This window comes from Quercus lobata, chromosome 1, assembly GCF_001633185.2.
Source record: "Quercus lobata isolate SW786 chromosome 1, ValleyOak3.0 Primary Assembly, whole genome shotgun sequence".
Taxonomy (NCBI): domain Eukaryota; kingdom Viridiplantae; phylum Streptophyta; class Magnoliopsida; order Fagales; family Fagaceae; genus Quercus; species Quercus lobata.
Window position 1 is genome coordinate 2,208,021 of NC_044904.1, and position 132,209 is coordinate 2,340,229.

The 132,209-nt window shown below is 34.7% G+C and overlaps 11 protein-coding genes and 1 long non-coding RNA gene across 20 annotated transcripts; 7 read left to right on the forward strand and 5 right to left on the reverse strand.

Annotated features, from left to right (window-relative positions):
* Positions 1-4,604: 4,604 nt before the first annotated feature.
* On the forward strand, positions 4,605-5,087 carry LOC115993382. The gene is made up of 2 exons (XM_031117461.1): positions 4,605-4,710; positions 4,795-5,087. Exons 1-2 carry the CDS (start codon positions 4,605-4,607, stop codon positions 5,085-5,087), a joined length of 399 nt encoding a protein of 132 aa, XP_030973321.1.
* A 1,873-nt stretch (positions 5,088-6,960) lies between these two features.
* On the forward strand, positions 6,961-11,926 carry LOC115993398 (putative nuclease HARBI1). Its single transcript, XM_031117462.1, has 4 exons — positions 6,961-7,189; positions 8,963-9,042; positions 11,158-11,383; positions 11,472-11,926. Exons 1-4 carry the CDS (start codon positions 6,961-6,963, stop codon positions 11,924-11,926), a joined length of 990 nt encoding a protein of 329 aa, XP_030973322.1.
* Positions 11,927-12,134: 208 nt separating this feature from the next.
* Positions 12,135-13,148, forward strand: LOC115988733. The gene is made up of 2 exons (XM_031112669.1): positions 12,135-12,447; positions 12,530-13,148. Exons 1-2 carry the CDS (start codon positions 12,166-12,168, stop codon positions 13,103-13,105), a joined length of 858 nt encoding a protein of 285 aa, XP_030968529.1. The 5' UTR covers positions 12,135-12,165; the 3' UTR covers positions 13,106-13,148.
* Positions 13,149-20,776: 7,628 nt separating this feature from the next.
* On the forward strand, positions 20,777-23,865 carry LOC115974082 (protein PIN-LIKES 2). The gene is made up of 2 exons (XM_031094303.1): positions 20,777-21,114; positions 21,981-23,865. The coding sequence occupies exon 2, from the start codon at positions 22,017-22,019 to the stop codon at positions 23,376-23,378; it is 1,362 nt and encodes a 453-aa protein (XP_030950163.1). The 5' UTR covers positions 20,777-21,114; positions 21,981-22,016; the 3' UTR covers positions 23,379-23,865.
* Positions 23,866-39,149: 15,284 nt separating this feature from the next.
* LOC115974092 (probable ribose-5-phosphate isomerase 2) lies at positions 39,150-40,755 on the forward strand. Its single transcript, XM_031094310.1, has one exon. It carries the CDS (start codon positions 39,566-39,568, stop codon positions 40,418-40,420), a length of 855 nt encoding a protein of 284 aa, XP_030950170.1. The 5' UTR covers positions 39,150-39,565; the 3' UTR covers positions 40,421-40,755.
* Positions 40,756-47,527: 6,772 nt separating this feature from the next.
* Positions 47,528-53,774, reverse strand: LOC115989553 (LEAF RUST 10 DISEASE-RESISTANCE LOCUS RECEPTOR-LIKE PROTEIN KINASE-like 2.3). The gene is made up of 3 exons (XM_031113650.1): positions 52,917-53,774; positions 49,399-49,437; positions 47,528-48,763 (listed from the first exon to the last, which is right to left on the reverse strand). The coding sequence occupies exons 1-3, from the start codon at positions 53,614-53,616 to the stop codon at positions 47,598-47,600; spliced, it is 1,905 nt and encodes a 634-aa protein (XP_030969510.1). The 5' UTR covers positions 53,617-53,774; the 3' UTR covers positions 47,528-47,597.
* Positions 53,775-54,763: 989 nt separating this feature from the next.
* Positions 54,764-58,347, reverse strand: LOC115990292. Its single transcript, XR_004092152.1, has 2 exons — positions 58,057-58,347; positions 54,764-54,959 (listed from the first exon to the last, which is right to left on the reverse strand). It is a non-coding gene; the product is annotated as an uncharacterized LOC115990292 (long non-coding RNA).
* Positions 58,348-70,782: 12,435 nt separating this feature from the next.
* On the forward strand, positions 70,783-76,526 carry LOC115974096. The gene is made up of 9 exons (XM_031094315.1): positions 70,783-71,189; positions 71,814-72,001; positions 72,940-73,118; positions 73,719-74,003; positions 74,099-74,157; positions 74,260-74,296; positions 74,409-74,480; positions 74,776-75,097; positions 75,975-76,526. The coding sequence occupies exons 1-9, from the start codon at positions 71,063-71,065 to the stop codon at positions 76,338-76,340; spliced, it is 1,635 nt and encodes a 544-aa protein (XP_030950175.1). The 5' UTR covers positions 70,783-71,062; the 3' UTR covers positions 76,341-76,526.
* Positions 76,527-79,093: 2,567 nt separating this feature from the next.
* On the reverse strand, positions 79,094-80,589 carry LOC115990797 (putative fasciclin-like arabinogalactan protein 20). Its single transcript, XM_031114813.1, has one exon. The coding sequence runs from the start codon at positions 80,381-80,383 to the stop codon at positions 79,388-79,390; it is 996 nt and encodes a 331-aa protein (XP_030970673.1). The 5' UTR covers positions 80,384-80,589; the 3' UTR covers positions 79,094-79,387.
* A 15,099-nt stretch (positions 80,590-95,688) lies between these two features.
* LOC115974104 lies at positions 95,689-100,031 on the forward strand. 5 transcript variants are annotated; one of them, XM_031094327.1, is made up of 8 exons: positions 95,689-95,887; positions 96,473-96,842; positions 98,329-98,400; positions 98,566-98,633; positions 98,755-98,905; positions 99,085-99,165; positions 99,255-99,344; positions 99,478-100,031. In XM_031094327.1, the coding sequence occupies exons 2-8, from the start codon at positions 96,591-96,593 to the stop codon at positions 99,568-99,570; spliced, it is 807 nt and encodes a 268-aa protein (XP_030950187.1). In that variant the 5' UTR covers positions 95,689-95,887; positions 96,473-96,590; the 3' UTR covers positions 99,571-100,031. The 5 variants fall into 5 exon arrangements, with proteins under 5 accessions (XP_030950187.1, XP_030950192.1, XP_030950194.1 ...); XM_031094332.1 differs by having other exon boundaries at positions 96,525-96,842; XM_031094334.1 differs by lacking the exon at positions 95,689-95,887 and adding an exon at positions 95,927-95,994.
* An 808-nt stretch (positions 100,032-100,839) lies between these two features.
* Positions 100,840-111,170, reverse strand: LOC115974131 (sulfhydryl oxidase 2). 2 transcript variants are annotated; one of them, XM_031094356.1, is made up of 12 exons: positions 110,588-111,170; positions 110,051-110,075; positions 109,867-109,959; positions 106,708-106,889; positions 105,754-105,823; positions 105,579-105,647; positions 105,420-105,493; positions 105,187-105,337; positions 103,424-103,464; positions 102,226-102,372; positions 101,507-101,935; positions 100,840-101,297 (listed from the first exon to the last, which is right to left on the reverse strand). In XM_031094356.1, exons 1-12 carry the CDS (start codon positions 110,830-110,832, stop codon positions 101,276-101,278), a joined length of 1,548 nt encoding a protein of 515 aa, XP_030950216.1. In that variant the 5' UTR covers positions 110,833-111,170; the 3' UTR covers positions 100,840-101,275. The 2 variants fall into 2 exon arrangements, with proteins under 2 accessions (XP_030950216.1, XP_030950210.1); XM_031094350.1 differs by having other exon boundaries at positions 101,459-101,935.
* A 7,098-nt stretch (positions 111,171-118,268) lies between these two features.
* On the reverse strand, positions 118,269-128,043 carry LOC115974147. 4 transcript variants are annotated; one of them, XM_031094374.1, is made up of 6 exons: positions 127,969-128,043; positions 127,691-127,761; positions 122,121-122,191; positions 121,324-121,400; positions 119,493-121,204; positions 118,269-118,718 (listed from the first exon to the last, which is right to left on the reverse strand). In XM_031094374.1, exons 5-6 carry the CDS (start codon positions 121,185-121,187, stop codon positions 118,674-118,676), a joined length of 1,740 nt encoding a protein of 579 aa, XP_030950234.1. In that variant the 5' UTR covers positions 121,188-121,204; positions 121,324-121,400; positions 122,121-122,191; positions 127,691-127,761; positions 127,969-128,043; the 3' UTR covers positions 118,269-118,673. The 4 variants fall into 4 exon arrangements, with proteins under 4 accessions (XP_030950234.1, XP_030950243.1, XP_030950229.1 ...); XM_031094383.1 differs by having other exon boundaries at positions 121,324-121,418; XM_031094369.1 differs by having other exon boundaries at positions 121,324-121,453.
* Between the last annotated feature and the right edge of the window lie 4,166 nt (positions 128,044-132,209).

Here is a 132,209-nt window from a genome sequence, read left to right on the forward strand (position 1 = left end):
AATAACCCCTCAAATAATTTAATTAATTTATCTTTTTATAATGTATTGGTTAATTTAATTATATAACTTTAATTATTGTTGTTTAGCATAACAATAAACTATATTGCTTTAATTTATTTATCATTAATTATAATGCTTTAATCCTAGTTAGTAATTACGCAATATAGTTTTAATTTATTTGTCATTAATTTTAGCATAACATATTCTTTGTTACAATTCCTAAAATATAGCAATAAATAATTAAACAATTCTTAAAAAATTGCAATAAATAATAGCTAATAATTTAATGATTAGCTTTTGAATAAATATTAATTATTATTTAATAATGTTAGTTTACACTAAAAACCAACACATTGACTATTGACCAACAATGAGGGATAACCGCATAAAATAAGACAAACAGGGAAAAAAAAAAAAAAAAAAAAAATCAACCAATGAATGATTGAAATGTATTCAGCCAAAAAAATAAAATGAATGAGTGAGAATGTGAGATGATGTTAAAGTTAAAAGAATAAAAGGGCTCAGGCAGAACACTACAGGATTCATAAAGCCTAAACCATTCGGTGTGAGAGAGAGAGAGAGAGAGAGTCAGAGAGAAAAACCAGTTGAGGGAGGGCCGGACTGCCAGAGCCGGAGCCGGAGCGGAGGAAGCACCTAGTCAACGGCAGATCTCCGACGGCGATGAGTGCTGACCGATCTACCGACTGGCGTCGACGATCTACGAAGATTTCGTTCCATTTTTCATTTTAGTGACAGTGAGATAAAGAGAGAGAAAAAGAGAGAAAAAGAGAGAAATACCTTGAGGGAGGGCCGGAGGGAGCACCGGAGCAGAGGCCGATCTCCGATCTGCGATGAGGGGCGAGCGACGACGGCGACGACGAGCGAGCTGCGGCGTCGCTGCGACGTGATCGTGGGTCTGCTGCGGTTTGATTTTTGTTTGTGTATTTGGGAATTTTTTTTTTTTTTAGATAAAAACCTCTGTCTCTCTGTGTTTGTTGTGTTTCTCTCTGTGTTTGGTTTGCTGTTGAGTGTTGAGTTTGGTTTGCTGTTGAGCTTGATTTGCTCTGTATAGACAGTATCGGGCATTGTGGTATCTGCCACCGATTTGATCTCTCTGCCAGCGACGTGATGGGTGGATTTTCTGGTTCTCTGTAATATTTTTTTTTTTTTTTTTTTTTTTTTTTTTTTTTTTTTTTTTTTTTTTTTTTTTTTTTTTTTTTTTTTCGGTTGAGAATGCGTGGGCTTGCCGTGAGCGAGCTACTGGGCTCACCGTGGGCTTAGCTTGCTGGGCTTCTCTGTAAATTTTTTTTTTTTTCAGATTTTAGTTCAATATTTTTTTGGGCTTTTTTTTTTTTTTTTTTTTGGCTTGAAAGTAGAACAGATAAATTTTTTTTTTTTTTTTAATCTGAGTATGTTACTAATTTTTGATTGAGGCCTGGGAGAATGGGTGAGAAATTGGGAGGGGGGGCCGGCTGCCTAAGGTTGGGGGGGCCTAACTATTTTTTCTTCATAGTCTAATGGGAAAAATTTTTTTTTTGCAGGGGCCTCGGCCCCCCCAAGCCACTATGTGGCTCCGCCCCTGTCTACACACTAGGCTAAAACAATAGATGTGGCAGCATGCTTAGGCTAACAAACAATAAATGTGGCACCACATTTATACAATGGATATTTCATATTTCTAAGCTTAATTCTAAGCTAGGATTGATCCATTTTGCCTAAAAATTTCTATACCGAGCTAGTTGGCTACTAGTGAACAATATTTTCTTTCTCAGTTAAAGAGTTTCTCCTCATTTTCAAAGCAACTAATGTACAAACTACCAACTTTAAAACCACTGTTTTCATTTTCTAGGCTTGCAATTACTATTTTCAAACTTTCCAAAACGTCATCAGTACCATCTCTAAAATGGTCAAAAACTAAATAAAGACATCTATAACTTTATCCATTTCTTTCCAGAAATAGTAATCAATAGGTTCTCAACTAGGAAAGAATAAAAATCTCTCCCTCGTAGGAGTCTCTCCCTCTCTTCTCTAGTAAGAGCCCTTTCCTCCTCTCCTTTCTGGAAGAGATTTTACTCCCCCTAGTGGGCCGCCTCATCCCCCCAAATACACACTCTCCTTCACAATGGAACAAGAAGTAGTAAATGGTCTTCAAAACCTCTGCCTCACCAAAGAGGAAGAAATGGAAATACCAATCACAGCACATAGTAGAGCAGATCTCCTAGAGGAATGCTCATTAAGCCTGTTTGGAAGGCTCCTCTCAGACAGACAACAAAACCAAAGAGCTCTGAAAAACACACTAAGGGTAGCATGGAAGATGGGATCAGAGCTAAGAATAATTGAAATAGGAAACAACACTTTTCAATTCAAGTTTGGCTCTCGCTATCAGATGGAATGGGTGGAAAATAGTGGCCATGGAACTTTGAAAACAATTTGCTACTCCTCTATAGATGGAAGAAGGGTCTCACAATTGAAAACATAGTCTTCACCCACTCCCCTTTTTGGTGCAACTATGGGGCTTGCCATTTGAGCTTATGTCCAATGTGGTAGGTCGGGACATAGGAAATAGCATGGGGTGCTTTATTGAGGTCGACAAGCGAGCTAACCAGTCTGACCAAGCGAAATTTATGTGCATAAGAGTAGACCGTCCAGTTGACAAGCCACTTCGCAAGGGAGGAAATGTTGTGGGCATGGAAGGTGACAAATACTGGGTTCACTTCAAATATGAGAGGCTCCCGACGTTTTGCTTCCTTTGTGGAAAGATGGGTCATGACGGTAAGCACTGTCAAGCTTTCCTAGATAGACAGAATGCCAACCCCAATATGGAGAATGGTTAAAAGCGTACGACACTCCTAAAGGTGGGAACAGCAAACTAAGAAACTTCTCCAATAGCAACCATAATGCCGGTAGTGATAATCAAGGTGGTGAAAAAGGCCAAACTATTGAGAATATGCTTCAATCCACTTTGGCATCTCATGGTGGGGAAAGCATTAGCAATGGTAGCATACAAAATTCAAAAGTTTCAAGCCAGTCAGATTAGATGTGGGAATGTGACATGTTAGGCACCCCAGCGTGTTAGGCAGCAAAAAGTAGGATTAGATTGGACAGATTGGAGGCAGGTAAGCAAGCCTTGGGGCAGAAAGAGGGCCCATGTGATGGGGGGTCTGCACCATATCCTATGAAAGTATCTGAGCCTGGTACGCGGGAAATTGTTAGTGACGTGTTATCCAAAATGGGCTAAAATACAAAGGAGACTGAAGATTCCCTCGAGGTTACAAGCCCACACAAGCCTATGAAATTGGCCCAAGCATATGAAGCTAATAGAGAACAACAGATAGATCAGGGGATTATGAAGATCGAAGTTGGAAGAGGCCGAATAAAAAAACTTGCTCGAGAGCAAGGACTAGCCCAAGGTAAGGATTCTGAAGCCCAAAGTTCAATTATAGGATTAAAACGCCATGGTTCTCAAATCTTCTTAGAGAGGGAAGAGAAAGTAGCTAGAAAAAAGAAATGTGATGGTTTTGTTGGAAACTCCATTGATGAAGATATATCGGCGACAACTGCTACACAGCGCTGTCGAGAGCCATGAATTCGTTAGGATGGAATTGTCAGTGGTTTGGGAACCCCTGGTCAGTTTAAGCGTTGCACGATCTTGTGCGACAATGGGCTCCCAAAATAGTTTTCCTATTGTAAACTAAGGTAAAAACAAAGCGTATGGAAAGAATTAGAGATTGAATCAGGTTTGCAAATGGGCTTTTCATTCCGAGTTGTGGTCATAGTGGAGGTCTAGCACTCCTTTGGACAAGGGAGATTGACCTAGAGATCAAAAGCTTCGGCAATCATCACATCGATGCAATAGTCATAGAGACAAGCTTAAGTTTTAAATGGAGGATTACAGGCTTTTATGGCCACCCCCAAACTCATATGAGGCAGTTTTTATGGAATTTGCTTGCTTTCCTGAAAGACTAGTATCAACTTCCATGGATTTGTTTCGGCGACTTCAATGAGATTTTATCCAAGGAGGAAAAATCAGGTGGGTTGTTGCGTTCCCAAGGCTAGATGGATAAATTTAGAAACATGGTTAACTATTGTGGCGTTAAGGACTTGGGCTATGTTGGGTCAGACTTTACCTGATGTAACATGCAAGAAGGAGTTGGAAGGATGTATCTACAGCTTGATAGAGTGCTTGCTACAAATGACTGGGTTGACAAATTTGGTGAGGTCAGAGTCCACCACCTAGTTGATTCTACCTCAGACCATTACGCTTTATTTATATCCGACCCCAAAGCTCCCAAGCAGCCTCGTGCTCGACAATTCCACTTTGAGTCTATGTGGACAAAGAGAGAGGAATGAAAGGAAATTATTGAAGCAACATGGTGTTTTGGAAATGACTTGAGAACGCCAAAAGGGGTTGCTTATGCTCTTAATGCTTGTGTAGCTGATCTTAAAGATAGAAGCAAAATACAATCTTGGGAATCTAGGATAAAGATGGAATCTGGTGTGGGGATCAAGACAATATTGCCAAGGCTGCCATTTCCTATTTTGAGGAAATATACTCCACCTCCCACCTAAGTTAGTCAGAGAATGTAATTGCTCCTATCCTAACCATGGTGACTATTGAAATGAATGCAGAGCTTTCCAGAGCCTTCACTGGAGAAGAAGTGGTTTCTTCCCTCAAGCAACTACACCCCACGAAATCATCTGGTCCTGATGGTATGTTAGCACTTTTTTTTCAAAAATATTGGAGTATTGTAGGTACTAACCATCTCAAAGCTATCCTTCCATATATTATTTCAGAAAATCAAAGTGCATTCATGGCTGATAGGCTTATCATTGATAATGTCTTGGTGGTGTATGAGATTATGCATTTCTTGAAGCAAAAGAAAGGGGGGAGTGATAGCTTCATGGCTGCAAAGCTAGACATGAGTAAAGCTTTTGATAGAGTCGAATGGATTTTTGTTGAAAAAGTCATGAGGAAGATGGGCTTTAATGAGGATTGGATCAATCTAGTGATGAATTGCATTTCCTCGGTGTCATACTCAGTCATTATCAACGGCACGACGTATGGAAACATTGTACCTACTAGGTGACTCAGACAAGGCGATCCACTATCTTCGTATTTATTCCTTTTATGTGTAGAACATTTCTTAGCCCTCATTCATGATGCGGCAAGGAACAAACAGCTAAATGGGATATCCATTTGTAGGGGTGCCCCAAAAATCACTCACCTCTTCTTCGCAGACAACAACCTCCTTTTCTGTAGGACCAATGGTAATGAGTGTAACAAGCTGAAGGAAATTCTTAGTATGTATGAGTCTGCTTTGGGGCAGAAAATTAACACCGACAAATCCTCTATCTTTTTCAGCCCAAATACCTCCTAAGAGCTCAAAAATGAGATCCTAAACATTCTTGGGCCAATGCAAGACTCAAGTCATACAAAGTACCTTGGCCTCCCTTCTATCATTGGTAGATCAAAGAAGCTTGTCATTGCGGAGATTAAGGAAAAGATATGCAAGAAGCTGGTTGGTTGGAAGGGTAAATTGCTCTCAATGGGGGGAAAGGAAATTCTTATCAAAGTAGTGGCCCAAGCCATTCCCACATACACAATGAGCTACTTCCAACTTCCAAAGAGTCTCTGTGAAGACCTTGAAAAAATGATGAGAAGCTTTTGGTGGGGGCAGAAACATCAGGAGTCCAAAATGGCTTAGGTTGGTTGGAAAACAATGTGCAAGCCAAAGTCACAAGGTGGCATGGGTTTTAGAAACTTGTAGGCCTTTAATCTTGCCTTGCTCGCAAAACAAGCCTGGAGCCTCACAAATCCGAGCTCCCTAGCAACTCGTATCATCAAGGCAAAATATTTCCCTTTAGTGATATTCTCCATGCAAATTTAGGTTGCAGCCCCTCCTACACTTGGCAGAGTATTTTCAATAGCTTGGAAGTTTTACGAAGTGGAACAAGATGAAGAGTGGGAAATGGGTGTCTAATCCACATTTAGGACGACAAATGGCTCCCAAATCCCTCAACATACAAGGTCATCTCCCCTCCCCGCCCCCTTGTGAACTTCCCAATGGTCTCCTCTCTCATTGATTCGGTATTTAGATGGTAGAAAACTGAGGCTGTCCGAGCTCTCTTCTTACCCTTTAAGGTTGACCTGATTTTAAAAATTCCCCTAAGCCACAATTTGCCTGAGGACAAACTCGTTTGGATAGGGAATAAGAGGGGTGAATTCACAGTTAAAAGTGCCTATTTTGTCGCAACCAAACTCCTTAACACAAGGGATGAGGGGAATGCTCTTCTGGAGATCCAAATGCTCGGATTTGGAGAAAAATCTGGTTACTAAAGCTCCCAGCAAAAATTAAGATTTTCTCTTGGCATGCTTGTGTGAATGGCCTTCTTGTGCAACCAAATATGGTTGCGAAAGGTATACAAACCTCCTGCGTTTGCCCAATCTGTGATGAGGAGCTTGAAAGCCTAATTCATGCCTTAATCTCTTTTGACTTTGCACTCTCGGTGTGGTCCCTTTGGCAAGACTGCCCCATTGAAGCATTGCTGAATGTGAAAGACTTCTCTGATTTAGTATACCAAATCAGCTCTTCCCTTGATGCCAAGCACCTTGAATTTTTCTTTGCCATCTCCTGGGCGGTTTGGTATAACAAAAACAAGCTTATCCATGATGGGAGTGGTCTGCCACCCTTGCAAATCTGGGAAATGGTTAAGAACATTGTTGAGGATTTCCAGGAAGCCACCACGGTGGACTTTCCCCCTATGCAGTCTCCTCAAAGTGGCTGGGCTGCACCCCCGCTGAGCTATTTCAAAGTAAATGTGGATGGTGCTTCATCCATAGATGGCAGCGGAATCTCTAGTGTTGGGGTGATCGTTCGTGATGAGATGGGAAGGGTGGTCGCTGCTTTATGTAAAGCTCTGCCCTTGCATTACCCCGTTGATTGGACGTAGCTTTTTGCTATGGAGCAAGGTGTACTCTTAGCACAAGAGATGAATCTTTCCAATGTTATATTTGAATCCGATGCTACCTCGGTCATCCTTGCAGTTTCCCAAGCTCTCAATGGTGGTATAATGGGACATCTGATCCAAGGCATTCAGCTTGCAAGGTCTTCTTTCTCCTACTGCTCTTTCCAACACATGAAAAGGGACTACAATAGGGCTACCCATGAGCTAGCCCAATTTGCCAAATGTAATCATGTTTCCAATCTCTGGAAGGGTGTTATCCCACCTTTCTTAGTTCACTTGATTCAATCAGGCCTAGGATGATTCAGTTAGCTTTTGGCCTCTGATGTTCTCCTTTTCTTATGTTATTGAAATATAAGTTTCTTCTCAAAAAAAAAAAAAAAAGGGTTCTCAAATAGGAACTAGTACTAATCTGATGCTATTGAAAATTAGAACTGACTACTGACCGCCTCCCTCTCTCCTCCTTATCCGTCTCTCTCTCTCACCAAACTTTAAGCAAAGTAGTGTACATCATTTTTCCTTTCTAAACAAGAAGCTATAGCCTTATAAATGAAAACCAAACAAAAACAAAGTCAAAAGCCGTAATATCAAAAAAGTCATAACTTGATTTCAAAATCACTTTGTCTCTGTAGTGATTTGAGATCCTCCTGGAAAGAATTTTTTTTCTTCTCAAAGGATAGAAAAAGTAAATATCAGACATCTCAAAACAGCAAATTGTTGAATGTGATGCAAGACAGCCTAGAACAGCTCCATCTAAGGGTTGTTTGGGATCACCACCAAACAAAAATGAAATTTGAAACGAATTTATGAATATCTTCTAGAGCTTCCGGGAAAGAAATAGATAAAGATAACAAGTAATCCTAGCTGAACTCAAATACAAATCCAAACTAATCCAAATCCAAAACTAACTTCTAAATCTTCAGACAGCACACATAACATATGTCTCTGCTTCCTCAAGAATAAAAAGGTGAAATTGCCTTCTACTTTGCAAGAAAGTTTTAATGTTTTGCTTCCATCTTACTTTGAGTGACAACATCAGAATGAACAGCATGAGTGATTGCATTGCTTGTTCCATCCTGAACATTTTGTGTCTGGTTTATCTATATATATATATATATTTTTCAGAATAAATTCATTGATAAAAAAGGGCGAGGCTCAAAGTACACATGAAGGTAAATGGATATAAGCATGAAAAGAGAATGGCGTAGGTGAGATAAAAATGGCAGTGCCACGTTTTGGTTTCTAGGTTAGCCACGGCCCACCATAGGTACATTTTTTTTTTATGAAGCTAGTGCCACGTTAATTTGAATAAAAATTAACCACATCATGTTTTTTTTTATAATAAGGGGTAGGCTGGGACTGGAAATTGAAAGCAGTATTATTTGTGGAAAAGTCTAAATTGTGCACGATTGAAATGAAATATTAAAATTATTTCACTATTCAGTTTATTTTTACTACTATTTATGAGCCTTACTACACTTTTTAGCACTATTTATGGGCCTCACCGTACTATTTCAACTAATTTTTACCTTTATTTTAGTATTTTTAGTAATAATTTTTTAATTTCAGCAAAATAAACGGTATCTAAACATATCTTAAATACAATGAATTTGGATGCCAAGGTACAATAGGATGGTCCTTAGGGTCCGTTTGGAAGGAGGGAATGGAATGGAATGGAAAAAAAAGAATATTTTTAGAATATTCTTCCCTCCTCTTGTTTGGGAGTTTTAACGGAGGGAATGGAAAGTCCATTCCCTTGTTTGGGAGTTTAAGTGGGAGGGAATGGAATGGTTAGGAGGGAATGCTCATTCCTCCCTTTTCCCTCCAAACCTCAAATTTTTGTTCCCCTCAAAATTGGGAGGAATGGGAGGGAATGGATTTAGGTTTAATGAAATTTTTGTTAAAACCCCTAAATACCCCTTTAATATCAACCATTCTTTTCTCAATCAGCCGTAAGAAAAAAAACATAGCTACACGTTATTGCTTATTTGCTACAAAGTGAAGCTATTGCTGTTTCGTGAGACACCATCTACTGCTGTTTATTCTTTGACTGCTGCAAGTTTTGGTTACTGCTCACAAGTAAGTCTTTCTTTTTCTTATGTTTCTACCGGTTCTGTTATGTTTGCTTCCTACTTCATGTCTTGTCATATATTTTCTATCTTTGTTATGTGTGAGGAACTATTTTTCATTAATGTCTTGGGATTGTGGATTGAGATTGATTCATTAAAAAAAAAAAATTTCAAAACCCGTAGAAACACGTTATGCCAATGTATACAACTTATTGGATAATCTTATTTTTGGTCTGACCCTTAAAATTCAATTTGCTATTGCTTTTATGTGTTCCAATGAAGCATTGATTCTTCTCCACACCCCGTTCCCCAATGAATAATTGATTCTGTGTGCATGTGTTTGGACTTGATAGAAAACAAGATAGGGTGGATGTCTTGGGATTGTGGATTGAGAATGATTCATTAAAAAAAAAAAAATCAAAACCCGTAGAAACATGTCAGTGGTGTAGGAAGATCTATTCTTTATCAAGTCTTTGGAAGATAGAAATTAGTTTAGAGCATGTGGAAACCGAAGTTGCTGGAAGGGATTTTTTTATTTTATTATGGTACTATAAATTAGCCACCGTTTATTTTGTTTTTGTCGGGGACTCTAGACGTGGCATAATCATGGAGACTCAATGGTACGTATATTGTTTTTAGAAGTTAATGTGCTGGCAAGAGTTTTGTGGGCTGGACTTCAAAGCGTAATTAAAATAATTGTTGCTGATAAAGATATAAGCATAACATGTTAGTGAGTAAGAGAGGAAAGGTTTTAGTTAGTTTACAAATTTTACACTCGTTTGGGGCTATCCAAATAGTGCTATTTGCCTTTCATGTTAGGAGATATGCTCTGTTTTTTGGTCAAGAAACAGAGTATTTTTAAGTCAGCCATATTTTCATTAGACGAGGGTGAGGATTAGAGAGAGGGTTTTTGTTAGATGATATTCCTCTCAGGTTAATGAATTTAGTTTAAGCTAATATATGTCCAACACTCATAATACCAGCAATCAAAGAGCACACAACATGTCAATTCAAAGTTAACATGCAATGGGATGAATGTTAAAATCTTCTACCAAACCAAGTTTAAAATTTTCTCACCACTTCAGCTCAAAGCAGTAGGTCTGTAGCCATTGGCCCAACGAGTCATTATACAACTTTTCAAATATGTTGTTATATTTTTTACACTTTTTCATTGAGTTAATCTCATAGTTTATTTTGAGTACATTGATTAATTTCTTGAATTGTAAATAAATACACTAATTAATGTCTTCAATTAATTTTTATTTAATATGAATTAATTATCTTTATTTTTTTATTTTTTTATTATATAGTTTTTTATTATTGATGCAAACTAATATTTTTTAGATTAATTTTGTTTTCAATCTTATCTTGTAACCTTGCCACCCCGAACTAAAATCCTTACTCATAATTAGTTAGGCTAATAACATAACTATTTTTTAGAACATGTACCCATTATTTTCTAAGTTGGACTGATAACATAACTATTTTTTTACTTAGATGGACTTGAATGATGAGGTACTTAAGACCATAATTTTTTCGAACTTTATGCGGAAACTAGCCTTGGTTCATGCTGCATGCCGTTATTTGTGTTACATTATCCATCAAAGGCAACGACTAAAAAGAAGTCGTGTTCCCCACATTCCTGCACAATCAACCATAGAAAGACAAAAAGTTCGTGATGAACTAATGTCTCGACTTAGGAATAGTGAAAAATGCTATGATGTAATACGCATGGGTCCACAAGCTTTTCAAGGTTTGTGTGACATTTTGCGGAGAGACGGTGATCTTCAAGACACACAGCGTGCTACGGTTGAAGAGCAAGTTGGCAAGTTTCTTCACATGCTAGCACATAATCAGACGACTCGTACAATGTCCTTCTTTTTTTTGTCGTTCCAGTGAGACCATTAGTCGCCATTTTCATAACGTGTTAAGATCAATAATTATGTTAGAGGATCAATTCCTTCGACAACCTGATGGAACCCAAGTGCCACTTGAAATACTACAAAGTAGTAGATTCAACCCATATTTTAAGGTAAATATATCATGCATATAATTTATATTTGATAGTATTTTAGTACAAATATATTTTAAGGTAAATGTTTTTGAGAGATAATGTTAATCTCAGGATTGTATTGGGGCACTTGATGGAACACATGTTCGTGTCAAGGTGCCTAATGAGGATGCACCAAGATATCGGGGTAGAAAGGGTTACACAACACAAAATGTGTTGGCGGCATGCTCATTTGATTTAAAATTCACATACGTATTACCAGGTTGGGAAGGAACTGCTTCAGATTCAAGAATAATAAAGAATGCTTTAACTAGAAACGATAACTTGAAAATCCCACAAGGTAAATTTAATTCAAATACGTATTAGGGTGTATTCTTTATAATTAAAAAATGTGTAGTATATAATTAATGGTTGTTATTGTTTATTAGGTAAATATTATCTTGTTGATGCGGGATATATGAATAGAAGTCGTCTGATTGCACCTTATAGGGGAGTGCGTTATCATTTAAAAGAGTACTCTGTTCGTCCTCCTGAAAATGCTAAAGAATTGTTTAATTTGCGACATGCGTCATTGCGCACTGCTATTGAAAGAGCATTTGGTGTACTTAAAAAGAGATTTCCTATCATAGCAAGTACTACAGAGCCTAATTATTGTGTTGACACTCAAAATGAAATCATTTTAGCATGTTGCATACTTCATAATTATTTAATGGGTGTCGATCCTGATGAAAGTCTTATTGCTGAAGTTGATGAAGAGGTTTTGCATTCTTATCGTGAACGTGTAGCCCCTACTCCAAGAGAAGATGATGAGGATGCTAGGCAAGGAGATATTATAAGAGATTCTATAGCATTAGCCATGTGGCAAAACTATGTCCAAATGTGATAGCTTTTGAGTTTATTGTTGTCATGTCGTTTAAGAATATGCTATGTTTCAATTACTTAGACCTAAATGTTATGCAAATTTCTCTTTTCATTTTAATATTGCTCTCTATCTTTTGATAATTAATATTAATATTTACACAATATTTTACATGTGTTTTTCGTTCTATTAATTATAGTATGGGTAAGATATCAAAAAAGAATAGTGGAGATCCAAGCAAAGAAGTACAATGGAGTAGTGTTATGGATGATGCTTTAGTGGATGCTTTTTTACATCAGGTGATCATAGGTGGTAGAGTTAATGGAACTTTTACCTCTAAGGCATATGATGACATAGTGAAAGAGTTGGTTGAAAAATTTGACATAGAAATTAACAAGGATAAGGTGAAAAATCGACAGAAGACACTGAAGAAGAATTTTCATGAATGCTATGACATATTTAAAGATGGATTGAGTGGTTTTGGATGGAATGATTCTTTAAATATGTGGACAGCTGAACCAGAAGTTTGGGAGCCACTCATAGCGGTAAATTACCATTTTTTGTGAGTTTAATTTTGTATTTCATAATTATATCTGTTGTTTAACCATTTGTCTTGGTTTGTAACAGTCTAAACCTGCAGCCAAAAAGTGGATGACAACACCTATACCCAACTACTCTAAGATGGCACAAATTTGGGCTAAAGATAGAGCAAAAGGTGATCATGCTGAAACTGCAAAGGAGAAACGTGCTAGGTATGTTGCATCGACCACTATTAATGAGATTGATAATTTGATATCTCAAAATGAAGTTTCTTTGGAGAACTTTGAAGTGGAAGATGATCAGAGGTCACCAGAAATTAATGTTGCACGTTCTCGAGTGTCATCACAAGATGCAATGTCTTCTAAAAGCAAGAAAAGACGACTGACAGAAGATGATGAACTCGGAAATGTAATTTCCCAGTCATTTGATAATGTATCAAAGGCAATTGATAGGGCGACTGAGGTTATGGCAAAGTGCTTTTCAAAGTCATATGGAGCAGAAGTTCACGCAGCTTTGGGCCTATTGGACTTAGATCCAATATCAAAGACTGAGGCCTACATATTTTTGATGGAAAATCCAATATATAAGGAGATGTTCTTTGGTTGCCCAGATCATGAGCGCAAATGTGTCTTATTGACACTAATGTCTAGGCCTAAAAATTAAAAAAGTGTGGGATTTTTTGGCCAACCTTAGTTTTGGAATGGATTATGTTTTTTTGTTTTGTTTTGGCAAGACTCATTACTGGAGTCTTTTTTTTTTTTTTTTTTTTAAGATATTTGTTTGCATTGTTAGACAATATTTATTTTGTTGAGAATAAATATGTGATGCGTGAATTGCTTTACAACATAGAAATATACATAACTTTTTTTTAACTACAATAAAATTTTCTTTTTTCTTTAAAGAAATTGGGAGATGGAGATGTATTAAATTATCAAATCTATTGTAAAGCACACTAGCCAAGAAAGATTCAATCTAAAACTAGCAGCCCCTAAAAAAAAATTTCAAATTGAAATAAAGAAATTGTGCTATTGTCAAATTTTCATGCCATTATCTTCATTTGTTAAATTATTGATTAGCGTGATTATTTCTATTCACCTTGACAAAACTATATTGTAATTCAATAATCTAACACAGACCCAATTGTGGCTAACTAGTTTCACATCATCCACTAAATACTAAACATTTCAAAACAATTATAAGTTCTCATTGATTATTTTTTATGTTCTTTAAAATGAGGGGTACAATAGTAATGTTATTATAAAATGATTCCATTCCATTCCTTCCAATGTCACTTCCAAACGGTGTTACTTACTTTCCATTCCATTCCATTCATTTCCATTCATTTATTTTATAACATCCAAACAAGATTTTTAAATTCCATTCCATTCAATTCCATTCCATTCCATTCCTTTCCCTACTAAATCCATTCCATTCCATTCTATTCCATTCCATTCTTTTAATGATCATTCCATTCCATTCCATTTCATTCCTTTATAAACTCCCAAACGGACCCTTAAAGTCCCCAAAGTCAGAGAGTGGTTAGGTTTAGAAGGACAAGACCAAAATAAAGCTATTGCAATTGAGCACATTTGAAATTCTCTTCACTTTTGTCAAAAATTATTTTTGTCAACTTATTTTACTATTCAATTTATTTTTGCTACTATTTATGGGTTCCAAACACTTTTTGATACTATTCATCGGTATCACTATACTATTTCAACTAACTTTTATGTTCATATACAGTACTTTCAGCAAAAAGTTTTCAATTTCAGCAAAACAAGTGAATCCTAAACAGACCCTAAAAGTGTCTTATTGGGAATAACTTAGTGTTAGTTTCAGACAAGCTGAAAATTTCAGCTTATTTGCAATTTCAACTTATTTTTACTACTATTCATAGATCTTACTGTATTTGTTGGTACTATTCATGGGTCCCACTAAACTATTCAGCTAACTTTTACCTTTATCTATAGTACTTTCAATAAAAAGTTTTCAATTTTAGATAAATAAGTTGTTGCCAAACGGATACTTATTTAGCTGAAACTGAAAACTTTTTACTAAAAATAAAACTAAAAAGTAGCTGAAATAGTACAATAAGACTCATGAATAGTACCAAAAAATGTAATGGGATTCATGAATAGTAGCAAAAATAAGCTAAATAGTAAAAAAAAATTGGCTTTTTAAGCCAATGCCAAACGCACAGTAAATCCTTTTTTTATTATTACTTTTGATAGTAATAAGCCCATAATTAGCCAATAGAATAAAAAGATAACGCTTCTAAAAAAAAAAAAAAAATCACCTTAAGGTTACCTGAATACATTTTAAAAAGAAAAATTTTAGGAGTACATAACAAACTACAACTCTTGTTTTAGGAGAACATAACAAACTACAACTCTTGTCGCAATTGTTCATGTGAGTGATAAAAAAAAATGATTCATGAGAAAGAAATGTTTAACTAATTACATTCTGCCACATAAGATAATTGTGGCAAAAGTTGTAATTTTTATACTAGAATTACTTAAAAAAAGAAAGAATGTATAGTCAATGAGCCATCCAAGTTAATATGAATTATATATAGTATAACACACAATTGTTTTCTTTCTTATCATAAATTAAAAAAAAAAATTAATTAATAGTTAAAGGTTGTATATATTTTAATGGTATTGGAAATTTAAAGTATGAATTATTGTTCTTTTCTCGTATGTTTTGTGGAGGGGATGAACTTGATCTTGGACCAAAACCCAAATACTAAGGAGGTCATACTCGAAGAGATGGGCTAAGCTCATTTCAATGATTAGTCACGGGAAATCTATCGAAACTATTCTCGTGGAGTTCTAAACATATCTTCCAACCTTGGAATGCTTCTCTGAGCTCACAAGCAGGGGCCGAGTGATTCCTCAGCAAACAAAATAAGTATCACGGAAGGTCAACACCACCCATTCTATTCTTGGACATGATGACGCTCTCACCCATGCTACCTCGGGAAACCCCCTAAAAGGATAATAATCACAAGAGTTGTCACATCCGCATTAATGAGAGGTTCTTTACCTAATCTTCCACATTTAACACATATAGGACAACCTGAACAATATTGACCCCCCCCACCCCCAAAAAAAAGTCATGTTTCAGGATAAGAATGGGGGAAAACCAATAAAGGAGAAGGAAATATCCCAAAAGATCTAGCTAGGGGTAGGCTAGTTGGAGGGATAGGGAAGGAAATACGCTTATAAAAGAGGAGGGCATGGCCACAAAGAGGGGGTCAAAGAAATATCAAGAGAGAAAAACTAGAGAAGAGAGAGAGAGAAAAGATACTCCATTTTCATGTAACCCAACACCATAGGAAAAAAGTTTTATTTTATTTTTTATTTCCTTTTGAAATGTATTTATTGCAATGTCAATGCAAACTTGCTTCTATAAATTAGTTGTTTGAACTTCCCATATTGGAGCTTTCACCTTATTTTTCTAATAAATAAATTGTGTTGGTAAATTACCTGAATATTAAGCTTTCTAAAGCTTTCTTTGTGTTTCTTGTTGGGTGTTTTTGACCCCATGTGTTTGGAATTTGGTATTTTCTAATTTATTTGTGTTAAGAAATATAAAATAATTTGTAGTTGTTGGGGATGTATTTTATGTCAAATTTATCATTTTTCTTTTAACAATTTTAATGATTCTTTAATATACATCACATTATTATTGACTTTTTATCTTATTAATCATTTTGCTACTTAAATATTTAGGTGTCTTTCTAGATAAATTGCATTAAAAAATAGGTATATTTGTTTCTTAAATATAAACCTAGTTATTTATGATATACAAATTATATTATATTATCTTTTCTTTTCTTTTTTGGTTAACAAGATATATTAAATAGAACTACACCAAATCCCCAGAGTTGGCATTGCTACGGCAGTTCCTTAGAGCATCCACAGCAGCTGTTGCATAAAAAATGCCATTTTGACACACCAAAAGCCTACTTTATTATTTTACCACATCATTTTACAACATCCCATTTATCAGATGTTTTATCATTCAATTCTATATATTAAAATAATATATACAACATATTAAAATAATATTTACAACTCATCAAACACAATCAACAGCCACCACACTGCTGCCAACAACCAACAGCCACCACCACACAACCACCACAACCCAAAACACAATTCAAAACAAACCCATAGCCCACCAACACCAAATCGGAAGCCCCACCACCATCATCATCTTAACCACAAACCCCGACAAACCCACCGCCTCCACACCCTCACCCATACCCACTTCCAAACCCAAAACCTTCATAATCCAAGTCAACCCAAACTCCAAACCCACCATCTTCCCCCCCACACTCTCCGCTACCTCCACGCCACTTGCTCCCCCCAATTCCTCGACCTCAAAACCACCGGCAACTCTGGCCTCCTCAAAGAGTTTGACTTTGGCTCCAACCTCATCATCGTCGTCATCGACACCGACATTACTCCCAACCACAAAAGCTTCAACTACCAAGACTTGGACCCATACCCACCCACCACCGACCCATCCATCGGAACCCATAGCCTAGCCCATCCGAACCCACCCACCTCCACCGGAACCGAACCCAGCCACCACAATCTGAACCCAAACATAACCATCTAAACCCACCCATTGCCTAACCCACCCATCAAACCACAGCAAAAAAAAAAAAAAAAAAAAAAAAAACCATTGCTAGAGAGAGATCGGCGTTGAAGTGATCGTTAGCATTGGCGTCAACGTGGAAGAGCAGTGAGGGTGAGAGAACAAAAGATGAGAAGTTGAGAGAGAGGAGAGGATTGGGGTTTGAGAAAAAAAAGAGAGGAAGAGACTAAGAAATGAGAGAGAAAGATGAATAAAAAAATAATAAACCATATGCCATTCGGTGTCCGTACCATGGCAAACTTGTAAGGGTACTGTTCAATGTTGCAAAAATTTGACACAGTTAACACATCTGATAAAGTTTCGTTTTTTGTGTTTGGTGTGCCAAATGTGCCATATTATAACATTTAGCATTTATGCAACAGCTGCTGTGGATGCTCTTAGGTACACATAATTGATAGCATCTTGGTACAAAAGCATCCCAATATTAGCACTTAGCAGGAGGGAAATTAGACACAACAAAATCATTCTCCATAGTAGCACCACTTTTAGCAAGAGAGTCAGCCACAACATTGGCTTCCTTAAAGCAGTGCTTCACCTGATGCTGAGGAATTCTCCTGATTAAAGCATCAACAAGCGGGGATAAGCATTTAGAAAAGACCAAAACTCCAGAGATCATGTTAACAATTAAGAGAGCATCCAACTCAATAATAATAGTAGGCAAATGCATGTCAATACATAGCTTTGAGACTATCCCTAAGGGCTCAAAGTTCTGCCACAACACTGGTGGTAATACCAACGGATCTGGAAAAACCTCCGATCCACTCCCCATTGTGATTCCTGATGATACCCCCACCTCCTACTAAACCTGGATTATAAAAATAGCTTCTTCTTCTTCTTTTTCTTTTTTCTTTTTTTAAAGTATTAAAAATAGTTTATACTTTCGATGAATCTTTATTACCAAAATATTAAATGGCTTATATTAATTGTTAGGATAGCTTACGCTAGTTAAAATTCCAACAATTACTTATTATCTTTCAAGAATTTTAGAATTCTACTCCAACTAAATTCTATTACAAAATTTTAAAAATTTAGTATTTTATTTTATTTATTTTGATCAAATATCACAATTTTGTGCTTTAATATAATGAAATTTACACATTGAGTCTAAAATGATGAACTATCCTCCTAAGAACACAATTAATTTGTAATATAAGGCTACTAATAACCCACAGTTGGAGATTTGAACAAGAACAATGCTTTACGTGAAATTATGCAAATGTGACGATATTATTCATAAACAGAGGAAACAATACACTCTTTTCTCAAGAACAGGCTCTAAAAAGGATTTTAAGACTGTTCTTTCTCTATAATTCTCTTTATGATTTTTTGGATTACTTTCTGTGGGTCCTCCTCTTTGCCCTTATCCTCCCTTATATTTGCCCTACTTTCTTCTCAAGGATGTGCTATCCCCGCATAGTTGAAGGGCTTCTTGTCCCATCAGGCTCTTTGCTTCCCTACTTTCACGATGAATGAAGACTTTTGGAGCTCTTTGCACTGTTTAGGCCAATCATTCATTAACAAATGTGATTGTGCCAAGTAGGTGTGCTTCATTGATGCGGAGGTGATTGTTGCTCTATCAGGAAGCTTCAATAGGCTTCCTTGGATAATTATGCATTTTCCAAAATTCCTCCTTGGTAGCTCAACAAGTACATCTTCCTTGGTGGCTCAGTAAGTGTCTCATTCTTGAATCTCCTATAGCATCCCCAATGAGAATAGAATCCAGACCTAGTCCGTGGTCCAAGGTCCAAATCTTTCAAAGAGGTCAATCCTCAGAACGGGCTTGTCATGCCCCCTTTGAGAAGTTTTCCTCATGCTTTGGACCTTTTCGGGTTTGGGGCATGACAAGGTTGGTCAGGGATTGAGCTTATTTTCATTCTAGGCCCAATGTCACTTGGGCTCAAAAACTACTTCCTTACACATAACATAACATTCTTAGGTGAAGTGACTCAATATGTATATATATTAATTCATTAAAATTTCATGTGACTTACTAACTATTAACACATTTTCTTACAAGAAATATATATATATATATATATTAATATATATAATTTTTTTTAATTAATCTATGTTTAAGTGTATTGCATGGCCATATTTAAGATTTAAGATTTAAGATTTCTTCTTTTAATTTTTTTTTTTTTTTTGGAGAAGCATAAATAATATGGTGTCGTTTTAGGGTTTGCTCGTTATAGCGTGACAATCATAGTCATAGAAACAAAATAATACATACAAGAAATACAGTAAGAAAACAGAATATAAAGAAAATTCATAAATGAAAGAGGGATTATATAAAACAGTTTATAAATGTGACATTTATGCAAGGTACTTGGAATATCAACCCAAACCAAGACCAATTCACATCAAATGTAAGACCATCCACATGCTTAGTGAGGAAGGAAAACAAAGCTTACCTGAATTTCTTGTCGGTGCTAGTTATGCCGAAGTAATAGAAGAAAAGGTGTAATTTTACTTTCATCTCTAAATAATAAACAGAGGATATATAGTAAGAGGCCCAAAATAAACCACTCCTTAGACAAAGGATATCTAGTAATAGGCTCAATTGGCTCACCAGTTTACTGCTCCAATTCAGACAGGTTAAAAATTTAATCCTATCAATTAATCTACATTAAATTGATCACCCTGCTACATTGTGAAGGAATGCAACATATATTAATTAATAATATCTCTTCAAAGACATATGGCAGGCAAGAAGAGCAAGCAGCAAGCTACTCCACTAGAGCTAAATATCATCAATTTCAGCTGGGGTTAGTTCTCTACAAAAAGCAAGTACAACAAAACTAATATGAATTAAAAACTACAAAAGAAACTTCAAAAATAAGAGAATCATAAAAGTCAAGGAATGATAAGATATTGGAGTTTAATGAGGACAGTATCAATAATAAGTAGAGAAAACATAAATGACAATTTTTTTTATGAGAATGAGGCTAATTAAAGACGATATCGAGGAAAATGGATTTTATGTTGCCATTCTAAAAATAGTAACGACAAAGTAGAAGTGTTTCATTATTATTCTAAATTAGTTTTTTTTTATTGGAAAGCCACACCATGTGAGATTTAAATCCATGACCTCTGTTCTACTCTACTATTGAGGAAGAAGAAGTGCTAATCAAGCTAGAGCCAATTGGCGAAATTAGGTGGTATGCTTACCAAAAATTAACTAATGATATAAATATTTCTAGTTATGTCCATAGATTATATATGTTTTTTTTTATGGAAAGCCAAAATTATATACCAATATGTGCATACTGTTACCAAAAATCATGAATGGTCCAGAGCTTCAGCAAAATTTGTGATGTTCTATCAGCCAACTGTCATGTATTAGCCATTACAAGTCTAATGCAAGTGAACTGTCAGACTATTTTACCATTCTTTAGGCGCCCATTGGCCAACGTTTGCCAACCATTAGTGCCGCCATTTACCACCAACTGTCACATGGTCCACCTGATTCCCGGGCAGGCCATCATTACATGCCTGTTGCCAACCATTGGCTACCAGCTCTGCCTGTTGCCATATCTGCTAAATGACAAACGGAATAATACATACGTCACTACTTATTCCGTACCAAATTATAATGTTTTGTTTTTTTAACCGTAAAAGGGAGATAAAGATCAAGTAAAAGTAAAGGATACAAAAGAGCTGGATTAGACCAGCTTTGGTGGATTGGCATTATAGTTTGCCATATCTGCTAAATGACAAACAGAGCCAAGAACGACTTTGGGAACAAAAAATAAAACTTGTAAACTAGTCCATTCTGCTGAAGGGAAAGAAGATCAGCAATCATAGTCTTCTCCTTCCATTGGTGTGCTTTCCGTGTTGCAAACTCGTTGGACTAATCTGTTGCAGTTGCCTAAAAACAAAACTCTACAAAAGTCAAAAACCAAGTTTTCTAGCTTTTATAGCTGCATCCACCAGAGCTTCCTGAGCTGCTCCATAGGCACTGCCTGCTGCACTGCTAGCAACTCCAGAAAACATAATCTCTCCCTGTAAGCTTCTAGCTTCATAGGCATAGGCATAAGCACTCCTCCTATGGTTAAATGGGTCAATTTTATTTCATTAGTCATTCACCAATACCAGCTCTTTGATTTTTCTGTTTGGATCTAAGAGAGTCCCTGTTTTCTTGAACAGGCTCTTCTTCCATGATGTATCTTTTGCTTTTAATTATTAATGAAGTTTGTGTGTTTTCTATCAAAAAATAATACTAATAATAATAAATACCAGCTCTTTGGTTAAGAATCAGTTAATCCAAGGTTGTTAAGGAATCCTCGTATGCGTTTTCTCTTCAACAGTTCAACTCAAAACCTCTGTCCCGGAATCTCTCTTCACTCTTTTTTTGTGATCTGCAAGTTTTCTTCTTTTACACTTTTTTTTTTAATTGCAAATTAGTTTTGATGTTATTGTTGAATATTTGATAAAAGCATTGTTCTGGTTGATTTTCTTGTAGAGAATGAAAAATTATAGATACCCTTTTCGTCTTTTGGTGTTTAGAAAACCCCATGCTGTGTTTTCATTAATTTTGGACGCGGTTTTTGAAAATCCCATGTTGTATTTCTTTGATTTATAGGATGTGGTTTGTGGTAATCTTGTTAAAGATGGTGTTTTTATGGATCTTTTTGCGTTTCTTGATAATCTGTCCAATTTAAATTTGAGATTTAGTTCATTAGGTTTGTGAGACTCTTGTGTTGTGATTGATTATGATAATTTTATGGATAATATGCTGAATTCATGTTGTGGCAGTGCAAATTTCTTGGTGAGGTTTTAGATATTATGTTGTTGGTGTTATAGGAACCAGAACTACTATTGAATTTGATCTGAGTTTTTGTATTTGTATTTTTTGTTTGATTCATTGCAGAGAGAATTATTGATTTTTCACTACAAAGAGGGAAAAATGTCGCGATACTTAATTGAGCTTTATCAAAACAATATGAAGACTAGTGGTGAAGATATACTAAGTGCAATAATCCCTTTGATGAAACTTCTTTCCCTTACGGTTATAGGTCTGGTTCTTGCACACCCCAAAACCAAAATAATCCCGAAAGCGACATTTAAGCTTCTCAGCAAGCTTGTTTTTGCTCTCTTCTTGCCCTGCCTAATATTTACTGAACTGGGTGAAAGCATTACAGTTGAGAACTTTGCTGATTGGTGGTTTATTCCAATTAATGTTGTAATCAGTACAGCTATTGGTTGCCTCCTTGGGTACATAGTCGTGCTTATTTGCCGCCCACCTCCACAGTTTAAAAGATTTACCATTATCATGACTGCATTTGGTAATACTGGAAATATCCCTCTTGCACTTGTCGGATCTGTCTGCCATACTAAAGATAATCCATTTGGACCCAATTGTCATTCAAGAGGGGTGGCTTATGTCTCTTTTTCTTCATGGGTTTCTGTGATTCTTGTTTATACCCTTGTGTATCACATGATGGAGCCTCCAATGGAGTACTATGAGATTGTTGAAGAAGGGACTGAGATTGAGATTGAGGAACAAGAAGCAGTCAATGATGTCAGTAGGCCTCTCCTTGTTGAAGCTGAATGGCCGGGTATGGAAGATAAAGAAACTGAGCATTCAAAGCAACCCTCTATTGCTAGAATTTTCCAAAGCATATCAAGTGTTTCTCAGTCGTCTGTTCCTGACCTTGAGGTTACAGGAGAAGGAGCTCCGAACAGTCCCAGGTCCATTAGGTGTTTGGCTGAGCCTAGAGTTGTCAGGAGGATCAGAACTGTTGCTGTACAAACTCCAATACAGCACATACTTCAACCTCCAACTATTGCTTCTCTTTTAGCTATCATCGTTGGGATGGTGCCTCAGATCAAGGCTTTTTTCTTTGGATATGACGCTCCACTATCTTTTCTCACTGACAGTTTAGAGATTTTAGCCGGTGCAATGGTGCCTTCTGTGATGCTTGTTCTTGGGGGTATGCTTGCTGAGGGGCCAATTGATTCAAAACTTGGTCTTCGAACTACAATTGGTATAAGTGTGGCAAGGCTCTTGGTGCTTCCTCTTCTTGGAATTGGTATTGTTGCTTTGTCTGATAAACTGAATTTTTTGGTCAGCGGTGATGAAATGTACAGATTTGTGCTTTTGTTGCAATACACAACACCGAGTGCCATTTTATTGGGAGCAATTGCCAGCTTGAGGGGATATGCAGTTAGCGAAGCTTCAGCACTGCTCTTCTGGCAGCATGTGTTTGCCCTGTTCTCCCTTTCCTTGTATATCGTTATCTACTTCAAAATAATCTCATATGTTTGAGGTTTGCATCATATTTTACTGTCATAAAGGCCCTCGGTCTATAGGTTAGTGTTAAAATGCCATCAGATTACTGCAGTCTCTCTGTCCATTATAGCATAATTGTTTAAGCAAGGTTTACTTGCTTAATTGCTGCTCTGTGTTCTCTAGTGGGTACTGGTGATGGAAGTGAATGATGCTTCTCCCCTGTAAATTGATGGTTCCTTTATGAAACTTGAGTCAGTTCTTGTCTGTAAAAGCTTTGTAGCACCCAATTTAGTCATCTTATTTTGATTAGAAATTGTATATAGCTCTGACATTTTTTGTTAAATTATGTCAATGCCTTGTTTTCACCTGAAAATGAAAGGCTTAGATCTGCCCTCCCCTTTTTCTTTCTCTTCATTTGATACTGCAAGTTCTAAACCATCCTTGTCATGTTTTATGTTATAAATCCAGCTTGTACTGATGGTTGTCCAATTAAATAAATGAATGAATCCAGCATTTATTGAAAGTTAACCCATTGCCCAAATTGTTTATATTAGATCATTTTTAGAATTGGACAAAACTTAGATACAGTACCTTAAGTGCAGTTCTTTAGGTACCCCTCTTAAATTTTAGGCATCTGTCCATTTTAAACATCTCTCCAAACAGTGTTAAAATCCTCTCCATTTGTTTACTTTTTTTTTTTTTTCTTCTTCCTATCTCACAAAAACTGAAAAACTCAATGACCAGATTTCTTCGGACTTCTCACACCCAATCTGAAGAAAAACTTCTTCAGCAAAATCCATAATCCATAGGTTGTTTTCAAAATTATGAAACATGTTGACTTCAATTTTCATTTAAAATAGATTTATTGGTTGGAGAGATGAACTTTGTTGTACAAAAACTTACAAGACCTTGAACACCTGATTCTCTCTTTGGACCAACAATTTCAACACTAGAAGCTCCCATTGATGCCAAAAGAGAAACTATCACAAATATTGTATTGCCACCTCTCATGGATGTCTTTCACTATATATTTGCTGATTGAGATTGCTGTAAGAATTGAAGGAATTGCCGATGAAGTCAACGAGTTGGAAGGTCTGGCAGATTTCGCTTGCAATGGACCAGATCTGAAGGATTACGAAGGGATTGTCGGCCAAATTTCTTATTCATTTTGAGATGTGGAGAGATCTAAAGCCATTGAGTTTTGAGAGAGAGCGAACTAAAGGAAGCCAGAGACGGAAAAAAAGGAGAAAAAATGTCTTTTAACGCCGTTTAGAGTGATATTTAAAATGGACAGATGACTAAAATTTAAGAAAGGTACCTAATGAACTGCATCTAAGATACTGTATCTAAGTTTTGCCTTTTAGAATTATATATATATTTTCTATATTTTCTTTATTTATATTTCTTCTGGAATAGTGTTTCATTTCATTCAGAATTTAGATAAGGAAAAATCTCCATATAACAATGCCAAATTTTCAACTAGTTGACATTGTCCAACTGAATCCTAGTGATCAGTCTGTTAAAATACTGAAAAGGGGAAGTACAGCAAAAGTTAAATGGGAAGTGGATCTAAAGCATAATTTCTTTAATATGCTTAATATATGTCTTTAGTTTTTTGGAAATTAGTTGGAAGTACCAGAATATTTATCGAGCCAAAAGCAGTAAATAGTGGCTATGGTACCGTGGACCATGATCGCTGAAACTCCAAGTTACTGGATTGTACAACCCTGTGACTGATTCCATATTCTCAGGTCACAGTTACTGAAATCAGAGATACGATCGATTTTAGTTCTTTATTTATGATTGGCTTTGGTTCTTTAAGCTGTTTTTGTGATTAAGACTTGAAAATTTAGCAGACAGGCAGAAATAAGCATTAAAAGCCATTTGAAAAATGATGTAATGGACTGCTTGTTTGAGATTGAAACATGCTAACCTACTTAGATCGCATTTTAGATCTTTTCATTTGACCTTGGAAAACATGCATATTCATCTTAACTTCAGAACTCTGGAAGTGTTTGCATTGACGATATTTGTTAGGGTGCTGGTTGAGATAGGTTCACCACCTAATTTTATTAGTTTGCATTTGTTGGAAAATAATTTTTGTTGTAGATCTGTTGTTGGTATCATGGATATATTACTACATAACTTATTAATTTGTTGTCCAAAATTCGATGAGATAATCAACAAAAATCTCATAGTAATGTGGTAAATAGATATGGAAAAAGTATCTTTTGAGACGGTTTCATAAAACCTCTCTCATGGTATATGTGGGTCTCACATGTGTAGATACTACATATTGTGAAAGGGTGGTCTCATGAGATGATCTCATAAGATACATTCTCATAGTTATGAGATTTATGTACTACCTTCCTTGTCTTAGTCAATCTCATAACATATTCTCTCCTAATCCTTTGTGCCATTTTTTTTCCTTTCTTGTACTTTTTGGAGTCATTGAGAGTTGAGACAAAGTTTGTTAGACGAATACCTCTTGTATAAAAGGAGAATAAAGAGAAGATATTCTATAAAACGGAAAATGCAGTAGTACAATGAATGCATTGAATAATTTTGCTTGTACTCTCAAATTGGGAGTAATGGAGTTATATGACTCCAAAACGCATAATTGTTCATGACATCCTGACGAGTCCCAAACACCATTGTAACACGGGTTTTAGTGGTATTCTAAAAGTTGGCACCTTCTGCCTTCATGGTAATTGTGCTTGTCTTTATCCCTCCAGCATATTGATCCAAGAAGATGACCATTTTAGCTATTATTATTCTATAAGGCATGCTTACTGATATTATTCTATGAGGTGTGCTTGCCAAGACTCCAAATAATTCTGCACTTGTGATTTTTCTAATTGTGGAAAGGTTATTTGGTGCATCTGTTGGTAGATTGTGGCTTTGACATCAAAATCAATTTACTTTTTCATGGCATTGAAAAATACATCTATGCACCTTTGTTGGTGGCCTGCTGTGATTGGCGCATAAGTGCTTGGGTAACTAAATAACTAAAAAGATTGGTATGTTCTATTTCGATTACTGCTATCTTCCTCTTTGTAACATGTAGAATGGGGATCACTTTCTCTGTGTTTTCCATTTCATGTTGGTGATGTAGGTGAAGACGTGTATTTGAGATTGATCCATCTCAATTTGTGTGTGTGTGTTTTCATTGTGCAATCAAATAGAGTGAATCTTCTTCAAGGGAAATTGATCACTTCATAGGAAATTAGTGATGATGGAGTTACCTTATATACAAGCCTAATAAGCTAGCTCTGAAGGAGAGAAGTGATAGCCTGTAAAGCATTGATCACTATCAAAAGAAGAAAAAAAAACACATAATAGGGCCTTATATAAGAAGGTCCAATTGATAATGCCAGAGATTTCATGCATTGATGATTATCAAAAAAGAAATTTCATGCATTGATGCCAAATACTCCACCATCAAACCTTTAGGTTATATTGAATGACATTGTTGTAGGCTACATGTACTAATACGACACCATTTAGGTAGATGCTTATTCTGTATTGACTTGGTAGAGTAGAGATGATATTATATCTCTGAGAAAAGCATCTATACTATTGGCTCCACTTTTGTGGTGGCTTATGTCTGAAAAATTATTTCATACTTGTGCACTACTCTTGTTTTTTCACATAAAAAGCGAGTCTTATTTACCAAATATTGTGTGTGTTATTCATGTATGAGATCCAGTAGTAAGGTCTACCTTTATGCGAAAGTTATTGGTATGTGATGGTGGACATGTGAGAGCAAAACTACATACTTTGGACTTCAAATTTCGGGACTGTAAAAATTAAATTCGGAATGGGGAATTGGTTTGGTTAATACAAGGACTATTTTAAAGAGATCTTTATATAAACTTGAGAATAAAAAAACAAGGATGTCAAAAAGATATGATGGCTAGGTCCTCACACATAATCGTTTGTATGGAATTTTAGTAATTACTATTAATATTCTTGCCTTGTTAATGATTTATGAATTTGTGAAATTTACAATAAAAGTTAATAATGTAATATCTGAATGAAGTCTTGATAGTGTTTTTTTTTTTTTTTTTTGGTAAAATTTAAATGAAGTACTTAATAGTTATGTCACAATAACAACAGATGCATCTGTTTCCATTTCAAAGGTTGAATCCAAAAAACCTGGCACAGTATTTGGCTGGAATGTGTCAATTCAAAGGGTGTTTTTTATTTTTTTTAATCCGGCCATTGTGTCAATTCAAAGGTTTGATCCATGTTTATTACATTGAAATTACTAACTTTTTTGCATGGTCAAGTAAGTTTGTCCTAGGGTGGGTAATTCTTGGCCAAACATTGTTTTACACCTTTTGTTCAAACTTCTAAGTTGCATTTTGACCTTCCACTTTTCTTATAATTGAAAGTTTTTCAAACTTTAAAGAGTAATGTTAAGGGAACAACTTTTTTCATAATTTGTTAAAGTGATAAATTATGATTAAAGTAATATTACTTTCACACATATTTATCATTGGTACAACTTCTGTTATGAATCAATTGCAATAAGTCATGATAATAGTTTAAGAATTTTAGTGACCCTTGAGCTTATTGTTGATCAAATTCAAAACTATGACTCACTTTCAAATCCGAGAATGCTCTCTCTTGTTTGAATTTTGGAGCAGCGCACATGGAAAGCATGTTAGACCATACACATTGCTTGGTCAAACTGAAGTTGGTTATTTCTTAGAGCTTGCCTTTCCACAAACTCTTATCCTGAATTTGGATTTGTATGGTCTAAATTCATTGACCATAATTATTGTAACGTATGTTGTAATGTAATTTAATTACACTATAGATGTGTTTAGATACCGCTTATTTGCTGAAAACTGAAAACTTATTACTGAAAATATTGTAACAAAATAATTTTTAAAGGTGTGAATAGTGCTGTGAGACCCAAATTTACCTAGAAATCTATGTTTTCGTCAATTTGATAGTACGTGAACAGTACCTATGGGACCCACTAAAAAAACGCTAAACACGCAGATTGGGCAAAATGCCCAATTCAAACGCACGCTAGATATCATTTAAATAATGTAATTATTAAGGAATAAGAAATTAGTGATGAACTTTGCCTAATTTAGTCTTTGTTTTATCTTTTTCTTTTTCTTTTGGCCTGCATGGTTTATTATTTTCATCTGAATGGTAAAAAGATTGGTGGGATAACTTACTTATAATGCAAATACAGTCTTATTTGTTTAGTCAAATGGTTCGGATTATAACGAATCTCCCATAAAATGATATAAACTACACTATGGCCTACAAGAGGTGGGTTTTGTTTAAACTTTCTTGATATTGACTCTTGGTTCCAACTTGAGTAATTCGTGTTATCATCCTTGCCACGCTTAATTTCTTAGAATTAACAATTTCCCTTGTCTTGAAGTACTAATCAATCACCACCACAAACTAGAACATGCTTTTGTTCAATGTAAGACATGTGGGTCACCCTCTCTTATTTGTAACTACTTCTCCTCTCAGTTTTTCCATTCTTGGAAGGAAGATGGGGCGGAGACGAATTTTGCCTGTTTAACCTAGTTCTGAATATGTGTTAAAATTATTTATGTATAAATTAATTAATTAAATTCCATTTCCGTCTCATCTTGTCATGCTTTGAAGAAATATATATAAATTTAATTTTTTTAATACATAATTATACCAAGAGAGTAGACTGAAGATAACAAATACCTACCATCAAAGCAAATTTTTGAAAAAGATTATCTACCAATCATCTTTTTTGTATCTCGCAAAAGTAAAAGTTTTATGTTCATAACTCCATTCTATTATTATAAGCTTAAAATATTTGTTTATCAATTTTTAAAAATCGTTTCATTAATATCAAAACCACCTCATTAGGAATAATAAAATAGCTCCACCAACTTGTCAATTGTCACACTTTCCATGCTGCACAAATTTTTTTCAATCCTAAAATGAGGATAGAACATCCATGATCCTTCCCATACTGCACAAATTTTTTGATCCTAAAACGAGGACAGGACATCCATGATCCGACCACGTCCACATCCAACCGGACCAGCTATCTTTCCTAATTGCAAATTATGCTTATTGCAAAAATTTCTCTTTCTCCTTGGGTTTTAAAAGTCTTCAAATTCAGATTTCCCATTTTGATTATGGACAAGATGGCCCACGGATACAACATAGGACCAAAGCTGAGGAGCCAAACAATTGACTATCCCAAGAAGATATCCATATCCTGGTAAAACTAACTCTAAAATCTTCAGAAGCTGAAGAGGACAAAAGTGATGTTGGATTATAAAAAATCCTTGAATATGGGCCTCTCAAATTGCTTGTCACTTGTCATAATCAAATCCCGGCAAGTAACAGCCCTCTATAGTGCCCCCAATAAATTTTTAAAAAAAATAAAAATACATGAAAAACGATATAAATAAGAGTAACAACTGTGAAAGCAAATAAAGTTTTAATTAATAAATTGAAAGATCAAATCAAATCTAGCATATGTAAAAAGTTCAGGGAAACGAAATCCAGAGATTGGGAATATGCGGAGAATTGTGGAAAAAGCAAGCAAGTTTCACGCCTTGTTTCCCACTACCTTCCTGAAAAGATAATAGCAATTCAATTTGATTCCATTCATATGAGGCCCTGTCCAAAAGGACAACCTAAAGTAACTCAACACCAATGATGTTTAGATGCCATAATAGTATTAGCCACCCACACCCTTTCAAAAAGTGCCTTTGACCCTTTTTGAGTTTTTAGTCAAATTTGGGGATCCCAATTGTATTTTATATTCTCATTCAAAGCCTATACACTATGCAGTATATATACACAACTCTCTACTCAGCTTATATACAAAAAAGTAATTTTTAATAACATTCCTATTATTTCAATTGCATATATTCTATAAATCATTGCTATAACAAATTTTTATTGATTTTCATTTTGGTTTATCATTGATATTACTTTTTCAATTGTCAATAACCATATTAGTAGTTTATAATTTTTTTTGTAGATCAATTTGTAACTTTAGTATTTTTCTTCTATCATACATCTCTAAATCTCTTTCCAATTATTTTGCTTTGAAGTCATCAATTGCATGGACTTCAAATATTATAAGAGAGATGATATATATTCCGAATGCACAAAATACTTTTTTCCAAAATCATCCATATTAAGCATCCATCCATAATTTTCTCCAAAAAAAAAAAAAAAAAAAAGCATCCATCCATAAAACTTAAATGTTTTAAGTTAGAGAAATTGTAACTTCTCAATAAAACTGCACCTCTATATTAATAGTGTGGGGACACGATTCGTGGCGGACCGTAACAGTGACGAGTTCGCTCGTTAAAAAGGGGCCCCAACAATATCATTTGTAGAGCGTGGGTTTGGAAGGCTAGGCCTTGATCGACAAGCGGTGGGTTTATCGTGGCGTTCGTGCGTGTTTAGATCATCTTCACCCATGGAGTCTCTCTCTCCTGGAGGTGGGTTGGGAGGCTCTGGTTTTTGGCCATTTTTCCCAGCCCCTTCTTTAGGTTACTGATTTTTCCTTTTATATTCGCCAGTGTTCACTGTCCTTTGTCCACGTATAGGGTCAACATTTCTCAGGTTGATATTTGTCCCATCAGCCTATATTCAAAGTCGTTTAGGGTGTTTATAAAAGTCAAAGAATGCGGCTCTGTCAGGTTCAGAGAACTGAATGGCAGTAAGGGCAGCTTTCCCTGGATATTTTTAGATCTTTCTTCCAAGTTTCAGCCCTATGCCGTTTTCGCCCTTCTTTCTAGTGGGACTCTGGGTCTGCTGAGGACTGAACTGCCCTCGGCGGTATCCATAGGCTACCTTGTCGAGCTTGGACTGAGGCCCTCCTCGGCTTGGGCCTTTGGATTCTCTCCGGGTAGATGGGCCTGGCTCACAAATCATTTGGGCCCCACAACAGCCCCTCAAAACCCTGCTGTCCAACCTCCTGGTTGGAAAGGGGGGTTTTGGTAACACCGAGCATCCTCCTACGGCCCAATCAATTCGGCCTATTTAATAATGTCGGCGGCTCCTGATCTGCCCAAGAAATGCACCGGTCCGCGAGACAGTCTTTTGATTTCGCGCTTGATGCGATCTTATCGTTTGGGTATCCAAACCGCGCTTTTAATGGCCGCTATTTACGAGATTACTTTAATTCGGCGGTTTGTTTTGACGGGGTGGGGAAACGGAACCGGCATGCTTGTGCTGGCAGATCCCTTTGGAGATCTGAACCTATTAAATGCCTCCCGCTCCACCCTCTGTATAAGAAGGAAGGGGGGAGGTTATTGTTTTTGCAAAGAATCCCTCTACATCCTTCTGAGATTTAAAATACTTAGCCTCCCCTAGGGTTCATTCTACCCACGGGCTTATACACTAAGTCGTGATACACATTCCATAACAAATGATGAAGAGACCACACTCCTCAAAACAACACATTCTGAAAAAACTTGAAATGGCTCGGTCAGGGCAAGGGTGGCGCAGACTTAAGATCTGTCTCGCCTTTCTTTTAGCCAAAATCCGAAGCAGGGGCTCGTCATGTCGAATTCTCGGCGTGACTGAGTCGAGAACAACCAAGACCAGCACCACTCGGCTCCTCACGAGCGTACCTAATATGGCACCAACGTGTTAGGAGTCAGGGCTGAGGCAGGGGCTAAGTGCTTTTGCTTCTCCCTCTTTTGCTCCTTGGTGCCCTCCCCCTCCCTCTTCTTATTGTCTTCCCAGCACCAGTTCCGCTCTGGTGCTGTTTCTTTTCTATCTTTTGCTCCTCTCTTTGTCTCTTCATCTCTCTCCCTCCTCTTCTCCTCCTTCTTTTACTCATGTCCTCCATTTTCTTCCTTCACCTCCTCCATCTTCTTCATTGATTTCTTCCTTACTATTTCTCTCTTCTTCATCCTCTTTCTTTTTGAAGTGAGTTCCCCTCTTAGTACGAGCAGCGATGAGGCGGAGATTGGAGAAACTTTTGAAGACGAGTTCAAGAGGCGCCTGACAGTTTACTTATCTGTACTACGGTTGTAATTGTTGCTTAGGCAGTTCACGTTTTGTATAGGCTTGTTTGAGCCCCTTTTTGTATGTTGTAATAATTTTTTATATTAATAAAAATTGTTGTTTATCTCATTTCGCATGTTATGTCTCTAAGTTTTTATAAATTTGCAAGCGCTGCTCGGCACAATAATATAGCATCTGAATCAATGACGACTAAGACTAAAATACTAGATAATAAAAAGATGTCGCCACAATTTTAATTGAAGTGCTTGGCACGATAAGGCCGACCAGTGAAAAGTAACACTTACCCCATGCTAGCCGAGGAGAAAAACGAAGGTTTGATGCCGGATGAGGAATAATCATTTGGAGATATATCACTCGCTAAATGAACAGCCCTCTTATACGACTGAATGCTGAGGCGTTCTACCGCCTTGCTTACACCTTTATTGGCCTTAGCTTCTTTAGGGTGTTTAAGCCGTGGATGAAGTAACCTGACATTTTTATCAAGTAGCCCATCTTACGAACTTCAAATCTTTTCTTATCTGAGTAGCCGGTTTCCCCATAGGCTTGAGTCCGAGGACCATGCAAGGCCTTGGTTCTATTTATCCCTTTTCCTCAGTGTCTCTCAAGCTGCCGAGCAGGAGGTTGTTCTTGGCAACGGTTACTCCCCGGCGTGGGCCATAGTCCGTGGGTCATCATGTTGAACGGGCCTGGGCCGCGAATTCACTAGGCCCATCGATTTAGAGGCATTTCCGTAGTCTTTGACCGCGTGGTACTTTCTGGCGTCCCAGTGCTCGAGGTGCGCCTTCCCCAGACTCCTTTAATCTCATGGTCGCAGATGACGCTGGAAATCGAGCCGGAGACCTTTTGTCTGTAGCGCTTCTTGGGACGCTGTATGAATTAAATGCCATGACCTCATCTTTTCGAATAAATAGGAGAGAAAGTTGCTTTACCTACGCACAAATCCTTCAGCTTCCTCCTTTAGGAAATCATGTTTGAGGCGAGGGTTAGGGAAAAAGGACTTTCTCCACCGCGGAGGCGCCGTGTCCTCCCGAGACTCGAAGGAGTGATGCACGGGCCAAGTAAGCATAAACTTAAGAGAAATTTACACTTCGACGGAGGGGGGAGGGTGTCTCCCCCTCTTTCAGTCAAAATCCGAAGCAGGTTCTGGTCATGCCAGTTTTTTGGTATGTCCGAAGAAGGAATTTCCACCATCAGCACTGTCTACCTTGTAGCCGGCAAATTCTTGTGGGGGCTTCCCAACTTCCGGCTCCCTGCGCCTTTTCTGTAGATGGTGTTAGTCTGAGGTCAGATTCTTTGGCTGCCTGAGTCATGGGCATGTAGAAGTGTCGAGGAATGGTTTCCTCAGACGACATCTTGCAACAGTAGCCAATCTCTCCTCTGAGCTATCTCCTCGGTTTTATATTCACTCTTTTGTACTTTTCTTTTGCTTACGCAGTTAACTCTAACGTAGGCTTGTTTCAGCTTTTTTAACTGTACACTGTACTGTTCTTTTGTCTTAATAAAAGATGTGTTTATTTCTTTATACATACTTTCTTCTTTTCTTTTCTTTTTTGCAACAACTACTTTGTGCATGAATATTAAATCTAAGCTCGCCCTTAATGAGGTTCCAGGCAGAAAAATGCCTTAACACAGATTCCCTCCAGTTTAAACTCACAAGTATTGTCAAGTATAACAATGGTAATTCTCAATAAATTGAACTCTTGGAACTAACCGGGATAACTGCTGAGTGCTGCGCGATGCACGCCAGACCCATGTCCAAAACTTAGCTTTCCTCATCCAGGTAGTTGGTTTCCCCTAAGGCTTGGGTCCGAGGACCATGCAATGCCTTAGTTCTGTCCAAAACCTAGTTTTCATTTCATCCAGGTAGTTGGTTTCCCCTGAGGCTTGGGTCCGAGGACCATGCAATGCCTTGGTTCTATCCAAAACCTAGTTTTCATTACATCCAGGTAGTTGGTTTCCCCTGAGGCTTGGGTCCGAGGACCATGCAACGCCTTGGTTCTGTCCAAAACCTAGTTTTCATCATCCAGGTAGTCGGTTTCTCCTGAGGCTTGGGTCCGAGGACCATGCAATGCCTTGGTTCTGTCCAAAACCTAGTTTTCCTTACATCTAGGTAGTCGGTTTCTCCTGAGGCTTGGGTCCGAGGACCATGCAATGCCTTGGTTCTGTCCAAAACCTAGTTTTCCTTACATCCAGGTAGTTGGTTTCTCCTGAGGCTTGGGTCCGAAGACCATGCAATGCCTTGGTTCTGTCCAAAACCTAGTTTTCATTACATCCAGGTAGTTGGTTTCCCCTGAGGCTTGGGTCCGAGGACCATGCAATGCCTTAGTTCTGTCCAAAACCTAGTTTTCCTTACATCCAGGTAGTTGGTTTCTCCTGAGGCTTGGGTCCGAAGACCATGCAATGCCTTGGTTCTGTCCAAAACCTAGTTTTCATTACATCCAGGTAGTTGGTTTCTCCTAAGGTTTGGGTCCGAGGACCATGCAATGCCTTGGTTCTGTCCAAAACCTAGTTTTCATTACATCCAGGTAGTTGGTTTCCCCTGAGGCTTGGGTCCGAGGACCATGCAATGCCTTGGTTCTGTCAAAAACCTAGTTTTCCTTACATCCAGGTAGTTGGTTTCTCCTGAGGCTTGGGTCCGAAGACCATGCAATGCCTTGGTTCTGTCCAAAACCTAGTTTTCATTACATCGAGGTAGTTGGTTTCTCCTAAGGCTTGGGTCCGAGGACCATGCAATGCCTTGGTTCTGTCCAAAACCTAGTTTTCATTACATCCAGGTAGTTGGTTTCCCCTGAGGCTTGGGTCCGAGGACCATGCAATGCCTTGGTTCTGTCCAAAACCTAGTTTTCCTTAGCGCTGGAACTTGGTTTTAAGGGAGCTAGCTCCTTGGCCAAGCCCCTAGAATTATTCGTGTGACTGATGCTGACAAACGTAGCCCCTAATCAAGAAGCATAACCCCTAACGGAACTTTACGCTGGAATTGGAACCTGGTTTTAAGGGAGTTAGCTCCTTAGCCAAGCCCCTTGTGTTTATCTATACGATTGACTCTACCAAGCGCCTAGTTTGCTCTTTACGGGGGACCTTGGCTTTGGGGGAGTTAGCTCCTCAGTCAAGCCCCTAGTCAAGGAACTTAGTCCCTAACAAGACTGTATACTAGAACTTCATGACCCACGGCTAGAAATAACACCGGTGTTCTCTCGACCCACCGCCTATAACAACACGCAAGCCTTTCTCACAGACGGCGCCAATTGTGGGGACACGATTCGTGGCGGACCGTAACAGTGACGGGTTCGCTCGTTAAAAAGGGGCCCCAACAATATCATTTGTAGAGCGTGGGTTTGGAAGGCTAGGCCTTGATCGACAAGCGGTGGGTTTATCGTGGCGTTCGTGCGTGTTTAGATCATCTTCACCCATGGAGTCTCTCTCTCCTGGAGGTGGGCTGGGAGGCTCTGGTTTTTGGCCATTTTTCCCAGCCCCTTCTTTAGGTTACTGATTTTTCCTTTTATATTCGCCAGTGTTCACTGTCCTTCGTCCACGTATAGGGTCAACATTTCCCAGGTTGATATTTGTCCCATCAGCCTATATTCAAAGTCGTTTAGGGTGTTTATAAAAGTCAAAGAATGCGGCTCTGTCAGGTTCAGAGAACTGAATGGCAGTAAGGGCAGCTTTCCCTGGATATTTTTAGATCTTTCTTCCAAGTTTCAGCCTTATGCCGTTTTCGCCCTTCTTTCTAGTGGGACTCTGGGTCTGCCGAGGACTGAACTGCCCTCGGCGGTATCCATAGGCTACCTTGTCGAGCTTGGACTGAGGCCCTCCTCGGCTTGGGCCTTTGGATTCTCTCCGGGTAGATGGGCCTGGCCCACAAATCATTTGGGCCCCACAAATAGTTTTTTTGAATGAAAAATTTGATGGATTATTGTTATTATTATTTCAAAATAAGGAATAGATTGTTGACCTAATCACAAGCCTCCCAAAAAGAAATACCATAAACTCCAAGATAGGAACGGACGATTTTAACTTACCAAAAAGTTAATTAATTTATTTACATATTCATTTTTAAAATACACTACACATCTCATTTCTTATTTTGTAGTATAACTCATTAAAATGATTATATTTTTATTTTCTTTCCCAAAAACATCATTTTTTTTTCCTTCCCCAAAACTTGTAGGTGGCAAACCTGGCAACCACAACCAAAAAAAACCTAAGAAACTAACACAAATCCATTGCTACCCAACACATATCACCACCCAATGCAAAAAAGCTAGTGGCAGACTAGCAGCGTGTTTGGGGCTCCATACTATAATTTTCAAATTTTAGAGAGGTCAAATTCATACTTTTATAGGCATAAACTTTATATATATATATATATATATATATATATATATATATAAAAGATTGATTTCAAGTTATAAATAATGTAATTCTAAGTAATGTTATATCACATAATAATTTGTTTTTGAATTCATATTTTGAAAATCTCACCGTTGAATTCCATGTTCTATATATTCTTAACATGTATGTCAATTTTCATACAAATCCGATGCTATTTTCCATTTGATCCCCACATACACACATATATATATATATATTGGGGTTCAACATGGCTATCACCGATTCCACCCCAAACACAAACCTATCCATCAACCCTAAAACCCATGGCCCGTTGCACTCCAATTTGCAAACTCATGCTACTGCAAAGTCGCCTCCACAATCTTGTGCAAAGTTGTCTCCACAATATCAATCAAAGATTACCCAATTGTGTCTCCACAATCTTGTTGGAAGCCCTCACCCATGCACAATGCCAAACCTCATCTCCGCCATTGCTGGCCCAACATATTTTCTATGTAGGTCTAATTGGAGAGAGAGAGAGAGAGAGAGAGAGAGAGAGAGAGAGAGTATCAAATGTGGAGGTAATTTTGCAACATTTGGTGAACACTGTTCTCTATTTTACATTTTAACAAGTTTTAAAAGACGAGCGGATGAGAAAAACAATGTGTTTAAATTGATTTATATTAAAAGGTAGATTACAATATATTTATATATCTAATTTTTAAAATCGCACATATAATAATGAGTTAGTGAAAAAAATTATAATCCAAATATTGGCTCCTGAATCTGCGGAGTCTGGTACTCCAACCAATGTCAATGAAATGTGCTTGATGTAAACTATAAACTGAGTCATCTGTGATTAATTTTCGTGTCCAAAATAATCTTTGCTTAGTGGAGAGCTCATGCAAATGAAAAGACCATCCCCATCACGAATAGGGGAAAACAAATAAAAAGACCACCCCTTGTCACAGGCTAACGGTACGATTTGTTTGTGTATATATAATGGGGTATTTCATTTTAAGATATACCTAAAAAAAAAAAGTCATTTTCAGGAAAGGTTAAGATAATCTCTCTCTCTCTCTCTTTTTGTTGACAACTCTTATCATTAGTTCCTTTCTGGATTTTATCTTTGAGCTTTTTAAGTTTAAACGAAAACAATGTACTGATCCAAAAGAGAAAGAGGATCCTTTAAGTGAAATCTAAAAATAACTCTTTTCATTTAGTTGTATCTTTTCTAATACAACGATAACTTTGATGCAATAGTGTGGACAAATATGAACGCTTTGTAAGTTTTATTTATTTTTTAAATTGTTAAAATTTCAAGTTTTGTCATTTATGTACTAAAAAATCATAACAAAATATGAGTCTATAATAAATAAAATTAAAACAACTTGTAATTCAGCAATGACATTATGAAATTATTAATTCAATATAAAAATGCCTTTTATTTTATTTTATAGAATATATAAAAGATATTCTTCTCAAAAAAGAATATATAAAAGATACTAATAAGTGGGAGTGATGTTAACGCAAAGTTATTTCAAATGTAATTTAAACTCTAAAATAGAAAATAGTGAAGAATTGTGTAAACATGTATTATTTGTAGTTTCCTTGCACGTAATGACATTTTTAGATCATAAAAAACTCATGAACAGGAGGGTGGGGGGTTGTTTTAATTAATCTTAACGAAGTTTTATTTCATAATCCAACTATTATATGTATTATTATCCCATATTAATTGGATGGCATATATCTCAACCATCATCGACAATCCCAAATTTTTATTTTTTTAATTTTTTTTTATGTCGACAATTCTACCTTCCAAGGCTTCCATTACCTTTGAAAGTAGTGCAAAGTGAAGCAAATGCCATAATTAAACATATATTATGTATTTTTTTTTAAAAAAAAATATATAGGATCTATTTAGAATCGATTTATTTAGTTAAATTTTTTTACTAAAAGTATTGTAGAGAAAAGTAAAAGTCAAATGAAATAGTATAATAGGACTTATGAATAATATAAAAAAGTGCAGTATGATCCATAAATAGTAACTAAAATAAATTGAATAATAAAATAAGTTGACAAAAACAAGTGCTGCCAAACTCACACATAATACCACTTCTTCTACGGCAGCAAAATGTAAGATTGTTAATTTTTCTATCATATAATATAGTTATAATAAAATGATTATATATTCTATGAAAAAAAAAAAAAAAAAAACAATAACACTCCTCCAAATTAGTCAAACTGCGTTACCCCCCAAAAACAAAATATAAAATAAAGAAAAAGTAAACCCTCAAAACACTATTCCATTGGAGGAATCTTATTTCACTATTTCTGTATTTCCCAAAACGCAATCCAAATTTTTTTTTCCTCACCGCGTGAAATACGCCACAAATCAATATCTTTTCTTTCTCAGATTTCCTTGTATGCGAAGGCAGAGGAGTAAAAGCATTTACTTCCTCTCCCTTCAAACACACAAAATATATGGAACTCCTTTTCCCTTACTTTTCTCACGCCAAAAATCTTTCTTTCCTCCTTATAAAAGCAAATTAACACAAACCCTTCTCTAGCGTGTGCTTGCCTTAGCGCCTCCTCTTCCTCACTACACTTAACCCTACCTCTCTTTCTCTCACCACCACACATTCCAAGATAACCCTTTTCATCCATCAATCAATCTTCCTCTTCATCTTTCTCTGTTTTTTTCCTTTTCAAAAATCTACATACAAATACCAAAACTGAAGCCTTTGTTTGGACTTGAATAGCTTCTTATCCCAACCCCAGATTTCATTTTTCTCTTCTTTCTGGGTATTCTCATAAAAGATCAAAACTTTTTTGTTTTTTCCTTTCTGGGTTTCCTTTATATTCAACCGTAAATGGCAATTTCTTATCCCCAGTTCATTGTCTCGGAGAAATCTCCCATGGAAGCCAAAATTATAGTCCCTTCTTCTTCTTCCTCTGCTTCTCAAGCTTCTCCTTCTCCTCCTCCTCCTTCTTCATCTATGTCCCCAGTGGTTCTCACCCAAGACGAGCTCAAGAAAATCGCAGCCTATAAAGCTGTGGAGTATGTTGAATCCAACATGGTTATTGGCCTTGGTACTGGCTCCACAGCCAAACACGCTGTGGATAGAATCGCTGAGCTTTTGAACCAAGGTAAGCTTCGCAACATTGTAGGCATACCCACATCGAAAAAAACTTATGACCAGGCTGTCTCTCTTGGAATCCCTCTCTCTGATCTCAATTCTCACCCAGCAGTCGATTTGTCAATCGATGGTGCTGATGAGGTTGACCCTTTTCTTAACCTTGTTAAAGGCCGAGGTGGGTCGCTTTTGAGAGAAAAAATGGTGGAGAGCTCGAGCAAGAAATTCGTTGTGATTGTTGATGAGTCAAAGATGGTTGAGCATTTGGGTGGGAGTGGTCTAGCTATGCCTGTTGAGGTTGTGCCATATGGTGATCTGGCCGTTGCTAAAAGTCTTCAGGCTTTGTTTGAGGACTCTGGTTGTGTTGCAAAGCGTAGAACTTTGGATTTGGATGGGAAGGTGCCCTTTATTACAGACAATGGGAATCACATTGTGGAATTGTTTTTCAAGAAGGATATTGGGGATTTGAATACTGCAAGCGATAAGATTTTGAGGATTCCTGGTGTTGTGGAGCATGGGATGTTTCTTGGCTTGGCAACCACTGTGATTGTAGCTGGAGAGCTTGGTGTCAGGGTGGAGAATAAGTCTTAATTCATTTTTATCACCATGATGATTTATCTAACAATAAATTCATGGCTTTTGAGGCAAAAATAGGGGGGGGAAAGGTTAAATTTTGATGATTAATGTAATAGGGAGGAAGGGTTTTTATTTTATTTTAGGATCATTGATATAGTAGAATCTGTGGGGAGGATCCCCTCAAGTTTTGTTTTCGTTCTCAGATAAATAATTAGCAAGGAAGGATTAGGAGATTTGTTATCTTTGTTGGCAGCTGAATGAGCAGCCTTTTAAATGTTGAGGCTGTAATGCCCTTTTTTGGAAATGAAAGCTTCTTCATTGTCTATTGGATGTTTCAGCTTTTATGCTTTTATGAATGCAGTTTTCAATTGATGGAATGGACTGATGCAACCTTTTAAAAATCAGAAAAAATTGTATAGTTATTATTGAATTGCATAATTCTTGCTCTTGTTTGTGACTTTGCAGGGTTACATGTAGTCTGCATGGTGTCTTCGATATGTATTTGAACTTGGTAGAGTTGGCAGCATGTTTGTGTTCGGAATAGGTGTGTGTTGTTTACTAATTGAACTTGGAATCAATGAAGACATTTCGCCTTTGAAAACTGGTTCGTGTTGATTTTATGAAGGACATGAACTATGTTACACTGATAATTCTTGTTTAATCTTTATATGCTCAAACAAAAAACAAGGAAAAGAAGAGAAGAACGTGTATATGTAATGGTTGGGTCATGGGTGTGATGGTGCTCAACTTATTTGTACATTGAATTATAGGTGTTATTTTTCTAAGAATTCTTTTAGAAAATATCTGTCCTTTTTATTATGCTTCCAACTTATGAAGAGGAAGGTAACATCTCAAGTGTTATGAAGAAACACTTGAATTGACTGCTTTTGGGCTCTCTTTTTTTCTTTTCTTTTTTCCTTTTTTTTTGGGGGGGGGGGGGGGGGGGTGCACAGAGCAGTGGCCTCTGTCACCTGAGGAAAGTGGTATTCCTTTTATCTTGCTATATCTAACACATTCTAATTAACTCTAACCTATGTTTGGATGGAGGGAGATAGGGGGAGACGAGTAGGGAAGGTAGCAGGAATGAGTCTATGGGATATGTTGGTTATACATTATTTATACTGTCACGGAGAATAATTTTTCAGTAGGATTTGTTATTTGTATTTTTCTGTTTCCTTGATGAGCATAGGTTTGCTTATAACAGTATGGAACCTTGCTCTGGGACATACTCTGTTAGTGAGATTCCTGCCATCTGATTAGCTTAGTACTGGTTATAATGTTGAGTGTCAGGCCATCAAGTATTTACTATTGTCAATTGAATACCAAGAGAATGCTCAGCAATGAAAGATTTTCACAATGACTGCTTCTCATGGGTAAGTAGCCAACAATTTCTGGTGTTCTTGAAATAGAAACTAGTTGAAATTAACCTTCTGTTTAAGTTTAATGCTTGAGGGAGTTGTAGGTCCAACCCCAAACCTTTGTGATTATGGATTTTGCATGTCTTATGAGGCTGCTTCAATATTTAACTTTGCAGTCTTGAAAAACTTTTAGGCTTCTGGTTGTTGCTTGGGAAGCAATGTGATTTAGGAACTGTAGATTATGCTGTTATTTCAACACATTTGTTGTGGTGCTCTTATTCAAGATTATTCAAGCCCTATTGAACCTCTATTGTAGTCATTCTGAGATGTCCATGGCTGTTGCAGGTAATACATGTATGGGCTGCTTAGTTACCATGAGTGTAGTTGGAACCAATATGTTGGTCCTATTAATGGAGCCGTCTTTTTCCACTCTAATACTTTTTGTGAAAGCTTACGTTTATTTTGTGTAGGTGCTGTCAAAGGAGAGAAAAATCCGTGTGGGTTTGTTTCTCTTCAGTTTGGCACACATTGAGTTGAAAAAAATCAAATTTGTACATTTTTGTATCAATTATAATAACATTTTGTTGTTGTGTGCAGTTTTAGCATCTTGTGGTCAGTGATTAATTGGTTCAATCATGTAAGTGTAATAAAACAATGTCAAAAGAGTGTAAAAAACTGTTACCTTGATTACCAAATGAGTATGTTTTATTCTTTGTCCATCTTTTAAGTTACAGATTTTATATCAAGTTATGATTTTTTTGGGATAAATAAAAAAAAATTTACAATAATCTTTGTTGTTTCATTTAAATGTAAGTTGAAGAGAAGATTTGGATTTCTTTTAGTTCAAATGATTTGAATTAAGTTTGTATGGTACAAATGTGATCTTCTGATGAAATATATGGATATATGTAAGCTATATTCATATGTTAACGTGGAATGACAAACTGTAGGATGTTTTGTCAGATTTTGACATATGTAATTTATTGAAGCAAAACATCTCTCTGTTAAATAAGTAAAACATCTGTTTTTTCTCTCATAATAAAAACCATCATGTATTTTTTGCAATGCATATGAAGCAATTTATACTTGAAATTGTTATTTAAATTCTCATACCTCTAAACACAGCTTGTCAGCTTTTGTATATCATGTCATTGCTAGATTATTATGTGTTTCAAGCTTTTGTTGAGTGCTGATTTTCACGTTGCAGTAAAGGATGAACATGGTTGAGCAGATGAAATTGGTTTGATCCTTGGAAGCAAACTCCCTATTTTCATCAGTGTAACATATATCTTGACAGTAAATATCGTTGTTGTTCTGTAATTACATTTAGAGGATGCTTCTCTTGCAGTATGCAAATGATTCTGCACACTCTGTATTGCACATATCACACCATGCCTTCTTTTTCTTTTTTAACTAAACATGCCTCTTTAGCTTTGTTTGTTATCATTTTTCTAAATCTTAACTTTCCTTTAGCCAAACCCAGAAATTTGGGACTAAGGCTTTGTTGTTGTTAACTTTCATTTTCTCCCTCCTATTTATATGGGGTAATGCAAGGCTGCAAGCCTATTTTTCCATCTCATAGTTTGAGTAGCTCACCTAAACTGTAGCATATATCTTCATTGCAAATTCAACCATGCAGTTCCTTATATTTTTCTCCTCCAATTTTCTTGTGTCTAGGAAATCGGCAATGAGACAGGTATGGTGGCTTCTCAGTTTATAACACATTTTGTTCATGTCTCCAACTCATCTCTTTATAATTTGTCTCAGAATGAGCTATAGTAGTTTGAGATGCATAAGATCCCCATGTTTGTGGAACCTGGGTTTGTTCTCAAATTAGGAATCCAGTTATCTGTGGATATACTTATTAGAAAAGGAACTACTGGTATGATTATCTGCTGGTATGATTAGCAGGATTCACTTGATGGATGAGTCTATTTTGTTATTGTGATAAAGTACAGCCATACCTTAAAAATGTGACGCTTTTAAAAATCTGAATTCTCTTTTGAGGTGAAAATAAGTTCATCCAAACGAATTATTTGGTAAATGGCTGGTGTGGGTTTCACATAGGGAGAAGATTGTTGAGGGTTTTTTTACATTAGTTTGTTGCTGCATTGTTCCGTACAGTATCATATTCTGGACTTTGAGAAATTTCTAAAGCTTTGGAAGGTCTGAGTGTTTTGCCACTCACTACTCACTTTATTCAATGATGATTTTGATATGGGGAGCCTTGGGAAGTTTAAACGATCATAGGGAGTTTATCCTCAGATAAAATTGTCAGCCTTTGGAATTTAACAGCCAAGTTGCGCAGGAATTTCAGGAATATGTATAGAGTTGAATGCTGCAACTTTTTTATGTCTCAACTCTCATGTATCTTGTTCTCTGTACCATGATTGTTTCATAAATCCATTGGTGTGATATTGAAGCCCAGAGATCAATTTTATGGGCTGCAAGCCTGCATCTATACATCATATGGATTGCCATGGGTTGTATGTTCTGAATTCTGATTTGAACTAATAACTTATTTTTCCACACTTTAATTTTATATTATATAGATGGACAAGCACACCCTAAACCTTAGTGTGTTAATGGAGGAGATGTTTCTGTGGTCTTTAATTCACTAGTAAAACTTTTCAGCCTGGACATAGCAACGATCTTTCTCAGCTTGTTGGCTTATGATCACCAATTGCTAATACTCCCTCTAAATTTATTATTGTTATTTTGGAATTGGAAGTTTCAAAACTTATAGTTAATCCCTTCAATTTATAAATTACTGTTAATTTGACCCTCCTGTCAAGTTTCAATAGTCACTTACTAAAACAAATATGAACTCGAGAGATCAAAATAACAATCTTAATTATAAATTTTAAAATTTGAGAGATCAAAACAATAGAAATTCAAAATTTTCCGTGGGATTAATTGCAAGTTGTGAAGCTTTAACCAATATTAGGACTAAATATATGTTAGACAAACAATCATTGGATTGCAAAGGAGGTTGGGCCTAAATCTAGAATGTCAACATGTGTGGTTTCTTTTGGGCTTTATAGTATTCTGAAAGATCAATAGGCTCATTTTCTAGTGATCCTCAGATCTATCTTAGGCTAGCAGTAAACCCTGCCTCATGGGCCATGGCTTGCCATTAAGTAAATCAAAATTGGAGGGCCTAATACAACAAAACAAAGGGTTGAGAAGAAGAGTAGTATTGCTTTTTATTTGTGTAGATAGATATCACAACATTTCCAGTGTGGTGTTGCTAAACTTATACTTGAACCTAAAAATGTATTATCTAATTAATATATTTCAATAAAGAAGTGAGTCTTTTACAATAAAATACTCTCACAAGAAATTTTTTTAAGTATTTCCAGAGCATGGAAAAATTATGCTCTCTCCTTTCATAAACGTGAATAATATAACTTTTCCTTGACTAAGATTTTGTTTGAAAGAGTTTGTTCTTATTGGTTTATTCAAGATAAAAAAGTAAGGCAGGAGTATATCCATAACTAAAGAAAAATGAATATTTAAAAAGTTGTTCATATGGCAAATAAACGAAATAAATTTTTTTTCTAAAAAAAAAAAGGGACAAATGGACTAATAAAATCAGCATTGATTCGTTTTCTTTTTCATGTGAGGAAAGATATAAGTTAGTGATTTCTTATTCTTCGGATTAATAACCTGTAATTGAGACGACTAGAATATTAGATAGAATTGTGTAGCCGACGAAAATTTGAAAAAGGCCACGCTTTTGCACTCTCTTTTTCCTCTTGCTTTATTCCTAGTAGGAATACATTTTGTCAACTTCGTTCTTGTAGTCAAAAAGCGTGAAAGGGAATGCTAAGTATATTACGTTTTAGTCATGTGTTGAAAACTTTAAATCCTGAATATATTGGGGCGTTCTTTGGGTTGTAAAAGTAATTAACACGTAGAACTCAGAACTCAGAAAAGTAATTAACACGTAAACGACCAAGACCCACAAATTTCAGCAAAGTTGAAACTGCTAAGAAATTTTCAGATTCCCTCTTAATAGTTCAAATTCAATTCAAATTGTGATAATACCATGAAAAATTATTAATTGTGTCAAGAAATTATTAGACAGTTAGAAATAATAAATTTTAATCATTTGATCATTATTCTAATATTGTTATTCAAAAAAAAAATGGTAAGTTTAACCTTTCTAACTGTCTTGTTCATGGTGTTGTCCTTTTCATTGCACTAAATTTGGCCCATATTGAAATATTATTAGTTTTATTTGAAGCATTAACATGCATATTGTTCGCCTTAACATTCTCTTGAGTTTAAGATATCAAAATTAGTTTTCATTTTAAATATTGTGAAAGCCACTACTTCTCATGGTCGTTAAAGTGCTTATTGGAGATATAGGGTGTAAAACAAAGAAGCAATTACATTTTACTATCTTAAACTAAATTTCATTTACACTTATCACCCTTAACTTTCAAAATGCATAATTACCGCCTAAACTATAACTTGTGTTTCACTTTGCACTTTACTGTCAATTGGACTATTAATTTAGATGGAGAAACATGTCATGTGCAACTCATCTAACCTTTGAATACATAATATTACATGAAAAGATTGAATTTCATTTATGACTGCTACTTACCTTCTTGAGGGAAGGGGTGGGCGGGGAGGGGGAGAGAGGGTAACAACATCTTTCAAAAGCATATTGTTCCTTCTTTATTTTTATCTGATTTTATTGCGAATTTCTACTATTTTTCAAAGGAAAATCAGGATTTTAATCTTATCATGGACTATTTTCTTATCGTGTTATCTCAAATTGAAATTATTCTTCGAAGTCATCAAGATTATCATCTGTTTACTAATAAATAAATAATTTTTTAAATAATTCAAGAAATTATACATGTCTCTTGGGATTTTCTTGTACTTACATGTTTACTCATATTCATGATTTGGACCAATGTAAATTGGCCTTTTATTGATGCTTTAAAGGACTAATAAAATTAATTCAAATATTCTAAGCTTGCGTATGATAAAACCATCATTTGACAGATAAACATGGACACTCAATCCCTTAGTCAAAGAAATATAATTATGTTCTCAATTCAATACTGAACTCATGATATATGTGTAGGGAATTAACCCGAAATTTCCAACCTATGAGAAACAAAAAAATAAAGAAAACACACGTCAAAGAAAAACAATTACAAGCACAAGACAATATTTACGTGGTTTGACAATTTGCCTACGTCCACGGAATTGCAAGGATTTCACTATTATCATGGAAAAATACAAAGTGTAGCAGTACAGTATTTCAGTCTCTCAAGAATGACAACAACAACAGAAAACCCTAATCACCAAAACTGCTTTTTCTACATCCTCCACATAGGATACACAATGGGCTACAAAACGGGCCAAATTTTTTTTTTCCTAGGGGTGTTGCCCTCGGACCCCCCGGAGGCTTGTCCATGAGCGCTATGAATTAGGACTGTCGGCCCAAGCCTCTACTCCATGGACTAAGCCTCAAAAAATCTCCATTTAAAAATCACGCAACATTATTCGGGTTGGGTCAGGTCGTCAACCGGATCAAACATAACTAGACTTCACAAAGCCCAACAATATGATAAGTAAAAAGAAAAGTCATGGAGCAGATACCTCCAAGATTTTTCAAATGCCAATAATATAATTTGTGTTTTCATTTGAAGTATACTCAAGTTTTAGTATGGGAAGTATATATCATGCTACATCTCTTAATTACTACTGGACTTGCAGCATTACTAATTTATAGAGAAAGCCATAAAACCTGGTTTTAGAGCATATAATAAGCAACAAAGAAAGAGTCATCATTGACAAGCTCAGAATAATTACATTTCACAAATTTCGTTACCGCCTAGACTCAAGGTTTGCCTTGGAGGAAGAGATGTATTTGAGGACTTGGAATCATATTGTAATGACGAAATCGGTGATCTTGGAGGGGAAGACAAAAAAGGATTGGGAGGGATTTGCAAAGAGTTTAGGCTCCCTTCCAACATATCCACCACTATACTCATAGGTGGCCGGTTTGTGGGGTTGGTCTGTATGCACCACAAACTTACTATTATCATCTTCATTGCACCATCTTGGTCTGCTTCATTCAGAATGCCCTTCAGTCCTAGTTCTTCTTTTAATTCAAGGCGCTTGTAAATCCAATGTGGAAAATATACTTCACTAGTACAATCACCACTGACATCAATATTCTTTACCCCAACCATTTCTAAAACCATCATTCCATAACTATAAACATCTGATTTATGAGAGACCCCTCCAAAATTTCTACAAAATACTTCTGGAGCTATATATCCTATAGTCCCTCTTGCACCCACCATTGATATGATACTTTTTTCTCTAGGGCATATTTTTGCGAGGCCAAAATCAGAAATCTTTGGATTGAAGTTTTCATCCAAAAGAATGTTGTGAGGCTTTATGTCAAAGTGCAAGATTCGTGTGTTGCAACCTTTATGCAAGTACTCTAATCCTTGACCAATGCCAATTGCAATATTGTATAATGTTTCCCATCCCAATTGAATGTCAACATTTGAGGGATTTTCTTTATATATGAACTTTTCAAGAGATCCATTTGGCACAAACTCATAAATGAGAGCTCTTTTAGATTCTTCAAAGCAAAAACCCATAAGAGTGACAATGTTAACATGGGAGGTCCTACTAATGCTTGCAACTTCGTTAAGGAATTCCTCTCCATTGCCTTTTGATTCTTTCAAAACTTTCACAGCCACAAAACAACCATCTTGTAACTTTCCTTTATATACATCACCATAGCCACCTTGGCCTAATTTATCTTTAAAGGAGTTAGTAATTTTCTTTATATCTGAATATTTGTATCTTCTAATACCAAGTGGTCCATGGCTCCCTAAAAAGGCTTTTACGTTCTGATACGTCGGATTTTCTTTATTCCAAATTTTATTAAATGAGAGCTTTCCCAAGAAGTAGCAGATTATGACCACTAGAACACCAATTCCAGATAATGAAGTGACTGTAATCAAAGAATAGAGATATTACAAAGTTATGTGGTGCATGAAATAAAGCCACTCTAATTATCAGTTAGAGAATCTCTTGAACCATTTTAAATTTGCATTCTTTTATGGTGACACCAGACTAATTAAAATGAATAAGAAAAATGTAAGTACGACCTGGCATGAACTGTAAAAGATTATCTATTTTAGGTCAACAAATACGCATAATTGAAGTTGAAAAGTAAGGACGTCTTTTTTTTTTTTTTTTTTCCTCCTGATAAGTGAAAAATGAGGACAAGTCTTAGATTTCTTATAATGAATTCTGTACATACAATACAAGCAGCATCATTTAGAATGATAAAAAAAAAGGGGGCAAATAGAGCCATGATAAAAAACTGCTAGCAGTAATTTGAAAACTGAAAAGTTATCACTGCATGAGATATAAAATTAGTGCCGTAAAGATTTGATAATTAGTTATACACATACCCAGTCAAGGCTGTCAAGGAGAAAATCGTGATAGCTTGTAACCTTAGATGTGTTGAAAAGAAAAACACGTCACATTTTAAAGAAGGAATGATTTAAATTCAGTACGCTGTCCAAGCACACAAGTGATTATAAATTGCTTCAAGAATATATGATTGAAGAGGCTTCTTACCTAATGTTATCACTATTGCCCTTTTGTTAAACCCTGTACCTATAGTAAGATTCAAACAAAAATTGTGTTAGTTAAGGTTAAACAGTGAAGATCAAAATAAAGTTAAAGCTTTGAAGTCCTAACAGCCTTACACAAGCATTATTAAAACCAGCTTCTATGTATCTTATATGGTTTTGATTGCAACGAAGTTAAATTATTTAAAACTTTTTGCTTTGATACTATGTTAAATTACTGATTGTCTCAAAAGCGTTAGTTATTAGGATATGATAAATTTAATTATTTAACCACACAATTCTAACAAGATTCTAGAGGAAAAAGAAAACAAAGAGACAGAAACAAAAGCCATCTTAGGATTCCCAATCACTAGCCGAAACTAAAATTACCTATCAAGAATCTTTTGTCCATTTGGCTGGGGAGTCAGAAAAGTGGGAGGATAGAAAATGGGGAAGAGATGGAAAAGTGGGAGAATATAAAAGATTTTAATTTCCCTCTTTTGTGTTTGGTTGGGAGTGAAAAAGTGAAGGGATAGAAAAAGTGAGTTTATACAAATTTACTCATATGCCATTGTTAAAAAATGATGCCCAATTAAAACAAAAAAAATGGCAAAAAAAAGAGAGAAAGAGACAATCACCGAATTTATTATAAAAAAAAATGCCCAAGTAAAAAAAAAACACTTCTAGATAAGCAAAAAAGAGAAAAAAAAAGAAAAAGAAAGAAAAGAAGAACCACTTGCCCACGGCTAGGAAAGCATAAAAAAAAGAAAAAGAAAAAAGGAAAGTGGCAAACAGCATGTCCATGTCGAGTAGGTTAAAAAAAAGAAAATAGTAGTTTAGAGCCTGTTTGGCCAACAAAATTTGGTCACTCAATTTTCATCACTCATCACTCAATTTTTCACATCCGTTTGCCTTCATCACTCAGTTTTCATCACTCACTATTTTTCACACTATTGAGAGGGCCCACGCCTGTCACGGTGCAGTTTTTTTTTTTTCCCACTAGCAGCTTCTTTTTTTTTTTTCCTCCTAGGTTGGCTGTTCGGTTTGGGTTTTTTTTTTTTTTTTTTTTTTTTTTTTTTTTTTCACTAAGTTTGGTGAGTCTAGGTACTAAAGAAAAAAAAAAAAAAAAACGAACAGCCAATGCCAACCCAGAAAAAAAAAAAAAAAAAAATCCAAAACTGAAGATCGAATAAGTGAAAAAAAAAAAAAAGTCAAAAGGTGGTCAAAAGTTGCGGCTGTGAGTCCCTCATGTGTGTTTATTTATGGAAATGCCATTGAGTTATAAGTGATGGAAAGAAAGTTATGGAAATAGAGTTATCGTTTGGCCAAACAACATTTTTGCTATGGGTCCCACCATTTTTGAGTTATGAGTTATGAAAACTGAGAATTGAGTTACGGAAACAGTTAAACCAAACAGACTCTTAGGGCCTGTTTGGGTAAGGAATTTTCGTCACTCAATTTCTATCACTCAATTTTCATCACTCATCACTCATCACTCATAACTCATCACTCATCACTCATCACTCAATTTTTCACATCCGTTTGCCTTCATCACTCAGTTTTCATCACTCACTATTTTTCACACTATTTGGAGGGCCCACACTTGTCACGGTACAGTGTTTTTTTTTTTTTTTCACTAGCAGCTTCTTTTTTTTTTTTTTTTTTTCCCTCCTGGGTTGGCTGTTCGGTCTGGGTTTTTTTTTTTTTTTTTTTTTTTTTTTTTTTTTTTTTCACTAAGTTTGGTGAGTCTAGGTACTTAAAAAAAAAAAAAAAAAAAGCCAACGCCAACAAAAAAAAAAAAAGCCAACGCCAACCAGAAAAAAAAAAAAAAGCCAACGCCAACCCAGAAAAGAAAAAGAAAAAGGGAAAAAAAAAAAAAAAACAGCCAACGTCAACCTAGAAAAAAAAAAAAAAAAGTCAAAAGGTGGTCAAAAGTTGCGGCTGTGGGTCCCTCATGTGTGTTTATTTACGGAAATGTCATTGAGTTATGAGTTATGGAAACTGAAAACAGCCTTTTGTTGTTTTCAGTTTCCATAACTCATAACTCAAAAATCAGAGAATTGAGTGATGGAAACAGAGTTATGGAAACAGAGTTATCGTTTGGCCAAACAACCTTTTTGTTATGGATCCCACCATTTTTGAGTTATGAGTTATGGAAACTGAGAATTGAGTTATCAAAAAACTCAATCCAAACGGCCCCTTAGTCACTCACGACAACTATTTTCCTCCTATTTTCTCTCAAAACACATAAGCCCCACCAATTTTCAACATTTTATTCTCTTCAACCAAACTCTCCTAAAATCAGTTTTTTCTCTAGTTTTCTCTCATCTATTGTTGGGGTTCATGTGAATCATGATCTGTGAATCGGGAGATACCTTCATTTTATTTCTACGGCTAGAGAATCTACTGAGGGGAGTTTCCCACTCCCTTTCTCAATTGACCAGCAGTAGAAAAACTTTGGATAATGTAAAAAAAAAAAAAAAAAAAAAAAAACTCAAAAGTGCAGTGGCATTACGCGTGTTTCTCATAATTAATCAAAAGATACTGTATGGTCCACCAACTTTAGAAAAGTCTATAGTGATCTTATGTGGGAAAAAAATTGTAGAAACCCGTTTAAATTAAAGAGGAAAGCATTTGGCCAATGCAAAAGCATTCTTGCCGAGTTTTCCACATTCAAAGGTTCCACGATGAAAGGCTGGACAATTGGGAGGTATATCCCTTCTTCTTCAGCCGAGTGAAGCACATGATCAAAACATTGAGAGTATACATAGTTGTATTTGAATAGGGTCCAATTGGTGTGGTGATTTGAAAAGAGCAGTCAAATTGTTTAAGGACTTGCATTTGTCGGAATGCAACAGATTCTGGGATTCTGTCTCCTAATTAGTATGGTATCAATCTAAGAGATGCTTTCAACCTTGTACAGTATTCGCTCCACTACAGTTGGATCTTTGGAGTTGTCCTAGTTTCTCCCACAACAATTATGCAAGATGTACAAACTGTTTTCTAGACGTGAACTACGGTAATTTTTTAAGTATTTACGGACCACCACATATCCTTGGGATGGAGTGCGGGGTAAGGGTTAAGGCTTGAGTCTTTCAGAGGGAGTTTCACACACATATATATATATATATATATATACTTAAATTAAGTTAGACTAGAATTTCTATCTTTTATTTAAAAAAAAGTATATTCTTAGAAATAAGACCTTATTTCAAATGCAAATTCTAATTAGTCTTTTATACTTTTATTTTGAGAGAAATCCTTGAATCTCAAATCAAATATTAATAATGTAAAGTAATTTATCCAAACAATGTTTTTTGAATTCCCGTCAACTTTAAAATCCTCAAATTCAAATCCAACCTAAAGTTGTCGCTCTAGAAATTAAAAGCGAATCATGCCATGAAAATAGTAGCATAACATGCATAGGAATATCCACAACCCAGATACAAAAAACTTATATGCATTATCATGTACGTAAATATGAGCGTGCATCCATATATTTTTGGGTTATTCGAATTTACGTACCTTTCTTTGCACTGGCACAATTAAATTCTTCTCCTCCAGAATTCTGACATTGACCTCCTCTGTTATAACAACTGATACAATCACGAGACACATGCACTTCGAGGTTGAAATCAGCGGTTAAGAGTGCGTACAGGTCAGCATCAGCAGGTGAAGTCCCACTTTTTGGGAGCTGAATAATTGAACATTCAGGTGGAAAACTGGGAGAAGTATGGTTTGAGTGACTATAGTAGATATTATAGTCATTGCAGCTCGTATTTTTAAAATTTCTAGGGGTAGTGAGATTGAGAGTGTGTTTGCATTTAAACAGAGTCTGATTGGGAGTGGTGACTTCAAAAGAGACAAAGGGAGAGTTGGGAAAGGTCAAAGTGGATAACAATTTGCATCTACGGAGATTCAAGTGCTCCTGAAGCACTTGGTCCTTGACACGTATGGTGGCGTAACTGGTGTTAGACTGAGAGATGTTTAGGACATTATATGATTTTCCATCTCTCCCTAGTTGGATCAATGGAGTTGTTTCATCACAATCTACTGGGAATAAACCGCAATATGAGTTTATGCTATTGGTAAATGGGAAGCCGATACTGCCGAATTTTCCACAATGAAAAAATGGACAATTTGGGTGATTCCAATTCCCTTCTTCGGCCGAGTGAACCAAAAGGTGTGAAAGAACAAAGAAAACAAACAGATAGACCAAAGCCATCCCAAAACTCTCAACTCAGCCTTTATCCGACTTCTTCCACTACGCTTATAGTTGGCTTGCAAGAGATACTCAAAAAAGTGAAAAGCTTAAGGAAACAGACAAGAAACCAAGTGGGAATACTCCTCTCTTTCACTGAATTATCCTTTAGAATTGGTCCGCAAAATATCTCATGGGTGTTTCATCCTAGCTTCCCCGTGGACAGTAGAGAATCTAAGAAAGACTTGATACTACTTTGAGTCTTCGCTCTTGGACTTTCCTAGAAGACTTTTTGTGCAAAGTTTGCAGCTTGCTTGAAACGTCAAGATAGTGGTAGAAAAAAAGAAACTCTTATCCACCAAGAAACCGAGTAGTGGAGGAGCACCATATTTTTCCATTTGGAGGACCAAGTGGATTTTTGTTTCTGCTTTATATTTCATGATTTGATATTCTGGTCTAAATGGCTAATTGTTAGGTATAAGTTTGTGAGTAAAGTCTCGAATAATAATGACTAGAATAAGTGCTTGATATAACATCACTACAACAAAATGTATTTTCAGTGACGAAAAAATTCGTCACTAAAAGTCCAGTTTTTCGTCACTAAGGACCTTTAGTGACGAAATTGGACTTTTAGTGACGAAACTCATTTCGTCACTGTAGCCCCGTCACTAAAAGTCCTGGTGACGAAAAATTTCGTCACTAAAAGTCCGATTTGATTTTTTTTTTTAAAAACTTTTAGTGACGAAAACGTTTCGTCACTAAATGTTTTCCTCACTAAAAACACCATTCAGTGACAAAAATATTTCGTCACTAAAAACACTTTAGTTTACTAAATCATATTTAGTGACGAATAATTTCGTCACTAAAACTATGTTTGGGTACATATAGTGACGAAAAAATTCGTCACTAAAACTTTTTTTAAGAAAATCTAGGCACATATAGTGACGAAAATTTTCGTCACTAAAACCATTTCTTACAAAATTTTGCTATATTTAGTGACGAAAATTTTGTCACTAAAACAATTTTTTGTTGCTATATTTGTGACGAAAAAATTCGTCACTAAAACTTATTTTCTGTTTATATTTTTTTCATGGCTTTGATATTAACCTGTAACCTGTCTTTACATTTTTAAAACCTCACATTTGAATAACACATTTATTTCAACAACACATTCATAAAAAAAGATCCATACATTCCACAAATAAAAAATAAAACAAGTATCCAATTCAAACTCCTTCCATACAATTATTGTTTGCAATACATACAATAACTCTACCTAAACCCTATTTTAGAACTAACAGAAGATGTCCTCATATGTCTTCAAGTAATACCAAAGGTAAATCCCCTAAAAGCCACCAATAAGAAATCTGTACAAATATAAAAACAATACTTCGTTAAAATCGTAAAGTAAAAACATTAACTATGTTATAAAAAACATTTCTAACAATGCTATAAGAAACATTTCTAACAATGCATTAAGAGCAACCACAGCAATAAATTAAAATCACAACTCCTAATGTATAAGTTGTAGAAAGCAAATAAAGTACTAACCAAAAAGAAAGCACTAACCTAAAGTACTAACCATAAAGTACTAACCAAAAAGCAAATAGTTTAACACTATGTAGAGAGTGTTAATTTTTTCCATAACACTGAAAACAATTAGTTACTTATATATATATATATATATATATATTTTTTTTTTTTTTGAGTGGATATTACATACTATTAATATAAGCTTTACATGTATCACTTTTAGACTTTAATTTTCAAGGAAATAAAGAAATTAAAAAAAAAAAATGCTAAAGTGAGAATAAAGAAATTACAGCAAGCAACTTTTAGATTCTTCCAATGCCGCTACACTTTACCCCAATTTAGCACTCTCCAAACGCCACCCACGCCATGCATGCACTCTTAAAGAAAGCCACATTAAAGAAATGGACAACTTAAGAAAGACCAACAATTAAACATTCATATCCTCCACTTTTTCCTTATCCAGACTAAAGTTTTCAAGTACCAATAAGAACCCCCTTTATTTTCTTATTTGACAAAACCTCTTTAAATTACACAATTAAATGAATGGGGCCCAAATCACGCCCTTGCTTAGCTGCTCTAAAAAGATTTTTATATTGAAAAAATTAGAATACATGAATAAAGGGAAAAGAACTACCATTTCTCTTTGATTTATGGATTGATATTTGCTTTTAAATAATGACACCTAATAATTAATATTTTTTTTTGTTCCTATGATCAATATGAATTTATTAGGACACCAACTCTAAAATGCAATTAACATAAACGGATACCTGAGATTGATATCAATTATCCCATGAATACAGCTTTATCAATTAAGGGCTCCACTGACCTCATGAATAGACTAAATCATACGTTCATCAAAAAAAGAAAAGAAAAAAAAAATAGACTAAATCATACAGCTAATTACAAAATTTATAGTTTTAAATTATGTACCCCAAATGGGTCAATAGAGATACATGTAATGAACTTTACATCACAGTAACACAAATGGAAAACCCAGTTGGTATTTTCCCACATCACACATCAAACAAAATGCTCTAAAACTAAAAGAAAATCTAAAAAAAAATGAATTACAGTAAAATAGAAACAAACAAAAAAGGAGTGCGCACATCTCGAGCCAGTGGTGGTTTGTCAAGCAGTACTCTTCATTTATGCAGCAGCTTTTTGTGAAATCAAATTGGAAGGATCCTAACTATTAAATAAAGACGTGGTCCAAATAATTCGTTTCTATTATAACTATTAAATTATTTTTAAAATAAAAATACTAAAAAATAAAAAAGTAAAAAAAGCAAGACAATATATTTCAACTTTTGCTTTTTAAGCATCCAGAATTTTGGGTAACAACTCAATTATGAGATGCAACTGTGTTCCTCAAGCTGTACATATTAAAATGGACCTCTGTATGAACAATGCTATAAGAAAAGCCTCTCAAGTATCTAAAAAATACTACAAAAATCTATAAGAAAAGCAAAAGCAGGACAATATATTTGAACTTACTTTGAAAGCATTCAAAATTTTGGGTAACTACTCAACCATGAGAAGCAACAGAATTCTCAAGCTGTATATATTAAAATGGCTTTCTATATATACAAGACTATACTCTCAAAGTAGCTAAAAAAAACCATTGAAAATTTAGAAGATAAACTAATTTGCAACCAAATCTTTTCCCACTTTAATAAATATAAAAACCACCATGACTATAACCAACGTGCATACCACAACTACTTCCTCTTCATATACACCATATCCCTACAACTACACCAACAACAAACACCTCTCATTTTAGACCATTTATCCATCCTTTTGCTATAATCACCAAAGCTCCGGTAATTAATCAAACACATTAGGCATACAAAACAAAGTCGCCAAGACCAGCACCAGCAATGCCCATAGACTTCAAGGATGACCTCAATTCCTTCCATAGAATTAACAACTAAAATTTGTCATAATTAATATATGATACCATAACTAAGTTGGGTAATTCTTCTGCAATCTCATCAATTTCTCTTCACTCGTTGAATGCTTCATCAATTTGAGGCTTTGATAAACACTTGATGCCACAGAAAAATGATGCCAATGGCCCAATACAAGAACAAGGAAGTAAATGGACATAGCATATTGCTACCTAAATAAATCTCCAAACAGTAGCACAGAGTGCATTGAGTTTGGCTCCCCCACCCAAAGCACTTTACATAAGTATCAGCCATGAAACACATATAAAACAAAAAAAAAAAAATACAATTCTAAAAATATGTAGCAAAGCATATCTGGCTCTAGAGAAATCCATGCCAGCTACAAAGAATAAGTGATAAAGGATACTGGGTTGCCAACCGAGAAACTTTTAAAAATAGACTAACCTATACTTTCTAAGCCTTCTACTGAGAACATAAGGAACAGAATAATAATGAAAAATAAAATGTAAATATGTAATACCCTTATATAAAAAGTAAAAAAACTTGAAAGGAACCTGGTGGGCACCACATTTGGCAACAAGGTAAATTGTCCATCACTTGGCACTCAATCTAATTGCCCAAAATCTCAATTGAAATGATCACAGTTCACACCCACATAGAAACTCTACTGCTACCCCTAACTAAAAGTTAAAAGTAAAACTTTATTTTTTACCTAAAATTTGCCCCAAACCCCAACCTCTAAAAACTTCATACAACACAACAAAAAAAAAAGTATACACACAATTTAGAAGGCATTTCAAAACCACAAGTGCCGTCACTACCACCACCACATTAGGCATACACGTTGGTATTCATTCAAAGTCAAAAAGTAACATTAAAGTTTTGGTTACTTTGACACAATGACAATCAAAACTACAAACTAAAAATAATAATAATAATAATAACAACAACAAAAACATAATTAAGAAATATAAAAAAAAAAAAAATAAAAAATAAAAAAAAAAAGGAAGAAACATACCGTCGGACTTCGTGGTGGCTGTCGATGGAAGCAAATCCTTGGAGGAGTCGAAGGTGTCGTTGGTGGCTATCGATGGAGGTGTCGCCGGTGGCTGTCGATGGAAGCAAAGACGGCGGCAGTGGTGAGGTTATCGGTGAGGTGAGGTGGAGTGCGATGGCGTGGTGAGGCTAATGACAAGTCTTAACGGCGGTGTGGCGAGGTGGAGAACGATAGCGGAGTAAGGATCGGTACCGTGGCAAGCATCGGCGACGGTGGAGTGTGACGGCGCCAAGAGAGAGCAACACGTTAAAGAGAAGCTGAAAAATGACTAAAATGAGGGTTTGGTTTCTTTTATAGTAATACTTTTAGTGACGAAATTATTTTCGTCGCTATAGACCACTTTCAGCGACCAATCAGAATTTCGTCGCTATAGAGCACTTTTAGCGACGAATTAGAGTTTCGTCACTAAAATGCCTTAAGGATAATCATACCAATTTTTCAGTGACGACTTTGTTTCGTCACTGTTGCGTTCTTTTAGCGACGACATTTGTTTCGTCGCTGATAATCTCCCAGCAAAATCTACAGCGACGAAATTATTTCGTCGCAAAAAACTTAGAGTTTTAGCGACGAAAAATTTCGTCTCTATAGACTTATTAAATTCGCGCCATACTTTTTCCTTTTGGCGCCCTTGTTTCAGATCAACAAATAGTGACGAAATTTCAATTTTGTCGCTAAAGATCATTATATTTTCATTTTTAGTGACGAAATTCAAATTTCGTCACTAAAGGTTATTATTTTCAGTGACGAAATTTGGATTTCGTCGCTAAATGTAAGTTTTTAGTGACGAAAAATTTTTCCTCACTAAAATTCGTCACTAAAAATACATTTTGTTGTAGTGCATAATTAAATCCAAATTTATAGGCATCAATGATGTCTTTATATGATATATTTAATGTTGGATCAGGTTCAGTTTGGGTTTATGATTGAATAAGTGCTTAATATAATATAGTTAAATTTAAACTCATAGGTATCAATGGTGTCTTTATATATTATATTTAGTGCTGGGTCGGGTCGAGTTGGATTTAGGGTATTAGGTCGGGTTAGGTCATTAGGTATTGATTGGGTCTCTTCTCTCTCTCTCTCTCTTAGCATATTCAGGTCTTTGTTTTCAAACTTGCCCTTTGAAATTTGTCATGCTTTTATTATTATTTTCAAAATTCCATATCTTTGAAGGATCTTCGGTTGTTATGGCAATAAATATTAATGCCTTTTTTCTTTACTAAGTTGTCTAGCCATGATTAAACTTTTTTTTGGTTGTTGCTATTTTTATTTCAAAAACTCAAAATTTTAAGGGAATATAATTTATCTTCTTGACTCCCATATAATTATAAAAAAGTATAAGTTTCCAATACTACACTTAAATAAATTTATCAAAATATTGAAATACTGAATCTTCAATTACAAATTGTAACTTATCCTCTTAATCAAATTTGAAAAACCTACTACTAACACCATGCAAAAACTATTGGCTCCAAGCATTTTGGATTACTTTCAAATTCAAATACAAATTCTAGCCTATCTTTTTAGTCAAATCTTAAAAACCCATCTCTTCTAAAATACAAACTCTATAGGCTCCAAGTTGTGATTGGAATTTTTTTTTTTTTTTTTTTTTTTTTAAGGGTAGCGGCAAAAAGGAATTAAGTGAAAATTATTGGCAATATTTTATTGCTATAAAATTCTCATATAGAAGTGGAACTTTAAGATTATTCACATTAGTCTCCTCAGATTTTTAGATAAAAAATAACCAAAAATACTCTAATTTTTATAGTTATCCATTTTTTTTATGCATACACATTAGAATCAATACTTTATTTTTTTACTTCATTTCAATGTTTATATTTTTGTCTCTACTCTCTCTTTTCTCTCCTCTCAGCATATACAGCCACCTTCGCACCGTAGCCAACCACCACTGCATGCCGCACCACCAAAAACAACAAAATCCAAGATTAAACTCAAATGAAAACAAAATGTCTGTGCGTTAAATAGGTAAAACCTCTGATTTTTCTCTCATAATTAAAACCATCATGTAGTTTTTGAAATGCATATGAAGCAATTTATACTTGAAATTGTTATTTAAATTCTCATACCTAAACACAGCTTGTCAGCTTTTGCACATCTGTCATTGCTAGATTATCATGCGTTTCAAGCTTTTGTTGAGTGCTGATTTTCATGTTGGAGTAAAGGATGAACATGGTTGAGCAGATGAAATTGGGTTGATCCTTGGAATTGATCCTTGGAAGCAAACTCCCTATGATGGAATTTACATCAGTGTAACGTATATCTCGACAGTAAATATTGTTGTTCTGTAATTACATTTAGAGGATGCCTCTCTTGCGGTATGCAAATGATTCAGCACACTTTGTATTGCACATATCATAGGCCATGCCTTCTTTTTCTTTTTTAACTAAACATGTTACATGCCTCTTTAGCTTTGTTTGTTATCATTTTTCTAAATCTTAACTTCCCTTTAGCCAACCCCAGAAATTTGGGACAAAGGCTTTGTTGTTGTTAACTTTAATTTTCTCCCTCCTATTTATATAGGGGTAGTGAAAACTGAAAACCTATTTTTCCATCTCATAGTTTGAGTAGTTCTCCTAAACTGTAGATTAACATATACCTTCATTGCAAATTCAACCATGCAATTCCTTATATTTTTCTCCTCCAATTTTCTTGTGTCTAGGAAATCAGCAATGAGACAGGTATAGTGGCTTCTCAGTTTACAGCACACTTTGTTCATGTCTCCAACTCATCTCTTTATGATTTGTCTCGGAATGAGCTATAGTAGTTTGATATGCATAAGATCCCCATGTATATGGAACCTGGGGTTGTTCTCAAATTAGGATTCAAGTTATCTGCTGATATACTTATTAAAAAAGGAACTACTGGTATGATTTGCAGGATTCACTTAATGAATGAGTTTATTTTGTTATTGTGATAAAGGACAGCCATACCTTAAAAATGTGATGCTTTAAAAAGTTTTATTCTCTTTTGAGGTGAAAATAAGCTCATCCAAACAAATTATTTGGTAAATGGCTCATGTGGGTTTCAATTAGGGAGAAGATTGTTGAGGTTTATTTATTTTTTGGTTGGTTACATACAGTAAGGAGTTTATCCTCAGAAAAAATTGTCAGTCTTTGGGATTTAACAGAAGTTGAGTAGGAATTTCAGGAATCTGTTTGGAGTTGAATGCTGCAACTTTTTGTGTCTCGAGTATCTTATTCTCTATATCATAATTGTTTCATGAATCCATTGGTGTGATATTGAAGCCCAAAGAATGGAACGCCTAATCAATTTTATATATGGTCTGCAAGCCTGCACCTATATATCATATGGATTGCCATGTGTTGTATGTTCTGAATTCTGATTTGAAGTTTGAACTAATAACTTATTTTTCCACACTTTAATTATATATTATCTAGATGGACAAGCACACTCTAAACCTTAGTGTGTCAATGGAGTAGATGTTTGTATGGTCTTTAATTCACTAGTAAAACTTTTCAGCCTGGACATAGCAACAATCTTTCTCAGCTTTTTTTGCTTATGATCACCAATTGCTAATATTCCCTCTAAATTTATTGTTGTTATTTTGGAATTGGAAGTTTCAAAACTTATAGTTAATCTCTTCAATTTTAAATTACTGTTGATTTGACCCTCCTATCAAGTTTCAATAGTCACTTTTACTAAAACAAATATGAACTTGAGGGATCAAAATAACAATCTTAATTAAAAATTTTAAAATTTGAGAGATCAAAACAATAGAAATTCAAAATTTTCCGGGGGATTAATTGCAAGTTGTGAAGCTTCACGAATATTAGGACTAAAATATTAGACAAACAATCATTCGATTGCAAAGGAAGTTGGGCCTAAATCTAGAATCTCAACATTGTGTGGTTTCTTTTGGGCTTTATCATATTCTGAAAGATCAATGGGCTCATTTTCTAGTGATCCTCAGATCTATCTTAGGCTAGCAGTAAACCCTGCCTCATGGGCCATGACTTGTAATTAAGTAAATCGAAATTGGCAGGCCTAATACAACCAAAAAGGTTGAGAGAAGAGAAGTATTGCTTTTTTATTTGTGTGGATAGATTATCACAACATTTCCTGTTGGAAAAAAAAAAATGTGGTGTTGCTAAACTTATACTTGAACCTAAAAACGTATAAGCAAATTAATATATTTCAAAATAGAAGTGAGTCTTTTACACGGAAATATTCTCACAGAGAAATTTTTTAAGTATTTCGGAGTATGGAGAAATTATGTTCCTTCCTCTCACAAACGTGAACAATATAATTTTTCCTTGACCAAGCTTTTATTTGAGAGAGTTTGTTTTTATTGGTTTATTGAAGATAAAAAAAAAAAAAGTAAGGTCAAAGTATATCCATAACTAAAAGAAAAATGAATATTTAAAAAGTTGTTCAGATGGCAAATAGAAGAAATAATTTTTTTCAATAAATTAAAAAAAAAAAACTATGGCAAATGGACCCATATAAAATCAGCATTGATTCGTTTTCTTTTTCATGTGGCGGAAAGAAAGAAGTGAGTGATTTCCTGTTCTTCGGATTAAAAACCTGTAATTGGGCCGCCTAGAATATTAAAAAGAATTGTGTAGCCGACGAAAATTTAATAAAGGCAACGCTTTTGCACCCTATTTTTCCTCTTGCTATATTCCTAGTAGGAATCCATTTTGTCAACTTCAATCTTGTAGTTAAGAGGGTGAAAGGGAATGCTAAATGTTTCAAGGCCACAGCATAAAAATATTATGTTTAATGTTTTAGTCGTGTTTGAAAACTTTCAATCTTTGAATATATTGGAGCATTCTTTGGGTTCTGACTGTAATTAACACGTAAACGACCAAAGACCCACAAATTTGAGGAAATTAAGGATTCAACCTGTCTAATAAATTATTGATTTTGAAACTGCTAAGAAATTTTCAGATTCCCTCTTAATAGTTCAAATTCAAGTTGATTTATTCTAAGTATCATGAAAAATTACTAATTGTCTCAAAAGATTATTAAAATATTAAAAATAATAAATTTAATCATTTGACCATTATTCTAATATTATCATTGAAATGCAAAGAGATAAAATGGTAAGTTAAACATTTCTAACAGTCCTGTTCATGACATTGTACTTTTCCTTGCACTAAATTTAGTCCATATTGAAATATTATTAGTTTTAGTTGAAGCATTAACATGCATATTGTTGGCATTTACATTCCCTTGAGTTTAAGATATCAAAATTAGTTTTTAGGTTAATGAACTAGTATTATTAGTTGATTTTCTTTTCAACATATATAGTAGAGGTGTCTATGGATCGGGTCGGGTTTGGGCTTAATTTGAACCCAATACAATCTCATTGGGTGGTAGAATATGGGACTTGTCGTTGATTGAAGAGATGAAATAGATCAAATTAAGTTAGTTGACCATGGTGATGGATCAATTTTGGTTGAGTTGGATAGAAATGGTGATGAATGAGATGGCAGTAGATTTAGCTGGAGATCGTGAGATCTCCACCAATCTAGGCAAAGTTTTGGGCGGAGATTGATTTTCACAGTTGGGTTAGGTTAAGCCAAATTTTGGAGGAAGAGACCCGCCCGCGTTTGGTTTTGAAGGTGAACATCTGTTGTTGACCGCTGAAATCGAATAGGTCATGGGTCAAGTCGGGTCTAGTCAGTTGGTTTGGGCAAATCGGGTTTTTTTGGGTCTTTGGACACCATTGTGTAGGGAGTCCGCCAACTGCCAAGTTCAACTATATATGTAAGGGTAGATTGTAAATGAAGAACATTTTTAGTTGTTGCAAAGTCCGATCAAGTTTGTTATAAAGAAAGTGGTTGAAAAGCCATTTTAATTAGTGGCATATATATATTGCATGAGAGTGGTTTAATAATGTCAAAAAAAGAAGCAGCATGGCACATGGTCCTAAACAGCATGGATAGAAAAAAAGAGCAACCGAATGCAACCAATTTAAGAGATGCCGACATACACAGATAGCCACAACTCATATTCTAGCTAAGGACACGTTGCTCAGCAAGCTGGTCCCATGTTTCCTCACATTTGTTCGTCTACCAAATATAAGCAACACAAGTACAGTGTGTGATCTTATCATTTTTTTTTTCAAGTAATAACTAATAATACTGAAGACCATGTGATGATGAAGAAAGTGTATTATTGATCTTTAAGCAATGGACACCTACAACAAGAAAATCAATCGAAATGATATCGGTGTTGTATCGGCCTAAATGTATTTAGTATTTATATAAGAAGACACTTTTTTTTTTTTTTGAAAATAAAATTGTTGTTTTTGATTCTTTTGTTTTTAAAATTGTTGTTTAAAAAAAAATTATGAATATCTAGTTTGTTGCATTTGTCTAGCATAAAATTCTGTTTATATTGACTTTTGTTGGCATATTACTAGGGTTTGTCACATAATTGTAGAGCTAGAGTAATAGTCTTATTTTTAGGATCTCATGAATGCATTATTGCTCTCTTTATTTATGTTGACCACAATTCAAGAGTTTTTTTGGACTACTATGTGTTATTAATTATCTAACATTTTCTGGTATTTCAAATTGAGATGTTGATGTTCGAATGATTGAATCTCTCTCACTCACGTATAAATAAATAAAAGAACCACCACATGTTTAGGTGTTCATGTATTTGGTGGATGGGATTTGTAATTTGGTATTTCCTCTGCCGGACCAATCCAAGCAGAGATCCATGGTCACAGACTCACAATCCTGAGTTTAAATCCAAACAGAGAGATCCTAAACCGTGTACAAGGCCACAAATTCTGAGTTTAATATCTAGCTTATGTTATCATATGAGCTAGATATGTGTATACACTAGTACCAAATGAAAGAGAGTCTCAATAATAAAACAAAATCCTAGTGTCTCTAGTCTAAAGTCTCTACCTGTGTGATTTAGATTTATGGTCACAATTATGAGATTAGTTCGTCATCACCTCCATACACGTTACCATATAATATAAGCTAGATACGTATACAGTAGTATCAATCAGACAGAGTCATTAATAAAACAAAATCCTAGGTGTCTCTCAGTCTCTGCCTCTCTGAATTTTATTTCACTCCTCTCTCTCTCTCTCTCTCTCTGAATTGGGTTCAAGTTACACCCGGTATAACTCTAAGTAATATTACATCACTCAATAATTTGTTATAGAATTCATATTTTTAAAATCCCCCCGTTAAATTACATGTTTTATATATTCTTAACAATCATACTAATTTTCATGTCAATTGGATGCTATTTACCATTTGATCTATAAATTCATCTTTTATGCATTAGTTTAAACTACAAAATTTGAATTTAAAAAATTGATTGATGACATAGTTATTAATTTTTGATCACCTTGAAATTTTGCACACATGGAGAATATACAAAGATAATGTAATCTAACGGTAGATTTGTTAAAATTTGTATTTAATTAAAAAATATTGAGTGATGTAATATTACTTAAAGATACACCAGGTGTAAGTTCAAACCAACCCTATATATATATATATATATATATATATATATATATTGCGGGTACCTAAGGCATGCTTGGCAACGTCCTAGGCATGCTGGCAACGTTCTAGGCATGCTGGCAACGTTCTAGGCATGCTTGCAACGTCCTTGGCCGTCCTCGACATGCTTTGCAACGTCCTAGGCATCCCACGTCGAAAAGAAATCCCCCCACTTTCTATCTTATAAGCTTTGAAGCGAAGGAGTAGTGTACCACTACTTCTTAAAGAAATAGTGGTACACTACTCCTTCGCTTTAAAGCTTATAAAGTAAAAAGTGGGGGGATTTCTCTTCAATGTGGGATGCCTAAGACGTTGCAAAGCATGCCGAGAACGGCCAAGGACGTTGCAAGCATGCCTAGGACGTTGCCAAGGATGCCTTAGGTACCCACATATATATATATATATATATATATATATATATATATATATAAACACACACACCCTTTTTTTAATGCAGCAAGAGATTGATTTTGCTGACAAGTGTTGAGATTCAGTACTTTGAGTCTTTTTATCATCATGGAATAAATAATTTAATAATTTGATCTAATTTAAAGAAATTGAATTTCTTGTATTTTGGAAAAGATGCGTAAATGTCACATTGTTCAAACTCATTGGCACATGGAACATGTAACATATAATCCTCCACTAGAACAAATTCGTTTATATATTATTGTGGCTAATAGAGGTTCTTCTTTTTTGTCATGTTTTGCTGAATAGAGAACCCATTTGAATGTCATGTGCACAAGCGTGCTGCTTAACAATATATGATAAAACTTGACTAAACAAATAAAATAAAAACTATGATAAAAAATTAGAGAAAACAAACTCTCTTAGTGCTTTATTAATACAGTTAAAAATATGAAATTGTGATTGAAACAATATTATTTTTATATATTTACTATCGATATCATTTTCATTAAACTAACACTATATATATATATATATATTTTTTTTTTTTTTATAAGAAACACTATATTATTTCAACGATGGTAAAAAAAAATTATATATGCATGCCTCTAAACTTAATGAAATAAAAATAGGTAAACAACAAAACATACATAATCCATGGAGTTGCTCCAACTCCCATGCAAAGGAAAGCATTAATGCACTTCTCTCTTTATGATCTTTTTTTTTTTTTTTTTTGGCTGAATAACTTCTCTCTTTTAGATTTGAAGATCAAAGATTAGGCTGTCACATTGGTGTTACGTACCAGTTTTGCATTCTTTTTACCTAATTTGATAATCTTAATTAACTTTGGTAATAATCTTCTTAATTAGTTTATCTTTTCAGCTGCTTTGGTCGACATTGTACCTGGAAAGGGACTAAAAACCGAGTGATAATGCTTGATACACAGCGTTTGATGTAGACAACAAACTACTCCAATTAAGGCGGGTAAGCCAAGCTATGAGTTAACCAACAGAAACAATAACGTACGCATAGATCTTTGGCCTTTCTTTTTGACTCTAACACCACCGCTTTCCTCTGTCATTAATTTATAGTATACTTGTCGTCATTTTAGATACGTGCATTTGTTTATGACAAGGACTTGTATCATATATTTTCCCAAGAAGTAATAATATTCAAAGATTTAGAAGTGAGTTATTGACTTTTTTTTGGGTTATATGAATCTATTTTTTTATTTTGTTTATTTATAATTAGATAGTTTTATGTATCCATTCATTCAGCCTTTTTACATTTCTTATCATTATATCAATTTATATACTATTTAATTACTCTAAATTGAGATATTACTTTAACCCATTTGATTTTTCATTCCTTACTCAGATGTTTAACAAATAGACAACATACCAAACGAGAAGCAAGAGAAAGTTTTTTTTTTTTTTTTTAAAGAAACAAATTAATCAATTAAGATGTATATCCAAGTTATCAATATTTGGAGGAGAGTGCTAGTGAAAATAAAAATGAGAGATCAGCCCTTGTTTACCAAAAAAAAGAAAATGAGAGATCAATAAAATGCACGTACTAGAGACTATTAATTTCTCTTGTGATATATTACTACTTCTTTCTTTAAGTATTTTCTTCAATTGGGAATTTTCTAAACATGCACATGATAAATCCAGTTAAACCAGATAACAATGTTCAAGAAACAACTAATTTCCATTTTTCTTTTCTTATATATACTTTGTCAAGTTTGTAATTCATCAGTGACACTAATAGATTATATTAATGAATAAAGGTCATGAAAAAAGTTGTGAAAAATCTTAGCTAGGGAATTCCAAAAAGAAAATCTTTGGATAGGTGCCGTGTTACATAGATCAAGTTGATATGTGATAGAAAAAGTTGCAGAAAGCACTAAAAGCAAGTAGAAAAATAATGATATTATAAATGAAAGGCCATATTAATTATTATTATTGCTTTTTCATGGCTTTATCGGTGTGTAGCTTTATATGGGCAAGAAGGCAAAAATAGTATCAATCAGCAAACGCGTAACGTATGGTGGAGATTAGGTGGTGCCGCACAAACGGTGCTCTGCTTTTCATGCATATTGCATATACACAGTGCAGATCCGTGTGTGAAGAGCGTAGTGTGTGTGTGTGTGTGTGTGTGTGTGTGTGTGTGTGTTGTATATATTGTATTTATATTTGTAGGTAATAAGTGGACCCTGCATGTCCCTTATCACGTGCCCAATCAATCACTCTCCAACATTTTCCATGCTTTCACTTCATTGATGACATGAAATGATATGCTTTCCCTCACAGCTTTTTCCTTCTTCTTTTGCAGATAAAATTATGCTCTTAACTTCTTTACTTTTCTTCCCATCTAAGGAACACGCATTTATTAAAGGCACCAAATATGTCAGAGGGTATGTTATAAATGTTTCCATAATTCCATTATGGATAATTTTTTTTTATAGGTTAAATGACGTTTTGGAAAGTACATAATTCAGATCCCCCTTACTTCTTTCTCCCAAAAAAAAAAAAAGAAAAAGATCCCCCTTACTTAAAATGTATAAAAAATAAAAGAAATTCAAATAAACAAGAATAAATTTCTTAAACTCTTTGATGCGATTTGAAGTTTAAGATGGTAACTTTAAGTGGCAATATTTCCTTGTCAATCCTTTTGCATTAAGTTAGGGATTGTAATAATATAAAAAAAAAATTGGCTTTTGGGTGCGTTTGAGAAGCAAAGACGTGCTTCTCAACGGCACCTTTATTTTAGTAGGTTCTATATACTGTTTATAGGATTCATAAACCTCTTTTTTCAGCAATATAAATATAAAAAATGAGTCTTACGATACTATTTATATATTTAAAAATTATTTTACTATCGTGTTTTTAGATTTCAATTTTTAATTTTCAACAATAAATGATATCCAAACAGACCTTAAATATTCATTTTATGAGTTCTAGTTAATTTAATAGATAAATTCTCCTATTGATAAATATAGAAAATTAGAGACGGCCATAAATTCTAATTTTATGGTATAAGAAAAAAAAACTATAGTATTTTTTCAAAGCTGAGTTTGAGATTTATACTTATTATTCACCATTTTTAATAGAAAAAATTATGTTTATTGCACACATGTATATTGATTATCATTTGAAGCTAATAACACAAGTGATTATGAGTCATGAGAAGATGGCACATGTCACTATTGCCTTTTTAATATTGGATTTGTAGTAAGTAACCCTTTAATCACACCATGATGTACATTGTACCAGAAATTGATAAGGTGATTACCTTTTTATTTATTTTTAAAAATATTTTCTACATTGCTGATAAGTGATAGGATAGCTCTTAACAGGGACAATTTCATAGTGGAGAGTGACCTCGATGCATGCACATAACAATAGATTTTATCTTTGAAAAAGACCCTACGCGGTTTAAAAAAAAGTAATTAAATAAGGAATAGTAAATAGTAGAAAAGTACATAAAGCAACTTAGCCGAATTTTCCTCGAACTCAAAAGATAGATACTTTCGGATTTCTGTTCTTATTCACTTGGGAAAATCAAACAAAGTTACAAAACCCGTTTGGCAAACTCACCAAAACTCGGACATTTGACCCACTGACCACTGCTCACTTTCCAATATCCAACATACCTTTTTTTCCCATAAAGGGCTTGAAGTTACCCCCATCAATAAGCACTTGAAAAAGTAATTTGGTCCTATTAACAATGACATTCTTGTCATTCCATGTTACTGGACTTTATCAGTCATTCTGCTAAAACCCAGGGTAGTGTGTGGACAGGTTTTTCTTTGGGTGTTTTTCCCTGTTTGGTAGTATCATTAAAAAAACAGTAATCGGTAAATTATCATTTGACTTTCTTTCTTTGGAAAAACAAATCTATAGTCATTAAAAAAATATTTTTTGACATTCCTCCTCTAAGGAACAAATCTATCTTATACTAAACTAAATAAGAAAATACTAAACTAAATAAGAAAAATTGAAAAATAATTTTTCAAGTTGTTACCAAACATAAAAAAATAAGATTTTTTTTTAGATTTTTTTTTAAAATAATTCATTTTCTAAAAATTGTTAAGTCGTAACAATTAGAGCATAATATATATTTAAAAACTCAAATTTTATCTTACTTTTATAAGAACTTTTTTTTTTTTTTTACAGTATTATTGTAACATCTTAAAATGATAACTTAGAGCTATCATTAAAGGGAGGATAAAAGATCAAAAAATTGTCAATTTTTAACACAATTTATGTACGTGTCATGTTTGTATTGTGTTCAATAGTCTAATACAACTCACACTAACCAAACCCAAAAAACTTTATTATGTATAAACACAACAAACCATACAACCAATTAATAAAAAAAAATTGTGAAAAATTTCTGAGCCTTTAACTAATTATTTTGTGCTTTTTAAGTAATTGATATACTATTATGATACTCAAAACCAAAAGTGAAGAAAAAGTAACAAAAAGACAAACAAAGAAAAAGCAGAGAAGGACAAAAGAACAAACTGGTATCAAGCAAAGCCAAAGTAAATAAGCAAAAAGAGAAAAATAAAAAAAATAAAAAATTTGTTTATGCTTTACTTAATTCAGTCACTCATCAACACTGAAAAGAAAAATAGATTATAAAAAACAAAAATAGCAAAGCAAATCAAAGAAAGTTGATTAGCTTAAGCAAAAAAAAAAAACTTTATTAAAAACAAATCACACCCGCCCTTTTCGTTTCTTCTCCTTAATCACCGTCACTGACCCACCATGTGACTCTTTCACATTCACACACTCTCTCTATCTTTATGGTTTTAGCTCCAACAAGTCTCTTTCCTATAAAATCTCTCATTTCATTTTTGCTTCCTCCATCAGAAACTATAGGAGGAGGAGAGAAAAAAATGGTGATCAGACTGTAAAAGTTTGAGTCTTTCTTTGTTTTTTTGGTCGAACCCAGATCTTGGAAATTGGGTTCGGTTTGTTTGCTATGGCTGCAGTGACTGACTGAGTGAGTGAGATATAAGAGGTTGGCAAATGAAGGCGTTTTTGGTTTCTGGGTTCTCTTCCTTCTTCTTCATTTTGGCTGCTGTCAGCTCAATTTCTGCTCAGACTGTGACTGTGAGCAATGAGCCCCACCATGTTTCTGTCAAGTTCATTCTAGGTCCGTACAATTTATATGCATGTTAATTCGTATATAGATATGTTGATTGTTCTCATTTCTTGGTTCACTGATCAGAAAAAGAGTAATGGGTTGGATAAAGTTTCATTTTTTAGTGTGTTTGTTTGGTTGCTGAGAAACCAGAGGGATATATAAATATGTTAATTGTTCTCATTTCTTGGTTCAATGATCGGAGAAGAGTAATGGGTTTGGTCTGAAAGTGTCATTTTTTGCCTCTGTTTGGTTGCTGAGAAACCTGAGGAAAGGGAAGGAAAATGAGATTGTGAATATTATGATGTAGCTTAATTTTGTTTTGAGTGTCAATAAATGGATTTCTTTAGCTGAATTAAAAGTAAAACCTTTTTGTTGTATTGGGCAGTGTACAAGTTCTGGTATTTATTTTTCTTTTACTTTGCAAAATTTTGTTGTTGCTGTTTGGTTTCACTATTTTTCCACATTTTCTCAGCAACGAAACGAGAGATGTGTTTTATCTGTTATAAGGTCTTAAAGATTACGTTTTAGTCATTAATTTCTGTCGGTGCAGCTTAAGTGCTGTGTGATTTAGTTGTGAACTTTCTTAACTTTGTGTTTGTGTTTGTGTTTGTGTTTTTGTGATTGTGGGTGCAGGAGAGGAGAATTTGGGGCCATGGAAGAATGTAATCTCGGAGGCTGCACAGGCTCCAGGGCCTGCAAGTGATGGTGCCAGTCAGAGCACGCTTGTTTTGGCGGAAAACAGGACAAATAGGCCGGACATTCTTCACGGGCTTCGGCATTACCATGGCGGTTGGGACATCACCAATCGGCATTACTGGGCCGTAAGTGCTGCTTCCCTTTTTCACATTAATGTTTTTTTAGTTTGTTAGATTGATTGGTTTGGTTAAAATGTAATTGCAAGCAAGCTGATGGTTGGTTGATTATTTATTTTTTACTGTTCTCTGTGTGTGTGAGAAATTGAGATCTAATTGATAAACTTGGAGAAAATATGTTCTTTGTGTTTTTTGATTTGTGAGAAAAAGAGAGAGCTTTTGATGAAAAATATAACCATCTTCAGAGAAATTAGTGAGGGATTAATATGTTTGCACTATGCCCAATTTTCTAGTATTATTTTTTTACATCAATCAGCTCATCCTTTGAATGAAAAGTTTCAGAATGAATCAAAGTTGTGGTTCTGTGGAAGCTTAACTCAGATTGTGGTTATAAGAAAATAGCTTGGATCAACACCCACTGGACGTGTGCGCACACGCGTAACCTACCGATCAAAATAATAATAAATAAATTATAATAAAAAAAGAAAAATGAGTATGATCTATATAATTCATCAAATACATTCTGAAGTGCTGCCATGGTGAACTGCTTAATATCAGGGTGTGCATCCTAGATACTCTAGATATCTTGTTATTTGTATGATATATATATATATATATATATATATATATAGCGAGATAAGTAGCTGTGGGCTCAGGAAATGACGATCTTTTTTGTACCATGTCAAATTCCTGTTCCTGCTTAACAGAGCTTGATGTCTTGCATGAAATGTATTTTAGCTTCTGGCGTTTGTTTTTCTATTTCAGTGCTCAACTGGTGATTGATTCATCCAGTGCATTCTATCTTTTGTTCCCTTGTACTTTCTGTTGGTATTTTCTACATGATTGCATGCTGGACTGAGATGCTAAATAATAATAATTTTTTTTTTAATTTTTGTCGATATTTTAATAACATATATTCATCAGTATTTTAACCATTATATCTGCAGTCTGTTGGATTTACAGGTGCTCCTGGTTTCATTCTAGCTGTCGTATGGTTTATCTCTTTTGGCTTGGCTCTTGCGGCTCATCATTGCTGTGGATGGAGGATAAACATAAAAGGGAAAGGATCACACCATTCACAAAGGATTTGTCTTATACTGCTTATACTCTTCACATGTGCTGCAGCGTAATATTCTGAATCTCAAAATATTTTTAATAGTTATTATCTTTGTAATTGGAGGTTTTGTTTGTTTGTTTGTTTTGTTTTGTTTGTTTTAACTCTAATACTTTAGCAGTTAGATTTCTTTCTTTACCTTATCAGTATAAATCTACATGTGCTGTCCTTTTATTCCAATCATTTGAAAACTTCTTCAACTTGATTCTATGTTTGAAGTTGAATGGAATTACATTTTTATTATGTTTATGTAGAGGTTATTAAAGTTAACAAATATTTTGTCATCTGAGAAAGGCATTTTATCGTTCTGTGTTTCACCTTGAACCATTTTATGAACTACCTCCATGTCGGATGTTGTCATTTCCAAATAAATACGTTTCTGCACCTTGTGCTAAATGCCATGCCTTTGCTATGTTATAACTAGATATTTTCATCATGCATTGAGTTAAAAAAAAAATGCTTTGTTCTTTCATTTCTCTCTTGGGCTCAATGTTTCAACCCATTTCTTGCCATGTCCCAGTTTTAACATGACAAATCATGTCTTCTGTAATCCCCAAAGTGATATTTCTTTTGCAACTCTTGCTAATGTTTCCTGACCCTTTTGTCACACAGGATTGGATGTATCCTACTCTCGGTTGGGCAGGACAAATTTCATGGTGAAGTGCTGCATACTCTGAATTATGTTGTTAACCAGTCAGATTACACCGTAGGGATCCTAAGAAATGTCACTCAATATCTCTCCCTAGCAAAAACTATTAGTGTGGCCCAGGTGTTCCTTCCTTCTGATGTCATGGATGATATTGACAAGTTGAACAAGGATCTTAATATCGCAGCAGATACGCTGACAGAGAAGACAAGCCAAAATTCAGTCAAAATAAAGAAAGTCATCAATGCTGTGTATGTGTATGCTAGCCTTTTTAGTACTATCTATATCTAGAATTCTTTTCAACACTCTTGATGTTCATTGGTTCATATTCACTTCATTGTTGCAGGCGCTCTGCTTTGATAACTGTGGCAGCAGTAATGCTTCTTCTGGCTCTGATTGGTCTTAGTACGTATTGCTGAAATGATCCTAATTGATGATATCTTTTATTATTTTTCTCATATACTAGACTTTTTCCTCTTTGTGACTTACTGATTTTTGTTATTGCAGTCCTGTCTATCCTTGGGCACAAACATGCAATCCACATGTAAGTTGTCTTTGCATTTGGTGGACATGTGCCACATCCAATATTATTTGTACTTTCAACATGCTGGATGCTTTTCATATTTGTATTTGACACCACCAACATAATGTTGCAGATTCATAATAAGTGGATGGTTGCTTGTTGCAATTACATTTGTCCTGTGTGGAGTTTTCGTAATCCTCAACAAGTAAGAAATCGGATTTTGATCAGATACATCTCTGTTAAATTTTATACATGTATTTTCTCATCTATGTGAATTGAAAACTTAATATTTTATCACCAATTTTCCTTCACATGTGATGTTCACAAAATAAGAGCCCGATTATGATATAGTATTTTTACCTTTGAAAGTTCTGCTTCATCCAGTGCTGCCTTTTGTTATAATTAGAACTAAAAGCTACCTATCAAAAAAATAATTAGAACAAAAAGCAAAACATCCTTTAAAGCCATTACTGATAGAAGTCTGTTTCTTGAAATTTCAGTACAGTTTCTGATACCTGCATGGCCATGGAGGAATGGGTAGAATATCCCCATGCAGAAACAGCTCTTAGCAACGTCCTTCCATGTGTTGACCATAGGACAACAAACCAGACACTTGTGCAGAGCAAAAAAGTTGTCACTCAAATTGTAAATGTCGTCAATGAATTTATCTATACCTATGCTGATACTTATCCCTCCAAGGAAAGTCCATACTATTATAATCAGTCGGGTCCTATGATGCCACCACTCTGTTATCCATATGACTCTCAGCTACAAGATCGCCAGTGTGAGTCTCGAGAGGTGTCTGTGGCAAATGCTTCAGAGGTATGTTTTATCAATTTTAATTATTTGGTACCTTTTTTGTTATGGAAATCTGCTTGCTTAGTTTCTGGAAACTACCAAATTATTGAATCAAAACACTAAAACTCTAACAGAATTGACTTAAGATCCTTTGATGTACCAAGTTATACAATATAGTTGAAGAAAATTGATACATTCAAGCCACAGCTGGAAACATCAGGTGGTTCATACATAATTTTGATTTGAATTTCACCTCATATAATATTTTGAAGTTTTATGTTGAGGAAAAATTTATCATAGATAATAAATCTAATATACAATCCTTAACCATCTAATAGCTGTTTTAAGGTTGTCTTAAAATCTTATCTATAAGTGCCCATTAGTGTGAGCTTAAACATTTATCAAAGATTTCATGAAAGAGAATATGGTAGTTAGTTTTAGGCAATGGAAGAGAATACGATAGTAAAGGATTTAATAAAAGTGAGTTTGACGTACCCCATACAGCTGTGGATATATGCGACGTGCTTTCTGCTTGAAATGGAGTATTCATGTCGCACATGTACCCGAAAGGTGTGATTAGTGGAAGGAAGAGATAAACACATTCAGTCCCCAGTAAAGGTGATAACTTTCATAAGCTGCTATGTTACAAAAAGACTTCATTCCTACAATTAAAAAACCTTGCCTATGTGCTATGGCTAAAGGAGCAGAAAATTAAAGCCGTCTAAATTACTTAATACTGCAGCATAATGGCTTCCCATATATAAACTCTCAATAGAGCATTAGTTTGTGCAAGGTGGAATGTTGATGAGAGAGTAAACGCTATGAAGTTTGCATCAGTACTTGATTATGTACAACTGAGATTTGATTAAGACATCTTATTCGGTTATCTAAAATTTTGCAGGTTTGGCAGAACTACACATGTAAAGTTTCAGCATCTGGCCTGTGCTCCACCGTTGGGAGGGTGACACCGGACATCTATGCACAGCTGGTGGCTGCAGTAAATGAGAGCTATGCACTTGAGCACTACACCCCGCCTTTACTTAGTCTCCAGGATTGCAATTTTGTCCGGGACACATTCAAAAATATCACCACAAGTTACTGTCCACCATTGAGCCACTATCTTGAGATAGTGAATGCAGGATTGGGAATGATTTCAGTTGGAGTCTTGCTCTGTCTTGTTCTTTGGATACTCTATGCAAACCGCCCCCAAAGGGAGGAAGTGTTTGTGAAACCATCGTTGCCAATTTCGAATTCCCCCATCAGGTGAAGTGTAGACTGTATGGTAGAAAATCAGTATAGTAGTTAGGTCTATATCTTGAGCTTTCTTATACCCCTATTAGGGGAAGAAACCAAAGTGGGGCGAAGCTCCATTTTGAGTTGAGGGCTAAAATTAGAGTGTATTCCCTTATGTTATATATATAGTTAAAGCAAATCAATTGGTTGATATTTCTGACCGTCCCGTGTAATTGTGATAGGAAGTAAGATTGATCCCATGCGTACCAAAACTTGTTACGTTACGTTTTTCTGTCGCCTCACATCCATTGGTATACATTATAGAGTATGGAACTTTTTTCTAAAATGGTGGCTATATAAAAAACTCTCCCTTTATATGCATTATAGAGTATGAAACTTTTTCAACTATGGTGGCTAATGGCTATATACTAAACCCTTGAGGCCTAGTCTATGTACAAATTTTTAAAGTCTATTTTGTTTAGGTATAATTGTACTTTTGTCCAAATAAGCTTAATCCAAACCAACACGGGCAACACATGTAATGGTTTAGAACGACAGTCATAAATCTGTTCCCGACTTTTGTGGATATTTTTTAAAAGCCTATTTTGTTTAGCCTCGCAGCATGATCCTTCAAAGTTCTATTTTCCCAGTTAACCACTGGTTGATTCTGACATATGAAATTGTTAGGAGTTTGAAATCAGTAATACCTGTCATGACCTTTGCTTTGCCACATGCGCCAACATGATCTGGGTTAAGTAGTTGTGTTCTATTAGGATCAATCAAGCTATATTTGAGTACTTTTAGGGGTGGTAAATGGTAGATGAAGATGGTGTACAACCTACTTGACCTGCTGCTGAAATGCAACAGAGAGATAAGATTTGGCCGTGGTGAAAGTTGTTGAGTTTGCTTTTAATAATCTTCACTTCCCTCTTTTATTGTATATTGGTCACCACCTCAGTCTACTCTCACGGGGATTATTAAGTCTGTTATTGACAAAATTGCCAATAAGCTTTAAAATGGTTCACTGGCATCCTCTTGAACTGACACTCCAGGGTTGGTGCTTATGATGGTAACAGTGATGTTAGAGTTGGTGGTTATGACCATCATTTTGTTTGTTTGACAGTGCAACATTTTTTCAATCGACTGACGAGATAGAATCCAGTTTAGAGCCCCCTTCTTTCGTCAATTAATCAGAGATTTATTTAATTACACTTTACAATTGCCATAAAAATGAAAATGTAAATTATGAAAGTACTAATCATGCATTAGTTTTGGCACCATGAAATCCCAGATAAGTTGTTATGCTCAGATCATGCCTTCTTTTAAATGGGGGCAATCACAGAGACAACTTTAGACTCAGAAGTGCAAAACTCAGACACAATGCTTCAGCATTTCCATTACTATGGAAGAAAGGGGAATAACCCATCTTTTAATAAGCCTTTGGCTTTACAAGTCTAACCCTAAAATGGAGTTAGCTTTTTTTCCAGTTTTAATAATCAACACATACGGCAATCTATTCAATTTTTCTAGAGTTGAAAGTATACTTAAACCAATTCTTCACAATTCCTCTTCCATGAAATCTGTAACTCCGAATTCTCATCTTCTAGCTAACAAGCACAAGGTGACTGTTTTAAGTATTTATCATCATGCAGCCTAGATAACAATAGTCAACTTTTTTATAAGATGATGAACAAAGCCACTTCAATCTCCTAATATAAACTATTATATACCTGTAATGCACCTACAACAGAGGTACATTTATGCTCTTAACCTTCCAGCACCCGTAAATGATACTATTCATATTTCTATTCCAATAGCACTAGGAACTGACTATGGTAATATATCAACAGCTTCTTATATATCATTTGGACTATAGAATTACGACTCTAATGGGGTTAGAAAGAAACATGGGAACTGATCCCTCTTCATTTTATCACCTAGCTAGCTACCTAAGCATTAGAAGAACCAATTTCTATCATATTTTAAGCATTCAAAAACTTCGGGCACCAGAAAAAAGGCAATTCCACCTGTGGAAAATGAATATTGATTAAATACAAAGTAATAGAATAGAGAGTTTGACATTTAAGTGTGAAGTAAAGTATTAATTCCATGTACACTTTTTATCAGGTCAATTTTCAGTTATACTTGAACTTACATCACGGCAGTTGGACTCCTCATACTGCTCATGAGCTCCAATGATTTGCTAGGCTGAGAATTTAAGATTTTTTTTACCACCTAGAGAAAGCTATGCACAAGCTCAAAAAAGAAAATCAGGTGTTCTTTGGTTTGCAAACTATGAAGTCATAAAAGGTTATGGCTGCTAACACATTATCAAAGATTTCCAACACTAATATACTGCTATTAATATCTTGCATGTTTGCATATCCATCCTATGATTTCTTAAATCAGTGGCCAATAAGAGTACTAGGACAAAAAAAGAAAAATGCCGTAGCCCTATGCATTGTAGATTAACCTGAAAGCTAATTCTGGTTTGAAACCTTCACTAAGATTGCCCTACTATTCAACAATTCAAGCTTGTCTTATGCTTGTGCAAGGTCTAGAGCTTGATTAGCAGCAAACATTGAAAATATTTTAGTATAGTTCCAAGCCTCTTATTCCTCCCACATTTCTAACCACTAAAACTAATGGTACCAATTCTTTACACAACAGATTCCTAACTTCCCTTCTCTATTGGATATATTTTGCCATAAAAATTGTGTCATTCAACTAAGAAATCAGGCAGTTCAGAACAAGGTCAAGAACTTGATTAGCAGAAGACTTTAAAGCCTTTTAGTATAGCTCCAAGCCTCTTATTTCTCCCACATAATAAAAGTAACCATACCAAATCTTTATAGCAAGTTCCTAACTTTCCTTCTTTATTGGCTCAATGTTATCACTTGTCATTTAACTAATAAAACGGGCAATTCAATACAATCATAGAAAGTAACATGCTAAGAGATACAGAATATCAGCAAATTCAAAGTGTTCAATTTGTTTCTTTAACCATACAGATATATTCAGGAAAGTCATGGCAACAGAGATATTCACCAGAAAGCAGAAGCTAGCAAGAACATCAGGGCCTTAGAACTCGTAATCCGGTGTATAGTCTTCAATACTGCCTCCGGATTCATCTGTAGCTCCTGCAATTCCTTCTTGTGTTCCTTCCCATGGCACCGAAAGAACCTGGCGAAGGCCATGTACAACAAGCCAGTCACTGATATACATGTTCGGATAGTAAACCGGCACGCCATTGAGCATCAATATGCCACCAGACCTCGTGATATTTATCGAAAACCCGCCCAAATGAGTCGGCAATGCAGCCCCATCGTTGAATTTCACCAAATCAGTCCACAAAAGCCGGCACGGAACCACATGCCGGAGAAAGATTGACGAGTACTCGCCGAAATTGCCGAGCCTATTCCCCAAGACTTGATCAGTAGGAGCAAACACAGTCATCATAGTACTCTTCTTGATCTCAAGCACTTGTAAATCAAGAAACCCCGCCATTAACGAATACCCACCAGACCTCAAAGCCTCGCTAGCATTGCCGAACGAATTAGTCCTCAAAAACCCACATCCAAAACTGGATTCTGGTGCTCGAACCTCGAAATCCGGATCGAAAAACTCGCGGATTCCGTATATAATCAAGAACCCATCATCGAAAATTGGCAATGGGGTAATGTCGACATTGTTCAAAGACACGCGATCGTCGGACGGAGATGACGTGACTGTGAGCGAGTGGCCCTGAAACATGGTTGGGATTTCTGTGCCGTATGGGAGAGATTTGAGGGTTTCGAGGGACACTGGGATAGGAGAGAAGTGGAATTGGAGGAGAGGGAGAGAGGGTTGGCCGGTGGCGATGAAGGCAGGGTCCGAGGGAGCGAAGATGGTGAGAGAATGAGAGTTTGGAAACAGGGTATCGGAGATGAGCTCGAGAGTTAGAGACATGGAGAGATAGCCTGTGTCTGCGAGGATCTCGGAGGCATCGAGAATTGTCTCAGAAGAGAGAGGGGAGGAGAGAGAGTACACAATGAGAGATATGAGGAGAGAGAGAGTGAGGAGGAGTGAAGAAGCCATTGATGGAGTATTTTTTTTTTGGTTACAGAGTCAGAGAAAAACAGAGTGCTCTGTTTGTGAGTGGCAGTGGCATGAGATGTAAATTTAGAGTGAAAAGAATATGTTGTTTGGCGGGAAGGAATTGACACGTGTCAGTGAGAGATAGGTTGGTGTGGGCGGGAATAGGAAGGTAGTTATTTTTGGGGTTTGTTGAGCGGTTGGTGTTAAAATGACTAATATATGTCCCCCCTAATGGGTCTTGGAGAGTGAAAAATAGAGTTTCAATTTTTTGTATAAAAGAAATATAATTTGATGCGACAAAGAATGAAAGATTTAGTTTGAGAAAAGTTAATAAATGCCCTAAAAGTATTAGTTTATAAAATGTTTTTAGAATTTTTTTATGAGAAAAGAAATATACCAATGATTTTTATGATTTTTTTTTTTTATATTTTTCGTAAAAATAATATTAAAATTTTTCTAATTAACAAATGTGTTAAGGATATTTGTTAATAGGACATTTTTTATTTTATAATAGGATATTGTTGAAATCAAAGTCCGAGATGAATTTTTAAGTTACACATTTGATTTTAAACTAGAATAATGTGGTTAATAGCAAGGGAATATGAAATAAAGTAATGTGAGTGGCAAGGGTTAATAGTACTTAATACTAAAATAAACGAGTTTTGCTCATAATCTAATACAAAATTCTTATTTAATCCTCCCTCAGTTACTATACAGGCAAAATGGAGAAGCTCAATGGGCTTTCACTTAAAAAAATTCACCTCCTTTGTCCAATGCAACATCCACAATTAATTAATTTCACACCCAATGATTAAGGTCCTTTGGGAATTTGTGCATAAATGCATGCATAAGCCATATTCTGAGTTTCCCAAAAATTTGTGAAGCTCAAAAGTCAAGCCATGCGTGCCTATATAAAGCAGCCAGAAATTACAAGCTAATATTCATCCAAGGAAATAGACATCACAAACAATTCAAGAAAAGACATCACAAGCTTTCACAATGTTCTGGTTCTTTTGCAAATGTGTCACCATTCTAGTAATGGCTGTGGGGTTTATTTTGGAAGTGGCAGCATATTGGAATGCTAATTAATAATGAAGTTGTATTATTCGAATTATGTGTTGCTTCTATGTTCTTGTTGTTTATAACGAGTAATAATGGCTTATAATGATAGCAATACTAATGAAAAAAAAGGAATAAAAGGTCTCTCATCGATGTAGTGGTTTTTACTTTTTGTTGTCATTTGTGCTACAATTGTCATATTAAGTAATGAACTATTAGTTTTGAGTGGTACTATTGTCCATTGGTATTTGTTTGGCTTTCTCCTTTTTCTTCTCTTATATAATATTGCAATTCCATACTAATGATGGCTCTCTCTTTATTATTGTTATTATTTTCCTTTGCAAGAAATGGGGGAAAGAGGTTATCAACTTTAAAATGATAACCATGTATTGTACAGCCGCCTATGTTCATGGCCTACTAGTTTGGATTTTTGCGTGAGCTAGACCATAATTTCCAAGCCTTAAGGCGACAACACGCATGACATTGCTTCCCATAGCTTAAAACTACTAGTCTTTAGATAGGGATTGAAATGAAAGTCATGAATCTACTATGATTCAATCCACCTAAGAACATTTGTGAATCTCCCATGTGGATCCAATACCTGATGGATATGTATAAACCTCTCAATTATTGAAGAGAAAAGTTAACGGATAGTGTAAAGGTATTAATTTATGAAATATTTTTAAAATCTTAAAAAAAAAAAAAAACTCGATTTTTTGACAACTTTTTATGTTTTTCAAAAAAATAATATTAAATTTTCTCTGAAATGGTCTGCACCCTCAAACAGAACTCATTATTGAATTCTTATCTAGTAAGTGCTAATTATGGTAAAGCCCAATCTATAATCATTAAGACGGGTATATCCACTATATTGGGCCATTGGCATGACTTTAGGACTCAAATTAATAGCACTATAGTAGTTTTTTTAAGGGAAAAATAGCAGTATATTAGTTGGAAAGCTAAAAGCCCTTTAACATTCAACATATCTTTTTTAACTTTTCAAGAACAAATTAAAGTAATTACAAATTTTCTAATATTACAAATAAAACTAGCAACTTCATAGTTAGAGATAGCGTAATTTAGACTTTTATATATATAGTAATTTAGCTTTTGCATGGATGAAAAACATAAGATTCACAGCTTACTGTCCAATAATATTCACGATCAGGGATGTGCATCCATCCAATTTAGGACCACAGTCTAATGCCTTATATGATATGGCACTGCTTCAAGGTTTCGGCTCTGTTTACAATTGGGCTTACTGGTCCATGTATGCTCAAAGGTCACTCGGATTATTTGCTTGTGGTTGATGTTGTATAGCATAGTTGTCAAAACGTGAATCGTATCGTGAATTGATTTTTAATTTTTCTGTATCGTGTGTTGTATCTATCGTGTATTGTAAGATACACAAACACTTAATAAAATTTATAAAAAATTATAAATATACATATATAAAGGATATATTCATTATAAATTTTGAATATATTCAACTAATTACTAATTTATTCATTACTTATGTAATAATATTTAACTAGCTAACTAAATAAATCAAACTAGCATGTGTCTATAACTTACACATTCAAATTTCCTAAATTCAAAAGTGATAATATATTACAAATGACCCAAAAATAACAATTTATTTTCATCATATTCATCATATTGCCTAATCAACCCCAGCTAAGTCAATGCTATCGTTATGTTTATAATTTTGCAAACTTATTTTTTCATTAAAATTTTCTTCATCGTCATTTGTCATTAACATTTACAATCTCTTCTTGTTCTTTTTATTTTAATAATATTTTTATAAAAAAAAATTGGCATTCTAGTTTCTTTGACTTATAATAATAATGATAAAAATAAAAAATTTATATTGTCAATTAATATTTTTATAATAGTATATAAAATAAATTTGTAAATATTAAAGTGAAGGGTAAGTATGTACTATGTAGTCTAATTATAGGAGAGAGAACAAAAAAACTTATGAATATGTTATTTTAGTAGGATAAACTAAGTAAACTAATAATTTTTTGTTAAAAATAAGTCTAACAACTTGTTAGATTCAAATAAATGTACAAATTTTAACAAAAAATCTCATTTTAAAGCATTTGTTCATGTATCGTACGATACGTAAGATTTTACGATACGATTCATACGATACGCACATTGTATCGTACGATTCATAAGCATTTATGATACGCCGATACGATACAGAATGTTTTACACACGATACGATTCGTGCGATACTGACAACTATGCTGAATAGTTAAGGTACCAAAGACAATTTGATGCCACAGGAAGCTCATGCAATATCCACATCAACATTTGTCTGACATTTTTGTTGATGGGAGATGCTGTCATCTTAATACGGTTATTCAGAATTTTATTTATTTATTTATTTTTTAATTTGGTTGGTATTGGGTTGTGAATATTGTTTCTTTCTAACGTGGAAACTATATATTTTTTTTTAATTAAAAACATACCACATCATTAAAAAAAATGCCAAGTTATTGTTTCTTTAGCCACATAAGTAACACCACTAACGGCAGTTAGTGAAATGACTAATACAACTCAGTTTAAAACTTGAGGGACCAATTATGCTCGCTTCAAACTTAAGGGATCAATTACGCATACAGAATAAACTTTAGAGTCCAATAGTGTAATTTCTCCTAATTTTTTTTTCTTTTTTTTATGGAAGTTTATATTATAGAATGATATGAACAGTGCTAATTTCGTCCGTCTTTGAGGTTAATTTTATTTGAAAGAGTTAATTTAAATACTAGAAGATGATGAATAAACTGTACACTTGACAGATCATGTCAAGTTATCAGATCAACACCCTAACTATTAAATTAAAAAAATATATATATTTGAGACTATTTTTACCAACGTGCATGTACAAACGATAATTTACACAATTTTCTCTTATTTATTTTTAAAAAATAAATCATATTTCCTCCTGTGAAATTATAGTATTAGTCAAAACTATGTATAGGTTTAGTACAAGATTGTGGCAATGGTTGAGGGCGCTATTGTTCAGTATGATTATAATGGAAGAAACTATAACTAAATCTTGTCCATTTGACAGAGAAAAAAATCCTAAGTTTTGTCCATAATTGAAGATACAGCAAAAAGGGTCAAAAGCTCAATGGGCTTTTACAGTTTTAGGCTGCGTTTGGTTCATGTAAAATATTTTTCAGAAAATATTTATTTTCCGGAAATGCTATTTTTCGGAAAGGAAAATATTTTCAAGTGTTTGGTTGTATTATGAAAATTTTTCTAGAAAATAATTTCATGTGTTTGGTAACACTCTGAAAATACTATTTTCCACCACCACCCCCACAAAACCCACCACCACACAACAGGAAAACCACCAAAACACCACCACCCACGCCACCACAACAACAACAACAAAATCAGAGATCAAAGAGAGAAAGTAAAAAATCAAAATCACAAACAAATTTTATTACAAAAATTTCAAACGAGAACGAGAACGAATCGGTGCGAGTGGGTTTGTCGGGGTTCGTCAGTGCGAGTGGGTTCGCGGTGTGAGTGGGTTCGTCAGGGTTCGTTGGTGTGAGTGGGTTCGTCGGGGTTCGTCGGTGGAGTGGGTTCGCGGTGCGACGATCTCTCTACTCTCTCTGTCTCTCTCTTCGCGCGTGGTCTGGAAATGGTGAGACGATCTCGATGATCGGTGACTGGGTTCGACGAGGGTGGGTTTGAACGATCGGAGCGATGCGATCGTCTTGCTCCGACGTCGGCGATCTTCTTGCTCTTTCTCTCTCTCTCTCTTCTATTTTCCAAGGCTGGAAATCATTTGAAGTGAAAATGAAAACGGAAATGATTTTCCTTTGTTTTGGCTCTCATTTTCGTTCAACTGGAAATGCTTTTCAGTTTGACCGAATTTGAAGTAACAACCAAACACCCAATTTTCTGGAAAATCATTTCCGAAATCAGTTTGAAGTCAATTCAAACGCAGCCTTACTTGAGATTTTTTTTTTTGAGAACAAGCCCTTTGTCCCAATGCAACATCCATTAATTAATTTAACACCCCAATGATGATGAAGGTCCACTGGGAATTTGTGCATAAGTGCATGCATAAGCCATATTAATAATTTCTGAGTTCCCCAAAAATTGTGAAACTCAAAAGTCTCAAAAGTCCAGCCATGCATGCGTGCCTATCTAATTGCCTATAAAGCAGCTAGACATATCACAAACTACTCATCAGCTGTTCACAATGTGTTCGTTTTGTTTCTTTTGCAGTATTGGAAACATTATGGCAATGGTTGCTGCGATCTTCAGTGAGGTGGCATCTATGTTTTGTCTGAGCTAATTATGGAGAAGCAACAATTTGGAAGGCTAATGAACTCGTGGTATTCAAAATAGGTGTTCCATTTCTGTTACTGTAGTTTTTGATTATGAGTAATTTGGTCTTATTATGATAGCAATCGAAGGGAAAATTGAATAAAAGTTCTCTTCTCGATGTATTTATTTTTGTGGTCATTTGTGCTGCTCTTATCATATTATATTATTATGGAATGAAAATATTTTAAATGGTATTGGCATTTGTCTTTTCCTTTTTTTGTGTATGTGTGGGTGTGCACACGTGTGAATGAATTCTTCCTTATAATCCAATTATCCAAGTAAAGCTTTATTTTTTGTGGTTTTGTTTAGATGTTATAAAAAAAAAAAAATACATTGTTAGAATTGTGGTTATTTTAAGTTTGATCTTACCTCTCATTTAAATGTTAAATTCCTAATGGTTGAGTCTCCACTTATTAAGAGGAAGTTTAGGCCCACAAGTGGTGAGGAATGTTAGATTTATGATTAAATAATTAAATTCACCATGGGCCCCCACTTATTAAGAGGAAGTTTAGACCCACAAGTTAGGGGAAATGTTAGATTTAAAGTGATTAAATTAATCATTTCCTAATATCTTAAACTGTTGTGATAATTGGTAATTTAATAAAAATCGATAGTTGGAGTGAGAGGAATTTAAACCCTGAATGCTTGAGTTTGGAACACCAAAAAGTATCAACCAGTTGAGTTACAAGAATTTAGCTTGCGTAGGCTAAAAAAAAAAAAAAAAGATTCATGTTTACTTTAATGTCAAAATAAACTCCCCTTCGTCTTTTTCCTTGGGGAGTAGTTTATGAATTAAATAAAATATAAAGTGTATCCTTCAAAATATTTGTTTTTTTATGAATTTTTTAGATACTAGATCCTACTATAATTGCTCAATTGCTCCCCTAACTAACCTCCGCAATCTATTGACCAATAATAGAAAGAACTCAATTCTTAATCTTAATGATCACCAATGTAATGCTCAACAAAGACTTCAATTATAGCTAATAATAGATAATCAGCTCAACTACTCAACTAGAAGATGATAAATAAATAAATCTTCATGGATTGTGTAAGGTTAATCATGCCATCAACAACCTATCTAACAAATTAAAAAATAATTGAGATTAGAAAATTTGTATTCATGCAGTACTAGTCAACATCGGCTTAGCTCCCATGCAGGCCTAAATATAGTTGTTTAATTTACCGCACCTCCTATTATTTTTATTTTAACCTTGCTACAAAGAAATAAGAATATCAAGCAATTATATAAGGAAAAGAAATCAAAGATTCAAAGGAATACACACATCCTAGGATTAGGTTTCGCTAGACCTAGCAAGATATATTAGACAGTTGATTACACGCATCCTAGGATTAGGCTTTGCTAGACCTAGAAAAATTAGTCATAAATCCATTAAAATGCCCAAATCAAAAAGAAAAGGAAAAGGAAAAAGAAAAAGTTTATAGACACAATTTTCCTATAATTTGTTAAGTAATCGACTGTGAATGTTGAATAATCATTTTTACATGGACTAATTAGATTTTTTCCACTACTCATAACGTAAGTTTGCAAAAAAAAAAAAAATATATATATATATATATATATTATATTCTAAAACTTATTTATCACAAAAAAATTTCCTAACATTATTTATAAGAAAAGAAGAAAATATGAGTAGAGGAATGTTTGACCCATGGAAAATTGGTCAAACTTGAAACTTGACATGTTACAAATTTGACATGTTGATCTAACGGGTTAAAACACAACTTTACTATAAATTTATAAAAATCAATTAGCAATTTTTTCTTTTTGGAATATTTAGGACTTTGTATCTTTTATTTATTTATTTATTTTTGTTGTAATAGTTAAAATATAATTCAATAGGTACAATTAAGAAGGAGCAATAATTTAAATCCTATATGTCTCTCTTAAAAATATCAAGAGATATTAATTAGTTAAGCTAAAATGCTTTTGGCGTTAAAATATTTAACTTGAATTATAGTAAGTCACTAAATTTTATTAATCTTGCGATAGACTATGTAAGGACACGATTCGTGGCGGACCGTAGCAGTGTTGGGTTCGCACGTAAAAAGGCCCAAACAACATCATTTGTAGAGCGTGGGTTTGAAAGGTTAGGCCTTGGTCGCCAAACGGTGGGTTTTACGTGGTATGCATACATGGTTAGGTCGTTTTCGCCTTAGGAGTCTTTCTTTTGGAGGCAGGCTGGGAGGCTCTGGTTTTTTGCCATTTTTCCCAGCCCCTGTTCTAGATTACTCCTTTTTCCTTTTATACTCGCCTGCATTCACTGTCCTTCGTCCACGTATAGGGTCAACCTTTCCAAGATTGATACTTGTCCCATCAGCCCATACCCAAAGTCGTTGGGGGTGGTTGTAAAAACTGAAGAATACGGCTCTGTCAGGTGCAGAGTATTGAATGGCAGTAAGGGCAGCTTTCCCTGGATATTTTAGATTTTTTTTCAAGTTTAGTTCTATACCGTTTTTGCCCCTCTTACCGGTGGGACTTTGGGTCCGCCGAGGACTGAACTGTCCTCGGCTGTAACCCGAGGCCATTTTGTGCTTTATATTATCAAACTTGGGCCATAACCCTCCTCGGCTTGGGCCTTTGGACTCCCTACGGGTAAATGGGCCTGGCCCATAAATTATTTGGGCCCCACAATAGCCCCTTAAAACCCTGTTGTCCAACCTCTTGGTTGGAAAATGGGGTTTTGGTAATACCGAGCCTTTATTATGGCCCATCTAATTCGACCTTTCACTAATGCTGGCGGTTCTCCATCTACCCAGGAGATGTATCGGTCTACGAGACATTCTTTTGATCTTACTCCTGATGCGTTTTCGCCGTTTGGTTATCCAAGACGCGCTTTTAATGACTTCTATTTACGAGACTATTTAAATTCGACGGTTTGTTTGATGAGGTGGGGAAGTGGAACGGATACATCTTTATTTACAGGTTCTTCTGGAAACCTGGACGAATTTAATACCTTCCGTTTTGCCCTTCCTATAAGAAGGCAAGTAGGAGGCTATCGCTCTCGTACAGAGACCCTTTTTACCTTTCTGAGATCTGAAATCCTTAGCCTCCCTTAGCGTTTACTTTACCCACTAGTTATACACTACATCATAATACGTTCACCGTAACAACGAGTAATGAAGGAGCTATACCCCCCCCCCATAAACACCACATTCCAATAAAACTCGTAATGGCTCGGTCAGGAAAGGGATGGCGAAGATTCAAAATCTATCTCACCATCCTTTCAGCCAAAATCCGAAGCAGGGACTCGTCACGTCCAACTTTCGGCGTGACTGAGTCGAAAACACTCATCATCAGTACCAACCGCTCTCTCACGAGCATACCTAACATGGCACCAGTGTGTTAGGAGTCAGGACTGAGGCAGGGGCCAAGTGCCCCTGCTTCTTTCTCTCTTCGTTCACTGGTGCCTCCTTTTGCCTCTCTTTCTTCTTCTTTCCACCACCAGGTCCATCCTGGTGCTTTTCCTTCTCCCTCTTTTGCTCCTTTTTCTTTCTTTTCATCTCTTCTCTCTTCTTCTCCTTCTTCTTTTCATTCATCTCCTCCATCTTCTTCATTCATCTCCTCCATCTTCTTCCGAAGAAGGTCCTTCTCTCAATATGGGCGCTACCGAGAAGAAGGTCCTTCTCTCGATATGGGCGCTACCGAGGCAGAGTTTGGAAGGACTTCAGAGACGAGTTTAAAAAGAGATCTGACTGTTCACTTAATGTATTGCTCTTTTTTTTCTTCTTCTTTTTTATTGTTTTGGCAATCTACTTTTTGTATAGGCTTGTTTAAGCCCCTCTTTGTACGTTGTAATACATCTTTATATTAATAAAAATTGTTATCACTTTACTTCACATGTTCTTTCTCTATATTTTCGAGATAATAGCGCAATGCATAGACATACAACTTTGTGAATTCTTTTTATTCTTAAACCGTGGCCGACGTCTAGGACCAAAGTCCCAGTTAATAAAAAGATCTTGCTCTGTGTTTATAAAAACAATCCGGCTTAATAATAATACTGAATCGAACAAATGATACTTAGGGCTGAAACTCCCATTAGACAGGAAAAGAAAGGACATTATGATGAGCTTATTGGGTCGGCCTAGCACAATACCGCCGACCTTAGAGTACAATACTTGGGGGCCCTAATCCTTTATCAAAGAGAAGGGCACTATTATGAATTTGCAAGTGTTGTTCGGCACAATAATATAGCATTTGAATCAATGACACTTAGGGCAAAAATGCTTGCTAAAAAAGATATCACCATAACCTTAATAGAGTTGTTTGACACAACAATGCCGACCTGTGAAAAACGATACTTACCCCAAAACTAGCCGAGATGATAGCTCAATGCCCGGTGCAGTGTAGGAAGTAACCATCCGAGGACATATCACCCGCAAAATGAACTGCCCCTATGCTACTGAATAGTGGGGTGTTTCTCCATCTTCTTAACACTCCTATTGGCATTAACCTTTACAGTATTTGAGCCGAGGATTGAGTAACTTTAGAATTGTTATTAAGTAACCAACCTTACAAAACTCAATCTTTTTCTCATCCAAGTAGTTGGTTTCCCCATAGGCTTGAGTCCGAGGACTATGCAATGCCTTGGTTCTCTCCAAAACTCAGTTTTCTCATCCAAGTAGTTGGTTTCCCCATAGGCTTGAGTCCGAGGACCACGCAATGCCTTGGTTCTGTCCAAAACTCAGTTTTCTCATCCAAGTAGTTGGTTTCCCCATAGGCTTGAGTCCGAGGACCACGCAATGCCTTGGTTCTGTCCAAAACTCAGTTTTCTCATCCAAGTAGTTGGTTTCTCCATAGGCTTGAGTCCGAGGACCATGCAATGCCTTGGTTCTGTCCAAAACTCAGTTTTCTCATCCAAGTAGTTGGTTTCCCCATAGGCTTGAGTCCGAGGACCACGCAATGCCTTGGTTCTGTCCAAAACTCAGTTTTCTCATCCAAGTAGTTGGTTTCCCCATAGGCTTGAGTCCGAGGACCATGCAATACCTTGGTTCTGTCCAAAACTCAGTTTTCTCATCCAAGTAGTTGGTTTCCCTATAGGCTTGAGTCCGAGGACCATGCAATGCCTTGGTTCTGTCCAAAACTCAGTTTCGATAAGTAGTTGGGGGAATTATCCCCTTGGCTATGGCGTAGGATCTTGGTTTAAAGGGACCAGCCAAAACTCAGTTTCGATAAGTAGTTGGGGGAATTATCCCCTTGGCTATGGCATAGGATCTTGGTTTAAAGGGACCAGTCGTGCTATCGACGCTACAAAGCGCAGCCCCTAGTGAAGAAACGTAGCCCCTAGTGAAGAAACGTAGCCCCTAGTGGGACTTTACTCTAAAACACTATATCCCACTACTGAAAATGATGTGAAGGGTGGTATCTACCCACCACCAGTGCCAAGACACAAGCCTCCCCACAGACAGCGCCAATTGTAAGGACACGATTCGTGGTGGACCGTAGCAGTATTGGGTTCGCACGTAAAAAGGCCCAAACAACATCATTTGTAGAGCGTGGGTTTGAAAGGTTAGGCCTTGGTCGCCAAACGGTGGGTTTTACGTGGTATGCATACATGGTTAGGTCGTTTTCGCCTTAGGAGTCTTTCTCCTGGAGGCGGGTTGAGAGGCTCTAGTTTTTTGCCATTTTTCCTAACCCCTGTTCTAGATTACTCCTTTTTCCTTTTATACTCATCTGCATTCACTGTCCTTCGTCCACGTATAGGGTCAACCTTTCCAAGATTGATACTTGTCCCATCAGCCCATACCCAAAGTCGTTGGGGGTGGTTGTAAAAACTGAAGAATACGGCTCTGTCAGGTGCAGAGTATTGAATGGCAGTAAGGGCAGCTTTCCCTGGATATTTTAGATTTTCTTTCAAGTTTAGTTCTATACCATTTTTGCCCCTCTTACCGGTGGGACTTTGGGTCCGCCGAGGACTGAACTGTCCTCGGCTGTAACCCGAGGCCATTTTGTGCTTTATATTATTAAACTTGGGCCATAGCCCTCCTCGGCTTGGGCCTTTGGACTCCCTACGGGTAAATGGGCCTGGCTCATAAATTATTTGGACCCCACAGACTAAATGTTAATTTTGTTTGTTTTGTACATGGTTGTTAACGCAGTATTTAGAATGGTTATCTACAATGACCAAATTCCAGAAGACTTGGGCTAAATTTGTTACACAATTAAACTTCTTGTTGGGTGAGTGCTTTTGGTGATCATTGTTGATCTTGATCATTAAGGTTTTTGTTGTTAAAATTTGTTGCTTTTGGTAGAACAACAAAAAATTATTATGAGATCCTCATTCCTCAACAACTGCAAATTTTTTGCAGAGAGTAAAACTCAGTTGGTAAGCTACAAAATTAGATAGTATAATTATTATGAGTCCCTTACTTTCCTTGGGCTGAAATCAATTTTCTTGTATGTTGACTTACTAGGTTATGTTTGTCTCCTTATACCCATCACTCACAAGAAAATATTTTTGGATATCATTTTTTTAATTTTTACAAACAATGTTAGGCCTAACTAATACTCCACTTTCAGCTTATTGATGGATCGACAACTCACCTGCTTCATACGGATATTGCACCAAATAGTTATTATGTTTCTATAATGTGCATCTTTTACGTACTCCCTACTTTAAAATTAACCTAGTTCTAAATTAGCAAAGCAATACTAATTATTTAAGCTTCAGGGTATAATCATGCAGCCAATGAAGAAAAATCTTCTATTTTATTATGAGTATGTCACTTTAGGACCCTATCTATTATTGTATAGCACATGTCAAATTATTATTTTTTCCCTTTCAAAATTTTGATTATTTTGTATGGAGAAGAAAATAAGTATAACAAACTCAAATGGGTGGATTATAAAACAAAACACTCATATATAATAGGATATACAATTTTATGTAAAATACAATTTTAGTCTCTAAATTTTATCAAAATTTTGTTTTTCATCCTTATACTTTAAAAAAAATTCTTTTTTCATCTATAAATTTTTTCAATAATTTAGGAATGAAAGACAAACTTTTCAATAGTTTAAAAATGAAAAATGAACCTTTTAGAGTATAGAAATGAAAGACAAACTTTCGATAAAGTTTAAGTATTAAAATAGTACTTTATCCTACCGTTTTTATTCTCAGCAAATACCATTTTTGATGCTCCCATGCAAACTTTAAAAATGGTTGTTCAACCACCTTATCTTGTTAAATATTTGTTAGAATAAACTTAAAAGACGATTCTATGATGCAACCATATAGGTCTCATATGTGGCCATTATATATGCACCTCAGCACCTGGCTACTCAAACATGAAAAAAATGGGTGATGCCTAACAAACTAGATGACCAATGAAATGTTATGTGTTGTCTTAATATATAGTACTATACGTGTCTTTTATTGGTGTGAGGATGCTATTTGGAGCTTTCCCTCCTCATGTAATTGTAGAATGAAAAGAATCAGAACCATTTTAGAAAAGGTGGGGATTTTGAACTTGACTTCTTCAATGACATATGAGCTGATTCTAATTGGGAGAGTTACCAACCTAACCTTTGGGTATAAAAAGTCCATTGAAATTAATAAATTTTTTGTTTTTTCCAAACGAACAAGTCAACTTGTGTTGCTCTCATATAGATTTATAAGACCATATCCAATTGGGTCAACCAAACACTTGGTAAACAGATGAACTTCTTTGGAGAAGTCAGCAGTCAAAGGTCCAATTTGGAGTTCGAAACTTGAAATTCAAGACAAACATGAAAATTCTTTCTCTTTCACTCTCTTATGTATATACTTTATGACTGAAAATAAATCTGGTTAAGAGAGAGAGAGCAACAAAGATTTTCAATGAAAAATTAACCTTGGTCACATGAAAGACATGATTGAATCAGAGTTTTCAAGATTCTCAAAAAAGAAAAAGAAAAAAAGAAAGCATACTTTTGACAATATAATATGATTGTGATTGATGTCACATGATTAATAAGGATTGCTTTATGTTTCTCTTTAATTAGCTACTTACCCTCAACAAGAGTAAAATCTTCTCTGGTCCCTTATTTGTGAAAGTTTTTAAAGCTACATATATTAGGGAGTCCCCTACTACTCCATAAACTCCAATTATAATGAATATAAAAGTCACTGAAATAAATTCTTGAAGACTTTCAGCAAGTTGCTAACTACCTTCATGTAATTAAATAATAATTCATGCCCAATAGAGATAAAAGTTTTTTTCTTATAGGAAAATGTTTTAAATTTGAATTTTACATTATAAAAAATGGACATCCAATTCATTTTCAATAAGTAAAGCAGCCATCAATTATCATACATTACAGCTTAGATAATATATCTAATAAAAAAGAAAATACTATATAGAAAAGGGACCCATGCAAAGCCCAAATCACTGCCCAGAAAAATGCATTCCACTCTGGCCCATTACCACTTGAATTTAGGTCACAAGTGCATGAATAATAGATTATTATTATTATTATTTGAAAAATTACCTCTTGTACAATCCCATTGTTGAAGGTAGCAATCAAGAAGTATCACTTGCACTGGATAATATTTTCTGAGTAGGCTTGGAGTTAAAGAGTTTTATTGCTTATTATGCACTATATATTTATTTAAAAAACAAAAAACAAAGAGCATGCAATTTGCATATATGGCTACAAAATTTAAAAGTGCACTTCAAGTTGATGACCCATAGCAACTGTCATTCAGGACTCTGTATATGACAAATACACATACATCATATACTTGTATTTGTGACGCAAGAGATTATGTAGGCTTATCATCCTAGATCATAATAATATATTATATAATGTTTTTCCTTGACCAAATGTCTCGCAGTCTTACTACAGTGAACAAAAAAGAACGACCAAGTACAATGTAACATGGCGGAAAAAAAAGTTATAAAAAGTATATGCTTAAATTTAATTAAAAAATCTAAATATAAAATTTAATTGAAGAATTTAATATAACATATTTAAAGAACAGTATTTATTCGATGTAAGAATTTGTTTATCTCTAATCTACACTAGGTGGGGTTTCCCGATTCCCCATCTCAAAAAGGTAGTAGGTTGAGAATAAGTTCTACTTATTCCTGCATACACATACATACACCTATGTATATAACCTATATTTTAAGAATAAGCATAGTCACGTCTGATCAATTCTAATACTCATATATAAATCCAATCAAATTAGGAGTTTATTGAAATGCTATTAGGTATGATAATATGTATTGAATTTTAAGTAAAATGCTGATGTGAAAATTTCTTATTGAATGGTGTAAAACATGAGTTTTATACCCCATCCTTACCAAATTCAGAGTCATATTTATATATGTAATCATTTTAATATGCTTTATTATCATTCCCAAATAGAAGATTTTCTCTTTTTTTAGTGCTCTCACAAATGCTTTTCTAATTTTTATTGTTTCTAAGGCTCCGACTTTTTTATATCAAGCCACCACAAAATATCTTTAACATATCATATTCAATCTGTCATACTCTCGGGGATTTTTCACATCCTAAAAAAGGGATAGGTGCTCATAATTCAATTCCACTTTACCCTGTTGTCATCCCTAATTCAAGTTCCTGTATCCATTCTAGAACGTAATTATGGTACACAACTTAAATTGAACCTAAGTTTGGGAATAAAGCAAAAAATATATATTAAAAAAACTAATTACAGTGGAAGAGAAGGAATGTGAAAATTGATGAGTAACTCTCTGGTGGTCTTAACGGCAATAACGGTAAAGTACAAGGACAATCGTGTCACTCGCGGACTTGCCGTTGGAATCTCTCTCTTTCTCTCTCTCTCTTACAAGACATGTATTATAGGACACACCCACGTTTACATTTTTGGCCAAAGAGAGACACACACAGAGATTTTAATAATTATCCATGAATGTAAAATTTTTGGTATTATAAATTCGGTTCGGACAAGCCAAAACACTCCATCTCTTGCTTCATTCCAAAACAGAGATTTCCCTCACAAACTTAGAAAGAAGATAGAGATAGATAAATACTAAATAGAGAGAGAGAAAGAGAAAGCTTTCTTTGCTTTAAGAAAATACGATCCCCTTCTTGTAAGTCTCTTCTCTATTCCTTTCTTTTTAGTACTTATCTTTTCGGATAAATTCCTTTCCTTGTGCTTATACTTTCTGTCTTTGAAGTTCTTTGTTTCATAAAAAAGGTGAACTCTTTTTTCATGGGTCTTTCTCCTTTTCCCTCTCTGTTCTACTTTCTGGGTACTTTTTCCTCCTTGTTTTTATGCTTTGGAATGTTTTTGGGGAGAAGCTTTCTATATTGGGCTTCCTTTTATTTTCTTTGATTGTTCAGCTTTCTATTAGTTATGCAGTTTTATAAAAGCCTCTTATTGTTCATATATATAAAGATACCTCACTTTTTTAAATCCTTCCCTTTCTTCCCTCCTTAACTTTCAAACTCCTTTCTCCTTTTCAAAAACTTTGTACCTATTGCTTTTTATTCTTTGCAAATTTTTTTGAGCCTTAAATTGTGCTCCTTGTCCTCTCTTTGAGGGGTCCAGTTTCTCCTGTTTTGTTTTGAATAAAAAAAAAAAGAACTCCATGTTGGCTCTTCTTTTTTGTTTGGTGATTCCCTTATTCAAATAGCTTGCTTTGTTTTTAATAAGAATTGATTTTGTTTTCCAGGAACTCTATTGAAGGAATAGAGCTTATTCAAGGAGTTTTTGATTTTTTTCAGGCTTGGATACAGATATATTTTCTTGGAAAGATTTTAATTCGTTTGGTGGGTATTGATAATTTGAGGATGGGGGATCACTTTGTGTTGCTGGTGGATCGATTGATCACTGAATCCACATTAGAAGCTGCAATTGAGAGCAGAAACAAGTCTCTGCAAGCCACTTCCTCAGTGGTAATCATTGACGAGAAGAAAATTGATCACTCTTCCAAGAAGGTGAATTTTGCATCTCCTGGGAAAATGGTGGAATGCAGGATATGCCAGGATGAGGATGAAGATTCAACTATGGAGACACCCTGCTCTTGCTGTGGTAGCTTGAAGGTTAGTCAATTGCCCTCTCCTTCGATGCTAACCTTTAATTTGTTTTATAATGTTTAAGTACTTGTATTTTGGGTTTCCTAGTCTGTCCCTTATGTTCTTCATGTTGATTTGTACAATCCCAGAATTTAACTGATTGTCAATAGCAAAGTTGTATGTAGAGTTGTTTTATTGATTTGGTATTAGTCTTAAAAAGATTTGGGGTAAATTAAACTTTTCGTCCCTGAAATTTGGGATAAGTTCGATTTTGGTACTCTAGATTTAAAAGGTTTTAATTCAGTCCTTCAAATTTCAGAAATGGAAAAATTCGACCCTCCATCTATTTTCCGTTCATTTCTTGCTTGCATTTTTGGTCCCTTAAGATATGAGGTTGGTTCGATTTTATTCCCTATATTGGATGCTGATAGTAATGTAAATGGGAAAATAGATGAATGGACTAAATTGTTTCCTTTTTGAAATTTGAGGGACCAAAATATAATTTACCCAGAGAACTAAATCGATTCAGTGCTACCCTACAAGTTTTTTTTTTGGTGCAAAGATGGACCTTTATTATCTTGATATATACTTGACACAGCAAGTCAACCCCCCAAACCACTCACACACAAAATATATATCTATATTTTCTTCATCATATTGATTAGTTTTTGACATGTCACACGTGACTGAAAAAAAATCACTAATATAAAATCGAAAATTCCTAACTTGATGGACTTAAGCTAAGCTTTTGGCTTCTTTTGATCAATGCAAGTAATGATTCTGGGAAATTCACAAGATTGGATTTGCATGCGCAAGTTTTTTTATGCTTGTTGAGAAAAAGGAGGGGAAAAAAACTTATAGGCCTCTCCACATGTAGGAAAAGTAAACTTGATGTTCACATATCAAAAGATGCAATTATCTAAGTGACTTAGCACGCTGTCATCATAATCATCATGTACACATCAACCCCACCAGCATCAAATAATCTCTTTTTTTTGGGGGGGTGGGAGGGTTTGACATAGAGTCACAGATAGGGCCTTTGTGTTGGATGTGGATTAAGACAGTCCAGCATGAACTAGAAAGAGGTGCTTTGCATGGATGTGGATCATGAAACAGAGAGGTCTAAATTTGGGAGTTTTTAATTGCAGATCACTTTTCTAATCTTTGTAACTGTGTGGCTGAATCTTTAAATCATGGTGCATATTCCTTAACTTGGTAATGAAGACTTCACATGGTGGCTACTATAATGCTCCTTTAGCTTTAGCCATCAATCCAGTATTTTTGGCAATTCTTGTCTTCTTTTCAAATTGTTGCTTGAGAAGTGTTGAGGTGTTGTCTCATTTCACCTCAATAGAATGAGAGTACTAGAGGACTCAACTGATGGTTTCATTTACCATGTAAAGTATGATTTGTTCAAAAACATGCCTTTCTTATTTATTTGATTTTGCCACAGCATAATTGGTTTTAGTGCAGAATGTCCCTGTCATATTCATTTGTTTCTTGATTTTTGCAGTATGCCCACCGTAGATGTGTACAAAGGTGGTGTAATGAGAAAGGTGACACTATGTGCGAGATATGCCAACAGGTGATTTATGATCTTTCTAGTCATGCTTCTTAATAGTTTATTTTCACCTTTCCTTCACTGAACACTGAGTTTTGACTACTTCATTATCTGCATAATATTCTATTTTGCATTTCCCCAATCATTACAAATTTAGCTAATTACTAAGATTGAATTCTTGAATTTCAGCAATTTAAGCCTGGTTATACTGCTCCTCCCCCACTGTTTCGATTTGGGCGTGTTCCAATGAACTTTAGGTAATCTTTATATGAACTTTCTGATATATATTTCATTGCCTTTAATTTGGAATGTGAGTTTTTTTTTTTTTTTTTTTTTTTTTTCAACTTGACCAATGTACTTATGTGGTGGTTTTACCAGGGGAAATTGGGAGATATATCGAAGGGACTCAAATAGTCCCCGTGTTATAGCAATGGTTTCAGCTAACCGCAGTTTCCTAGAGCCTGACTATGATGAATACTCGGCTTCTACTACAAGAAGTTTGATGTGTTTCCGTTCAGTTGCTCTCATTGTACATTCTCTCTCTCTCTCTCTCTCTCTGCGTGTGTAAAAATTCTATTCAACGTTTTAAAATGGTAACCTCTAACTTAAAAAAAAAAAAAATGGTAACGTCTAACCTATATATAGGTTAGATCTAGTTGTAACAAGTCCTCTTCAGAATCATTGATCCATTGCGCTTCTTGTTTGCAGTTCATGGTTCTTCTGATTTTACGGCATACTCTTCCTCTCATAATTAGTGGAGGCAATGGTTATTCTTTCCCGCTATCTATGGTAAGCTTCTTCGTTTGCCATTTCATTTCATGAAAACAAAGATGAAACCTCAGTTGTAGATAAGTACAATTGCATACCATTCTTTGCAGTTGTTATTTCTACGAACAGCTGGAATTATCCTGCCAATTTACATTATGGTGAGAGCAGTAACTTTTCTCCAGCGCCGCAGATACCAACAGGTTAGTTCCTATTATGGTATCACCTCACACTTCTTTTCTAATTTTGAAATTTTTCTGCAACCTTAAACCATCTAATAGCCAATTCTCATTGAAGTTTATTTTTCAATTTTCTTGTTCTGGTGGCTGACATTAGGAGCCTTCCATTTCACCAATCGCTTCATCTGATGATGAAATTGAGGATTCAACCTTGCAGCCCCAGCCTCATATCATTCGTGTTCAGGTGTAGCCGCTGCAATTGAAGAAAATTTGGTCTTGGCTTGTGATTAGTAGCATCTTCCAATCTTTATATTAGTCTTGTTTCAAGGTGAAATGAATGGAAATTGGGATAAGATACTTTCAAAGGACAAGTATGATTCTCCTTTGCCATCTCTCAGACCAAGAGGCAACACTTTAAACAATTATAGAGAAAATTTCTATTGGATGTAGTTTTTAACATATGCACTTCCCTTGCTGCACATCCTCTGAATACTTTGTACAGTCAGAAAAGTACCCAACTGTATATACATATGATATACCAAAAGAATACAAGCCAATATTGTATTAAAGGTGAAGAATATTGTTGTATGTCTGTATTGTAAATACCCCAGTTGGCATTCATGTCTCAAAGACTGATACTAGTCAGTAGAACAAGTTAATGAAGCAAGACAAGCTGCGTAAGTTAATCTTTTACTTCAAAATCTTCTCTCATTTTGCACTGTTTCCCTATTAATGGACACATGGATACAAAAAAAATTAGGATATGCTCCTCTTAGAAGTTATTTGGTGCACTCTTTCCTCTCTTATTTCTCGCTATGAAGGTCTCCAACAGCCAAACATGGCCACAGCACAGAAACAACAATGGTAAAAAGTTAAATACCACAAACATGATGCATCCATCCATACCAGGGATTTGATATTACAATTTTCTAACTTCGTTTGTTTTTCGAGATATATGTCTTACCTAGAAATCTATCACATACCATCAAATGGGAATATATCTTCTTTTTTTCAACTTGCACTTTACGACTTTGGTCTATTAAGTATCAATTTTTTTCAACACAACCTAAACTTCCGGCTATTTCTGTTAGCTGGATTGTCATTGAGACCTAACACTCATAAATGATGTCATTCTGTAATTTACTTCCGCACTCATTCTAGACTCTCTTTTTTTTCCTTTTCTTTCTCCTTTTTCTTTGCTACTTCTCTTAGCAAGAGACAAAATGGATACTGTACGAGTTTGATTGATTTTGAAGAAAAAAAAAAGGTTACATAAAACATGATCCGAAAGTTTGGTGACCAATTTGTAAAAGATAAAAATAAAACAATAAGAATCAAAATGAAAATAACTCCAAACTTATAAATGTGTAATTCACCCTATTTTCCGACTAGCACTAAAATTTAACATTATTCAGTGTTCCAGAAGATGGTGAAAGGGGGTCATAATTACGAATTGATCATTATTTCTTCAAGCCGCCAATACAAGTCACCATTACTTAAAAAGTAAAGAGAAGTAAAATACAAAGAAAGACAAGTGTTATTAATAAGTGGATGATGTAACAATCAGGTCAAAGTCTGCATGAAGTCCAAATCCAAATCCTATGGAGTTGCCAATCATGACTCCATATTTCAAATAGAGTACATACAAGGTCATTACTCTTCTTCTAATCCCTCGTCTAGGTCCGTATGATTAACAAAAAGTAAACTTCAAAAAATTTATTTTAAAAAAAAAAAAAAGGCACAAATCCAGTGTGATTCTCTGTCAAAATTATGATTGTGATAAAAATCTGTACAGTCCATTTTAATTGAAAACCAAAAAAAGGTTTTGAAAGAGGATACAGAAGAGGACCTCAAGCAGGGTATTTGGTACAAGTCTTTCATCTGGACTCCCCCCCTATTCAGAGACTGATTTAACCTGGCTGTTGCCTGTATGTATTTTTTCCTCCTAACAATCTTTAGTTCCAGCTTTTTCTTGGCCTGAAAAGTTGCGGAACAAAAACAAAATAAGCAAATGAAAAAACCTCCTAACAACCCCCCTTCCCTCTAGCTCTCTCGCTCTCTTTTTTTTCCCTCCCTCACCCCCATTTTTTTTTTCCTTATGATTTGCTTCTTTAAACCCTTTTGAAAGAGCTCATTACCCTCCTAATTATCATATTTCTTTATAAGAGTGTAGTTGGTGAAAATACTTCCGACTTTTCTGCTGTGAACGCCAGTAGCAAGCAAGTGCTCCGAATGCACAGCTAGCAACAGCAATTGCCAATGCAGCTCCCAAAGGCACCACAAAAGCATTTGTTGAGACCACCAAATCATCAAGAGCCACACCAGACTTATCACTTTCATGATTATTCTTGTCCTTGTATATAGACACTAGCTTTTTCCCATAGTAATCAGTCAAAAATTTGAACACCTCATCCTGGTCCCACTGAATTCCACTCTGGCTTTGGGATTGACGGCAGGAAGAGCAAAGCTGCTTTGGAGGCCAAATCATCTTTGGAAATTTAGGATCCCCAGTTTGTAGAGCGGCTTCTTCTTTGATTAATCTCTCATTGACCTTATTGTGTGCACTCCACAACCAAAGGGCAAAGTCACGGGTTTTGTTGAAGGGACTAGAGACACTGAAAATCAAAACTATTCACTTTTAGCTTAAGTTAGCTGAAAGAAGCTTAAAGGATTTGAAATAGGACAAATTTTCCTTCAAATTGGTTTGGAGGCAAGTTCTTCCAACCTACTACATTGCAATTGAAAGGACCATCCATTTGTACTTCAAATCATTCAATAATGAATCATTTAATGAAAATATACATGAACGGTCATATGAATCACCGCATAATGGTTTGTAGGAGATTCCTTTGGTTAGGAGGAAAATTGTCCTTCGAAATATGCATTATTTATTAGAAGCACATACCTTGAACACATCTCATAAAAATGTTGGCGACATTCCTCACAAATAAAGAAGTTGTGTACAAATTCACAAATAGCTTGAAATGCAAACTGGCTCTCTCCATCCTCAATTCTCACAGAGAGTGAATGCAGCAAAACCCATAATCCACAACTACAGAAAGAGAAGTAAGCTTCTTGTCAAAAGAATACAACTGATAATAATGCCCATAGTTGGGAGGAGACTTTAGTGGCGAGGCTATAACAACCAATAAAAGCAGCAGCTAATGTTTAAATTTGCACTTGCATTAGTGATTGCAGGTAATCATATGAATAACATGTAATCAGTGGAATTGTAAACTTGTAATACAGGAGGCAAAACTGTGTATGACATCATGGGAAAGCACCATCAGGATACCATCTCAATCTCATAAGCACCTTCTTACTCTCAAAATCAAAATTTACTATATAGAAGAAAAGGAGAAGAGAAACACATGCAGCAAAAAGAAATTTATTGTCTCCTTTTGTCTATATTAAAGAAAAAAAAATTATACTACAAATTGAAAGTTAACTTTTAAGATGTGTTCATACATTACACACACAACACACTAATTTGTCTTAAATATAAATTACTTTTACGTTTCATTTGTACCCAAAAAAACACATAAAACATAAAAAGACAAAAAAGGATTTCTTGTTTCCTGAAGAAACTTCCAGAAAGCAATAAGCAGTAGCTTCACCTTCATCTTAGGACACATCAAAAAATGGTACAATGGTAAAGCTAACTACTAATCCCCACCACATAGTATTCACAAATATGAATTCACAGCATTTCCTTCTAAATCATTCAAATAAGTGAGCAGAAAATAAATTTAACCATCCACATCTCCATGATGCGCTTCTAAAAGAAACATTCCACACATAATGTCTATTTTAATCCTTCCTTCCAATGTATGACACAAATAGAGATAAGTGTAGTTATAACAGCAATTCAGAAATATATGCCTATCACATTAAACCAGGTATCTCCTAGATAAAGAATTCTGTAAAATGTCAGGTGTACAGATTTTTTTTTTTTTTTCCTTTTTTTTTCACTTCTCTGGGAGATCTTGTAATTTTGTGAAGGCAACCACATGTAAAATTCTAAATATTAAAATGTGAAAAAGATACATGCTCAGAAAACCAAACCGTTAATCAAAATTTGGAGTATGCAAAACAAACCATACCTAAAACCCCTTGTATCATTCTTGCTGCCACGGCAGAACATCTGCAAAAGAACATGCAAAGACAATATAAATGGTTAGGGATTTGCTTCCAGTAATAAAAAATAACATCACAAGAAAACTGAACCGAGCTAGCCAACATATAACCATAGAACATAAGAATGGATATATTCACTGCAAAAGCCAAGGTATTAGACAACTAGCTAGTTATAGGCATCTGAAAACTGACAATCTCACTATCAAGGCATTTAAGTATCCCAAACTAACTTGGCACATCACTCACCTCAGCAGAGACTCAATAAATGGCTTAAGCACTGATGCTCGGCAAACAATAAAATCCACCAATATTATTAGTCAAATCATATCAAATTTGTATACAGTTTCAACCCCCTCAAGGCTTTCAATATCATCAAATCAGCAACTACATAAAATTTCATATAAGTGGGTGAAAAGAGTTTTCACAAAATCAAAGGAACTCATTGCTAGACAGGACATCCAACATTTTACATCTACTGAATTGTCTGAAATGATATTCTCACAAATCTCATTTAATTTTTCAAATTGAGACAAGAGAACGAGAAAAACATCAGAAGCAGAATCTGCTAGGCTGAGCATATTTTATGCATGAAATATTGATTAATTTCCAGAATGAAATTGGGCATTTCTATGAATCTAACTTGAACTATCTTATGTTAAAGGTCCTGGCCAAAAGCTCATAAGCAAGCTCAAAGTTTGACCCAATCGAATTGCATTGATTTAAATACAACAGTACAAGAAACAGTATTCAATGATAACAGTTATAGGCCAGGTTGAAAGTTGAACAGCCAGAAGTACTGGAGGACCCAAATACACTGACATATATGGATTAAAACATTGCAGATATAATATTCTACAATTTCCGGAAAGGCTTTAATGCCAGTGAGATATAGAATTTCACGAGCCAAGGAGCTTGAAACTGATACCCTCCAGAAGCAATAAAAGGGAAACAAAAAGACTTTATTTTTATTATTTTTCCTTCAACACAAACTTAAAACCTTGATTATTGATCCCTAAGCATAATACATGAAGTGGACCAAGCTTGATTAACTCCAAACAAACCTTAATTATAAGAACATCAAGGTAAAACTAGACCTGACCCATAACATAAAACTAAAGTCCTTCATAGTAAAACCCATAAACCTGACCTAATTCTAGATTTAACTTGAATAAGGGAAATGACCCTAGTAGTAATTAACCAAAAGTCAATAAATTATTAAACTCTAACATCACTTCTAGCTTTAATTAACCAGCATTAGAGTTTCCCTTTTTTGATGCTCTTTCATCCATCTTTTGCACCTAGAATTTGCTCATCACTCATGATTGCATCAATGATGAATGAAGCTTAGCAATCTTACTGCTTATGATATTTTTCACTTACATAAAGAGGAAGGGTGGGGGGGGGGGGGGGGGGGGGAATCTATAGTTAGAAGTGCATTATTTATTGTTTATGACATTCAAAATTGATAAAAGTTTAGCCAATGCCACTGTACTAAACCAGATGCTGACAATTGTAAAAGAAATCATAAAAAGTAACTGGGAAAAAAAATGTTGATACATATTTGTTCCTCAAATGGAATCAAGATTATATCAGCCAATACGAAAACCTAGGTAGAAAAGCATCTCTTAAACCCTGACTGTACAACAGATAATATTGATACATTATATATAATCATAGAATAGCATAATAAAAATGTTAATAAAGGAAATGAAGGCCTTTGAGTGTCTACCCAATATCCACGAGGAACTTCTTTTCCACAAATCTGAATATTCCCCAGTGCACCCTTTCCATCATTATTTTCCTGCTTACTAGTTGTGTCCATGTCTAAAGGGCACAATTCATCAAAGTTTACGAGGACCTCTGCACTTCCCATACGGCACCTGCCATATATATCTAGAGTGAAACAATGAAGTAGCATGCTGGGCAGAGATAAGTGGCGTACTTCAAAGTTCAGTCTTATACCTTTTAGAAGGATGATGAGCCACCAAAAGTTGTAGAAACTTAATTAGTGAACCCCGGGTTTCTGATTTGATCATCTGCAACAAATGCATAAAATAGAGAGGTAGTATTCATTAAATGAGCTTGATCAATAAAGCTAGACCAGAAAGCAAAAGGTTATACCTTGTGTTCTAAGATGATGTCAAAGGTCGTTGATGTTGCCTCCTCAACATCATACACAGCTCGTGCAATCTTACAAAATTCACAAGTTGCAAGAGTCAGTATCTTAATTTATAGAGATGAAACATTAATTTGTAAAACAAGCAGACAAATTTATATTTAATGCTCCCCAAATGACCTGTCCAGGGTCTGACACATTTGATGAAAGATGCTCATTTTCAAATTTCTCATCATCCAAGCCAAAAGAGCTGCAAAGTTTAAAGCACATTAGAATTAGTAGCAAGAACAACTCTTGAAGGTAAATAAGCACACATCTTTACAAGTGTTTTGTTCAATTCCTTTTTTAAAATATCTGGTTATAAAAATGACCTTCATAAGTAATTCTAGATATCTCATACTTTTCTTTTTTGTTTTACTTAAATGAATTCTGACTCCCCTCACAATCACAGAAAAGAAGAGAGAGAGAGAGAGGCGGTGGCGGTGGGTGGGGGCACAAGGCACATTTCAGTGGTTAAAAAAATAAAACAAAATATTTGGCCAAGTACTAATGATACTCATTCCTTTGACAATTTACATAGTTGAAAAAGTAAAAACCAAGACATACTTAACCCCATTGTTAAGCATCCAGATATGTCAACAAAGAAAGGAAATAATAATAAAAGGTTGATAATATTGTGGATCTCTTATTGAAGTTTCCATTAATTTTAAAATTTCCCTATTTAGTATCTAGTAGCAAATTAGAAACTTCTCTAACTAGGGGCAAAATGAGGCACTCATCCTTGTGCAGAAGGCATTAGTTAAAGGACAAATTTCCTTTGCATTGAATGTATGCACCACAAATCTACAAAGTATGAGACCAATGAGCTATAGCTCAACTGGTACTTCCTCCTATAGTAGTGGGATGAAGGGTGAGGTCATGGGTTTAACACCCGCTAGGTGCATGTGTAACTTACCAATAAAAAGATACAAAGTATGAGAACTTTCAAAAAACACACCATAAAAAAATTAAATGTATATGTCATAAATCAAACATTGAAATAGTAAATTCTAACTTCATACCTGTTTCAAGTAAAACATATAGTACAACAGAATTATTACCTTCAAAAAAGAAATAGATGTAAATACCTCATACCTGCCCATTTGCTTGTTGATCCAATTAAGCAATCGATCAGCTGTCCGTGCATCATCAATAACACGTATTTCATTTTTCTCTTGTTTAGGTTTCCAACCACCAGATACAAATTTAGAAGGAGGGGCCCAAAAGAGCATAGGATAATGATCCACAGAAAACTTATCACAAAGTTTACTGTTTATCTGTGCTGCCAAAAAAGTGAAAGGAGAATGACTAACCACCAAGTAAAAATAAATAGAGTTAAGTGTTATTTAAGAAACCCAATAAGAGGGATGCAATAAATCAAACATAGAAAAATATACTGTTGATGGTCAATCATGGTTATGGATTACTTGTCTGAAGTTCAGTTACCTTCTTTAATGGTATGGTTAAACCACCCCCCCCCTCCTCTCTCTCTCTCCCTTCTTTTTCCCCAAAAAGAGCCCAATCCTAGACAGCATAAGTCATATCAATATTGAAGGGTTTTTTTTTTTCAAATAAGTAATATCAACATTAAAGTTAATATTTGATAACTGATATTAATGAATGTTATCCAATTGTCAAGGAACAAAATGACTAAGGAAAATATCTTTCCAAAATAAAACAAACAGGACAAAGTTTAGCTACAAAATTAGTTGTAGCTTAAGGCTACAAACTCACTCAATAAAATAAATATTACAATATATATTGAAAATCTAACCGTTGAATTGCATGTTCTTTACACCCTTAATACACATGTTAAATTTTGTGTCAATCGGATATCATTTACTACATGATCTATACGTTTATATTTTGTTCATAATTTTAAATTACAAAAACTTGCAATTTAAAAAATTTATTGATGACATAGCTATTGATCTTTAATTTTCTTGAAATTTTGCAAGCATGAAGGATATAAGAAGAAGGTGTAATCCAATGGTGGATTTGTCAAAATTCAAATCCAATGAAAATATATTAAGTAAGTTTGTAGCCTAAGGCTACAACTAATTTTGTAGCTAAACTTTGTCCAAACAAAAATAAAAAATTGAGAAGAAGGGAGGCATTACAAATTACTATAGGTATTGTTGCCTTCTTTCTGTTCCAGATTGCAATTTTTTTACTAAGTCCAAATTCACAGTGTTTTTGTCTTCTTTATGTCAGAGCATACAAACCAAATTTCAAGCTAATGACTTTGGACTCACCATGGTTAATCAACCTGTGAATCTGTGACTTCCAAGTCAGGTCCATCATGCGAGCTACATTCTCTTATTCACACTCACTCTGCCAACCATCAGCTCTAATACCACTCATTAAAGTGAAGGAAATTCTTCAAATGAGATCTAGATTCACATGATAGGACACCACATTCCCACTTTGGTTTATCTGAGACTTAGATATGGGGGCTCATGTACAAGCTGAACATCTCCACCTATTAACTTAAACTTTTAAGTTGGATACTCTAACATAATATCAAAATCCAGTTTGATTGTTCTTGGACTCGACATGCCATGCTTGTTAGGCTTTGTTTCATCTTTGGTTAGGCAATCAGGCCCATTTATCTCGATTTAGGTTTTGGTTGGACCAGTGGTATTAAGTTATCCCACATTGGTTGTGTTTGGGACTTGATATGGTTATTACCTAGTTGGGCCTCTCCAACTGCTAGCTTAGGCTTCTAGATTGGGTGCTCTAACATTGTACTCATCTATTATTTTGATCGAAGTAATGGTATTTAAGAGCAAAGACAAAATTCAACTACAGGAGTCATAGACAAAATAAATTCCTAATGGGAAAAAAACAGTTCTGAAATTCACAACTTTTAGGAAAATATTAAACAGGAGCTTATGTAGCATAGGAGCCACCGAGGCAAGATAGAATCCTACAAAACCAGCATATTCCAAAAAATCATTCTCATGTTTCTCACAAAAATCATCCCCTAAAAAATCCCACCATCCATTAAGCGTGACAGAAGCCACAAAGTTTCTTCCTCAAAAGCCCTATACCACTTGTTTTGCCTTCTAATAGACCTAGGAGTTTATCCCAAATTTCAATCTAAAACTTCTTTATAATCATGACAAACCCTGTTGAGAGCATTATAAATTTACAGCAGGATATATTTCTGCTGTTGAAAATATATCACTGCAGATCATCCTTCATTGCCTATATGCTAGAAGAGCTCCACTCCAAGTTCTCTAGTTTACAGTTGAGCTGTGTCTATCAGATGGTTTAGTTATTAGCACAGGATTATCAGCCAATCTTAATCCTCTAAAGGGTTCTTTACAGCTTTTCTGATAGAACTGGATTAAAACAACTGTAATTTGAGACAGGGTTATTCTGTTCCTTTGGTGGCTTTACTGATATGAATATGCAAAGAAGTCTGAATAACTTGTCATGACCATCAATCAATAAGCTTATCTGTTCCAAACAATCAGCAGATTTGACAGACTTTCAGACACAACAGGACAAATGAAAAGATCACACTAAAATCCAAGAAGCACAGGCAGAAAAAGTCAAAGGAGTACTATTGAATTTAAGCCAGTACATAGAGAAAATGACTTAATCCGGACTTGTTTAAGTTTAATTAACCTTGCATTTATAAAAGATAGTTTAGCACCCTGTAAAACAGGATCCATTTTTTATTTATGATTTATCAACTCCATGTAATTAGGAAATCAGATTGGAGTTAATGATTAATGGATGAAATCAATTCCAACATGAAGAAAAAACAATAAAATCCAATAACCACAATAGTGTCGGCAATTGGATTTTAAAAGGAGATAAGTACAAAACTGAAAATGGACACAAAAAAATTAAACCCATTTCCTGGCCAGAGCAACAAAAGAAAATATTCTATTGTTTCTCTAGCAATCAAACAATAGTATAATTGTATAATTCATACTTCCAATTTATAGGATTTCAAAGTGACATGAAATTGTAGATGGGCAGGATCAGTTCCAAATCTGAAGAAATTATGGGATACTTAGATACATAATAAAAATATATCAAGGGTTTACTTAGAGATGGAGGATTTCTATGATTGTGTCCTCCAAAAAATTCAGTAGTCATTCTCAGGATAGGAAAAAGGCACTAATATCTTCCACAGAAAGAAAATATCAAGAAAGTAATTCCCATTTCCCACACAAAAAATAATAAAATATGACCCCCTGTGAAGAAAGTAATCAAGAAAATTGGCAGCATAAATACCTTCAATGCACAGTCCACTCTAGTCATCAATATGATCCCCGGATGCACTGCATCAGGTCCATTAAAAAGCCTTGCAACTCTTTCGTAATGGGGCTGCACAAATTTATTTTCAATCAACACAACAACAAATAATAATACAGCGTCTCATTATGAATTATTGATCACAAATTTCAGCATATCATACCTTATAATTTCTGCAAGCAGGACACCTGCCAGACCAATTAAACCATGTCAAATAAAAATCAAACTCCACAAGACATACATATATCCAAATTCGTTTTAACTTTTTTAACAAATGCACGTAATTACAGCAGCAAAGCCTTATTCCCAAAACCATGGGGTCAGCTCGGCTATGGATCTTCAACAGACTAATTGGAAAAGTAGTAAACCATTTCTTAATTAAAGAAAACCCATTTGAAATTATTTAATCAGCTAATATATTTATATGGATTGCCTATTTCATAAGCTACCTAGATAACGCAATTTCATTCAAAATAATTACTCTTTAGTACAAATTTCAACACCACCAATCACCGAACACTATTTCTCACCAAAAAAAAAAGCATTCCCTCAGAATTCATTCTATACCATAATTCAAAATCTAAAAAACCATGTCTTAGTTGCAATCTAGTATTTAAAAAAATATAAATAAATAACATTTGAAATTATCAAACAACCTTATACAAATTATTTAAAATTGCATAGATCTGAAAAAACAGACCAGTGAGCGAAGAATTCTACGACAGCAAAGGTGGCAGGGGTGTCTCTAAGAACAGCATCGAAATTCGTGACGTTTATATCGACAGCGTAATCGTGAGGGTGGAGATCAGCGACGACGTTGTCGTTTTTATTGTTGTCTTCGATCGAACGAAGGAGCGACCGAGACGGCGAAGACGACGATGTCGTTTTTGGGATCAAGAAGAGCAGGAGACACAGAACCAGATTCAAAACCAGCAGCTGAGACATGTGGGTAATGAAACCTTTGTTTTGTTTTGTTTTTGTTTTTTTTTTTTTTTTTGGTTTATGGACTAGGGTTTGTGTACTATGTAGTTTTGTAGTTTTGTTTTGAGATTTTGTGTGTGTGTGTGTGTGTTTTGTAATAACTGAGATCTGCGTGAAGAAGCAAATTAGCTAGTGTTTTACGATCAGTGTTTGTTTGAGGAATGTGAAATTTCAGGTTGGAGGAGTTGTGTTGTTGTTGTGCTTGTGCCTGTGTTGTCTTGTCCCTCTCTCTCCCTCTCCCCTGGCCTTGGACTTGACTGAATGAATGAATGCACAGTATTAGCACGAGCGGTTTTTTTCTTTTTTGGACAAAATTTAAGGAAAAGATTATAACTCAAAAGTGTTTTTTCAATTTTATTCAATGTTCATTTGATCTAATTTATTTTTAGCTGTTTGAAAAAGTTATACTTGAAAAGAAAAAAACTGAAAATTAAAAATGCGATTTCAAATCATTAATACAAACAATCCTTCTCAAATCAAGTAGTTGTTTTGGTTAATAAAAACCAATGGAGCCACAAGGCTATTGAAAATCTATATTTTGTCCTTAATCCATAATTGTTAAGGTATATTTTTAGAGAAAAAAATGAAAAATGCTAAAGACACAAAAAAAAAAATAAAAAATCTAAAATTTGCCCACGGTGAGTTGTGTGAGTGGTGAAAGTGTGAACTTACTATTTTATATCCATTACTCACAACCTGTCATGTGACAAATCGGAGCAAAAATTGTGGACTTTTTTGTGTTTCTAACATTGCTCAAAAAAATTGTAACTCAAAAGTAAAATTGAGACTTGTAACCACAATGCTGTGAGTTGTTGTTGTCGTTGTCGGTTTTTGTGTGTGTGTGTGTGTGTGTGGATTGATGGATTAGGTTGTGTTGTAAATTTTTGTAAAGCTTGGGTTGGGTTAGGACATTCATCGAGTTGGAAAAATGTGTAACACGCGTGATTCAACCCAATCCAACCCACAATGTTAATAGTTTAAAATTATATGTTGTTACTTGGATATATTTTGGTATGTTGAAATTTTTAGTTTAGTTAGAATTGAAATATTTGGCTCAAAGCTATAAAGTTGTTATCAAATTAGGAAACGAGCTTAAATATGTGTTTGGCATAGGCTTAAAAAACCAGCTTTTTTTACTATTTAGTTTATTTTTGCTATTATTCATATGTCCTATTGTACTTTTGGTACCATTTATGAGTTTCACTGTACTATTTCAGCTACTTTTTAGTTTTATCTATAGCATTTTTAACAAAAAAAATTTAGTTTCAGCTAAATAAGCTGTTCCTAAATAGACATGAAAATTAAACTTTTTACCAACCCACAAATGTTAATTGTACGGCACTGAGGTACCCAGATCCATTTGGGCTTTAAATTTAGACCTAGAAGCGTGGCCCACGTCCCCAATCTCTTTCTACCTAAAACCCCAGCCCGAACCTGCACAAATTGCAGGCCCAAGTCTTGTCACCTGACCCTTGCTCGACAAACCATTCCTGAACAATAAAGGAAGAATAACGTCCGAACACGCCATCCATAGCATGCTCGGTAGCGCCTAGGGAACACTGTTGTCGGGCATGCCTGCTTGAATTGGAACCAAGTTCCAAGGCCACATTCGCCACATTCCACTCCCACCTAACCATCCACTTACAACTAATGATATTGGACCCCTAATTGCACTAACTATGGCAGTAATCATGATCTCTCCACTAATCTAGAGCTATAAATATGAGAAGATGGGAAAGGGAGAAAGTTGTTGAAAGGTTCTCCAGAAAATAGAGAGTAGAGAAAAAGAGTGATTCAAGAAGAGAGAGAGAGAGACAAGAGAAACTTTGTTGAGTCTCTATGTCAAGAATAACCCGAAGTAGCAAATCCTAAACCCACATTACAAATAAGTTGTGAGTCCAAGTGAGGTTAGGCCCAACAGTTTCACTTCCGGTGCGCACATTAATAGTTTAAAAAATATGTTGTTACTTGGATATATATATTTTGGTATGTTGAGATATTTAGTTTAGATAGAATTTTTTCTTTTAAAAAAAAAAAAAAAAAAAAAAAAAAAATTTAGATAAAAAATATTGGGCTCAAATCTATAAAAATGTTATCAATTAGGAAATGTGCTTAAATAATTAAATGTAAATTAAATTTTTATTATTCTTAACAAAATGATCCTAACTTAATCTCTAATGGCCTGTTTGGATGGAGGAGGGAAGGAGGGGGAGTGAAGGGGAGTAGAGTAGAGTAGAGTTGGCTAAAAATAAGCTAATTTTGTACTAAATCTAGTATATGTTTGGATAGCAATGAAATTGTTGCATTAGCGTTTCTAGCGTTTCATGCCTTTTTTTTTTTTTTAAATATATATATATATATATATATACATTGAGAAGCGCTGGGATGTTCTGTCAGTGGGTCCGTGCATTGTGCACGAGACCCACTACTCTTTAACCAACAATTTTAAGCGGTGGACAATGCTTTTCAGTGTGTCCTGTGCATTGTTTATGGAACTCACAAACCTCTTTTTTCAGACAAATTTTCATTAAAAATGGATCTCATTGTATTATTCACACATTTAAAAATTATTTTGTTACAATATTTTCAGTTTTAAGCTTTTAGCAAAATAAACGGTATCCAAACACACCTCTAATCTACTCTACTCTCTCTCTCTCTCCCTCAATCCAAACGGACCATCAAAGTTAGGTTGGATTGATTTTTAGAGATATTAGATTAGATTGGAGATTACTCAATCTGAGGTAAACGAGTTGAGATGAAAAAATACCCTAAACTAAATCCAACTAACTCAAACCATGCACATCTCCACATATAAGAAGCAATTGACCTCTGGTAGTTTTCATGAGTCATGACTCTTTGGGATAGATATTTTTTACTTTTAAAAAAAATTATTCTCTTATTTTCATTTCTCTCTCTTCCTTAACCAAAAACCTACATCCTTATTGCAATTGGAAATGAGAGAGACCAAGGAAAAAATCATTGCAAATCTCAAAACTAAATCACTGCATAGCCAAAGATATCATTCCTAACACCAAACTCGTCAGGAACTCAAGATCATTGCTATGAAACGGCCACACACCCCTAAGCCTTACGGCACCACGCCTCCTTATGACCCTCACAAGTCACAACCCATTAGCATCAAGGATGAGAGTGAGAAGCTAATGAGGAAGAGACAATGAGAGACAGTTGAAAAGATAAGTACTTTTTGCTAATATAAAGTGCTAATCAGATTTGATTAAACATTATAGCTCGCATTTAGTTTGGTCCTAGATAGTTCAATACTTGTTTTACCTTTCTGGGTTATCTGGCAAAATTTTAGCAATCTAACAAATCAAGTCTAATAGACTATTTTTCTCTTTGAAATGCTAGAGATAGTTTCAGTTGGAAATCGAGTGTATGATACTCAAGAGTGAAACACTTGAGTTCCAGCCATTCCCACTCTTCCTAGCACTGAAACTTGACTCCTCTTAACTCGATTTCAAAGAGCAAAATGGAGTCCAAGGGACTCGATTTGTTAAATTGCTAAATAGTTTCAAAACCTTATTAACTAATGAAATTGTTTGAAAGATTTGCTTATTTTGAAAAAAAAAAAAAAAAAAAATCCCTTATCCTATGCTAATGACAAACAGCTACAGTATCTATCCCATAAACAAAAGTAAAAAGAAGTTGATGAATCAAACAAGAAGATAAAGCCAAGTACAAGCAAGCACATAATATAACTGTTGGCTGTTTTATCCTTCAAACAGTCTTAGTAACAGAAATGATCTGGACCTCAAATACATATATTCCAGAAAGCAAAAGGTTATACCTTGTGCCTCCTCAACATCATACGCAGCTCGTGCAATCTAATTTACAAGTTGCAAGAGTCAATATCTTAATTTATAGAGAAGAAACTTTAATTTGTAATAGAAGCAGACAAATTTATTTCTAATGCTCCCTAAACGACCTGTAGAGGGTCTGACACATTTGATGAAAGATGCTGATTTTCAAATTTCTCATCATCCAAGCCAAAGGAGCTGCACAGTTTAAATCACATTAGCACTAGTAGAAAGAACAACACTTGAAGCTAAAATTCACACTACTATATAACAAAATGTTAAGTGTCCCTAATCATCTCCCCAGTACTTGGTTTGTAATTTGTTGTGATGAGAGCATTTTTCTAATAAACTAAGTGAAAATTGAAACAAAATGGAAGTCCCAAAACATTGTTGATAACTTTGGCCACCCCACTGGAATGGTCTATACCAAATGTGTTTAAACAATTCAAAGTGCATTAATTTCAATGATTTTCACTATCTGGGAGGTAACCCTTTTAAATTCTGCAGCAAACCCTCTCTATGTAATCAATTCTCAAATGTGTTCCCCACTCCTATTCAACAATTGATGTCCGTGGCTTAGAAAGACAAATCACTTACTTCAATTTCCCATTTTAAAGTATCTGGTTATAAATGAGCCTTGTAAGTAATCCAATAAAATATTTGATTTAGTTCTGATGATACTCATTCCTTTGATAATTTACATAGTTGCAACTAAAAACCAAGACCTACTTAGCCACATTGTGAAGCATCCAGATATGTCAGTAAAGAAAGAAAATAATAATAAAAGGTTGATAATATTGACGATCTCTTATTGAAGTTCCATTAATTTTAAACTTTCCATATTTAGTGTCAAACAGCACATGAGAAACTTCTCTAAATAGAGGCAAAATAAGGACTTCATCTTTGTGCAGGAGGCATTAGTTAAAGGACAGATTTGTATGCATGGAATGTATGCACCGCAAATATGCAAAGTATGAGACCAATGAGCTATAGCTCAACTGATACTTCCTCCTATAATATTGGGATGAAGGGTAAGGTCATGAGCTTAGCACCCACTAGGTGCACGTGTAACTTACCAATGAAAAGATACCAAGTATGAGAAAACTTTCAAAAACATGATGACCATAAACAGGTTAAATGTGTATGTTATAAATCAAACATTGAAATAGTAAATTCTTACATCATACTTGTATAGTGCAATAGAATTATTACGTTCTAAGAAGAATTAGATGTAAATACCCATACCTTACTGTTTGCTTGTTGATCCAATTACGATCAGCTGTCCGTGCATCATCAATAACATGTATTTCATATTTCTCTTGTTTAGGTTCCCAACCACCCGATACAAATTTAGAAGAAGGGGCCCAAAAGAGCACAGGATTATAATCCACAGAAAACTTATCACAAAGTTTAGTGTTTATCCGGCTGCCAAAAAAGTGAAAGGAGAATGACCAACCACCAATTCAAAATAAATAGGATCAAGTGTCATGTAAGAAACCGAATAAGAGAGATGCAATAAATCAAACATAGAAAAGTGTCTTTTTCTTTATGTTAGAGCATACAAACCAAATTTTAAACTAGTAACTTTGGACCCACAATGGTTAATCAACCAGTGAATCTGTGACTACGAGTCTGGTCCATCAAGTGAATTACATGCTCTTTGTCACACTACTCTGCCAACCATTGGCTTTGACACCACTCATTGAAGTGAAGGACATGTTAGGACATCACATTCCCATGTTGGTTTATTTGAGACTTAGATATGGAGGTTCATGTACATGCAGAACATCTCCACCTATTAACTTAAACTTTTAAGTTGGATTCTCTTAACATAATATCAAAATATGGTTTGTTTATTCTTAGACCTGACATGCCATGCTTGTCTGCCTTTGTTTCAGCTTTGATTAGGCCATCAGGCCTGTTTGTCTTGATTTAGGTTTTGGTTGGACAAGGGGTATTAAGCGTGACAGAAGCCTAGTCAAGCCACAAAGTTTCTTCCTCGAAAGCCCTCTATACTTCTAATAGACCCTGTTGAAAGTATTATAAATTTTCAGCAGGATATACTTCGCCCTGTCAAAAATGTATCACTGCAGATCATCCTTAGTTGCCTATTTGCTAGAAGAGCTTCAATCCATGTTCTCTAGTTTACAGTTTAGCTGTGCCTTGTAATCAGATGGTTTAGATTAAAACAACTGTAATTTGAGACGAGGTTATTCTGTTCCTTTGGTGCTTTACTGATATGAGTACGCAAAGAAGCCCAAATAACTTGCCATAACCATCAATCAAATAGGCTTCTCTGTTCCAAACAATCAGCAGATTTGACAGACTTTCAGACACATTAGGACAAACGAAAAGATCACACTAAAACCCAAGAAGCACAGGCAGCAAAAGTCAAAGGAGTACTATTGAATTTAAGCCAGTACATGGAGAAAATAACTTAATCAGGACTTGTTTGAGTTTAATTAGCCTTGCACTTATAAAAGATAGTTTAGCACCCTGTAAAACAGGATCCTTTTTTTATTTATGATCCATCAACTCCATGTAATTGGGGGATCAGATTGGAGTTAATGATTAATGGATGAAATCAGTTCCAATGTGGAGAAGAAAACAATAAAATACAAGAACCACATTAGTGATTAGTGTCGTTAATTGGATTTCTCTGATTGTGTCCATAAAATTCAGTAGTCATTCTCAGGAGAGGAAAAAGGCACCAACATCTTCCATAGAAAGAAAATATCAGGAAAGTAATTCCCATTACCCCCACATAAAAAATATAACACCCTGCGAAGAACGTAATCAAGAAATGTGGCAGCATAAATACCTTCAATGCACAGTCCACTCTGGTCATTAATATGATCCCAGGATGAACTGCATCAGGTCCATCAAAAAGCCTTGCAACTCTTTCGTAATGGGGCTGCAAAAATTTATTTTTCAATCAATATGACGACAAATAATAAGACAGCATCCCCTTAAGAATTATCGATCACAAGTTTTAGCATATCATACCTTACAATTTCTGGAAGCAGAACTCCTGCCAGACCAATTAAACCATGTTAAATAAAATTGAACTCCACAAGACATACAACTATCCAAATTTGTTTGAACTTCTTCAAATGTGCGTGTTTACAACAACAACAAAGCCTTATTCCCAAAATCGTGGGGTTAGGCTGGTCAGCTATTGATCTTCAATGGACTAATTGGGGGTCATTCACATTCTTAAAAAAAAAAAAGTTCATTTTCAAAAGAAAAAAAAAAAGAAAAGAAAAGTAATCACTAAGTAAGCTGCCAATCCATTTAGCTAATCTCAAAAGTAGTAAACCATTTTTTAATTGCAAGACAAAAATGTATTCTCCCAAAATTCACTTAATCATCAGAATCCATTCTACCGTAAATCTAAATCTAAATCTAAATCCAATAAATTTACCGAAGTACCAAACCTGCTGATCCATTTAGCTAGTAGCCAAAGTAGTAAACCATGTGTTAGTTGCAATCTAATATAATTAAAAAAAAAAATTATTTGAAAATTATCAAACAACCTATATAATTATTTGGATTGCCAATTCCACAAGTCACAAAGATCTTCACAAATATAAATATTTCAGCTAAAACAACAATTCCACAGCTAGTCATTTCCTTAAAAATCCCAATATATCCATTAACAAAGCATAGATCTAACAAAATGGTAGTAAATCTATAAAATAATGAGCAGTGGGCCAAGAATTCGACGACAGCAAAGGTGGCAGGGGTGTCTCTAAGAACGGCATCGAAATTCGTGTCGTTTAAATCAGCAGCGTAATCGTGAGGGCAGATATCAATATCAACGACAACGTTGTCGTTTTTGTTGTTGTTGTTGTTGTTGTCGTGGTCGACGATCGCATCGAGGAGCGAGGAGATGGTGAAGAGAACGACGAGGATGATGTCAATTCTGCTGCTAGAAACTTGATTCTGGTACTGCTTAATAAGAAATTATGTAATCTTCATGGTAGATCACAAATATGCTAACTCAAACATGTGCTTCAATTTAGCATCAACCTTAGGAAAAAAAAAAATCATAAGCAACAGCGTAAAAGATGTTATTAGTTGACTTATTACCGTTAATAACAAGTATGGTGTTCTACTCAACCTAACTTTGCGCAACATTTTATTTTTTGGCAAATCGATAGACAAATCCTAAATAATGTCAAAAAGTTGTTAATTCACTATATAAAATAGTTTAATGTTGGTCAAGTATTCAAACTTTCCTTTGCAAACATATATAATTGAGAAGCCATGAAAGAATCATGGTAGTACATCGTTTCCGAGCAAGGAAATTTGGGTCTAAACTGTTAAAACAGGTTTTGGAATAATGGACTCGTTGATGAAACTAATCTTGTTCTTGGCTGTGAGCGTCATTATCATGGATTGACTCTCATGTTTTGTAATTCTCACCAATGAGAGGCTGAGAAACAAGTGCCAAACCAGAATTATTATTGGAGTGGTGCAAGAAAAAGGGGTTAAATGGACCCGAATCTGGTTGTCCTACCAGAAGCTTCAGACCAAAAAATAAAAGATGCTAAAATTTTCAAGAGATTGTGATGCTCTGATACCAAGTGAGACTTAGAAAACTGCAAACTACGCATTGCATTTGAAAATATGATTTATATAAGGGAGGTTACCATGAGCAAAGGTAAAGTATCTTAGATTATATAGGCAATTGCTAAGTAAAAGAAATAAAAACAAAATTAATGAATGCGGAACATGAGCTTTAATTCTAATTTTTATCCTCATAAATTTTCCCTTAAAAAATAAACTCAAACATTTTCTTACTATTTGTTGCTTCTCGGCGACGGCGAAGTCCATCAGGGAGGTTTCACAATTCGGCAGACCCTCCACCTGAATAATGGAATTACAAGTGGCACATTCATAGGCCACTTCATTGCAAAATTTACCACACTTGTCACATGAAGCATGGTCCATAGTTTTATGAGCAAGAGTGAGGGGATGTTGGTGGATGTCGGATGTGTAAGTGCTTCCAAACTTGATGTTTCGGCAGTCTCGATACTCGCTATTTAAAAACTCTCCAAATATACATTTGGGGTGAGCAGGAAAGCTACATTCATCACAGTAATAGAACCAAAACTTTGAATCTCGTTCTTCCTCACAAATATCACAATAATATTCACCTGAATTATCTTCAGCAGAATATCGTAAGGAAAAAAGATGCTCATGTTGTCTATGTTTTACAGTGAGTGGCAGCGTAGCACATCCAAAATCTAGAGTAAATTCACATTTAGTACAACGAAATATTTTCGTTTTATAATTACAAGCACTACACTTCTCATCCAATGTTGTACTAGAGAGAATGAGGGAATGCTCGTGGCCGACATGAGTAAGCTTTTCTGGGATCAAACTACATGAAACATCAAGTTCAAACCTGCCGCATATGCTACACTTATAGGTAAAGCCATTAGTAAAAAGTTCACAAACATCACAACGAGCAAGCATAGATCTCCTTGAATTCAAGGTGAGTGTGTGCATGTGAAGTGGATGTTGTTTTTTATTGGGTAATTCTACACAGGATTTGTGTAAAAAGAAAGAACACTGAGCACACTTGTAAAACGGAAGGAAGATAGTTCGTATACACCCATCACATATTTCATAATTCTCAAGCTCATCAGTAAGCTTCAATTCATGCTCATGACTGAAATGTTTGATTTCTATGGGTACTTCAATTTTGTCCTTCCCCACCCTGGTTGTTGACTCAATAAGCTCCTCATCTTTTGATTCCCACTTCAATGTTAGCTCCCCATGAAAGTTGTCAATAGCACAATCAAGATGGACAACATAATCACAACTTGAGCAATAATAAATCCCATAGTTTGTGTCCAACTTTTTTACACAAAATTGACAAAGTTGGTCCTCAGATTGATCATTCTTGAGAGGTTTAGTGAGGTTGAGAGGGTGCTTGTGCCGCATATGTTTGACCATGTGTGGTAAGAAAGCACATTTGTGGTGGAACCAAATTCCACATAAGGCACATTGGCAAGGCTTGTCCTCACCTTTTTTACCACAAAAATTACAAGTGAATGAGATTGAACCTTGGAAGAGGGCCAATGGGTGGTCGTGAATTTCGACTTCAAGGATGGATTGTAGCGAAGAAGCACATTTGACATCAAGGACAAATTTGCAGAGGGGACAATGGTAAAAGAAATGTTTGCAAACTAAATTGCAATAGTTGCATTTGTAAGTGCCTTCATCATTTTTAGTTATTTGGAGAACTAAAGGGTGTTTGTCATGTATTGGCAGTTGCAACTCACGGGGTAGTTCGGCGCATGAATTATGAAGACGAAAGTTACATTGCCCACAACAGACACATGAACCCACAATTGCTTCACCACACCCAGTACATTTGGGCATAATTTTATGATAATAAAAATAAAAGCTTTCCAAAAAGGACATGAAGTTCCCAGGAAATTTATTGATTATCAGAGGATGCTCATGGATGAAGTGTTGAAGTTCCATCTCTCTCTGTTGTCTCCCTGTCAAACACACATACAACTAATTTGTCTACCGGACTTGAAAGTTACTTTGCACTTGATTGTGGTGGGTGTTATGCTTTTATGTGAATACGTATTAAATGATTATCTTAGATACTCACCTGGGAATTGAAGACTTTTGAGTAAACACAACTTTCCGTGCACTTCAACAGAGCATACCCTTTAGTCACTCCTTGCACTAAAAAGGGAAGATCATCTTCAAATGAAAATAAGTTTGGATCTCTTAATTATCTGAAAGAAATTGTAGTAAAAGTAAAGTAAAAAGGCTCTCTAAGTCATCATAAATTCAAATGGCAAAATAGCAACAAAATCTTATTGCATTTTACTTTTATAAGACAACACAAGCTACTTTTTTTAATTTTTTTTGGGAAGAAAGAAAAAAGGAAAAAGGAAAAAAAGAAAAAGAAAAAGAGAAGAAGCAAGACATACTAACGCAATAACAAGAACTTGGACTTCAAAACTTTGTTGATCCGTTTGGTTGCATGAATATTTAGGTTGAGTAGATTTATATTTAAAGCTCCACTTCTATTTGGAATTTTTAAAGTATAATCTAGATTGCTTGATAAAGGAGTGGGAATGAATGAACAAATTAATGTGTAATGAAATAGAAAAGAAAGGAATCAGGGACTCTTCCGATCAAACACGCATATAGCTAATTTGTCTACATGACTTGAAAGTGGTGGGTGCTCCACTTTTAGTTATTGGACTTGATTGTGGTGGGTGTTATGCTTTTAACTTAGCAGATGTACTATATATGTATATAAATATTAAAGGCTTATTCAAATGGTGACCTTCTAATATTTCCTACAAAAACTATTAGGGTTCAAATCCCCTTACTCCAATTATTGAATTATAATTTTCTCTAAAAAAGTATTAAAGGATTATCTTAGATACTCACCTCGAAATTGAATGCTTTGAGTAAGCACAACTTTCCGTGCACTTCAACAAAACGCACCTTTTAGTCACTTCCTGCACTAAAAGGGAAGATCATCACCAAATGAAAATAAGCTTGGATCTCTTAATTAACTAAAGTAAATTGTAGTAGAATCAAAGTAAAAATGCTTCCTAATTTATCATAAATTCAAATAGAAAAAGTAGCAACAAACTCTTATTGCATTTCACTTCTAAAATACAACACAAGCTATCTTTTTATTTATTAAAAAAAGAAAAAAAGAAAAGAAGATACTCACACTCGAACAAGAACTCTGATTTGGCATCAAAAGTTTGTTAGTCAATTTGGTTGCATGAATTTAGGTTGCGTTGATTTATATAAGCTCACTTCTATTTGGATTTTGTAAAAGTAGAATCTATATAGCTTGAAGGAGTGGGAAGAAAAGACCAAATGAATATAATGAAATAGAAAAGAAAGGAATCAAATTCAAATGGTTTCTTTTTCTTTTGTACCAGAATGATCTTTTTCTTTTTTTGAATGTTAAATGTAAACGAAAAATCATTATATATTCCCTAATTTTTATTTGTGATTAATTGAATGGAAAAAAAAAAAATCTAATTGGGCTCAATTAATAATTAGTGTTTCATCCAAAATCTGATGTCTTAACACTAAAACAAAAAATAATTAAGAATTTTTATTATTTTATGTTGTTGAACTCAATGAACTGTAACTTTGCAAAGATAAAAAAAGCCCATTAGTGTTTCATCAAATTATGATTATGCAATTATCTCAAATAATTTACACAAAAAAGAAGAAGAAGAAATAGTAATTTGTTATCACTTCATTTCTATTTGCGATGATGTATGCAATGTGGAAAGAGTTTTTTCGAGGGGGATGAAGCAAGAAATTAATCCTTCTCTTGTTTGGAAAAGGAAAAAATGGAATCATTTCTCTCTGTTAATTGAGACCAAAGTTATTCTTTTATCCATATTTTTACTATGCTTGCGTGCATGATCACAAATTCACAATTATGTTGAATAATTTACTAAAGAAGAAAAAAAATATAGTATCTTGTTATCACTCCATTTCTATTTGTGATGCACGCAATATGGAAAGAGTTTCTGATTAGGGTATGAAGTAAGGAATCCTTCTTTTGTTTTGGAAAAAAAAAAAAAATCAAAGTAAAAATGAAATGGTTTCTCCCCATTAATTAAGACAAAAGTTATTCTTTTATCCCATTTTTATTCTGCTTGCGATCGCAATTAATTAAAATTATTAAAAGAAAAAAGAAAAGAAATAGAAGCTTGTTATCACTCCTAGTGGCATAACCCAGAAATTTTTATTCTAACATTATTATTTTTATTTTCATTAATATCCTCATTTCTATTGTTATTAATGTTAGAGGCTTACAGCCATGAATTACTTTCTGGTGCCTGGCAATGATAAGTTGTGATGGGGTCATAAATTGATCGCAATAAAAGTATTCGTTATGCGATTTTTGATAGTGATTCTCAGCTAGTTATTAATTCGTTTAGCAGGGTACCACAATCCCTCAACTCAGCATCATGAATAACATTTCAAGAGCATTGGCTCAGGTACAGCAGCTCCATAGTGTTCAGTTATCTTATACCATTAGAGAAGGAAATAAAGTAGCTCACATGTTAGTTCAACGTGTTAGAGGCATTGCCTATTTTGTCACTTAATTGGATAGAGGAAACACTATGTATGATTGGGAATGTTATTGCTTAAGATGTACTGTTTTTATCCCGTGTGAATGAAATTCATTTATTTCGCTCTAAACGCCTAATATTCAAGCGTTCCAAGACTAGTTGAGACGCCATTTTTGACTCAGGCCTCTCAGAGTCCTTGCTGGAACCAACAGCTGATGTGGCGCTTTTCATTATTTGACAAGTGTTCGTGGGTCAAGGACAATTTTGTGATCAATTGCATCATCATTTTCTAATATATATAGTCATTCTCTCAAATTTTGCACTGTTAAGTTTACCAAAATGATATCGTGTTGGATAGTAAAGGAAAAAAAAAAAAACACTAAGACTATCACTATGAGGGTTGAAATTAGAAGGAAAAAAAAAAAAAAAACTAAAACTAAAGGAACAAAGTTATTTTTTTGAATGGTAATAGTAATGTTTTTTTTCTTTCTATTTTCAATTAAAACTCTTACTTCTTTACTTCTTTATTATTTTTAACACTTATTCGTTACATAGATAAAACTAAGAAATATTTTATTTTCCTTTTCAAATGAAGTTTGGCATATGAAAAAGAATAGCCTATTAATTATGATATACATGGAAAAAAGAAAAGAAATATAGATAGAAAATCTACAAGAATAGCCTATTCAGTCCACTTTGGGCCTATGCTGTCCAATTCAGTCTGATTTGGTCTTATTCAGTCCACTTAGGTTCTATTCGGTTGCTCCTTAAAAAAAAGGTACTATTCGGTCCTATTCGGTTCACTTCAATCTTGTTCAGTCTTATTCGCTCAACTTTGGTCGAATTCAGTCCACTTCGGTCCTATAAAATTTATTTGGTCTTATTCGGTCTATTTGGTCCACTTTAGTCCTATTTTCCCTACTTTCTTCCTATTTTGTTCGCTTCAGTCCATTCAGTTCTATTTGGTCCAATTCGGTTCATTTGGTCCATTTCGGTCTACTTCAAACCATTCAATCTATTTTTGTGCATTTAGGAAAATATAGGTTTGGGTTGCGAGCACCTATTCTAAATCCAAATTTATTATCTTGTAGCTGAGGATATGTATTTTAAAATTTTCAATTAGATTCAACTATATGGTTAAGGGTTAATAACTCACGTTAATGGCGGACTTAAGAAGATTTAATGTCAAGTGGGGTAAATTTCTAAGGGACAGACACATGCACACAAATACTTGAGACAGTCTAAATAATAAAAATCAATTTATGTGAATAATAAGCTATATTTTTATGCAAAAAAAATATATATTTCTACTGTATTTTTCAATCAGAGGTTTTTTTACACAATTACAAGTCATTTTGTGATTTTTTTTTAAAGTTGATATTCCACATGTGCTATTTATATGAAAAAGGTTGTTAATACCTAATAGTTGGACTAACCTCAAGTGCAACTCATGTAAATTTTAGTATATTAATTAATATATACTAATAAAATAATCAAATCGTAACACTTTTAAAACTATATTTTGAATATAGTATTTTAAATTTCAAATTTCACTTAAAAAAATATTGGAGTTTATCATGTAAACATTCTTATATTTCATTACTTAAACACACAAATTTTTATAAGAATAATAAATTATTAAATTATGAATTTGTGATTTTTTAATAATTTTTTCTATTTTCAATTAAACTCTTACTTCTTTATTTTATTTTAAAAAATGAATATTTTTGTTATCTCACCTTTTGAATTTCTGAGAAAAATTGTATTATTTTCATTTTGGTACAACAAAATTTATATTTATGATTTATGATTATTCCTATAATAAATAAAAATATGATTACGAAATATATTACTCATTATTAAATTAGTTTAAATTATAAAAAAAATTAATAAAATCACCATAAAAATTATCATACGTAACGTTCGGGTTCGCTACTAGTTAACAAGTAAAAGTAAAGTAAAAATGCTCTCTAACTCATCATAAATTCAAATGGAAAAATAGCAACACAAGCTACTTTTTTTGGGGGGAAAAAGAAGAGGCCAGAAATACTCATGCACGAACAAGAACTTGGACTTGGCTTCAAAACTTTGTGGATCTATTTGGTTGCATGAATTTAGATTGAGTAGATTTATTTTTAAAGCTCCACTTCTATTTGGATTTTTTAAAAGTATAATCTAGATAGCTTGATAAAGGCGTGGGAATGAACGAACAAATTAATGTATGATGAAATAGTTTAGGAATCAAGAACTCCTCCGGTCAAATGTCTTGGGATGCCTCTTATTTCAGGAAAGCTGGCTATGAGGGACTGCACTTCTCTCATAGACAAGATCACAGCAAGGCATCTCTCATTCTCTGGTATATTGATTCTCCTTCAATCAGTTCTGTACAGTATCCAAATATATCTTCTTCCTTCCTTAGAAGGCTATTGCAGCTATCGAGCAGAAATTTAACCACTTCTTGTGGAAGGGGACTGAGGAGGGGAAGGGAAATATTATTCTTGTGACCAGGTGTATACTCCAAAAAAGGAAGGTGGATTGGGACTAAAAATGGTTGGAGAAAGGAATAAAAATTAAGGCTGCTATTCTGAAACACATTTGGAACCTCTTTGCTAAAGCTGGTTCTCTTTTGGGTTGCATTTGCATCATTGCATGGGTCCATGACTATGAGGCTCTTTTGAAGGGTAAGTGCTTTTGGAATGTTAATATCCAACAACAAAGCGCTTGGGGATGGAAAACTTTGCTCAAATTAAGGAATGAGGTTGGCAATTCTTGAAGTGGGAGATGGTAAAAATATCTTCCTTCGGATGGATTGATGGCATCATTGGGGATGGTGTATGATGCAGCAAGCTCCATTTAGGCAAAACTAGAGTGTGCTGATTAATGGGCAGTGAGCTTGGTCTCCAGCTTGGGCTGATGAATTAGTCACTGTTCAAACTAAACTTAGCCTCATTAGATTGGGGGAACAGGACAGGCCTGTTTGGATTTCATCTCCTTCAGGAAAATTCAACTGTACTTCTGCAACATGGGAGCAACTCAGACACAAAGAAAATGAAGTTCCATGGTGGAAGTTGATCATATGGTTCCCTGGCTGAAACTATTCCAAGACATGGGTGTATTGGCTGGTTGAAATCGAGTAAGAGGTTGACAACTAGAGAATAGTACTAGTATTTGCTTGGTGAGAAATGAGAACGGATAATCAAAAGATACAAAAATTAAGAAATGAGATGAGAGAGGTGGCGATAGGAATAGGATGTCTATTCATGTAAGGAGCTCAGAAACATATGAAGATGTGCTCATTCTTTTAAAATTATTGTAATATGAATTTTTTATTTTACTAATATCATGGTCATTTCCATTGCTTATTAATGGTAGAGTAAAGAATTCCTTTCTGGTGACGCGCCGTGATAAGGTTTGAACCATATAGAACTTCAATAGTTCAATGATTTCAATCTATTCCAGTCGCCTGGAAATAGAAGTACTTTTATTTTTATTTTTTCAAGTCAAACATTTTGAAACATCATTGAAGCAAGGAATCACATTTGATATCAATGATCATGAATTTCCTGGAAATTCATTGATCATCAGAGGATGCTTATGCATTACGTGTTGAAGCTCCATTTCTCTATGTTTCCGTGTCAAACACACATACATATAATTTGTCTACATGACTTGAAAGTGGTAGGTGCTCTGCTTTTATTTATTGGACTAGATTTTGGTGAGTGTTATACTTAGCAGATGTTCTATATTTCATATGTGGATAATAGAAATATTAAAGGTTTATTCAATTGTTACCTTCTAATGTTTTCAAAGGAAACTATTGGGGTTCAAATCTCCCTACCTCAATTATTGAATTATAATTTAAAACAAAAAAGGAAAAAGTATTAAAGAATTATCTTAAACACTAACCTGGAAATTGAACGCTTTGAGTAAGCACAAGTTTTCGTGCACTTCAATAGAATGCACCCTTTAATCACTCCCTGCACAAAAGGGGAGATCATCTCCAAATGAAAATAAGCTTAGATCTCTTAATTAACTAAAATAAATTGTAGTAGAATCAAAGTAAAAATGCTAACTCATCATAAATTCAAATGGAAAAAGTAGAAACAAACTCTTGTTGCATTTCACTTCTATAATACAACACAAGCTATCTTTTTATTTTATTTTTTAAAAGGAAAGATACTCACACTCCAACAAGAACTCTGATTTGGCTCCAAAAGTTTGTTAGTCAGTTTGGTTGCATGAATTTAGGTTGCGTAGATTTATAAGCTCACTTCTATTTGGATTTTGTAAAAGTGGAATCTATATAGCTTGAAGAAGTGGGAAGGAATGACCAAATAAATGTATAATGAAATAGAAAAGAAAGGAATCAAATTCAAATGGTTTCTTTTTCTTTTGTACCAGAATGATCTCTTTCTTCTTCTTCTTCTTTATTTTATTATTTTTTTTTAATGTTAAATGTAAAAGAAAGGAATATTAAAGGGAAAAATAATATATATAAATATAAATTTGTAATCATTATATATTCCTTGGTTTTTATTTGTGGTTAATTGAATGGGAAAAAAAAAATCTAATTGGACTCAAATTTTTTTTTTTGGGAGAGAAATTGGACTCAATTAATAATTAGTGTTTCGTCCAAAATCTGATGTCTTAAGAGCATCTCCAACAAATGCTGTATCGGGGTTTTTTGGAGAATCTATGCTACTGTTCACGCTCCAACGGGTTCGCTAAACACAAAACTTTTCTAAATTTTTTTTGAAGTTGCTACAGTCATTCTCTTAATTTAAAGAACACTGTAGCAACTCTAAATGAATTTTTCTACTTAAACAAATCATACAACTCAATAAAAAAACAATTCTTTCTCTCTGCTCTCACCAATGCTACAAACATTCACAATGGCTACAATCACAATAATCCTTTTTCTCAAACTTCTCTAAACTCAAGCATAAGCAAAATACAAACTCAAAAAAATAATCTTAAAATTAATCAAACCATAAAAAAAAAAAGCAAAAAAAAAAAAGGAAAAAGAAAAAAAGACACAAGCCATCGACCATATGGGCTGCGTTGGGGAGGAAGACGAGCAGCGGCGGCGGAGTGGAAGGCGCGGCGGCACAGAGAGCGGAACGGAAGGTGTGGCGGAGCGGAGCCATCTAACCCATCTGTTCTCTCTCTGTACCTCTTTCTCCATTTCTTATTACAGAGACAGCTGGATAATGTGTTGGAATCAAGTAGAAAAAGAAAAAAAAGTTGAGAAAGAGAGCTGGAGAAAGAAAGAGAGAGGGAGGCTCTAGAATCAAGTGGAAAGTAGAGAAAAATAAAGGGAGAGGATGGAGATATATGGGTATACGTGTGTGGTGGAGAAAAATCAAGAGAAAAAAAAAAAAAAGAAACGTATGGATGATAGAAAGAAAGAAAAGAAGAAAAAAAATGACAATTTAGAAATTCTACCACAATATTTTCACAATAAATCTTAAGTAACATATTGTTATTAGCTAATATTGGCAAGTAAAAATATAATTTCAGCGACGGGTTTAAATTAGAACTAGTAACAACTTTCCACATAAGATTTTGATGTGATTTTTGTGAAAGTATTGCGAAAAATGTTGTGAATATAACACTTTTCATTGAAAAATATAATTGTTAGGAATGAATATAGAAAGAATAAATGATAACAAAAAAAGAATAAAGAATGAATGAAGAAATAATATTTAAATAAGATAGAGTGGGATAGAGAATCTGTTGGAAAGTGTATTTGAAAAAGTGGGTAGGTAAAAGTTAAATGTCACTGTTCATTCTTCAAACAGTACAAAAATTTGGAGAAACTGCTGGAGATGCCCTAATATTTAAAAACACTAAAACAAAAAAAAAAAAAAACAAGAAAAACAAAATTAAGAAATTTTATTATTATATGTTGTTGAACTTAATGAACTTTAACTTTGCAAAGATAACAAAATGTCCATTAGTGTTTCGTCAAACTATAATTGTGGAATTATGTCGAATAATTTACAAAAATAAAAAATAAAAAAAATAAAAAATAAAAAATAAAAAAAGAAAAAAGAAAGAAAGAAAGAAGAAGAAGAAGAAGAAATAGTAAATTGTTATCACTCCATTTCTATTTGTGATGATGCACGCAATGTGGAAAGAGTTTTTGCATCAGGGCTGAAGCAAGGAATCCTTCTCTTGTTTGGAAAACAAAAACAACCAAGGAAAAAATGGAATCACTTCACTTCGTTAATTGATATCAAAGTTATTCTTTTATTCCTATTTTTATTTTGCTTGCGTGCATCATCACAATTATGTTGAATAATTTACTAAAGAAGGAAAAAAATAGTAACTTGTTATCACTCCATTTCTATTTGCGATGATGCACACAATATGGAAATAGTTTCTACTTTGGGAGATGACGCAAGGAATCCTTCTCTTGTTTAGAACACAAAATTAGCCAAAGGAAAAATGAAATGGTTTCTCCATGTTAATTGAGACAAAAGTTATTCTTTTATCCCTATTTGTATTTTGCTTGAGGCACATCACAATAATGTCAAATAATTTATGAAAAAAAATTAACTTGTTATCACTCCATTTCTATTTGTGATGATGCATGCAATATGGAAAGAATTTCTACTTTGGGAGATGAAGCAAGGAATCCATCTTTTGTTTAGAACACATAAACAACCAAAGAAAAAATGGAATGGTATCTCCACGTTAATTGAGACAAAAGTTATTCTCTTATCTGTATTTGTATGATGCTTGCGTGCATCATCACAATTATGTCGAATAATTTAGGGAAAAAAAAGTAACTTGTTATCACTCCATTTAATTTCTATTTCTGATGATGCATGCAATATGGAAAGAGTTTTTTCTTAAGTGTTGAAGCAAGGAATCCTTCTTTTGTTTGGAACACAAAAACAACCAAAGGAAAAATGGAATGGTTTCTCCACATTAATTGAGACAAAAGCTATTCTTTTATTTGTATTTGTATTCTACTTGCGTGCTTCATCACAATAATGCTGAATAATTTACAAACAAAAAAGAAAAAAAAAAGAAAGTAACTTGTTATCACACCATTTAATTTCTATTTCTGATGACGCATGCAATATGGAACGAGTTTTGGCTTAGAGGTTGAGGCAAGGAATCCTTCTTTTGTTTGGAACAAAAAAACAGCCAAAGGGAAAATGGAATGGTTTCTTCACGTTAATTGAGACAAAAGCTATTCTTTTATCCGTGTTTGTATTCTATTTGCGTGCATCATCACAATTATGTCGAATAATTTACACAAAAAAAAAAGTAACTTGTTATCACTCCATTTAATTTCTATTTTTTGATTGATGCATGCAATATGGTAAGAGTTTTTGCTTAGGGGTTGAGGCAAGGAATCCTTCTTTTGTTTGGAACACAAAAACAACCAAAGAAAAAATGAAATGGTTTCTCGTATTAAGACAAAGTTATTCTTTCATCCCTAATTTTGTTGTTTTATCCAAGCGAAAAAAGGACTTAGATAATCTTGTTGCATAGCACCGTGGGCTTTTTTTACTATTTGTTGGGGAAGAGAACACCTTGAGAAGCCTCCAAATAAGGGCTTAATATAACAAGAGTTTCTATGATGATTCATGCAATATAGAAAGAGTTTTTGCATGGAAGATGAAGTAAGGAATCCTTCTTTTGTTTGGAAAACAAAAACAACCAGAAGAAAAATCAAATCATTTCTCCGTTAAGTGTGACCAAAGTTATTATTTCATCCTTAGTTTTTTTCTTTTCTTCCATGTGAAGGGGACTTTGATAATATTGTTGCACACTACATCATAGTTGGGGGTAGAACACCTTGGCGAAACTCGATAAAAAGAGCATTCACATCAGTTTCCCCAAATATTTAGCTAAACTAATCCAAAAAACTATACTTTTGCTAGTTTAGTTAGCTATCTATTATTTTCATACACATACATCAACCTCAATACTTTACCAACATTGAAATTTAATGCTGTGAGGATAGAAGCACACTACATGTAGCAATGAGACTATCTTTTTTAAAAACTTTAGTTAATTTAATGAGGCTGATACACGTTTGTTTCGATTGAGTTTAGTGAGACTAATGTGAATACTCTAAGAGGACATTATTTTAACATATAGAAAGATCAAATAATCCAAAATTTTAAGTAATTTAAATTTGGTCAAACTATATTATATTAAATAATTGCTTTTGTTATTATCACTCGCATATAATTTTAAAAGAGTACTACTAATATTTTCCAAAACAGCAATGGGAAAGGACAATTGAAAGATATGAAGAGTCTGGCAATGATAAGGTCTGATGGGGTCATGAATTGATCGCAATAAAGGTATACGCGATTTTTTATAGTGATTCACAGCTCGTTATTCATTCCTTTTGCAGGGTATCATAATCGCTCAACTCAGCGTCATGAATAACATTTCA

What these genes read in the sequence shown, in the direction of transcription:
- LOC115974131 (XM_031094350.1), bottom strand. Translation starts at nt 110,832, where the DNA reads ATGTCTCAGCTGCTGGTTTTGAATCTGGTTCTGTGTCTCCTGCTCTTC. An exon ending in CTGCTTGCAGAAATTATAAG is followed by an intron (nt 109,960 to 110,050) that starts GTATGATATGCT and finishes AAATTTGTGCAG; the next exon opens with CCCCATTACGAAAGAGTTGC. An exon ending in AATGATACAAGGGGTTTTAG is followed by an intron (nt 102,373 to 103,423) that starts GTATGGTTTGTT and finishes CTCTTTCTGTAG; the next exon opens with TTGTGGATTATGGGTTTTGC.
- LOC115990797 (XM_031114813.1), bottom strand. Translation starts at nt 80,383, where the DNA reads ATGGCTTCTTCACTCCTCCTCACTCTCTCTCTCCTCATATCTCTCATT.
- LOC115974104 (XM_031094322.1), top strand. Translation starts at nt 96,389, where the DNA reads ATGTTGGCTCTTCTTTTTTGTTTG. An exon ending in TGTGCGAGATATGCCAACAG is followed by an intron (nt 98,401 to 98,565) that starts GTGATTTATGAT and finishes CTTGAATTTCAG; the next exon opens with CAATTTAAGCCTGGTTATAC. An exon ending in CGTGTTCCAATGAACTTTAG is followed by an intron (nt 98,634 to 98,754) that starts GTAATCTTTATA and finishes TGGTTTTACCAG; the next exon opens with GGGAAATTGGGAGATATATC.
- LOC115974147 (XM_031094374.1), bottom strand. Translation starts at nt 121,187, where the DNA reads ATGGAACTTCAACACTTCATCCATGAGCATCCTCTGATAATCAATAAA. An exon ending in TCGCCGAGAAGCAACAAATA is followed by an intron (nt 118,719 to 119,492) that starts GTAAGAAAATGT and finishes TTTTTTCCTAAG; the next exon opens with GTTGATGCTAAATTGAAGCA.
- LOC115993398 (XM_031117462.1), top strand. Translation starts at nt 6,961, where the DNA reads ATGGAGCAAGGTGTACTCTTAGCACAAGAGATGAATCTTTCCAATGTT. An exon ending in GTTTTGGTTACTGCTCACAA is followed by an intron (nt 9,043 to 11,157) that starts GTAAGTCTTTCT and finishes TGTTAATCTCAG; the next exon opens with GATTGTATTGGGGCACTTGA. An exon ending in TAACTTGAAAATCCCACAAG is followed by an intron (nt 11,384 to 11,471) that starts GTAAATTTAATT and finishes ATTGTTTATTAG; the next exon opens with GTAAATATTATCTTGTTGAT.
- LOC115974096 (XM_031094315.1), top strand. Translation starts at nt 71,063, where the DNA reads ATGAAGGCGTTTTTGGTTTCTGGGTTCTCTTCCTTCTTCTTCATTTTG. An exon ending in TTCTGTCAAGTTCATTCTAG is followed by an intron (nt 71,190 to 71,813) that starts GTCCGTACAATT and finishes TTGTGGGTGCAG; the next exon opens with GAGAGGAGAATTTGGGGCCA. An exon ending in GTTTTCGTAATCCTCAACAA is followed by an intron (nt 74,481 to 74,775) that starts GTAAGAAATCGG and finishes TTGAAATTTCAG; the next exon opens with TACAGTTTCTGATACCTGCA.
- LOC115974082 (XM_031094303.1), top strand. Translation starts at nt 22,017, where the DNA reads ATGTCGCGATACTTAATTGAGCTTTATCAAAACAATATGAAGACTAGT.
- LOC115993382 (XM_031117461.1), top strand. Translation starts at nt 4,605, where the DNA reads ATGGTGACTATTGAAATGAATGCAGAGCTTTCCAGAGCCTTCACTGGA. An exon ending in GAAATCATCTGGTCCTGATG is followed by an intron (nt 4,711 to 4,794) that starts GTATGTTAGCAC and finishes ATATTATTTCAG; the next exon opens with AAAATCAAAGTGCATTCATG.
- LOC115988733 (XM_031112669.1), top strand. Translation starts at nt 12,166, where the DNA reads ATGGATGATGCTTTAGTGGATGCTTTTTTACATCAGGTGATCATAGGT. An exon ending in TTTGGGAGCCACTCATAGCG is followed by an intron (nt 12,448 to 12,529) that starts GTAAATTACCAT and finishes GGTTTGTAACAG; the next exon opens with TCTAAACCTGCAGCCAAAAA.
- LOC115974092 (XM_031094310.1), top strand. Translation starts at nt 39,566, where the DNA reads ATGGCAATTTCTTATCCCCAGTTCATTGTCTCGGAGAAATCTCCCATG.
- LOC115989553 (XM_031113650.1), bottom strand. Translation starts at nt 53,616, where the DNA reads ATGGCTTTGGTCTATCTGTTTGTTTTCTTTGTTCTTTCACACCTTTTG. An exon ending in TTGTGCCAGTGCAAAGAAAG is followed by an intron (nt 49,438 to 52,916) that starts GTACGTAAATTC and finishes ATCTTACTATAG; the next exon opens with GTACAGGGTTTAACAAAAGG. An exon ending in GGCAATAGTGATAACATTAG is followed by an intron (nt 48,764 to 49,398) that starts GTAAGAAGCCTC and finishes CTTTGATTACAG; the next exon opens with TCACTTCATTATCTGGAATT.